The sequence below is a fragment of the Anopheles marshallii genome, chromosome 2, assembly GCF_943734725.1.
Source record: "Anopheles marshallii chromosome 2, idAnoMarsDA_429_01, whole genome shotgun sequence".
Lineage (NCBI taxonomy): Eukaryota > Metazoa > Arthropoda > Insecta > Diptera > Culicidae > Anopheles > Anopheles marshallii.
In genome coordinates, this window is record NC_071326.1 from 79303664 (window position 1) to 79447842 (window position 144179).

General features: G+C 43.1%; 5 protein-coding genes across 5 annotated transcripts; 4 read left to right on the forward strand and 1 right to left on the reverse strand.

The window, feature by feature from the left end:
• The first annotated feature begins 13094 nt into the window (after positions 1–13094).
• LOC128706864 (enhancer of split malpha protein-like) lies at positions 13095–13637 on the forward strand. The gene has a single exon (XM_053801807.1). The coding sequence runs from the start codon at positions 13095–13097 to the stop codon at positions 13635–13637; it is 543 nt and encodes a 180-aa protein (XP_053657782.1).
• Positions 13638–23373: 9736 nt separating this feature from the next.
• On the forward strand, positions 23374–24102 carry LOC128710308 (enhancer of split mbeta protein-like). The gene has a single exon (XM_053805358.1). It carries the CDS (start codon positions 23374–23376, stop codon positions 24100–24102), a length of 729 nt encoding a protein of 242 aa, XP_053661333.1.
• A 10827-nt stretch (positions 24103–34929) lies between these two features.
• LOC128709477 (hemicentin-1) lies at positions 34930–49815 on the forward strand. The gene is made up of 19 exons (XM_053804476.1): positions 34930–34993; positions 38570–38893; positions 38977–39144; positions 39204–39362; positions 39437–39513; positions 39580–39678; positions 39752–39911; positions 40056–40346; positions 40433–41250; positions 41330–41459; positions 41529–41783; positions 41862–42122; positions 42843–42983; positions 43996–44053; positions 45733–45860; positions 46244–46465; positions 46814–46908; positions 48223–49026; positions 49133–49815. Exons 1-19 carry the CDS (start codon positions 34930–34932, stop codon positions 49790–49792), a joined length of 4914 nt encoding a protein of 1637 aa, XP_053660451.1. The 3' UTR covers positions 49793–49815.
• Positions 49816–56926: 7111 nt separating this feature from the next.
• On the forward strand, positions 56927–58895 carry LOC128707299 (UNC93-like protein). Its single transcript, XM_053802251.1, has 7 exons — positions 56927–57180; positions 57279–57571; positions 57649–57880; positions 57990–58149; positions 58223–58487; positions 58566–58728; positions 58802–58895. The coding sequence occupies exons 1-7, from the start codon at positions 56927–56929 to the stop codon at positions 58893–58895; spliced, it is 1461 nt and encodes a 486-aa protein (XP_053658226.1).
• A 2517-nt stretch (positions 58896–61412) lies between these two features.
• On the reverse strand, positions 61413–116508 carry LOC128707460 (POU domain, class 6, transcription factor 2). Its single transcript, XM_053802412.1, has 10 exons — positions 116284–116508; positions 66952–67186; positions 66580–66858; positions 65687–66497; positions 65164–65609; positions 64026–64206; positions 63253–63309; positions 62014–62097; positions 61623–61771; positions 61413–61549 (listed from the first exon to the last, which is right to left on the reverse strand). The coding sequence occupies exons 1-10, from the start codon at positions 116473–116475 to the stop codon at positions 61413–61415; spliced, it is 2571 nt and encodes an 856-aa protein (XP_053658387.1). The 5' UTR covers positions 116476–116508.
• Between the last annotated feature and the right edge of the window lie 27671 nt (positions 116509–144179).

Sequence of the window (144179 nt, forward strand, 5' to 3'; positions counted from 1 at the left end):
TTGAGCAGTTTCTCCACCTAACAGCAAATGTGTTTCTTCTCGATAAAAAAATACTGTCAGTAATAGGACACTTTGTAGCACTTAATGATAACCACCTTAAAACACACCCTTCTTCCCCAAAAAAGGTGTCCCCAAACGCAAAACGATAAATAAAGTGTTGCAGCTAAGAATTAATGTGTAAATATTTCTCACGGCATCAAACCACTCAAACCAATCAAAAGTTAGCGAGATGTGGAAGCGAGCGAAACGCAAAGTGACGGACAGTAGTCACCAACAGCACCGAAAGAACACATGCGAAAAAGAAAGGCAAAAATGCGAATCCTTAAGTGGAGCAACAAATTTGCATGCATTTAAAGCCACGACAGGCGCAGAAGGACTCTCATTAAAAGTTAGAATAACAATTTGCACCCAAATATGTATTCAATGTCCAATCGCCGCTACCTTTATTCTTCGCCCTTGTCAGCTACCAGTTCTTGGGTTTGTCTCTTCGCGTGTGTTATTTGGCATATCACTTCCCATCTTCAATTTAGCCTTTCTTTCAGCGGTACGATCGTGTTAAAACCTGTCGATCGTTGATCGTCGACCGATCATAATAGCTTCTCAAAAAGACAAAAGTTATACAAAAAAAAAATGCCAACATCAACAAACGGGTGCATTTGCATCCATTTTTGCCGATGCGTCAATATCGCTGTTCCCATGGCACATCTCGCCCGAATCTCATCAGACACACCGTTTATATTGTGTCCTAACCCTTTAGGAGCCAACCTCACATGTTTTGTTGTCCTTAGAGGTAAGCTTAAACGTTGTGAGCTATCGTATTAAGATAGTGTATGAAGTTGTAATGTAAACATACGTTAATTGAGGAGGGGGAAAATGAATAATAAATTAGTTATCCGTCTATTTAATAATGTTGAACACTTGTCTCATTTATTTTGGAGATAGTAAGCTATCTGAAAAGGAATATGGAGTTTAATTTTAAACGGTGATCATTTAAATATTGACACTTCTTACCATCTTGTCGTATATTTCAAAGTCGTATATCTTAAATGGTTTAGAAAAGATAAAACTACAATATGCAATAAACTTTTTTCTAGACAGCCTTCCCATTGCATGTTATTATCACATCAACCAATATTACATTTGGAGATGAAGTTGGGCGAAAATCTCTCAAGATCCTTTGCTGTCAACAAGGCTTTGTCCCAAGCAGATGGATTCGTCTATGTCCTCTAGAGCTCTTGGAATGCAAAGGTAGAATCTTCAGCAATCATCTTGTACAAATCAAGTGCGAAATATCTGACATACACTGAGGACATAGACATTACTGATATGTAATTCTTCTATATACCCTGAACTGAAAAGTCTAACTTGCACAAACCTTTGATATTAAGATCAGATATCAAATAAGATCAGATATTAACAAGGGAAATCGCAAAATAACTATAATGAGTAACGGTAACACCTACAAGATCGCCTCCATTTTGGGCAAATCTTGGATAAAAAGTTGGCACCTGAAACATTGATTAAACATTGAACAAACATTGAAACATGTCCAAAGCTGATCATCAGCTTTCTCCTCCTCCTTAATTCCTTTGGACTAATAATAACTCCTTAATTCCTTTGGAGAGGATGATGCACAGAAAGGTATATGCACCCGAATTATTGGAAGACCTTGGCGGAGATAAAAATGTCTTTATATGCCGTTCACTGGAGGTCTAAAAGCACCAGGTCTACTATATCGATCGACAAGCTCGATATCTTAAAGTATTGTTTAATGCATTTATTAAATTCCAACTGCTCGCTCCATGCTTCATTAAATCCCTCTGGAGCTAAATTACCACCCGTCTAAGCAGGTCTTTTGACCTCAATAGCCGCAGCACACAACCGGCGGTAAGAATTCCTGGATGCTGCAATCACCAACTCATCCACCCAAGGGTTAGCTAATGAGGATCGCTCGCTCGTACGCACAGTTCGGGTAGAATTCGGCAGCAGACTCACGGGGGCAGGATCCATCTCGGCCAAAAAGGCGCTCCAAATTGGCCAAAAGCGCCAGGTGCAGCGTGTTGCATTTTCCCACTCGCTTTCGCTATGCCACCGGCGACTGGTGCGACCACTCTCTCGCAGGGCGACCCGAGGCAAGTGCGTGGTGAGTGGGAAGCTTTATTTAGTAGTTGCTATTTTCTGCAACCATTTTTGCTGTTGCTATTGTTGTTCTGCTTTTGTTGCATATCTTCCGTGGCCTTAAAGGAAAGGCGAGAAGTGATGGAAACAAAAACAAAAACACAAAAAGATGCGATGGCAGGCGGCAGGTGGGATGAACGGGGAACGGCGGGGAGCAAAAAATCTTTCCGGAGCGTGGGAAACTGCGCCAGCGCACGGTTCTCACAAAATAAATAATAACAGTGATAAAAACAAGCGCTGGAACAAGTCAAGAACGCCCGAAAACACCTGCCTCGCGTGTGGATACGGGTGGGGAAAATTGGGAAGACGGTGGCGCTGGACGTAGGGCGAGGACGGGGGCACGGCGGGGTGTATTTTTTGCGAGATTCGGGCATCTTCATCATGGCCAGGACAACGCGGATTTGGACGATCGCAACAGACGCCAGGCCCACTGGTTTTTTTTGGGGAGGTTGGCTGCCGATGCTCTGGATGCGCTCTGACGTCGGTGCGGAAAATTTGCTACAAATTTCGTACAAAAGATTCGGCATTTGGCGGATTTGTGCTTATTGGGTTTTATTTTACGGCGTTTGAGAGGAGAAAGAGGATTAGAGGGGGTGGGATCGGGAGGATAGATTGGAGCATGATCACCTCTTTCGGGTTCCGGAAGCGGAAGAAGATTACGGCCGAACGGAGGGAAGGCAACGCTTCCCTTTGGTTGGGTTTGTTTATTTTACTTTTTTATTCGATGGAGTTAGATCCATTCGAATCGATCATCAGAACAGCGTGTTGAAACGTGTTTAAGCGTGTCGAAACGAGACAGGGCAAACAAACAACCCAACCGAGCAAGGGTGCCCTTTCGGGGTGGCACGTGTTTGGGTTTCGTTCCGTATAAAGATTCAATTTGGAACGGATTTCGATCGGTTTGTTTGATCTGTTAATGTTAGCTTAATGATAAGATATTCCGTATTTGCCAAATAATGCGTGATCGTTTTATGTTATTTAAAGGTTATTCTTTGATGAAAGTAGCTCTAAGATAATAATTTGCCTAATTTTCTATAAAACCTGGTTTGCTATAAAAATCCTTGAAAACCATGCTATAAAAATGTTTGTTGTACCTCATCAATGTTTACAAAAGTAATTATCATTAGCGTAGGGTGAATCTGCTTCAGATTCATGTATCTGGACGAATCATTGATCTTAATGAATCGCTGAATCTCTATTCCAAAGATTATTGAATTAATGACTTGAATGAAGATTAATGCATCCTGAGATATTTAAGACTACTGAAAGATTGATAAATTGTCAAATATTCATAGCTACTATGCTCCAAGATTCATAAATCCTCTTAGATTAATTTAAAGAGAACCGACTCTTGATTCCTTACTAAAGATTCATAGGCATGATAACGCTTCTCAGATGATTCATTGAGCTCAACACTAACATTCGTGTAATGGCTAATTAGACTTATCGTTATTACGTAATTGCGAAAGTCCATTTTTGGCAAAGTCTAACTGAGATTCTATCCACGACTTCTGGAGATCACGAGAAAGCTCCACTTATGTTCGCTTACTGATGGACTAAAAGTACCGATTCGAAGAATAAAATATGTGAGTTGCAACAATGTTATTAAAATTGTCTGGCGATCCCCTTTCCGATCCATTCCAACTAATAAGAAGAATGTATATATTACTTCGATCCAATTATTTTTCCTCTCTCTCTCTTCGGAGCCGCTCATTAGGATCAAAAAGAGATAAATATGATAATTTGGTCCTTGGTCCGCTGCTTCCTTCGTTTCAATTATCCACTGCTTGTATATTCCCAGCGCACCATTGACACCTGTGCGGAGTGCCACTTTCACTCGTTCACACAGATTTTCTGCATAATTATAATTGCGTTTCCACAGCTCGACATAATCCTCGAGCGCTCCTTCTTTGTGCGTCGGTTCGTCGTCTTCGCCGCGTCGAAGGATTAACACCTGCAGAGCCCTGCGGTGACACGGAAACTCCCTGCGGCCGCTCAAGGCACTCACGCAAGTAGCCTAATAGGACGCAAGGCGTAACATGCGCAGGGCGATATAAGATGTAGATGAAAATGAAATAAAATTCCAGCTACTTTCCCATCAAAAGGTCATCTGAAACACATCCCACTATTGCAGGCTGCGATTGAAGGTTTTGGCGTGTTATTTTTTTTTTTTGTTGGGAGAAGATTTATTTTATTAACCAACTTTTCCAGCTGAACAACTGAAATAAAAGGATCCCATTTGACCAGTGTCCCTGTTTTTTTTATTTGATCGGTCATTATTTTTGTAGCAGCCAATTCGATCGATTAGATTCGAGGGTTTTGGTAAACTTTGACTTAAGGGTGTTGGTCCTTTTCTCCCGGCCAGTCCCTTTCAAACCGTAAACGATCATTCAAGACACTATTATACGCTTTCTTCGCGTTGTTTGGCAAGAAAACATGACTCATTCGTTGCCTGGTTGCCGTTGCGTTCCTTCGTCCCGTGACAATCGTTTCCCAATCTTGTGTACCGTAACGTCAATTTATCGGGGAAACAAATTTCATAGTTCTACGATGAGCTTAAATTAGGGCTTTAGCAGGCTGTTACCTCGGTTTACCGTCCGATTGGAACGAAGAAAAGACCCAAACACACTGACACAATTGAACAATACGCCATAAAGAAAGCGAAAATCCCTCCCGAAAGCATTGTGTTCCACAATTCCCGTCGAACGCAGGAATCTCGTCCATTTCTGTGTTTCCCATTTGCCAAAAGCGGAAACAAAAAGCCTGAAAACATTTTTACACATTCAGCTCTACTAACCAACAAATCTGGCACCAAAAAAAAAACAACGGCGTATAGATTGTGATAATGCCCACAAAAGAAATCTCGGACGGTGAAAACTGTTTGTGAGTGGCTTTCCTGCCTCAACGGGGCAATTGATCGATTAGGACCGCATATACTGGGTCCGGCCAGTTTTCGACGCATTCAACACGTCCCACCATTCGGGACGGTCTAATTTTCTGGACCTGGCTTTTTGGATTCTATTCTAGTTGTGTTGATGTAGCTTTTCGTCTTCGGTTAGAACCCAATGGTGGAAAAAAAAAGTTGAAAAATTACACCCCCTCAAGTAGGCATTCGGATTCCGGGGCTGAAGGAGAAGCACCAGATAATGAACACACAAAACGGCACCAAAACCCCGCCGAAAAATGGAAAGGAAACACTAGAGGGAAAAAAACCTTCATGAAAAGGAACCCAAATTGGACAGGATCGAACAAGTCGAGTCATAATTTTCCCGAGCCTGTTTAAAATGTTTCCATTTGTTTTTTTTTTCTCCACTAAGACCATCATTCTTTTCTTTGGTTTTATTTCCACCTTCGCTATTCTGTGTGCTGTGAATGTGTTGTTTCCTTTTTGGTCTTTCCTTCTATTCTATGCTCTATTGCAAACGGTTCGTCCTTTCTGGCCAACATTATTGACTTCTAATTCAGCGTAACGTGAAAAGGGATACTGGAAAGTGCCCCGGCCCTATTATCCCAATCGGGGCAAAAGAAACGAACAAAATGCCCCGAATGGCACGGCAATGAATCGAAACAATTGCTCCCGGCCCGCACGGAAGACGCAGGAGTGCCGGAGCGGCCGCAACACGGCAGCAACACGGCAACAGGAATCACAATCGGGTGATCTCGGGATGGTAGATTACCCATTTTTAGTACGTGCCACGGAAGCCCACCGCCGGTCCAGTGCTGGAAGCAGCAGCAACAGAAGCAGAAGCAGGAGAACACAAACCCCTGGCGAAGCGAAGGCGAGATCACTCCGCGCGGCATCGAGAGACCGGTTCGGGTTTCGATCTTGAACACGTGCACTCGGGCAATGCCAGAACCTTTTGTTTTCTTGCTGGGCATTGCTTTCTGTTCCTCGCTCGTCCATGCCTATCTCTGCTCGATCGGTTGCATCGTTGTCCGTGCGGGGCGGGAGGATGCGGCCGGTGTGCGGGACGTGATCTGCGTGTTGTAACATGCAACGTGTGAGAATGGGTTCCATCTTCGTAATTTTGGAGGGTTTTTTTCTTTGGCTTGGCTGACTGCAAGCAAGGAGTTGGCTGTGGAAGGACCTTAAGCGGCGATGAAGGTGTAGAGAATGTGTGGGACGTGCGGGTTTCAAGTTTGTTCATGTTCAGTAAGTCGAGACCCTCGGGGAAGAAGGATAAAAAAGTGCATACAAATTTCAAGACCAAGGGAAAAAAATGGAACCAAGGAATTCAGCACAGGGTGGTCAGAAGGTTTTTATTTAGATATTTTAATGTTCAATTTGTGTGGTTCAGTTCCAATCATAAACAATGCATAAGTTGCGTAAAAATGAGTATTTCATTTATTTTTTATTGCTACTAACTTATTATCAGTTAATTCTAGCAGTTCAAAATGAAAAAAGAGTTAGTTTTTAAACTTTTTTTTTAATCCGTTTTTTTATTTCGTCTTTTTTGCCTTAAACTTAGTTTTTTCTCTGATGGGATCGTTTGACACTTTTATTTATTATACTTTTAATATAAACTACCTTAAATAATGTCAAAAGACGTCTGTGGAATCTATTTTACTCATAATAATATACTAAAAAATACACTTACTACTTCGATCGAGTGATCTTTTGTCATAAGTTTGAGTTTAATGATTTCGCCTTTTTTGCCTTAAACTCAGCTTGATCTCTCATGTGATCGTTTAACGCTTTTATTTATTAAAAATTTAAACATAAACTATCTTAAATCATGCAGAATAACGTCTCTGGAATCTAATTTACTAATAATGGTGTGCTTAAAGATTACTTTTACTATTTTAAAGCTTACTCACACTTGTTTCACCCCAGCATCCAAATTGAATTGCCCTGCAAATTTTATGGTAAAATTCTGATGCAGGTTCACAAGCCTACTCACCCTAACCAGTGCCACGGAAATCCATTGGAAAATCCACCACTCCCGGCAGGTTTCGTTAGCATCCGGACCATAAAAACCTGCTGCACACGACTACACCCTGTGTCCCAACGCGATCGTCTGCATCGTTTCGTCACCACCAGCGTCGTCGCTTCATCCCATCATCATCATCATCCTCGGGCGGTACCGTGTATACATATAACCAATATATATTTTTGTACCGTTCGTTCTGTCCTGTCCTTCGCACCGCTTCATCCTTTTAACTGCGTGCACGTGTTCAATGAAAGTGTGGGAAAATATATCGAAAAATCCGTCCTCCAGCATTACCGCTTGCAGTGTTTTATTAGTAGTTTCTCGTGTTCGCTTTTGCTCCTTTATTTAGTTTTTTGTTGTTGTTTCGTTGTCTCCTTTTTCCATTCCTCTTGCTTCGCCGGGCCGCGCTGAGAAATGGATAATTCCTCTGCTCATCGATCCCTTATTACTCCTTATTAGATCTTCGCCTTCCAGCATGACCGTGAACGATCTTCATCACGATCCTTTTTCGCCTTTCCGCCAGTGTACCGAAAGTGACCGACAACGCGGTGGACGTAAAACTGTAAACGGAGACGCTATGGAAAACCGAGAGACCGCCAAGAGCACCGAAAGCAACAACAGACCCAAGCACAAAAACTACAAATAAAAACAGTACTGGACCTGGGTGAGGATGGGTAGGTGGTGGTGGTGGTGGGTCTGGGAGGAAAAAGAAGCAGAAAAAAAACACACCAACGCTAGACACAAACATCATAAAACAACGCTCAACGCCGACAGCGAGGGATAGAATTACCTCCAACAGGGTCTCCGGGCTCGACATCGGATGTCTGTGTGTGCGCATTGTTGAAGGATAAGGATTGTCGATGCTTCGGGACGGGACTTGGGCAAACATCGATCAACAAGGATCACAACCCACGCCAAGGGACGTGACTAAGGGGCTCGGGAAGGCTACACACAAGGATAATAAGGCAACGAAAAGCGGACACTTGTTCGCATCGGAGCCTGGGAACGCAGTTGGTTCGGACCCCGGAGGCTACACAATTAGTGAGGGTGTAAATTGGGACAGGGAAAACCCCCGCCGCGGGATTCGGGGTGAAGCTGTACCGTTTGCTGGTTATGGTTGCGGTCCGGTACCATACAGGGCTCTCAAGTTCCTGTTGCCTTCCTCTTTTACCCCTGCCGGTGTTCCACGGTTCTTGCCTGACGCTTCACCAGGATCTGCCTTTTTCATGTTTGGCTGGTTTGTTTCAAATTTGAATCCTCTGACCAAGGGCAAGGGCAAACAGAACCGAAATTCGTCTAGTGCGTGCATACACACATTAAATTGTCAACTTGTTTTTATTGCATTTGGGTTCGTTTTGCTTGAAGGAATTTCCCACCAGCCCAGGGACAGGAAAAGGGCAGGGAGATTGTTTGAACAATTTCATGCGTTGGTACGCGTTGGTCCTGGTTGCCCCCTGACCGAGGAAACGCCTGACAGGCAGTGTTAGCTTTTCACTTGACAGCGAACTTGAACCGTTCGAGTTGAGCCGCAGCTTGTCGGGAACGGCAGTCATTCTTCCACAGAACCAATTGATTTGCTGCTCGCCGAACCCGATTGGGCCGGGTACGTGATTTGTTGGCAGTTTTTCTCTTTCCACGCCTGTAACCGGTGGTTTAAGTCACCTAAAAGAGCACTTAATCAGTGCGCGGCTTGGTGGGCGATACCAAATATTGACAGCTGGTGCGCGGGGTTTTTCCCGGTTCGCTGTTCGCTAGGAAATTGGGCATTAATTAGGGAACCTGACCCGCCGTGCAATGGTGGCAATGGGAGGGTTGTAAATTTTATTGCATTGCACCCCCCTAGAGCGGTTGTCACGTACGTGGGTGCGCGTCGGCTTATTCACTTGTTCACGCTTATTTTCCCCTTGAAATTTCCCAGGATTCGGGCTGTGGATTGGTAAATATGTTAATTTTTCCTCCGAAAAATGAGACGTGCCTTGCAGGCGAGTAATGTTTTACAGATGGCTCATTATGCGTTCGGTGACGTAGAACAGCTTGTAACAAGTGGTACTGGTTTTTGTAAGAATCTCGTAAATAATCAAATGATTGTTCTTCTGTTTGACGTTTTTGGGTTTGATTTGGAATGTTTCAGGAGCATTTAAACTATTAGTTTAAACAAATGGCTACGATATCTTGCGCTGATAGGCAGTGCAACAAAGATGAAGGAACATTTGTAATTATTACATCAATTTTAAATAACTTGAGAAGTTGACAATTACATATTTGACTTGACTATTACCGTGCATTTACACCTACCAGGTTTTCCCTGGTACGATTGCCTGTGAAGTAACGTATTTGGGACGATCGCTAGGGGTAAATGCACGGTTACAAAGCACTGTCCTTACCGACGCAACTATTCTTTATTAATTTGATTATTCCTTTTTCAATTTTGCTTGATATGGTGAGAATTAAATGACTTTAATTAATTAAATTAAATTAAATAAAAGTTACACAAATATTGGGACTGTTCACTAATAATAGTTATACATTTCTTATCATTGATTAGTGACGGTGTAAATGATGAATTGGAATTTCAGTATTCTAGAAGGATCTATTCATTTTTTATTTGTTCCTTGATTCCTTGTCCTCTTATCTGATATATGCATTAAGCATTGTACCTTTTAGACCTGTTATACAATTATACTGAATTCATGATGGTGAGTTAATGGACATACACTTTCTTATGTCATATGTGGTCCTATCATAAAATAAAGGACAATTTTTACTTGATATATTAAAGTACTGAAGCTGTTATTGAAGCTATTTTGAGTAAATCTTGTTTATAGTACTGTAATGCATCCTTCCTTTAACCTTTTATGTTAGCCCATGAAGTATACTAGATACAAGATTATCTTTTCCTTTCGCTACTGTCATATTTACCTTGTACTCTTTGTCTTTTATTTTGCTTTTTATTGTGGATTAATTTATATATTTGGTTGTATACTTATTAAATTGGTTTATTTATGTAGTTATGATTTTTTTGTAATTATTAATTAACTGTTTCTCTATTTACTAATTTATTGAATTATTTTTTATTTACTTATTTTTTAATTATAATTTAAGTATTATGCCGTAATGGTCTTCAATTATGTAAGCTTGTGATCAATGTTTACAAGGTACAGGCATGATGTGCATACTGTTATTCCGATGTTTTGGAGGAAAATCTAGCTTAAAAAAATATTGTAATCTTATGATAAATTATTTGCTTACAATTTACAATTTGAAAGACTCACCAGTGAACAAGTGAACATAAAAAGGATATGATTGTCAACATTCGGTAGAAAATTCCCTCGTACGTATTTTCCACCCGTTTTCTTAATCCTTCCTACAGCTAGCCGTACCGCAGCAAGTGATCCTTTCGGTGTTGTCGGGTCGGTGTTGGAATTTACACCCCACCGGTTTGCTGCCTACGGTTCGGAAAAACCTGTCGCAAAGCAACGTTTAACCACCATTTTCCGTTCCCCCAATTTCGAAACGAACGCAACACGTGTTTGTGCGTACTGTTGGGATGGGAAGTTCCCAAACCCAACCCAAATGGGCAAGTGCTTCCCCTGGTACAACAGTTCACCGAGGGTACAGCATGTGAGAGAAAACCAATCACAATTCCTTCCCCTTTTTGAATATGGTTAAAATCTATGTGTCAATGTAATAACGGACAGCGATGACGGGATCGATGCGTGGGAAAAGTTGTTTTTCTCCCGAAATGCCCACATATTAGACGCATTACAGGATAAACGATTACAAAGGACTTCTTTGACTGTAAATAAATAATAAAAAAATAAGGATTCTCCCACATCTTACTGGTTGCGACAATCGGAACCGTGTTAGGACACTTGTTATCCAGCTTCAATCCTTACTATCCCTCGCCGGCCCCAAATGTGTTTGCGGTGTGGGAAATAAAATAAAAATTAAACAAAAAACTCTCCGTTGCGTGCCTGCTTGCATCTACACCTTCAAGCAGTGCACTTGCATCACCGTGTATCCCGGGAAAGGAGGGCTTATCCTGACGAGTTACGTTGTTGCAGGACACAACGGACACAACAAAACGCATCGTAAAGCAAAATAAAACACTCTTAAAAGAAGCGCCCAAACTCATCCCGAATCGCTCGCTCTCACGCACTCGGTTTCCCTTCCCTTTTTCGGGATAAAGGATAATGATCGATACCGAAACGGGATCGAATTGAAGGAATAGAAGCATCACGATTAAGCAAAAAAACACGTGCAACATATAAGTCCAAACCCCGTTGCAAAGGACATAAACAACAGCCGAGTGGTAGCAAAATAAAAATGAACCAAAAAAAACCATGCCCTTACCAGCGAATTGTAATACATTACCATTTTTCACAAACAAGAAAGAACAAAAGAAAAAAACCAAAAATAAAAAAGGGAATAAACCCACCGGTAGCCCAACAAAATCTGACCAAACGAGCGCTCCATTTCGATTACCGCTTTTACGGTGGGAAATTAATGCACACAAACTGCGCACCGCTAACGGGGATGCGGGGAGCGTGATGGAAACCGGCACAGAAATGCGTGCGAAGCGAGAGGGAAAATAACACCCGTAAATGAGTGCTCGCCGTGGCCCAAAAGGGAGTCTAATTGATCATGAATGAAAGCGATGGTGACGCGCCAGAGAGGAAAACGAAGGGGCAATTCGGCAGAAGGAATCGAAAACAACAACAACAGAAAAAAAAAAATCCGTTGATCCATTTTGCGTACTGTGACGAAGCTTGCACGTGTGCTTTTTTTTTTGGTTATCTTACGGAACCCGGTCTCGATCGCCGATCTTCCGAATTTTTCCCAGGCTCTGAATAGCGCAGGACCAAACAGGACACCCCCGGGGAGGTTTGCGATCCCAAGGAAGAGGAGGGGAGGGGGGGGGGGGGGGAAGGGGCGGAGGTAGCGTGAGGAAGGTATAAGATTGTGTTGTTGTCCTGTGCACTTAATGTTGCGGGGTTTTTATCTTCCGTGTTCCCACCAGACCCGATCATCGCCGATCGTCCTCATCATCTTCCTCATTGCCCGCAATCACTTGCCAGAAGGAGGAGAAAGAGCCCGAGCGAGACGATAAGAGAAGGACACAAATGCAGCATCCTTGTGCATGTGTGCGTGTGTGTGTGTGCGGACAGGGCAAGCGATAGCAGAACGGCACGAAGGGTACGAAGCGTTAACCCAAAAATATAATCACCCTCGCTAGCCATCTGTCCGCATTTTTAAAGGCTGCTGTTTTTCCAATGGTAAAAAGTGTCTGTGGGAAACTGTAAAAGATTTGAGTTCCCACGATTTCACGAAAAATCGCTTCGCTCCTTTTCTCCTCCTGGCAACACCCTGGCGACCATCTCCCCCGCCACCTGTATCGCCCACTGGCGTGGTGTTATTGAATTACGTGCAGGTCCTTTCCCAGCGCACGGCAACGGCAAATGTGTCGTCCTTTCCCTTTTTCGCCTCCTCCGCTTCGTGCCCCTTTCGGCGCGAAGGGAAGGGATTTGTTTCGTTGCGTTTTGTTGTTTGTTTCGCTTGTTCGCCGTTCTCAGATTCCATCCGATGCGTTCGGCTGTTCCCATGGAAAGCGGGAACACCTGCCTGCAACGGCGTGTCCTGATTCGTCCGTTCGCTTTTTCCCTTGCGCTGGTGTGTGCGTGCTGCACCCTCGCCGTACACTTGTGGCCGCCTGCATGTGTGTGCGGGAGGTGGTCGCTCCGCTATATAAGCACCGGGGCGACCCGAACTTCCACATCAAACGCACTCGATCAGCTCAGCAGCGAACAGCTCGCACAACAAACGTTCGATAGCAAACGATACGAAACACACAGTGTTTGACAAAAAAAAAAAAACGCTCAGCAAACAAGTTTGCAACACAACACCGTCAACGTGTGATAAGAGTGATCCAACCGCGAAGTTTACCTTGTGATAGCAAACCGCAAACAAAGCAACACAAAACCAGCAATGTATTCGTACGCCGTGAACAACGCTGCCTGCAGCAGCAACAACAGCATCAACGAGAACCGCTACAACAGCGAAAAGTTGGCCAAATCGTCGGCCGTCTACCGGCTGAAGAAGATCCTGAAGCCGCTGGTGACGCTCCTCAAGAGCAAAAGCAAAGCACAGTCAGTGAAGTCGTGCAGCGGCAACAGTGCCTACGTCGATCAGCGCCGCTCCATCGTCAGCTACATCGATGATTTCGACTGCGATTACGACAACTCTGCCAACGAGCGGCTCGAGGCGGAGCTGGTCGCGGAACTGGAACAGTGCCATGCCACCGATGCCGCCATCCTGGTGCTGGAGGATCAGCAACTGCGCCTGCAGCCGGTACTGCCCGAGGAGCTGTACGTGCCGGTGCACTTTGCCCGCACCGAGGCCGGCACCTTCTTCTGGACGACCATGCCGGCCCGGGAGGTCGACGAGGACCTGATACAACCGGCCCACTGCTACAGCGAGGAGCAACAGTACGCCCAGCAGGCGTACGGCGACCGTTGGGCACAAGCCTAAAGCCCCCAACGACGCCCAAACCCCGGTGACCGCCGTCTTCTACCCCACCTCCAGTGAACAACGCCGCGTGGGTGTGAGAAGCGGCAACAACAAACTCACGATCTCTTCCGCGTGCTTCTAGCAGCAGCACCGTTCCCCGTGCACCATCTTGCTTGCGTACGAGCCCAGCAAGAGGTTAGGTGCCCCCCCGCCCGGGGAGGGGAGCCCGAAATGGTACAGCTTTAATAGGTTTAGTTTAGGGTCAGTAGCTTTCATCCGTGGTTACTTGTGATAGTAGGGTTAAAACTGTCTTCCAACAACTTGTGATTGATCGACGTGTCTTCCAATTTTGTTCTTGTAAGCAAAATCTGATGAGATATTAAAAGAAATAATATACAAAACGACTAAAACAAAAAAAAAAACAAACCGTTTTATTATTGCTTTGGGGCTGGAAGGTGTTGGGGTGGGATTGTTTTCCTTTTCTTTTTTGTTGGCAGAGTTAAACAGGTTGCTGTGATGCAATTTGTCCGCATGCGTAGAGTATGGTGATGGTACGTCAGCACGGTAGCAACAGGTTGTTTACAAACAAATGCACGTTTTGTTGTGAATACGGTTCGTCTCCTGCGCGCTCGTTGGTGTCGTTTTGTTTGTATGGGAGCGAGCGCCTCGAAAGACTTCAATGAGCGTTCAAGCGATGATAAGCCAGCTAATTGCATGAGTAATTGAAGGTGGTTTTTATTGTTGTAACCAGTTAGAAAGAAATATTCCAACAAGCATCCAAACACTCTTTCGAGGATTCTTATAAGAAAAAGGCGGCCATTGTTTTCCGGGAAATTTTCTGGGTGTTCTTTCGCGTTGGAGTTCCTACTTTAAGGATTATTGTCCATTCTAGCCGTTTCCTGCTGTTGGTAATAAAGCGGACCGATCCAGGAAATTTCTTGTAAACCGGTCGGTGGCGGCATTTCTTTCGCTTGCATTCGTGTGAAATCCAACTCCGGGTGGGTCAGCATTCTGACAAACCTACACTGCGCACTGTGGAATGTAGGTGAAGAGGATGTTGCCTTCTGGGAATTTAGGAAAGGTCCTGAAAAAACAAAACAAAAAAAAAAGCTTGGAACGTCCTTTCCGAAGTTACAATACAATCCCGCTCGTCCATTACCGCAGTTCATGCGTGCATAATGCACTTGACAGCGTTTTCTTTCGGAACTGGGCCTGTTACTTGGTCGTAATCGATTTTCTCGGAACCTTCGGGACCTTTCGTCCTTCGATGGTGAATGCGTATTGACCGGAAAGGAACTGTTTGACAATGCGCTTGCTTTGTGATAATTTGCCGGTACGGAACGAATATCTATAACTAATGCTGTTTGAAGAGGAACAGAGTGTTTCGATATTTATTTAACCGTTTTGCGATAAAAAGATCTTTATTGGGATTCGTTAATCTGTTAAATAAGGAGTTGTTAGTTGGAGTTGCAATGATGCTGAAGCATTAGGACTTATACATCCTGCCTAATCTACAACGATAGTTCCACAAACACTGTCACACTTAACCTTTCCAAATGGAAAACAAATGTAAATGAGTTTAACCTTAGCAGCAATAAACCGATTGACTTCAATCTAAAGTGACAAATCATGTCACCACGAATACAAATATGCGTTAATCACATTGCCGCAAGAGTTTACCTAGCAAGATGGTGAGGCAGGACGACGACGTACGGCCGGGGTGCATCGTAATGTTTACTGCTTATTAGGATAGCTCCATTATCGAGGTGTCCTTTTACGCTTCGCGTTCGTGTTATCCTTACAAAAGGAGGCACTGTTACGGATGGGTTTTTTTTTCTAGCCATCATGATGTAATAAAAATAAATACGAACAACTGTAAGTGTTGCTAGTGTTTGGACTTTCAATATTTATATTTGTGATTTGATGTTTATTAATAGTTTCGTTTCTACAAAGACTTCAATATGCGTCATGCAGGAGAAGTTTAGTGGCTTTAGTGTTTAGTGGCTAGAAGTTCAAGAATATCTGGAACTTATGAATATAAAGGAAAATGACCTTATATAGCGACACATCGCGTAAACTTACGAGAATTTCTAAATGAACAAACTTGTTGTTAACATCTGTCCAAAATTTCATCAAAACCTTGAAACCTTGAACAATTTTATAGTTTTTTATGATGGCATTTTTTGAAAAATATTTTTAGAAAAAAATAGGGACAATTTTTTGTAAAAAAAGCATTGTTTTTAGCGTCTTAGTTTAACAATTAAGTTGTCTACTTTAACTTAACTTTACTGGCACTTTAAGCTCTAAATATAATATCTTCCTTCATAAAATTTTTAATGTTTCTGTGTGCATTTGTGCGTGGTTTTTGGTGTAATTTCTAGCAGAGATGTGAATGAATTAATGTAAAAGTGATTCAAAAGACTCTATTTTAACAACTTAATCCTTTTATTGAATTGTTAACCATATAGAATGATCAATCGACCACATCAAACATCACATGTAAATGGCAAAGAAACGGGGGGCAATATTTTCACTCGGTCATCTTCAAAAGTCAAGATATCTCAAGAATAAAAGACCAATTAAATTCTAATTAAATGTTTCCATTTTAAAATGTTGCCTTTTTCGATATTTTCTTCGAATTATTGGCAAAAACACAATGTTACCGTGTTGTTACCATGTCTTTTATTATTTTATCATAAATTTCAACAATATCGATTCCCATAAGCTTAATTTTGATCTTTGCGATGCTAATTTTTTGACTCGATTTTATTCGAACTTTGCCTCACAACACACAACATAATCGACCAACATTGACCTACGTAGTGATCATGGCACTAGAACCACTGTTAAATCATTGCATTTAAAAGTTAAAGGTTTTTGAAAACGTTTTATTTTTCGTTTATCCATAGAGGCTTCAAAAATCAGAATTTAAAAAACGAGTGTTTGTGCGTATGAAATTTCATACGGCGGGTTAAGATATGGCCGTAATGAACTGTTATCATATCGTGGAGGCTAGCTTTCGTATATTTTTTTATCTACCTTTTGTGAAGAATTGTTTTGTTTCTATTGAAAAGCAATTGTTAAACTCAAATCCATTGATTGAATGCGTATAGCTTCAAATAAAAATATTTCCAACTCTTTATTTGAGGCTAGAAAAACCTAAAAAACGACCTATTGTAGAACGCCTGAGTAAGAGTATCTCCCCTTAATTGATAAAACAAATGATTATCGCTAATGCAACAGCTCCCTTTAGCATGTTGTGGCCCCCCAACAAAAAAAGGCCTGACAACAAATCGGTTGTTCACAACAACAACACAACCCCCAATCGCTCAATTGCGGTGCCCATTTAGCACCTAGCGCCGGCCGGGATAAAGGTGCCGACCGTGGTACCGTGGTGCACGTTTAACAGTGCAATCTAATACCCTCCCAAAAAAAAAAAACAAAAAAAAAAACGTTACGATCGCGATCTCTTTGCCGTTACATCATTTCCCTACTTAAGCGATCCACGTGCGCCCGAACTCGAGCAGCGCCTAACGATGGAAAAGCGGGAGCCACCCATTTAATGCCCTTGTCTTCGGTCTCCCCGCCGAGGTCGAGCCGGGGTTTTTGGGGGGGTGGAAGGGGGGCTGGGGGCAGAGCGCAAGCACCCCATCATCAACAACGCAAACCAATTAAAACCGATCAACCGGGGGCGATAATAAAAACACATACGCCACGTACCAAGCGGTGTGTGTTCCGCTTCATCCCTTTTGCGCCCTTTTTCTCACCATCCCTGCTGCTGCATGAAACGACCGTGAGAGCGAGCCGGACGAACAACAGACACAACAGAATACCGTCCCGCCACATGTGCTGTGCGGGCTGTGCGTTGGCGAGGTTTCGTCGTCGCAGGGGGCAGGGTGGGTAAAAAAGGCGAGAAGGGGCGAAGGCGAGAAGAACGGAACGGGCACTCTCGGACCATGTTGAAAATCATTTCGCTGGCCTGCACCTGCCGCCGTTTCCCACGGATCGGAGATCGGTTTCGGAACTCGGTGCGATCAGAACGTCATCGCTTGTTTGCCCATGCCGTTATGGCGTGGATGGGCTCGTCCGTTTCGGTGTGGCGTATCGCGCACGCTCGCGTCCCACGGTCCCACGGAGCGCAGGGTGTGCACTTTTTTTTATCGCGGTTGTTTGTTATGTTGTTGTGTATCGTTGCTTTTTTTTGTGTTTTGTCTCCTTCTACCCCCCCTCCCCTCCCCAACAATATGCTTCTGTTTATGCTGCGGTGAACCGTTGGACGCTTTCGGTCCGGTCCAGTGGTGGCACATGTACGAACACGTTCCGCGCCTTTTACCAGCAGTGCGTGTATGTATGTTCGGTGTAGCTTTTATCATGCATTGCAAAATTGACCCCCTTCCCTCCCCCCCCTTCTACATGCCTCCCTATCCCCTCTTCTTATCCAATTTGTTTGGGGGGCTAAATTCACTTCACTCTGCAACCCTTTTTGATGGATGAGTTCGACAGCGAACAGTGGCAATGTTGAAAGGGGAGGGATGGCGGACAAGGGAGGGGGGGGGGGGGGGGAATTGAGGAAAATAACGCACACCAATATGAGCGTGATGCGATGTGGATCAAATGGTGGCACAGCAGTACACTGGGAGTGGGTGGTGGGGAGGTGGAGATAGTAGCTTGATCGTGAATCATAATAAACACGCGCTGCTGCTACTTTTCATTGATGAATCGCCCTCACGGCGGCTCCGTGTGTGTGTGTGTTTTTTTGTGTTCGTTTGTTGCTGCTTCGCCGTGTGCTTCGTTTTGGTTTTGGAACGGCTAAACGGAAGATGCAGGGAGAATGCGCGAGCTGGTGGATGATGAAACATGCTGCAAAGCGCATGTTGTCAATCGGCACAATCGGTTCGCATTGTAGCACGCGTTTTGTGGCTGGCGCCAGAACCGAGATGCAAATATTTAAATTGTTTCGTTGATTATTTCATTACATTGCTTTTTATTCGCTCTCTCTCTCTAGACCTGTTCTTGTTTAGGTTTATGTGCTCTTCTATTTGTTTTCTAATTTTTAATGTTGGTTTTCCTACTTCTACGTGGTTGTGAAATACTTTTTTTCTGTTTTCAATATCCTTTTTGTTTCACTTTATTTTATTTTTATTTGAATTTGTTCATATTCGTTCATTGTTTTGTAAAACACTACACATATAAATGTGTCGGATTGGTTAAAATTTTAACTCTAGCTTTTTTTCTCTTCGCTTCTCAATTCTTTCTAGTTAATACATTATTTTTTAGATTGCTTTATGTTTTGTTATCATTTTCTGATAACGTTTCTGCTCATTTTTCAAATATGTTTTAATATTTAAGTTATTAATGGTTTTATTTTTGTATTTCTTTCTTAATTGTTTTTTCTTGTTTTCTCTTGTTTTATTCTGTTGATTAGCTTTTCTATGTGTTGTCTAATTACACTTATATTTTTGTATTTATTCTTCTAACTCTAATCTTCTCATTTTAAATAGAAGTTTTTTTTTTATTTTAATTCCTTTTCGACGTGTAATTTTTCTTTCTTGAAAAAATCTTTCATATGTGTTAAACATTTTAACAATTCCTTTTCTAAGCCCAAATTTTTATGCTTTGTTGTTAAAATTTTAATTTGGCTAACGTTTCTTCTCGATAGTTTGTACTTACAAAGCACGACAAAAGTAGTTCACCCTTCATTCCAATGCATACATACACTTCCCTTATGTAAGAATTCCCCTATATTGACCCTCCTATGTTGCTTATCATGGCACGCATGCTGGCTGCACGTTTAGACACACTTTCTGGCAAGAACCGGGGCCCGTCTTATGGTCCTAAAATTCTTAACTGCTGCCTGCCGGCACCTTGACTTTCGCGTGCACGGTTGCGCACACGTACGCAGTCAGACATGCCGGATGCACCCTAGAGTAAATATGAACGTAACGGACATTTTTCCAAACCCCATCGCACGCTTTTGCGCCGAAATACTTCTACTAGGCTTAATTGTGTCTGGCTGCAGGAGGGGAAATTCCTTGAGCCATTAGCTATTCCACGCGCTAGGGTCAACAGGAGAGTTCGCTCGGAAGATAAAAAAACGATAGAATCCTGTTTAACAACAAACCCTAGACCGTGCACGGTATCAAATCGGTAAGAAAGTGTCCCTGCTGAGCAAATACATATGAGGCTGGTTTTTCAAGCAACGAATATTTGGACGAAACATTGCGCAAAGAATTGTGCAATTTAAGGAACTGATAGGGAGAAATGTGCAACCGAAGGGGAGAAATGATTTTTCTGTTAGAAATTTTTCATTCTCCCTGCGCAATAGAATACCCATCGCGTTGTTCCTGTTGAATCATTAATTATTCTTAAGACGTTTTTTAGGTCCGAGTTTAACAGCAAGCTGACATAGACCATATAGAAAAACACTACATTTCTAGTCTTTCTTGCACAGTATAGGGAAATATTTCTTTGAAATATCCTCAAATATGTATCTTTAGTATTTTATTCTTATTTTCATTGGCTATCATCGCGTCATGTTGTGTAACACAACTAGCACAACGTTTCGAATATAGAAATTCTCAGCGACTTGACTGAGCTGGTTGACTTTATATTTTCATCATATATTCTTTACATCATTTACCCGTACTTGACAAAAGCCGTTTTTAGTTTCAAACATATGTCTTACTACTCAGTTAAAGAGCAAAATTTTGACTATCTTTAAGTCAAAAATCGCATCTTCGTCTTTAACCGCCAATTTGTAATCTAATAAAATTGTCAAAATCCAGCTCGATATTCACTAGCTTAAAGTAATTTCTTTCAAATTTGGTTTTTAATTTTTAGATTGCGATAGTATTTGACGGAAAGCAATGCATCATTGCGTAGAATATCCTCTAGAAAATATATCACGTAGTGATGCATAAAATATGAATTGAATTTATATCTCCTTTCCATTATCAACACAACCACCTCAAGAGGTTTAGGCCTGGCATTGCAAACTTTCTTTGACTTTATTTCCCCGTAGCCGGCAGGTCCTGCGTACGGCTTAAATATGTATACTTCCATATAAAACCAATCCCTAAACCGATAGATGAAGTAGTTTTCTTTTAAAAAATACGACAGATTTTGAGGGTTTTTCATGTATATCGCATCTTAACTACCTCCACAAGGAAATTTATAAATAACATGTACAGTAGGATCTGTTTAGTAGACCATCAACAGAGGTCTTAAGGACATTTAAACTTAACCTCAAATTTAGTTCATTGTTAAACGTTAAACATTGACGTTTTAAACATTGACCATTTTGATCGGTTGATATATTGATTCTAAATTTGCAGAAGGCGTTTGCCAATAAAAAATTCTGTAGTAGAAGTCTGAAGTGGACAAATCATTGAATTGTAACTCATTTAAGACAAAAGGGATTAAGAATGTAGAATAAAAAATAAGAATCGCATCTGGAGCTTCCTATCCGGAAATTCCAACACATATTTTTCCTATGAAATAACGCTACACGCGCAAGAATGTCCGCCATTATTTACGCTCACTCCGACCGGTCGTCATAAACATTCCACCAAACGCCGTCCATTCGATCGCGAGGAACGCCAACACCAACCGCACAAAACGGACACGTGCTGCATGCGAGGCGCGGGCCCGCGACAAGAAATGCTTCCGAATTCGCCCACTTGCAATCCCACCCAACCACCACGCGCGCCGTCTCGTGTCGGCCGCGTGCTGTCCCCGTGCCTGGTTTTGGGCTCGCGCCACCACCCGATGCATCGACACACCCCCAGCGTGCGGTGGCCTTCGATAGTTGACCTTTGGCATGCCGGAAATAGAGAGATAATACGGGGAGGATATCCGTTTGCTTCCTCCCCCCTTCCCCCTTCCCCCCACTCATGTAATTGGTTGGCGCCATCAGGAACGGGTAAGATCAGTGCCCAGGCCCATGATAAAGCACTGCGTGTGAGAGTGTTGCTGGATTTTTTGTTGTTGTTGTTTTATGTTACAACATTTCGGCAGCAAAGATTGGTTCTTGGTTCCGGAGATATATCTCCGGGTTTGGCGTGGGTAAAGCCACGGGCCAAAAGGGACGATCGTTCCGTCCGATCGCGTCTTCCTAACCACGAGCCGTGCGCGCGTTCCAGCGACCGAACCATTTAACAATAAAGAGATGCAGTAAAGAGCCAACCAAAAAAAAAAAAACGGGAAGCTCGTGTCAAACACACGCTTACGGGAGGGGTGGCGGGTGGACGGGATGGATGATCGAAACGGAAAATCGTGTGCTGGGTTCCCAACACCGTTCCCACAGCAAACGCTCGCCAAGGGGCCCGGTACGGAAACTGGCCCCGAAAGAGGCATGATCTAGGCAGCAGCAAAGAAAAGCGGTTTGGGGTAGGAAGGAGCGCGTCTTAACGCGCACGCGGAGAGTTTTGGCCTGTGCCGCATGCGCCCCGGCATACTTCCTTTTTTTGTTTTTTTGTTTGCCTCCGAAGTAATTCAAAGCCACAGCCACAGAACAACGGGCAACAACACTCATCGCGAACGGGCAAGAGGAAAGCCGGTAGGGGGTGGGGGTAAGAACGGAGGAGGGGGTGAAGGGGGAAGAAAAAAAAGGGAAAAGAACTGATATGAAAAATACGCCGGGTTTGGCTCCCACGGTCGCAATCGAGCACGCACTCAAACGTAGGGGTTGGGTTTTTGTACGGGTTCCTTACTCATTCCAGCAAGACCCGTGCGCACGTTCCGGGACCGGTTGCGGGAGCGAGAGCGAACGAGCAAACTGATACATATATTTCCCGTGCCCACCAACCCCCGTTGTCGGGAGGGGGAGGGAGCGAGGTTGAAGAAGTTGGTCCGAAGAAAGCAGTCGAAGAGTGAGCGAAAGAGCGAGAGAGAGAGAGAAAGAGAAAAAAGGCACGCATGCATGCATGCATACATTCATGTCTGGGCTTACCGACTCTGCACACACACACACACCCGTATTCCTCCCCTACCCCTTGTGGGGTGTCCCACAAACAGCGGACCCGTGCGAACGAACGAGCGTAGAATGAGAGGGACCCCAAAACATAAAAGCGACAGATGGTTACGATTCCACCGCGGTCTATACACACAAGCAGCAGCAGCAGCAGCATAGCAGCAGCAACACATTTGCAGGTGGTGCCGTTCCAGCGTGTGGGAACGACGATGCGAGCGAGTTTCCCACGGCTCCGAACAGCGTGCACCAGGGCCCAGCATGCACGAGGGGTGCGCTGTGCAGGGGCACGGGGTAAGGGAAGGGCCGGTTCGTTCCCGTCGCTGTGGTTCGCTTCTTCCCCGGGCGGGTCCACCGAACCCGGTCGGCAGTATATAAGCGCCCGGTGGTGGAAATTTCGATATCATTTCCATTCATACGTCCGCACAGAGAGGACGCAGCAGCATCGTAGCAACCAACGGTTTTGTCTGAAACTTTACGAAACAACGGTTGACACAAACGAGAAACAAGAGCATACACTCAAGGGAGCAGTTTAGGCGCGCATTAATCAATCGTCGAAATAAGCGTTCGAATTAGCGAGCGCGCGCGTGTTTGTGTGTGTTGGTGTGGAAAAAAACGTTTACTGCCAGTGGTGAAAAGCTTGACTTTTACCGTGCAAAAGACACTTACCGCCCGAGTGAAAGTGTCCGTGTCCGCAAAAGTGTTTGTACGTGACACTGTGACGTGTGTGTGTGTGCGTGTATGTGTGTGTGGAAAAACCAAAACAAAACAAACAAAACGGTACACAAAATGGATTACGCAAATATGGTGTCCGAGTCGGCGGGACTCAATGGCAAGCTACAGTCCTCGCTGGAACCACTGTCCCGCACGTACCAGTACCGGAAGGTGATGAAGCCGATGCTGGAGCGCAAGCGGCGGGCCCGCATCAACCGCTGCCTGGACGAGCTGAAGGAGCTGATGGTGTCCGCCCTGCAGTCCGAGGGCGAGAATGTGGCCAAGCTGGAGAAGGCCGACATCCTCGAGCTGACCGTGCGCCACCTGCACAAGCTGCGCCGCCAGCAGCGGCTCGCCGCCAACCCCGTGCTGGATGCGGACCGCTTCCGGGCCGGGTTCACCCACGCCGCGAACGAGGTGTCGCGCTGTCTCGCGTCCACGCCCGGCGTCGACATCAAGCTCGGCACCAAACTGATGACGCACCTCGGCCACCGGCTGAACGATCTCGACAAGGTGTCGCCGCTGTCGGTGCACGTGGAACCGGCCGGTTCCAACAGCCCCGGTGCCACCCGCAGCCCGTCCGCCTCGCCCCCGATCTCCCCGTTCTCGGCCGCGTCCTCCACGTCCGGCGATGTGCCGATGTACCCGATGCCGCTAACGCCCCAGTCGTACCGCAGCGAGGAGTCCGGCCTGCACGCACCGTCCACGACGCCGTCGCCGAACCCGAGCGAGTGCGACGATCACCAGACCGGTGGGCTGCTCAAGATCCAGCAGTCCGGCGAATCGGTCTGGCGGCCGTGGTAGAATCTGCGCAAAAAAACAAAAAACAAAACGACTTCCACTACGCTAAATACCACATGGAAAGGAAACCAAATCACTTCGCATCCATCGATCTCAGTCTCGGTACCCGGCACGCGGCGCAGGCAGGGAAGGCGCGGAAACAGGCAGGCAGGAGGACAGCATTACGGTTTGCAGCTTTAAATAGTGTTTTAGGGAAAAAATGTTTGTAGTGTGTAAGGACGGACGGCCGCAACTTGGCGGTGTAAACTTAGGGCCAGTGAGTGAGTTTTTTTTTCTTGTATTAGCATTTGTTCTTGTTGTAGTTGAATTTGTTGCGAGGAACAATATTCATTGTGATATTAATGTGTACAGCTGAGGACGGAGGACAGCCAAGTAGCAAGCGAGCGGTTTAACGATGCATTTAAAACACGGACACGGTTTGCGTCAACGCACAAAAGGCCCAGTTTAGCGTTTAGAAAACAACGAGAGAACGACACGAAAGACTTGCATCAGGTGACAGGAGCGGTCAGTTTGAACTAATGTTAGGATTGTGACAACGCGACGAAGAAAAGATTGCAAAGATTTCCCTTCCGAAGTTTGGCCAGCGCAGCTTCGCAGGAGCATGATGCAATTTCTGTGATTTCAAGCATAAAACAAAAACGAAACAAATCAAAAGCGTGGAGAGGGCGAGTGGCACGAGCAGGAGTGGCCCGAAATCGCAGCTACAATGATGATGAACAATCTTTAAAAAAAAAAAACAAACAAAAAAATGACGAAAAAAAATACATTGCTCAACAATCATTCTACAAAACTTAATCCAATCTTGTTGTTGTGTTGATTTTTTGTTGGGGGAAATTGGGGGGAAAAATCCTTGGGAAAGAAAAATATATCACAAACGTTGCTGCATGCAGAAGGGATGTAAGTGGGAGCAGAAGTATGGAGTTTAGGCACCTGTTGATTGTGGCTGACTGGATTGGTGAGGATGAAGGGAATTTGGAACTTGAACTTTAAAGTTCTTTGGGTGTTGGCAATTTAATTGTCAATCGTTTATTTATTTTAGAGAGCGACTTATCTGGCGCTACTACAGCTTACTTGCTGTGGCCTGCTGATGGAGTTTTCTGTTGCGCCCACGAATGACATTACGTTCCATCTTAGTATTCCGGAGAAGAAAGATATATCATTGAATTAATATCAATGATTGCAAAAAAAAAAACAAATGAATTTTCTTTTGTTTAGGTTATAAGGTGATGTAGATTATCGTTACGTGATGATCGATACTCGGTAATATGTGTAAAAATGGTTTAGAATAGCCTGAACGTATTGAAATAATATTATATTATATTATTATTAGAAGATATCAATGGATTTTGTACATGAAAAATAACTAAACACAATTTAGTTGATATTTTGGTATTAAAAAGTAAATAAATAAACATAACAATAACATACATAAAAATAAAGGAATATCGGAAAAGCATAACAAAGAACGAATGAACAATGAAAGAAGTTGTTGTTGAAAACATGAGCCGTCACACATTTGAACTGTTACGCAAATAGGCATAATTTCTTTGTCCTACGCTATGGTTTGCATGTATTCTTCTATTTCTGCTGTTCTTAATCAACTCTTGTGAAAAAATCACTCAACGCTTGTAAAAATTGAAAATGAAATTAATTTTATCTTTTTTTTTGTTCAAAGAAGCTAATGGATACACAAACAACGTTCGCAAACCATGCAAATTTCGCAAAACACATTCCATTGCGTCATATGTTCACCCGAGCGCCATCTATTGACGTTCCCAAGACACAAACCTTTAGCAATCAATAGTGTAACGCTGTCTGGTTTCTGTTGTAACGTCGCTACACTGCATTACATAAGTTTACAAGTGGCTATGAATTGAAATGCGTTATTTTTTTTGTTTTAAATGAATATGTGGGTAATTTTAGAAGAAAATTCTTAATTAAACACTGATTATCATTTTGCCGTTAGCAATGGATTCAAAATTTATATATATATAAATATATATGCTATATTTATTATATACATACTCATTGAACCTGAGAGAGCGAATGAGAAAGAGAAAGAGATAGAGATAGAGAGTTAGAGAGAGAGACATGCTTCTTCGAAGTTATCCAAAATTTTACCTTTCTTGGGTCAATACCGACAATAATATTGATGTTGAGATACGAGCTAGGGTGTAGGCTTCCAACTAGTCTTTCTAAAGTCTGTTTAAACTTCTCTACTCAAAGCACCTATCGCGACGCTGGGACTATATAGAACAGGTATAGTTCCAGTACTCACATACGCAAATTGACTTTGTCCAAAACTCACGAAACCTTCTTAGCCAAGTTCGAGAGGAAGATGCTCAGAAGGATTTTAGGCCCTGTATGTGTGGAAGGACAATGGAGGAGCCGCCGCAATGTCGAACTTTAAGAGATGAACGACGAACTCACTGTCGTACAACGTATTAGACTCGCCTGGCTCTGGTGGGCTGGTCATGTCATGACATTAACACCGGACGACACAGCCCGTAAAGTCCTTTTAGGTAGTCCACATCGACAGAGGAAACGTAGTAGACGAAAATTAAAATGGAGTGAAGGCGTTGATGCGTCCTCCAGAAAGGCCAGGATAATGGATTGGCAGTAGACGGCGCTAGACCGCGAGCGGTTCAGAGCAGTTTTCTACAGCAGGCCAAGCCAGCAAAGCGGTTGCAGTTGCCAGACAATGTGTAATATTCTTGGTTCGGTCGTTTTCGTCACGAGAGCGATACAAACAGCGCCATCTATTGTAAAAAAATGAGGCGAACAGTCGAATCTACCATTGATATTCCTTAACAATCTTTATAACTTTAAGTATCTTTTATTTATAGTTTCTTCGTTCGTTTTGAAGGTAATTTCTATTAGGAATTTGTATTTATTTACATGTTATATTTATCACTTAACTTTATTAAAACTTTGTTGTTATTTTATTTTATTTTAATTAATTGGACCACCTTTATTATTTTATATTCAATTGCAGTCACAAACTAATATTCAGCAATACTGTTATATCTTTCAACAGGAACCGAACATGAATAAATGCTAAGAATAAACATTTTTTTCAACCTGTGAATAGTTATACTTGAATTATGACTCGTAAATTCAACATCTTCATTAAAGACTCATTGCTGAAATGCTGGCAAGTAATGCGAAAGGATTTATTTTAATCATGTTCAGGTGATCAGACACATAAAACATTGTTGCCGTAATTGTATCTGTCGCAACGAAACAACCTATTTACCTGCCAACGGTTGAATCGTTGACTTTCAAACAAATCGTGCTACGTGCCGCGGGATGATGTAATTAGAATTTCGGAATTCTAATCGCAGACGGTTCGCTGGTACCCGAGACGCACCAACGTTGTAAGAGAAGTTCGATCGAGAGTACAATATTCATTGATAACAAACCGAAAATGAGGATGATGGGTTGGGGGTGTTCAACAACCCTCCACAGAGAGTGACGCCAACGATGCGGTGCGAGCGTGAGCTCATCCAGGCAGAAAAAGGCGCGCGTTCGTACCGCAAAGACGGGGTTATTTGCTGTATGTTTGTGTAAGTATGTTTCATTCTTTTCATCCCTACTCACTCCCCAACGCATTTCGTATGAAGTGTCCAGCCGTCACTGTTTTTACGTCAGCGGGTCACTGTTACGGTTGGCAGGATTCCAGAATCTTCCCACGCGATAATCGTACCCAAGAAAATGTGTAATAAAGCGAACCGAACCGTAGCAATTCTGTTGTTTATACTTCCTTTCCAATATGATGCTTAATGAGCAGAGTCCGCTGGAATAGAAGGATGATTACCCGCAAGAATTAAAATCCATTGTACTGTAGGTTGGATTTGAGCATGAGACTTTGCCGTAAGATGGCAAACAACTTCTCGACGGTGCGCAATCAAATAAACGGTCGTTAGCACGTATCGCTCTACGGCGAAGGTATCGCCCAATGCACCCATCGCTCAAAGTCGTTGACACGCCAGGTCCAGGGTGGTTTTTGTTTATTGAACCGTTTCACCTTGGCGCTACGGGGATGGGGTGCAAAACAGGACAGATTCGTCAGTCGATCAGCGTGTCAGGCTGCCTGCGAACTTCGGCGGCACACTGCCCTGCCCTGGTCTCTCGTTGTCCTTTTCGTGTCCTTTTTTGCGTGCTGCGACCAATGAACCCCCGGTGACCGACACACCAAAATGCAGGCGCCGGGGGGCCCGAGTTTTGGGGAAGCGGACCCAGACCCAGGGGGTAGACTTATGAAAAAAAACGAGGGAAAAGAGCATTTAAACAGCATTTTGGAAGGAAAAGCGCATACGAAAAAACAACAACGCGAAGCAACAGCAAGCGACGAGACAAAATAAAAGCAAACGGTTAGGTTGTTCTTGCGCGCGCTGCCACCTGTAAATGAGGGGAGCATTGCGTGAGAGAGAGAGAAAGAGAAGGTTCCGATCTCAATTCTCACTGACTGTTTTGCAGGATGCGAGATACTAACATTGTCTGAGCGTCGAACTATGGGCTTAGAGAAGGCAAAACTTATGGCTCTTAATGAAAACCATTATAAGTTTTCATAGCATTAAAGCAAATGTGTTATTGACAGTAATATAATTAGTTTCAGGGCATATAGCTGAAGCAAAATGGTGCGAGGGTGAAGTGAATTTTTCGTAATTTGATGAACTTTACTTAACCCATTAATGCTCGGGGTACGAAATCTTAGTCCTAGCTGCATTACACTTTGTAATCTATCGGGAAATGAAATATAATTTCTACGGACTAGAATATTATTTTCATTTGGCCATCTTCAAAAGTCGAGATATTTGAAGAATACAAATTCAATTCTCCCTTATAAAATTTATTGCCACTGCCATCACAAATGTTAATATAATTGAACCTTGAATAAACGCAAATTTTGGATTCACTTTATCAACTCGATTTTATTCTTTTTTTTTTTAATTTTTTTCAAGCTTTATTGCGTAGAATGATAGCAGTCATCAATTTTAGGACATTGAGAAGTACATCAAAAATGTGTTACTAGTAATTTTCTTTTATTCTTGAGAATATTGAACACAGAGAATGCTTGTATAGGATTAGGATTGGTTTTAAAATAACTTGAAAACCAGCTGACAGGTCGCCATGTTGGTTTATGTTTTATGTTATGTACGTCAGTACTACAAATGTTGATCGATCGAATAATATAAAAAAAAGAAAATTCCTGCTGATTGATCACTAAAGTAAACTACATCTCACTGTTGTATTGTCAAAAGATTAAAGTGATCCAAATGGTGCAAAATGTGTATAAACGTACAATCAACAACAACTTTAGTTTTGTAGAGACACTCAACGAATGATTTGTCATAATGTATTCCAGAATATATACCATGAGTTATTGTTGCTATTAACCGAGTATGGCCGGGATAAGGCAATAGACAAGGAGGAAATGCCTTGAGGAATTTGTACTCTCTGCAGTCATTATAGGACAGATAATACGGCTAAGAGCTGTAATAACTATTATGAATTAATAAATAAATAATAATTGCTGCTATTCAAACCCCAACATATAAAACGAGATAGCAAATGTGTTAAGATGTTCCAATTTGTGATTGTCACCCGTAGTTAACCACATGTACGATTTCTTCTTGCAAAAGTTGTAGAAAAAAATTGAATTATCGAATAAATTAAAATCTAACTATCAAACTATATTATAAAAAAATGACTAGTTTGTCAATTATTTGTTTTATCCACTTTATGATACAGTTCTAAGCAATATAGTGATCTTCCAGAATAAAAGAAAAAGATTAATTCCTTCTTAAAAAAAATCTTTAATTACTTAAAGATACTTAATGAAACTTATTTTTTAATTAAATAAACAAAAATGAAACTATTTGTACCATTTTGCTGTTACCGCCCATAGTGTCTGTGGGCGCGCTAGAGCAGCACACCGGAGAACAAAAGAGCACAAATGCACTGTGCTCATTGAGGCATGGTTTTCCACGCGCAATATCTAACTTATTCGCATTTTCCTTGGACCATTTCTCCCCATTTGTTTTCTTCCCGCCGCTCCCCATCTCGGCTAGTGCCCGCTAGTGTCAGTTCCATTCTCACGGCACAAGTTCTCTCGCTCTCGCTCTCTCTCTCGCGCAAATGCTCACGTTCACACGCTACACGGTCACCGTTGTACCGAAGCGAACGGATACGAACCCGACCTTTTCGGTGCGTGCGTTTTCAGTTTATTTTCAACAGTCGATTAAAACGAAAGTAAAATATACATGCAGCGGACCACGGGCACTACACTGCTAGTACTGCTGCTACCACTACTGGGATTACTGTGAGGGGTCTGCGAAAGCCAGACTCAAAGTGGGTTGTGAAGTTGTGAAACGCAAAGAGGCAAAAGTCACGCAGAGCTCAGCAAAAAGAAGCCAAACTAAAAAGGAAGCTAAAAGAAAACCCTGTGAATGCGTGTATGTGTGTGTGTGCACGGGTGTGCAAGTTATTTTCACCTGTTTTTTCGACAGCTTCTTAGTGCACGAAAAATGTTCTGTGTTTAATGTAAGTGAAGATATCTCGCTTTTTTTTTCTTCCGATGCATTAGGAAGGTGTGAAAAATTCCGTGAAGCAAACGAACATCGATTGTTCTGATAAGAATTGTAGCAATGGTGCTAGAGCGCGATGAGTGAGTGTGATTTTTTTTTGCCCTCGAGACTGGTGGAAAATTGGGTGCCGAAACCGAGAGCGCCGAAAATGGTGTATCCTTTTTCAAAGGGGGGAAAATAACGCGTTACAAAGCGTGATTGTATCCGTTATACAATAGTGAAAATTAGTTCGATCCTTGACAAAATGGCAGGACATTTTGAACGGGGGGGCGCCCATCGAGTCCAACCAAAAAACCTCGCTGAGGGCAGCACAAAGTGTGGTCGTGTGTGAATTTTTGATGCTCATAAAATCAATACCGAGCATGGAGATCTTGGAGATAGGGAGCTGAAAATTGATTTTATCTCAATTCCGTACTCCCATAGCGCGCGCGGCAGGACTACAAACAGCATGCACACACACACACACGACTCCATCAGACCAGACCAGGCTGTGTGAACCGCTGAGCGTGAGCACGAGTGAGGAAAATGAGCGCATTTTTCCCCGTACACGGAGAGCGTGAGCGTGCGAGAGTGAAAGCGCGATGAAGCGAATGGAAAGTATTTAGTGTTTGCCAGCGCTTAGTGTCGTTGGAAGGAAATGCTGATTTTTATTCTCATCCACACTGCCACCACAGAATCACCACCCCACCACCACGTACGGTGGAGTTTTTTTTGCATATTTTTTGCTCGTACCAGAAATCTTTTCGGGCAGAATAAAGCAGACGGGCCAATTTGTGTTGCGTCTGACCGCATATCGTTGCCCTCGAGGGTTCTGGAATGCGTAAGTACGCCGCACCCGGTACAGCAGCAATCGCCAGGAAAGGTGATTTCCATCGGAAAATCCGTTTGCCACGCGCTAGAGGGAAGATAAAAATGGAAATTGAATGTGATTGAATCGGATGTGAGGCTTTTCTTTTCCACCCTTTGCCAAGCGATGGGAAAAAGGGGAAAGGAGGGTGGATGGCGGTGGGGAGTTATTTTGAATCATTCACGTTCAGCACAGTTACAGTGAAGGTATGTGGCAGGTATGTGTCTCTACCTCGAAACGGTGGCCTTCAAGCTGTGCAATTTCCTCGCAGTTTCAATGATTCGATCAGCTTCGAAACGTTCGACAGATTGCTGCGATCGAAGCAGGACATGCTAAAACAAACATGCACACAGCACGCGCACGCAAAGGGGTGAAAAAAAAAACAATCACACTGCGTGGAAATTCGATCTTACGCTTTTGCGAATAAATAAACCCGCACAGACCGTCCCAGCATTGCCGCCGCCGAAGGGATGGGGAAATAAAATACACTCATCAACCGATTTAGCGCACGGTGGAGACCGACCGCCGCTGGCGACATACGGTATAAATAGAAATTTTCTTTTTGCGCGCCGTGGACAAAAAACAAACGGAAACGACGATGAGCTAACCGGTCGCCACCGCCGTGTGGACACGGTCCTGCTGCTAAAAACCGAGAAGGACGGGCTCGGCAGTAGTAGAGTGCGTGCGTGTTATATTTAGACAAATCCCGTCAGTTTGGTGGAATCATCGTTGCGTGTGTGGCCGGTGGAGTTGGAAAATGGTTCGGAAATAAAGAACTCGGTGGAAAGAATGCCCCGCACAGTGGACGGGAGGAGTTCCAATTCCCACATGGGGGGGAGGGGAGTATGGCCAGAAGGCGCTAGGATTAGGCCGCCAGCATCCGGTCGGTCAGGTTCGGGTCACGCACGGGAGGTTGACGTGCGTGTAAAGTTCGTGAGTGGTCAACGCTGTCTATCGCGTATGACATTCGAGGAAGATTCGGGTTCAATATCTGCTATTTCTGGTCCGCCGGAGTCGGACATTGCGTCGCTACTGTTGTTCTGCTTTTATCTAACACCGTTCAATGCCCGCATGGGGTAGAATAGGTATTTTTATGCTCTTTTCTCTTGCAACATATCGAAGAGAATGGCAAAACAACAAAAAGCAGCGATAAGAAACGGTACAGAAACGTCAAAATGAATGTAGCGGACGGTGGAGAAGTTGTCACAAAATGACATCCTGAAGGTGGCAGTGCGCGGTGAAACAAAAACATAACATCCAAACACTCACACTTACTCCACGAATCGGTACTAACTCGCATCTGTCACCTGGCGTACAAGCGAGAATATTAGTTGATGTCATTTACATGCAATGCCGTCTCTTGCCACTCCGCTCGCTCAGTAGACTAATGTAGGACGATTAGTACCCATGTTCACTGAAAGAAGAAGAAGAAGAAGAAGAAGAAGAAAGAAGTGAGACAAAAACACTAGCAATGCAAGAACAAGTGTCTAATTCTACTCAAACCTGGGAGAGAGAGAGAGAGAAAAAGTTATCGAGACGATGTGAGTCAGTGAATTCGTAATCCAAAGGAAATCCTCTCACTCTCATCACCTGCTCGCTGGTGTGTGCGTGTGTGTGGGTGTACGTGCGTTTGTACGTGTGTTTGCGTGTGTAAGGTCAAAGAAATTCCTGGTGTTTTGTGGCCTCCTGCTGGTAGTGTGTCGGGAAACCTTACAACTGTACCACGGCGCACAGCGCAGCGAACGAAGAAACGAACAAACGAACGATCAGCCCTTCAACGCTTGGGGTGCAACCTGTCGCGAAGGTTGGTTGCTACGATTGCGAATGTTTTTGTGAGGGCATCTCCACGATAGCCACGACGGTTCTTGGCGAAAGAGCGCCCCAAACGTCCGATGTTCTGAAGTGGGCCAATGGAAATTTGATACTCGTAGCGCGTAGCGAGCGGAAGTGTGGTCACATTCTTGATCCGTGCCCGTGTGAGTGACCTGCTGCGAGGGGGGGGACGAGGGACGAGTAGTGAATTCCGGTGACTTATGGAGATCCTGACCGTAGCAAAAAAAAAGAAAAAACATTGTGGTTTTGACAGGTGCGAATGTTATTGTTAAGGCAGGTTGACACGCAGGCATGGTGATAAGGTGATGGTGATGTGAAATCGAAGGAAATTGCACGTGTTTGGGAAATAATTTTCCAGCAACCATGAGGCTGTAAACACATCTGGCGCTACCAAACGAATAGTTCGAATCCGCGAATCTCGTCCAGCTTCGACGATGTGGAGATGAAATACAAATAACAACAACAAAAACATCGACGGCAAAGAAAATTTTCCCTACATTTTTCCTCGCCCCGTTCATCCTTGTGTATGTGTGTGTGTGTTGCTAGCAAATTGGGTGAAAATTGGGAGCCAGTGTCGCTACGGTGTATGCGGTACGAAAATTTGCCCGTTGCGCGAGAGAACAAATTTTTCCCGACTTTTCCGACCCATACCGACGGAGACGATGTGAGGGAGAAAAGCAAACCCCCAAAATTGTGTCCGAACATTTGATTCTGAATGGTTTTAGTGTGTGTGTGTGCGAGTGTTTTTTTTCGGTACCGTACCTTTTAATTGTAATTTGTTCCCCAATATGAAACGAATGCGCTATAAAGGTTTCGTCGCGTTTCGAATTCGAAGAGCGAATGAGAGAGAGAACGAGTGAGAAAAGTGAACGGGATGAGAAATGAGAAAGGAAAATCACACTGCAATCGCGATGGGAGAGTACCCACAATCTCAATGCATTCATCAGAACATTATCCTTTTCGGAACGGAATTTATTTCATTCGATTTGTCATGTCCCCCCGCCCATTCCTTCCTCTCCACACACACACACCCGTTGTCCTCGCCCTTGTGCTACTCTGGCTCCATCATCGTGCCACATTGCCACATTATCCTTGAAATTGGTTTCTCCATCCATTTTCTCCGCAGCCAAAATCAAAACATACCCAGCCACTGGCGGGTTGGTCACCATCTGTGGACGCTCGTTATGTGGGGACCGATTTGTGATAATTTATTTATTTTCTGTCATTTTTTTTTGTCTCTCCCGTCGGTCTGGCAGCCGCCGGTCGCTGCTAACGGCTGATTATTTTTAGGAATGACAAACTACTGCTACAATAATTACCACGACGAGCGCAGCAACTACCAACATTACGGTCCACTACTGCTCAAACATCAACTGCAGCAATATCATCAGCAATAATAACCCGGTTTTCCTAACCTAATACGTGCGCGTGTGTGCGGAAACAATAGTGTGTGTGTGTGAGTGATTGTGCGTGGAAATCACGGCGCAAGGTGCAGTCGCGCGCGCATAGATGTATTTATTTGTTATAGATTAAATATTTGAATTTGAATAGTTGGTAGATATGAATAGTATTGTTATACTGAGTTTATGGATACTCCTGCACATTAGCAATACATCTTGTCAAGGTAAGTACACGCTCCCACTACATAAGCTGTGTAACAGCTTGTTGTTCTCATCTAGTCTTTGAGAGTCCATTTTTCGTTTTTTCGAATCGAAATCCGAATAGGGATTGAGGGAGAAAATTCCACGTCTACTATAGAATTTGCTAAGCCTTAATGAAATGAACTCCACTCGAACTCCATTTGCTAGAGTGGGTGAGAATTAATAGCTAACAGTTTTGTCTCCTCAATATTCTGCTACTTCTCTGGAAGTCCATGAATTTAATCATCAAACATCTTGGAGGTATTTGAGTCCACTCCATCACCCTTCCAGTTTTCTCCAGAAGGACAAAATTAGTGGAAGAGTTGAGAGAGTCATTCAACCACACGACTTCATTTGCTTTTAGACAAGAGATGTTACTAGACAAGAAGATAAGTCTTGGACCAAAATGTCATGATTTGAATTCTTGATAGAGGATGATATATTCAAGCACTTCTGGTAAGATTGTAATCACCTGAGTGAGTGATGATCATGTCATTAGTTACTTTGAATCGTACAACTTCATTAGTGTCTAAACAAGTAATAGACAAGCTGCTGGAAAAGAATATGAATGTCCTGAGCTGAATTCTTGAAAAAGAGTTAAGTTTTTCAGCTATTCTAGTAAGCAGCACCTAACCTGAGTAGTTAGGATGTATATTACTCTGAGACCGTTTTCATATTAATTCTCGATCTCCAAACATTATAATAGATTATGTTGAGTTGATCCCACTGGTTCACATCTTGGAACTCAGGATTTTTCAAGGAGTCTGGCTATTGATGGATGTCTAGATGTACCTTGATTGACATTAACGCGAAAAGATGAACTTTTCATTCGCAGGTCAGAAAACCCTTTTACAGGTGATGCTGAATCAGTAACCAGCTGTATAGACTGTGTTTTCAACCATTTCAGTCTTTCTCAACTGATACTTGTCAAGAACGGTACGGATGATGATTTTTTTGTCAGATATTCAAATCAAGATTGTGGTGTGTCGGATTTGACACTGATTACTAATTAACTGTGCTAACGCCAGCTATTCTAAAACCGGCGGAAACTAACCACATAATGACAGATACCAAAATGCCACCATTCACTCTTGGTTATTGTCTACCGATGGTGTGTTTCGCTTGAAAACATAGTAACAATTGGTGCATAATATTATAGCATTAGAACTTGCCTACAATATGAAACAGTTTGGAATAAAGGGGATACTTCCTGTAACAAAAGTGACAGGTGAAAGTTTGTATGATAATACCCCATCAAAACAGCCGCACAGTTGGGCAATGAACAGTTATGATCATCACATTATTCACCCTCGGGTTTTAATGGTCTGGTATGTTCTTACAAACCTGTTTACACCGGTACCGTAGCCCGTAAAAAGGGCACCGTCCCTCGGGAACAGTTAAGCGAACGAAGAGTCCTGCGACGGATCCATGAACGTCAACGTGCAGGAACCGTGCCCCGATTTCGCCCAGGCGTTGCGTTGCGTTGCCTCGAGAGCGAGGGTGTACCATTTTTCCGTCCGGCAGTTAATTATTGGAACTGTGGCAGTAAAAGGTGTCGTGGAAAATAAAGCTCGCAACAAGGCACCGGAGAGCATGAAACACTAATGTCAACGGGGTCCGAATCGGACGTGGTGGCGGCGCGAGTGTGTTGCATGGTGCAATCCGAGACCGGTGTGTTAGCTTCTATTGGTAGCGGCCTGCTGGGGATGAGCTGGTGTTCCTGTTGTTACCATGGGTAACAAACACAGTGCCTCGGTGATCGGTGGAGCATAAACGCTCTCTCCCTCCAATGCCTACTGCCGCCTGTTGCTAATGCTAATGAAACTGTGGGAACTGTGGGCGACGCTTTTGCGTGACCCGAACGCGAGCACGTCTTAACGAGAAGGTGCTCGTTTCGTAGTTGGGTACCACTAGCTAACAAACAAAACACAAAAAAAAAAACCATGCAAGAAAAGAAAAACCAACCCGGGTGGGGTGGGAACGTGGTTGGAAAAGCTCCCATCATTGCATTGTCTTTCGGCGCCGGCTTAAATCTAGCGTTGCTTGGATCAGCTTTGTGCAGATATCCGGTACAGTGGATACCTTCGATACATACTGCTCTAGTGCGCTTGCTGTAAGGAGGATACGGGCAAACTAATGAGTAACGCAAACCAGAATTAAGATCACCTGCAATAAAAACAACAAAACAAACGTTTGTTGAGGAAGGGAAACATCTCGATTTCCGGTGCAGAGGGGGTGGGTTTGTTCCAGGAAGGTATTAGGCACATGAGAATTTGCGTTGTGACAATTGCCCCTTAACGCACACACAGTTGTGTGCATATGTGTGCTAATAAATTTTGTCCCACCCTCATCTACTGTGATGGGAGATGGGTTGAGAGTTCGAAATGGGAACACATACACACCCACAAGCACACATACCGGCGTATTACCATTCCATTGGGGAGTCATACTTTCCATGGAAATTGCTCGGCAGCTTTCCCTTTTGTTTTCCCCCAGCCACCGGTCTCGGGGAATGGGGGCCGATGGTGCGTGAAGGGGTTGGAGTAGCTTCCGCTTTGAAGTTTTTCCAGCTGCTTCCGGACCAGGCGGATGTGTGTCGAAAAACGGGCTTTAATCATCTGGCGGCGTCGGGGTTTATCCGGGATGGTTGTTTGCATGTTGGCAGTCGAAATTTTTGTGCGAATGTGCTGCTTGGGCTATGGAGTTTGGAGCCGTGTCTAGGTGCAGGTACGTGCTCCGGTACCCGGTCCCCGGGACATGTCAGCTGGTTTGGCTGACGCTTGCTGGAGGTGATGTGAGAAAAACGAAGTGTGCTCTTGACAGGTTTTTCCCCGGCGCTGTTCGGGAGCCTGCTAATGCCATTAGACTTCCCGCACACTCCTTGCACCAGCAGACGGCTCGCCGTATCCGACGCCTCACGGAGCTTGGGTGGAAGTTGTAAAGAATGAGCCTTAATCACGTACTCCGGCTCCAGCATGTCTTCATCCCTGGTGCTGGTACTAAGAACTTACCTTTGTGTGGAAACGACAACTGAACGAAACCATGGTGCCTGGTACACTGTTGACGAAAGCGAAACCAACGCCACCACTGCTACCACCAACGCCAACAATGCTGACAGGTCGCTGTGACCTGCACAGGAGCTCGTATTACGCGAACCGAACGGGGGAGCTGTGGCATAATTTCTGATGTCCTCACGAATACCTTTGTTGAAGAGTTGTTGCCGCTCTACGCTCCCGGGTGGTTTGGTGGATTGGGCTGTATGTGTTTGGTTGCCGCTTCCACTTGACGTGATATTATTAATGCAGCGCGTTAAGGCAGCTCCTGAGACGAGCCCCGTCCAGTGGAAGGTCTCGGTTATTGGCCCTACGGCATCGTCCGCTGAAGTATTCACCGAAGCACTTAGCGAGTTCACCCGCCATCCCCCGGCTGCGTTATTCGAGCACTGGAAAAGCTAAACCAGATAAACATATCCACGCGTCCCACCCACGCGAATCTTGATGAAATGATATCGATAATATATTCACCCCACGCCACACCGTTTCGTGTTTATTTTTTTCCAGATGAAAAAATATCCGTTTTAAGGGGCGAGAAGGTAGAGCTGGCCTGCCCGATCGATATAGCGACCTGCGGCGAGCTGCACTCGCTGAAATGGTTCAAGGGAACCGAACGGATAGCGGTCGTGTCCGGTGATGGCGAGGTGGCCAAAGTCGAGGGCAGCTACAACGATCGGCTCTCGCTGTCGCACGAGGCACAAACGAGCCGGCTAATTTTCCGCAGCGTTGAAATAGCGGACGAAGATACATATCTGTGCGAGACCACGTTTCTCGAACCGTCGGAGCTGTGCGAAAATTCGGGCGCGTACAGCGTGGCGCTAAACGTCTACGGTAGGTACCTCGTCGACGATGCTCCGATGCTTGCGAGCGTGGATTGAATATCTGTCCCATCGCTCCTGTTTTGTTTGTTGCAGCCGTGCCGTCGGTCATTACGCTGCAGGATGGCAATAGGAATAGTATTAAAAACGGTTCCCACATTGGACCGATGCGCGAAGGACAGGACCTGCAGGTCGTGTGCGAGGTATACGGTGCCCGTCCAGAGCCTGTGATAAGTTGGCATCGTTCTGGTCGGGTTATTCGTGGTAAGTGATGGTCCAACCATTCACCACCTCTCCCGCTAACAAGTGGTTCTCGCTTGCAGATAATCTGGTGGTGGAGGAACACAACGGACTGTACACGGTGAAGTCAACGTTGTCGCTCACGCTATCCCGCCAGGAGCTGGGAGCCACGTACAACTGTCGCGTGGAGATGAAGGATCTCCACCTGTCCGTAGACAACCAGTTTCACATCGATCTGCAAGGTAAGTACAGGTGCAGTGAGGTGAATCTAGGTGATATTTCTAACGACCTTCCCTTTTTTTCCCTTGCACAACAGTACGACCCACAAAGATCAACTTATCCGGTGTCGAACATCACACGGTTCAGGGGACGAAGGTTTTGCTTCAGTGTCAGGTAAATAATGCGTCTCGGAATAAGGCGCTGTGTCGGCTCTTCTACAAAACCACTCTCTCATTGCAGGTCAGCGGAGCAAGACCAGCAGCTAATATGACCTGGTACAATTCATCCAAGCTCATCACGGAGGAATCCAGTGAGATGACTTCAATTAATACCAAAACAGTGAGTAGATTCTTCGTATTAAAACGCCGGTCTAAACGCTTTCTAACCGATTCTCGATATTGTTGCATTGCAGTATCTTCAAAATGATGGAACGTTTGAAACGATCAGTCAGATGATCTTTACTGCAACGCGCTTCGAAAACGGTGCGTCTATGCGCTGTGAGGCCGACAACATTGTGATGCGTGAGGACCTGGACCGGCCGCTGCACGACACCCTCACGCTGGAAGTGATGTGTAAGTGCTTTTTTATGGAACATCTCTACCCATCTCTACTCACCATGTCACTAATGTTTCACATCCATTTTTTTTTTCGTTCCGTTTTCCGTGCTCATGTTTGTACGTTCGTTGTTGCCGGGTCGTTTATCCGGCACGCTGCAGATCCACCGGTGGTGTCCGTAAAACCGGAAAACATAACCGTCAACGAGACGCAAGATTTTCTGATCTTCTGCGACTACGAGGCGAACCCGGCATCGCTCGAGAGCGTCAAGTGGTACCGGAACAATCAGGAGATCAAGCTGAACAGCGTGCGTTATGAGGGTGGCAACCCGGAACAGACGGCACTGCTGATAAAGAACTCAACGCGGCACGACATCGGTGCCTACACCTGCGAGCTTTCGAATTCGATCGGGTTCGATGTGTCTGATAATGAAGTTTATGTTGATGTTATATGTACGTTCGGGGGGGATTTTTTTTTGTGTATTAACTTAAGAAACACTGGCCAGAGTTTTACTAACATGCTGATAACTTATTTTCAGATAAACCGACGGTGATGTTAACGATGGACCCGGAAGCGCCAGTGGTTGAGAATGACCAGGCGAACATAACGCTGCTTTGCAACATTGTGGATGGGAATCCAATGCTGCTGACCAAGGTCCGTTGGTTCCTGGACGGAGAGTTCCTGAAGGAGCTGCCGGAGTGCGAGGAAGAAACGCTCGGCACGGACGAGAACCTGTGCGAGGTTGATCCGAGCAAGATGTTGCTGCAGAACGTTGGCCGAGAGTTCATCGGCAACTACTCGTGCGAGGGCTTCAATGCGGCCGGCTGGGGTGATGTGAGTGATGAGAACCCGCTGGACATCTACTACGAGCCGGGCAATGCGTCCATGGTGCACTATCCGTACATTGCGATCAAGCGGCGCAGCGTGACGTTTAACTGCTCGATCGAAGATCGGGGAAATCCTGCTGCTGGTCGCTACCGTTGGTTGCGTGGTGGGAAACCGGTGCTGGATGTGGTCACACCGTCCTGGACGGTGGACCCAGTCGGGTTGGATTCGCGCACGACATTCTCCTGCTTTGCGTACAACGAAGGTGGCGAAGGATACCCGGCGGAGGTGAATCTGGAGGTGCACGCACCGCCGGCGTTTATCCAAAAGTTGCAGCCCTACACGGGGGCCCTATTTTCGACGACCAACATGTCGTTGTCTTGTCGGGTGGAGTGTGTACCTTCGTGCAGCATCTCGTGGTTTAAGGATGGAATTGGAATTGAGGAGAACGATGAGCGGTACTACATCACCAACACGTATCTACCGTCGGAACCAGCGACGGGTGACTTCGAGAGTGCATACTCTGTGTTGGTAAGCTGAAGAGCCCTTTTGCAATCATATTATGGCAGAAAAAGTGTACAATTCTGATATTTGTGTCTCCTTACTGTAGCACTTCAACATGTCTGCCTGGACGAATGGAATATTGGACCGGATTAAGGACAGCTCCAACTACTCGTGCGTGTCCACGAACAACTCTGCAGGACCGGGCGTTCGTAGTACCACTTACTTTGGTGTTGAATGTACGTAGTGCCACAGTGCTCTGTCTATCGGTTTGGGTCAGAATTTTAAGACTTCCCCTTTTTTTACAGATCCACCCGAAAACACGAGCCTTTCGAGCACAACCATCTCGGTGGAGGAGGGCAAAATTCCACCCAAAATCGTTTGCTCGTCGCGAGCCTACCCCGAGCCAGCGTTTTACTGGGCACGCAACGGGGAGATCGTTGCCAAGGGCAGTGCGCTCATAGTGGACGAAGGTTTGAGACGTTCGGATGCGGGCAAGTACACCTGTACCGCATTCAACAAACACGGAAACCATTCAACCGATGCATACATCGACATCCATTGTAAGCAGCGTGCCGTAGCTCTGGATGCGCGGGGGAAGATGTGAAGCACTAATACCTTATTCTTGGTTGCTCCCGCAGATAAACCCACGTGTCAAATCATGCGGAAGGAGGTGGAGGACGAGGAGGTGCTGATCTGTGTTGCTACTGGCAGTCCACGGGAGTCAGAGTTTGAGTGGAGCGTAAAGTACGCGAATGACAGTTTGCCGAGCCAGCGCATTAAGAGCGAGGCGTACGAGAGCTACCTGACGCTGGACGATGCCGTGTCGGCGATGCGTATTTACGTGTGCGTCGCAAGCAATAACGTCGGCATGGGTACACCGTGCGAGATGGAGGTTGCCGGTAGGTAAAGCAATGCACAGTGGGCATTTTAGCACAACACTCGTGGTGGATTGTTCCTTTCATGGATTTTTTTCCCGCTAGAGGGCACCACTCAACCACTTCTTGATGAGTTACCGTGCAATTGGACGGTGACAATTGTCTCGGATACTTTAATTTCTCGAAGTCTAATGTTCTCGGAGTCTTGTATTAATATCGCGAATAACCCACATGGACATTAAGCGCGTATCGCAACTAATATGGGCTTTGTTTTCGCATCTAAAAGACTTCGAATGGAGTCGCCCAGTAGCTTACACAGAAAAGCTGTTTTACGTAAACTTTAATATTTCTTAATGAACCAAATTCTTATAAGGAATTTAGGACTAAAACATTGCAAAAATTTCAAAGAAAGTTATCTGTTTTCTGTTGGTTTGAAATGGCCTCAATTGAGAGCGTTTTATCATATTCATTCAGTTTCTTTATGCGTTCAATGTTTTTGAATGGTTTAATATTTTTGGAGTTTTTAAAATTACCAATTTATTAGAGAAACAAGAAAAACCTTTGTAATATTTGTGTAAAAGTTTTTAATCACTTGGGGAGGATTCTGCTTAGCTTTAATTTTCTTGCGTTGAACATTATTTGTGCAATTTTGAGATTCGATTTGCTATCGCCAGCCAGCTGCCCACTGTGCAATGGTACGCAATGAAGTATGTGCAGCACAGCTTACCTTCCGTTACGTTGCAGGGTACGTCGCCTGGTGGCTTAAGGGAGATGTACTCACCCCGTACATTCTGATCGGGGCCGTGGCCGCTCTGCTGCTCGCGGTCATACTGGTCTGCATCATCATCATTTGCATCTGCCGACGGAAGCGACGACAGGATAAGTGTAAGTATGGGAAGCGCAACCGAAAACGCCTACACCAACAACACACATGAAACAGTTCCACATTATTAGTGATCGTAAAACGAAAAACTCAGAAACACAAACGGCAACGAATGTGAACAGGTAGTACGGCTTGGTTTTCTTTCCGTTTTATGGTTTTCCAATGTTTTCGTTGGTGCGAAATTTGCAGTTTTCCTTAGGGCTTTGTTTCTTTTCCTACTTAAATCACTTACATTCTAATGTGTTAACGGACCGACCTTTGTTGGAGAAGGATTTCTGCGGATACCTCTTTCGACGAAGTCCTTCCCGACGAACGGTCAATCACGTGGCATGGATCAGTCCCATCGGTCAAACGGGAATTTGTACACCGGAGCCAAATTGTTACTTCACGCGCCGGCTGTACACCGGATTCCATGTTGGCAGATGCCTGAAACCAAACCACCATGCAACTCGATACCTTTACCTCTAAATGTCTGGACCACTCTGACAGCAGTCGTACTCGATAGCGATTCTCAATCATTTGTGCTTTGTTCACTATCAACCATTTCCAACTAGTCAGTGTTTAGTGTAAACAAGTGTTTCATTTGCCATCATGGCACCCGTTTTTTGGTCCACGTGTTCTGGCTGTTTCGTATACTTTCACCACTGTTTTACTTTGATCGTTGTAAATTTGCAGCAATTTTCCACTCCAATTTTCGTTTCTCCATAAACTTTGCGCTGCTAGCTTACCAAAGCATATCGTTGTTCATCCAGTTGGAAGCAAACAAAACAAACCAAAAAAAAAAGAAAAGATTTATAAGCTGTTTGTCTTTCATCTCTCTGTTAACGTTTCTTGTTTCTTTGTGTTTATTACTCACACGTGTGAACCTCACGCCTTCCTGTGTTTGTTTCTCTTTGGTTGTCTCCGTCATGTGGTTACGTTTTTTCTTGATATTTCTTTTCATAAATGTTTGTTAACTTCTTTCTTACTAAAACTTTCAAACCTCGTTTACGTGCGCGCGCCTCTCACTAATAGCTTCTATGCACATGGAAGAAATCGAAGATGCCGAATTCTCATTTATGAAAGATCGCAGGTAAGAGGATTGGTTTTCAACACACATGGTACTTATTACATTGGTATTGCTTTGGTTTTCGGTTTGGTGCGTAGTTTGTAGTCATAATTGGTGCAGTAACAGTACGGTTGAAATAATCCGGGCGGCTCCATGCGTTACGGATCGGGTAGACGCTTACATTGTGTATAGTTGTGCATGTTGGTGCCTTGGTGTGAGTAAAGCGAAAAAGATGCTAACATAGACAATGGAGACCATGGTTCCAAGCTGCAATCATCAACATTACGTAACAGTATCAAAAACCCTGGCTAACACAGAAGTTCCTCATCGTCCTGTTGTCCAAATCCTTTGCTTTATATTCATTAATATGTTTACTTACTTTACTCACATTGTTATTAGTGTTACTACTTTATTTAACTCTTAATTTGTATGCACAAAAAGATCGTACCAGTTGGGGTTGGAGTTGTAAAATCATTGCCAAAGGATAGAATTTTGTATAATGGCGTTAGTTGGATACAAATGGCGCACTAATATTTAGTCGCAGGGTAATACACTGGTAGGCATGAATATATGGGTGTTTAATATAATAGATTTTATCTCAGCATTCGCTCTCATTCATTAGCGGTGATGTATTGGGCCTTACCAGAATTGGCATCCCTTATGAAGCACTTATTATCTAATAGGTCGTCTAATAAATCGTTTAAATGAATCTACCTGAATCTACGATGCTTAATCATGCCATATTTTATATCCATTTTGTGGTGAAAATAAAATAATGGCAAATAAGATTAAAAATGCTCTAAAACACTTCTGGAAGCTCCGTGAAGGCAAAAGCCTTATTGTCTTGTTGAAAAATTATTTCCCCATAATACAGACAGTATCAGTACATTGTAGTACTTTAACCGTTTTAATATCTTTTGTTTTCAAATAAATGACAGTTAACCTTTTAATAACATATATATTTGCTAAAAAAAAATAATAATGTAGTATTCAGCCAAAGAAGCTGAATTCGTTAGGTGTTCATATAAATTGAATAAAAATTCTTTTGAATATTACAGTCTTTTAAGAAATATTTGCTACAGATGCTAAGGTTTTCTATTGAATCGGTAAAAAATAATCATAACTTTTTGGAATATTCTCACCAATTCTTTGAGTAAACACACTTATTACATATGTCTATTTTTTCAATATGATTGAAAAAAAAACAAGATTAGGTGATTGGGATTAGGAATTAATGCGAAAAATTAAATTATTAGTAAAAATAAGGCAATGTTATAATTATGTCAGTCACTGTATTTGTTCATTTTGCTCTTTGCAAATCAAATGAACACAATACTCATTCAAAATAAGTTAAATCATTGTAATAATAATTGAATCAAAAACCATTTTTGTTAGAGTTAGCTAAACACACAAAACAGCATAGCAAATACAAACAAATCCACTTAGTGCATTTGCTTTACACTGTGCTCGCCTTGTGAGATGTTATTTATTTTCCGTCAAACGGAAATCAATTATGAACGTTACGAAGCATTCGGTGATGGAGGCAAGCTTCATTAGTTCTAGTAGATAGTTACCGGTGGGTGGTCATAGGGCAGGTGGTAAAATGCATTGGTTCCGGTTCGAGGGTGGAAATCCGCCCGTTGCCGGTTGGCAACATGTTTGCCCGTTAATTTCCCATCGCTAAACTCACCCCACTTCTGCAGGTGTCTGCAACGGGAGACGGATGCTTCCGAGAACATCCGGCACTACGATCAGTCGCTCCGGTGGCGCATTCGACGATTTTTCGAAAAACGTAACAGTATCGATTTGTTGCGCATCTCCACGAGCAATGGTACAGTCGCTTGATTTTTATTTCCTTTTTCTTTAATTGTAACCTTTTTATGCGTGTGTTTGTGTGAGTGTGAGTGAGTGTGTATGGTTCCCTGTTTTCCCTTTTATTTCCCATGATTGTGTCGTTTTGTGTGTTTCCTTGTTTCCCTTCACCTTTCTCTTCTTTTCCTCTTATTATTCCTTCTGTTTTATCATTATCAATTGTTATCTCATCTTTTCATATGTTTTTATCATGCTTTCTCGTTTTCTTTCGCTTGTTTTTTTCTTTTATTTTATGTTTTACTGCTGATTAACTTTGATCTAAAAAAAAATAAATAACTTACTGCATTTGTCGCTGAAATGGCCCCCGCTTCCGTGTGTGGAACTGTTTATTTACGTGTTCAGTTATTACGTATGTTAAAAAGCCTCAAACCATACCCACCGAAGACCCGTCGTCCCTCACGTCCTCCACTCCAGCAGCAAACGATAGCACCGCCGCGACCAACACAACCACCATCAGCACCACCAGACCAGCGTCCACCACGGCCCCAGCGGCAGGAACACCGGCACCGGGGGTCGATGGTGGAAGTGCAAATGTACCGGAAGCTGGTACGGCTGTAGGCGGAGGTATGGAACAATCGCTGAAACATGTTGTTTTCCTTCCGGCTGTTTTTCTTTTCTGTTGTATTTTTAGCTTCTTTTAGCTCTTGCTTTGTTTTATTGTTGGTTGAAACCCGCGCGCGCACAATCTGTCTCGCGCCCCTATGATGGAGTTGCTGTTGCTTTACTGCCTCACCCGGTTCACCACCACCACCGGGGGTTGAATCGGGATGAGGAAGAACATACACACCGAAGATGATATATGACACACTTAAAACATTCTTTCTAATGGGTTTGGTTTCTTGCTTTATCGGGAGACAACACTAACATCCCGTTTTGTGATTGTTTCGTTTCATCTGGCGCGTTGCGGAACAGTTACTGGAGAATCATCGACTGCTGGCGGATCCCAGATCGAACCAGGAGAATATGAAAACCTACCGTTCCATGGATTGCAAACACCGCCGAAAAAGGTAGGATTGGGATGGCAGGTTGCGTTGCGTTGTGTGTTTATTTTAGTTTTTTTGGTCCATAGCCGCAAAGTGTGCAGTGTTTTGTTTGTTTATCGTTTAAACGTTTTTAATTGCTTACTCACTTAAGGGAAGATATACAGTCCGTACGAAGCTCGAGGTCTCAGGAATATATGATCAAATTTTCCAAAACAAATAGTTAAGTTGCAGCTCGAAGAGGAAACTCATCCACACACGAGTTGTCCTTTCTCAATCTAAGTTTATTAATAGATGCATTATATGAATCTTTAAGGTTATTAAGATGCTTAACCATCTCAAATTTTCCATACATGTTGGTTGAGTACAACACACTGGCTAATAATGCTCAGAATATACCTAAACGGTTCAGGCTTCGATGGAAGAAAGCTTTTTGTTCAATTGTCTTGATCAACAGCTATTTCCTTATTACCTTGTGAGTAAAGCACCTCCTTAACCAGAAATATTCAATACTTAGAAGCTCTCAAAATCTTTATTACAAAAAATTCTTTATTAAATTATTATTGGTGTGGCCGGGGTGGTGTATTGGTGCGGCGCCGGTCCAAAATCCCATCCGGACCAATCCTGAAGGACTGGTTATACGGAAACGTGATAAAATGAAGTATAGTAAGCCATAAATGGCAGGCATGACTTAGAAGGTCGCTAACAGAAAAACAGAAATAAAAAAAGAAAGAGAACGAGAGAAAGAGAGAAGTATTATTTTTTATTCATTTGGCCAGGTCGTATTACTAGAATTAACATTTTGGTTAGTGAACCTTTAACTGAGAGTCATCTGATGAATCCTCATTCTCAATATTCCAAAGATCCTTGATTTAGCATAATTTTAGTCGAGTGCTTATATAGCGATCGTGGCAACACTATCTAATCTTAGTAGAAATGGTAAAAATAGGTAAAAGTACTACTTAATCATTCTAAAGAATCATTGGTAAGAAGTATTTGAGTTACTTTGCCTATACTTTGATCTTAGCCTTTAGGCCGAGAAGCGATGAGTTACTTCGGCAACATTGCAACATAAATTCTTCAAGGTTTTTTTTATCTCGATAATAGCGATTTGGAGGCGATTTGGTCACTTCCTATTCTTCAATTTATGTAATATTCCTCAAAAAAAAGAAAGATTTTCGAGTTTTCGATTGTATATCTCCTCTTATTACTACATATTTTAAGGTTAATTGTTGATTTTTGTACAACGTTGTGGGTTGGGTGATTTTTTACAACCCTTCGTGTGCGCGTGTGTATGTGTGTGTGTCCTATCTCTGTTACAATTGTTACACCCCACCCCAGGCTATGCTGTGTAAAACTAATCTCGCGCCATCGCTGAAGCATCATAACAAAACGCTCACCCCGTCCTGCTTTCCAACGCATCCGTACAACTACATCAACTATCAGAAGGACAGCCAGAAGGGTGGCCTGCAGGCTCCCCTCCACCCGACACTCCAGCACACTCCGGGTCTCCCGCCGCCTCCGTCCGGTGAGCCGCCGAGTATGGACGATTCGTGTAAAGGGAGCAAGATGGCCGCTTTGGCGGACAACAGCGACACACTGTCCTCCCACAGCTTCACCATCGGTGGAACGCGTTCCACAAAACGCTCGAGCGAGAAGAAGCTGATAGATCTGGAGACGGTAACACCACTGTACGAGAACCTGACCGATTCGATACAGATCCATGAGGCGACCACACCGACACTGATCCCCACTACTATGGGAGGTCCTGGGCCGCTCATTCCACCCGGGAAGCCACTCATTCTCGAAGGCCCGCACCAGGAACGGTACCGGATCAGCCTGAAGAAGCCGGGCCGGAAGGGTGGAAGTAGTCGCTCGAACAGTGCCGTCTCGAACAGCTACTACGACTGCATCAAGCCAATACCGGCACCAAGACATCGAAAGTATGCCTCCACTAACTCGCTTGTATCGAAGACACATTCCACTAGCGGACATGGCTTGAAACCGTACGGTGGTGGTAGTAGCACCCGGCTGGATCCGATCTACATGAACCTTCCGTTCGGTAATAGGGGACACGAATCGTCACTCAGGCTTCACTCGGACACGGAATCGGGCTCGGAGGGACATAGCCGGGGCATCAACGAGGTAAGCATTGCCGCTGTGTCAGCTAACCTTTTTGTGTTCCTTTTGCCAAACTAACACCCTTCTGTTTGTACATTCGCTGTGTCAACCTAACGTACGGCCGGCCCAGTACCCAGTGGCACCCGATAATCACTATCTGGAGATAACGCAGCACCAGACACGGATAGTGATCCCGCGCGAACTGTTCCCGGTGGATAGCCGTGAGCAGCAGGCCAAGATTAACCAGCTGCTCCGCAAGAGTGGCGCACCGCCCGTACCGCCCGCCCTACTGGCCGCTTCGCCCAGCACCAACACACCTTCATCGTCATCCTCCAGCAGCACTAACAGCCGGCGCCACATTAAGCTGCCTTTACAGAAACATCATAGCTTTAATTTCCAGTCGTCGCAAACGGTCGAGGCAACCGTGCGCGATCTCAAGATCAAATCGCACTCGATCAGCTCGAAAACGTTGCGCGACTACCGGGGCAGCAATCAGCGGCAGAGCAATGGCACCGGCAGCAGCACACTGAACCACCACCATCATCAACATTCCCATCATGCCGGCATGCTTCACGAGCACGACAGCGAGAACGAGTACTACGACCAACAGGAACAGCAGCAGCAGCAGCAACAGCATCGCCATCGTGCGGCGTCACACTTACCGTACGACACTAGCACCGTAGCCTTTAAACCCATAACTCCCGTGCCAACGAGTACTACAGCAATAATAACTACCACTAACAGAAAGTCGGTTAATATGTGTAATAATGACAAATTTGCAATCAAATAAAACAACAAAATCACCATCACCATCTTCTCTGACTTCAAAACTGGTCTTGACCATGGCTTCGATTTCGTTGTGTGTGTGTTTTGTGTGTGTGTTTGCATTACTAATTAACTAAACCTTAAGCATGTCTCTATATCAAGCATGGAACAAGATGTTCGACGGGAAAAAAGGCACAGTGTTCTATGGTTATATGCTTCATCAAACATTTGAAACAAACGAGACAACACACGAGACTATTTGATTTTGACGGATTTATCCCAAGGAGACAATAGAAACGTAACGCTTGTAACGCTTCGGGACCGATATCATTATAGTTTGCGAATAGTTTTATGCTTCGAAGGAACTGAATGAGACGAAAGATAAACTTAAATGCTGAAGTACACACCGTTTTCGGTCTGTTTTCACTGTGTTCGTTCGAATTTTAAAATTGAAATAAAAGGAGCGTTATAGAGCGTTACAGTTAAATAGAACGTTAGTATAGAGGTCTAAGGTGGAGTCTACCGAGCCTTTTCTGGATATAACACTCTTGTTATTTTTTACTTCTTGTTGCTAAAGTTGGTTAACTTTCGCCGTTGAATAAACTTTGGCTTGTAGTTTCGAAGCTATTTAATAGAACAGAGAACCAGTATTTAGGGTAGGAAATTGAAAATGATAACATTAAAGAGTTTCTAACGGAAGACCTTTAAAGGAATTTCCCTCGGGGAAGTTGTGAAGTTACTATTGTCTGGGAAAATGTTTCTATAGGAGAATATAAATTAAATGCTCAATAGAAAACATTCTGCAGGATGTTGCTTCCACATGTTTCGGCAAGAATCATCCTAACGATGAAGAGAGTAATGTGCTTCAGATAAATGAAAAATATTCATTTATGGTAATTTTCTTGAGGATGTAATATTCTGTATACGGATTAGTTTGAAATACAGTGTTCGATTCAACTTAATCCGTCATAAACCATGGAAGAATCCAAGGTTTGCTTTGATTCGTTTTTGACAGTTCCGTATAACAAGCAACAACTGACAGAGCATTCATAGAACACAGTCTTGTTTGTCTTAAATGTTCCAAGTTTGATTACCGACAATTCGGTAAGACACTCCCAATCTTCAAAACTCAGCAGAATCTTCAAAACTCAACAAAAGGTAAGTATGCAAAGACTGATTTCTCGTTTCCGAATGGCTGCACTCTTAATAATCGCTTTGTGTGGCCGTCTGTTTTTATGCGCCTCGCGAAACAAACCAAACAAACAACAATTGCAGAATAAAAATTGTAATTTTAGCCTAAAACACAGAACCCTCGACTGTGGCCATACCAAACGCGAAACAAAAAAAAACCATAAAGTGTGTTGATTGATTTGTACTAAACTTCTGTGTCTGTGACATCCTTTTTCTTTCCGTTTTAGGCGAACGATACGATTACAGCCAAAAGCAATACGTACATTTTTTAAGGGGACGGTGCACATAAACTTTAATTGTTAAAATAAAAAAAAAACTTCACGCTACTAGTTCAATAGCCATTGAAAACGTTAAACGTAAGACAAAGCAGTTTAGATTAAAGAAGACGCTTTCGCTCCGGAAAGTAACTAGGCGAACAGAAAAGAGTACCCGAACAAGTGAGAACACGCACAGCTTCCGTGCGGCCCGAAAATAAAGTTGACAATTTTTATTTTGCAATCTACACTCGTATAAGAGACAGCGCCTTTACGAAACAAAGCTCAAAACAAATAAAAAAAAAGGATACATTCTGATACGATGACGCACTGAACGTGGTTGGGGTAAGTATTGCTAAGGGGTGAGGAAAGTGGGGTTTCCTTTTATTCGACAACTGTTGCTGCTTTAGTGTCCGCACCCGGATGATCATGTTGTTACTACTACTACTATTAATGCTACTATTACTACTACTTTCGGAAATATGGTTTATGGTACAGCGTTGAGTACTCGTCTCACTTACTCATTTGATGCGTAACACTAACCGAATGGCGATGTTTTTTTTTATATATTGCGTTTTGTTATCTGATGATGCACCACACAACAATGCGGTTCCGCAAACGGTTCTACAATGATTGCCGATCGAATCCCTTCATCCACAGGACGGTATCGTGTATCCGGAGGACGTGATCTATGCCGATCTGGAGGAGAACAATTACGGTCCAATCAACTACAAGGCTGCTTCGATCTACAATATGATGAAGTTTAAGCGCAACAACGAATAAAAATGTGCGGCTGCTGCTACTACGATTGGTTGCTGCTTCGGTTACATACACGTATACTCCGTTTTTTATTTTATTGTAATCAATGTTTACGTTTCGATTCGATGCACTGCAGAACGGTCTGCCATTTCGTGTAGTTTATATTATGCTAGTAAGCTGATGTTATTAAGGCGAGCTTTCTTTCCTCCATTATTTATCAAATAAATATGACAAAAATAGTTAAGCATCTGTATCGTTTTTATAGAAGAAAAATGCAATGTTGTTCTTTTGTTCGATTACTATACTAAAGAAGCTATTTAATGACACAAAGGCGATAAATTCTGATGCTCTCCATATGGCTGTTGTAACGTGTGCAGTGACAATTCAATTTGCCTTCTCCTAATGACTAGTAATGTACTGCACAAGTCCTGCTACTGTTCTGTTCTATCCCCACCCTTCAGGGCGCACTTGTTCAATTACTTTCCCACTTTCCAACGTGGGACAGTTTCTTTTCCCCGGGGGAAAACACCAGATACGATCAATCTCCTCCCGTCCGTTTGGCTGCATGGATAAGTACTGATAGAGTAATAATACAGCAGTGGGAAAAGCGTGCCGTCACCTCGCATCGACGAGGGTTCCGAGGATCTGTTTAGCCGTAGAGAGTACATTACCACAATTGCAGATTTGTTGTTGTTGCGAGACAGAAGGCCAGGAACTTAATTGAAACGGCTTGTATAAAGTGATGCTGACGTGCCCGGTGTGCCTTGCCTCGAGTGTGGGTTGAAATTGGCTTTGTGATGATATCTGGCCACTCGACTATTTTTAGGAGTCCATTAGGGGGTTTCGAGCAAGTTTGGCTGGCTTTTTGGGAGTGTAATGAGATTAGCATGCTTAAAACTACCGCACTTACGGTAAATTTGCATCAAAACACGTTATTATCATGTTGCAAGAATTAATATGCTAAGCAAATCTTGACGAAGGAGAATAGTTTTTATACATTAATTTGTGCCTAAACAAGTGATAAATATTCTATCTAATTGTGTTAAAAAATCAACTAAACAAAATGATTTTTCCAAAAACCCTCTCACTAGAGAGAGATAAAAGAGAATATAAATTTTTGTAAACAAATTTTAATTATTCTGACGAATTGTATTGAGCAATCAAATCAACAAAATAATTTATTGCTTGTTTGGCATATTTGTTGACAAGTTTTGCGGGTTGTAGGGAAAAAAATGTTCACTTGGATTTATTACTTTTGTATTAATTTACCTTACTCATGATGTTTTTTTGTTTTCAAAATGGTTAATCTTTTTAGTTTTATTTATCAAATATATAGCTTTCTCTAATTTTACCACTTATTACAAATATTCACAATTGATTTTATGTTTTTTTGAAATAGTTTTCTTTGTAAAACTTTTTGTTTTGCAAGTCTGACATTTAACTGATTTGTCCCTTAGTTTTTCTATATTTTTATTAGCTTACTTGAATACTTTATTGCAATTATTTTTATTTTTCCTGAAGATTAGTTATGCTAATCCTTCTTTGTTTGAAATTGTTTTGAATTGCACTCTGCTTTGTAAGTTTAAAGAAGATTTCTTTCCACGATTCCAATTCACTCAATTATTTGCTTACATCCTTTCTTAACTTATGTCCAATTATAACTTTCGCACTCTTTCACCTATTTACTCTGTACTTACTTTAAATTCACAATGCATTGTTTTATCATATTTTCAATTCTATTGTGTTAACTAACTCTCGCTAGCGATATTAACACCACTTCTTTTGTTTTTATAAGTCTTCTCTACGCTATATAACATATATTTTTTTGTTTAACAGTTCGGGATGCTACGGCTTGTTATTAGATAATTATAGCCTTTTGCAAGGAAATTTAATTCACTTCTGCAAAATGGCCCAAAAAATTGAACTAATGTTTGCTGAAGCCCTTGGTTTTCCCGTGTCTCATCGCGAACGACGAAAAACGACGAGAAGTATCCAATTGCTGGCGGGTTTTTGAGCTCGCTTCGCGCCAAGTGCGTTGCTTTTATACTACCGCCGCATCGTGGCGGTAGTCATCGCGCAGCGCCTGGTCGAGAAAAGCCGGTGCATCGCTGTACGGCGCAGTGACATTTGTAATTTTTCAGTCCGCCCCGTTTTTCTTAACGGCTCAGTGACATTTACACATCTTGCCGAGCGGGAAAGATTTCTCCCGGGGATTCCACGGCAAAAGAGCAGCGGCCCGTCTTATTATGCACCATATGGCCATGTTTTTTAGAGTTTCGCGAGGGTTGAAGATAGCAGTTGGGCACCGCTACAAGGGAATGTTTGCTGGTTGGGAAGAATCTTCTTCGGGGGCCGGTTTGCAGGCGGAAATGTCGTGGTGATTTCGGATCGTCCGTAAAGTGACCAGCGTGCTTGAGGGCGACATTTCACTGGCTGTTCGGAACGAACTCAGCTCAATAATGGATAGGCAATCGATAGGCAATTTATTAACCCTAGCACTTAAGGAAGGGTTTTTGCTTCAAGGGTGGAAAATATGGGTGGACAAGCCATGAAGTGCTTTAGGTTTGATCTTTCGGTGCAATAAATTGTTGCAGATCAACCATATCGAATCACACTCATTTTGAGCATCGTTTTTGTGGAGAATTCAGTTTTAGAAATCGAAGTTTTATTGAGAAGATTATTACTATCTTTAATTGTATTGTTGGTTGTTTGGTTTGAATTGTATGATTGGTTGTAAATTTCTGATTTTGTAGACATTTCAGAGACATTCTCGTTGGTATTATAATAATTCTTGATAATTATACTCTTCCAATGTGACTAATTTTAATATAAAAAATAGAAACCCCAAGCCAAACTCAAACTCCAATCGTGACAAATCGGAACTCCGTGACGAAAAGCCACTTCCATGTTGCCAAGTTAGCATCATCACCACCAGAACGGTAGCAAATGTGTATCATCATCCAGACCATAATTGGAAAGGAATTGCTGCTGGATTAGCGAGGCATTTTCACCATCGAAACCGGCACCAACCAGCACATCAAATCTTTACCCAAAAAAAATCCCTGATAGAAGTTGGCACCCATTATTGCACTGCATCAACATTGCTGTGGTATAATATTTTGATCCCCTGCCAATAATATGGCGAGGGTTGCATGTGCCTTCCAACACTGAATCCATTAATCTTGCCGACGACCTTCGTGGCGGTTCGGTCTGCCGGAACACGCAGCGCACTTCCTTGCGGTAAGGTTAATGCAGAATTATTCACGCAAAGCGGCATAACGCCAAAACAAGAGAAATGTTTTGCACGAGCACGTGTCCGAGGCTTTCCTGCACCGTTTCCGGGGAGATGTCAATGGGTCAGGTCGGGGGTGGAAGGATGTGTGGGATGGTTTTTCTTTCGTAAGCGGAAGTTTTTCGTTCGCTCCGAAAAACTTAGGGCTTCCTGCAGTATGCAGGCAAACAGTTTCTCCACACCACATCCGATCGGTGTTGTCGCGCGACATTAGCAATGGTGCTAGAAAACGGACCAATGGTCCGGAATTGATGGTACGAGTTTGCTGAAATGTGGGGATTATAATAATCTATACAAAAAGCGTAAAGTTTTTGTTTTAGGAATAATGTCCAAATATATTTTGAGGATTAAAAACATTATTTAAACTATTGGATAGCTCAGAAGGTATATGAAGACATTCTTTTAATTATGTGAATAGTAATATTTGAGATAATTTATATTCTTTTATAATTTATTGAAGGAATGTTATAATTTAGAAGTCATAAAAATATCAAAAATCTTGGAAAATGTTTTTCAAAACAAACTACAATACTGGATTATTAGCGAGTACTTGAAAACGATGCGGATATTTATCGAATGATTTACAATAATAAGGGAAAAAAATGTTCCACACAAATGATCACTTTTCTATTCGCATAACAAACCATTAAAATGTAGAAATTACCCCAAAAAATCAACAAAAACTTCAATGCTACTGAAAAAAAAAGCACAAAACGCGTGAAAATGCATTTTTATGCTATCGAGAAGTGGGCGTGGTGTACAGCTTTCGAATTCACTACTTATGGCACCCACCACAAGAGGGCGCTGTTCGGTGCGAAAGAATTATTTTTGGTTAATGGCGCGATTTTTATGACGGTTTTAAATGAACTTAACAATTTTATCGATATTTGTTATAATTATTCCGATGGCAAAACATACATCGGTTAATTCAAACACGCATCAAGGGTATAAAGTGTTGAATTTACATTATTTAAATGCCTCTAATGGTGGTGATACAAATATTTGCTTTCATACACCAATTAAAACCACAGTGTGGTAACGGGACGTTCACGGTTTAGCATGTAATGAATGTAATTAAATCGAAACCACTCTAGTGCAGCCTAACGAACAACTCCGTCCGGAAGTATTCCATCCCGATACGCGATTGATCTTGAAGTGTTTAATTTATTCGAACGAATAGAGTCGCGCCGTCGTGATACCGTCGCCGTCCGTTTGAGAATACATTTAAATTCTTCATCTCTCAGCGCTTGATTCCGTGGTACCGACACCGGTTTCTGACTCCTCCTGGCTGATCTATGAATATCGCACGAATTTGTGCCACCGGATTTAGTAAAAGTCAAGCTGAGTCAAGGCATGACCTTGTCTGTGTTACAACCCCGAGAGCGCCAGTACGTTTCGTGCCAAAGGCCTCTTCGGTTCGGGTACCCCAAAACCGGACGAGAAGTTTTAGAAACCTGTTTTATTAAATTGCATAACGTAACGCGCCTGGACCCGGTCGAACGACGAGCGGAGAACTTAAGTTAGTACGATCTCGGCGCTGCCTCCGGTCGGGCGCTAATTATTGACGTGATTGTGCTCAGTCGGCTCAGTGGGTGGAAGTGTTTACCTTTTTTTGTTTGTTTGTTTGCGATTTTGTTTGTTGTTGTTGGTCCAAAACTCCACCATGCAGGACGATGTGGCGACGGACAGCGTTGCGATGGAGGCGATGGAAAAGTTAGGTCCGCGTGAGAAATGGCGCATTGTGAAGAATATTGCTGTGCTGGGGATCGCGTTCATGATACACTTCACCGCGTTCCACGGCACGTCCAATCTGCAGAGCTCGCTGCACAACGACGGTTCGCTGGGAGCGTACACACTGGCCTGCATCTACGGGTCACTGATTCTGTCCAACCTGTTCCTGCCGGTGCTGGTGATCAGGTGGGAACGTGAAAGTTTGGGACCCTCTGTTTTCTTTTTTTTTCCTCTGGAGGTGCTTTAAACCAGCGGTCTCAACTCTTCTCCAACACACTTTACAGGCTTCTGGGATGCAAGTGGACGGTCGTGGTTTCGTTCGTCGCCTACATGCCGTACATTGCGGCCCAGTTCTATCCGAGCTTCGCCACGCTCATACCGAGCGGGTTGGCCGTTGGGTTCGGCGGTGGACCACTTTGGTGTGCCAAGTGCACGTACCTTTCGATCATAGCGGAAGCGTTCAGTGTGGCCACCCGGCGCCAGGTCCGCACCGACTATCTGATCGTGAAGTTCTTCAGCCTGTTCTTCGTGTTCTACCAGCTGGCGCAGGTGCTCGGCAATCTGATATCGTTCACCGGTACCGTGTGTCACTTTCAGGTCCGCGCGATTACCTTGAGCCAGAAAATTACCAACTAAATCCCGCTCTCTTTCCAGTGCTTTCCTACGGGGAGGTTGAATCGGTGGTGAATGGAACGGTTGAATCGAGCGTTAATATATCGGTGACGTGCGGTGCGAACTATGCCGCGCCAATCCACCAAGCGGCAACGAGTGCTATTGATCTGAAGCGACCCGAGCCGGAGCAGTTGAACCGACTGACCGGTATCTTCCTAGCGTGCATGGTGGGTGCGTGTGTTTCCGTTGCGTTGGGTGTGGATTCCCTCAAAAGGTAAGGGTACTTTTGCGTGTAAACAAAATTCTAGATTCATAACCATATGGGACTTCCGAGAGATTTGGTCTACAAACACGTGTATCGATGTTTTCCTCATTCTCCTCAGATACAACATGGTTCGCAAAGGGCCCGAGCATAGAATATCCGGGATGAACACACTCGTCATAACCTTGCGGCAGCTTACTCACCGATACCAGCTGCTGCTTCTTCCCATTGTGGCGTTCATCGGTGTGGCACAAGCATTTATTACGGCCGATTTCACAAAGGTAAACCACTGAGCGCCACCTGAACGACTCGATAATGGGGCGACTAATTCCGCAAATCTTCAATTCGTCACAGTCATTTGTGGCCTGCGGGCTCGGCATCAGCTACATCGGCTATGCGATGATCAGCTACGGACTGGCGAACACGGTTGCCGCGGCCTGTACCCCGTACGTCACGAAGCACTTGGGCCGAAAGCTACTGATTCTGGTGACGTTCGTCTTCCACGCGGCGCTGATCGTGTTCATGCTGCTCTGGACACCGACGGACGAGTATTACAAATATTCCATCATTGTCGCCTGCTGGGGGTTGGCCGATGGCGTCTGGTTGATTCAAATCAATTGTATGAAAATCCAATCCATGCGGCTGCTCCATCGCTGTAGAATAGTTTCCTAACGATTTTATTTCCGTTTCACTGCAGCACTCAGCGGTATTTTGTTCCCGGGAAATGAAGAGGCTGCGTTCAGCAACTTCCGGCTGTGGGAAGCGTGCGGTTCGGTCGTGATGTACTCAGCCAGTTCGTTCTTTCCCACCTTCCACAAGCTGCTGTTTGTGCTGGGAATCATGACTGTGGGCACAATAGGGTAAGAGTGGTACACTGTGGAAGAACTGTTTTTCTATAGTTTACTTTTCAATTACTTTCCTGTCCTTTTTCAGATACGGAACGATCGAATTTATGGAATATCAAACGAAGCGAATAGATCCGGAAAAGCGGTTCGAAGTCGTTAGTCAAGAACCAAACGAAAGTTAAACAAGTGGATTAGAATAGGAAAATGTGCATTTCTCGTCCTTTTTTCTCTAGCCGTTAATTTTTCCACTTTAGATACGTGAAAAATTAAATAAAAAATTGTTACACGAGAACTAAACGGTCGATTTTGATTTGAATAACGATTGGCTGCGTACGTTAGTGATGGATGCAGCCTAAGATGTTTGAAATTTACCGTACGCAGCCGTTCGCTATAAAATCAATTGCATTTGATTTTATAGCGGTTTTTTTAATGTTAATATTATCACTTACTTATGAATTAGTTTTGATGCATTTAGATGGATTTACAACTTTTCTAAAACTAATACCTTACCTAAGAGCAAAACAAGAAACTACTTTCGGACACATGTTCGTTTTCCCACACAGTACAGAGCAAGATCGCACAAGAATTTTACAAAATGTTGCATTGCAAAAGTGTATTTTTCATAGTTTTCGCTTATTTACTCTCGTACAGGGTTTTTTTTGTTATACCTTAAATATTACATTATAACGCTCGACGCTTGATATGACGACCCGCCCAAATGACTGTTGCACACCGCGCTTTATTTCGCGTCACCATGCCAACGGGACGATAATAATGGGCTGTACCATTTGCCCTCTTTGATTGGGATGTGTGTTGTGTGTATGTGGGATGAAATTTTACTTGTTTATTCAATCTTTTTTTCCGATAGAATTAAATGCATCTTTTATCGTTTTTTTCTTGCTTCCTTCAATGTTTTAATGGTTCGTTCGGATGTGATGGTTTTATTTAAATTGTTATAAATTTCTGTGTGTATGTTTGTGTTTAATTCACATCTTAACCGCATAAGGTGCTTTTAGCATTGTCTCGCGTTCTACTCTGGTGTGCCTGTGGGATTTGTGTTGTGTTGCATCTGTGTGAAGTTCGTTCCATTAATCTATTTGACACTCAGTTTTTGTTTTCCTACCAACAGATATAGATTCTGCACGCTGCACGGAACCGGGACAAACGTTCATTTAACATAAATCCATACATTTACATGCATTTCTCTGAGATATAGTGTGTGTTTCATTACTCGTGAGCATCGTGCGTGACTGTGTGACTTCATGCTGCAATCAACCGATGCTATAATTCATCGTACTGTCCGGACCGACTACATAAATGTATCTCTGTATCAACAAAAAAGCTGCTTGTTGGCATAAAATAATACACGGTGTCTTCTTGCTAAACATTTAGACGATGAGGAGCTTCTTGTACAATCTGTGCTGTGCTGTTGATACGAAACAAATATACAACTCGGTTTACAATCCGAAATTACTATCTGTTCGGGGTTTTGTTTCTGTAACGATTTGTTCGTTTTTTTTATACAATTATTACACACTCATGGCTATGGTTCGATATCGCTTACAGTGCTTTTGGGAGCATTATTTTACAACGATGGTAATTGTTTTGGGACAGAATGGGAGAGTTCAAATTGTTAGCCTGTAATTTTACATCGTGATTTGTAAGCTTCAACCAGCTGTAACCAGCGGGAGCTGGTTTTACGCACGATTTACCTTTAAAAGGATTTCTTGCATTTGCTGAGGATTGTTCTTTTACGGATGATTTAATGGATGTGTTTGTCTTTTGTTTCCGCTTGTGTCTGTGTGCTGGTTGTCTTACTATAAAGATTAGGAACTTTGGTTTCACGAGTTCACACAAGATGAGAAGCAATTAATCGAATACATGAAAGCTTGTTGAAATATTAACCAGAATGTCTATTTTGGGTATTTTTTGTTTGCCAAAAAAAAAAATTATTTTGGGGAAGAAAACTGTACCCAAAAAAAGTGTATTGCAATCAAACGATGATGAGAAAACATTTCTTTAAAGCCGCATAATTGTTCTATCGTATTTTCAGCTTGTTCTCGCCTGTAACTCGAAAACAAATCAAAACGGTGTCTTGTAGAGATAAAATGAATAAGTTTGCCTGATTTCTAGACACTTTTCAAGTTGAAGTAGAACATATGAAGGAGGATGTGGAATTTGTCCCACTCACGCGAGATTATGTTAAGATGAAATCTGTAGCAGAGGATTCCAAAATGACGGATATGTCCATTAAAGAAATCTTTATCTAGAATCAATTCCTGTTTGTATAATACCCAGAAGATGAGCAGAACTTCATATCTGTATCATCACACTCCAGTTTATCTTGAAAAGTATCCAAAAATGCTAATACTAGCTATTGTGAATTAAACTAGAAAACGTTGTAACAAGCGTCTTCTCTATCCTCTGCATATTTTCATACAAGAAGCTAAGCTGTTTGTCAGAGTGAGGGGTCGTCGTAAAAGGAAACGAATTAGAAATTAAAAAAAAAAAACAATCCTTCCTTCACGGTATCTCACATTACATCGTTACGTATCCTAGTATCATGCTACGTATCCTACATATGTATACATATTCAATATCGGAATGGCACCTTATTTTATATGGCTATGGTTGGCGCGATTGAAGCCGTGTACGTTCTCCACCGCAGCTTGTCGCCCGGCTGTGCCTGTCGGTTCGGTTTAAGTATTTTCCATCTTGAAGCTTTTCGACATCATCCGCACGGTGTTCTTGAGCGCTTGGCGTTTGTTGCAGAACCAGATGCGTATAACCTCCCGCTCGTAACCGAGCTGATGGGCAAGGCCGGTGATTTCAGTTCCTAAAAATACATTTTATAGCACGATTAGTCTCATCTAGGCGAGCAACGGCATTCACTCATCTTCACCACTCACCGGAAGGATGTGTGTTTCGTTCAAAGTGACCGTTCAGCAGTTCGAGCGCTTGCGGCGTAAAGGATGTTCTTCGTTTCCGCTTCTTGGACGGTTCCACACCGATAAAGTCTGGCACGTGGTTTTGGCCCGATTTGTACCTAGATGAATGACTGAACGGGTTTATACGGGTGGGAAACGAAATCGGTAATTCGGCAACCAAACCAAAACAAAAAACAAAACAACACACCATAAGCAGTTGAGAAGATGAGAACGAGATTGGAGATGAAAAAAAAGAAAGAAAGAAAAGGCGTGCAATTAAACAGCTGCAATTTTTGCCCCCACTGTACACCACGAAGGGGCACCATTCAGTGCAGTCGCAACGCTAACACGCTCTAACACAAACAATTCTTACCTTTCTTCGGCTTCCTTCATCCAACGCTCGAGCACTGGTTTAATTTTTTGTGCGCTTTTGGGAGTTATGTCTAACTTTTCAAACCTTTTATGTGTGGTGAAGTGTGTTGAAAGTGTGTTTGTGGGTGAAGAGAAAAAGAATGAAAAAAACAAGAGTAAAGAAAATGGCATAAATATACAAACGAATTAAGTGTACGAATGCAAAACGGGGAAAACAAAACAATAATACCATTACCGTACAGTGGTATAAACCCTAGTGTTTAGTTAGTTTAATGCCAATCAATCAAAACAATGGGAGTAATAAGGGTTAAAGATGATAGGAATGACAGAGAGAGAGATAGAGAGAGAGGAAGAAAGGTACAAAAGATTGCCAGGACATTGATCAAATTTGCAAAAAAGTGTTTGCCTTTTTATGTTACTGGTGAGTGAAGATTAAAAAGAAACAAAAAAATACAAAAGCAAAACAAATAAAGAAACAATAAAGCAATATAAAAAAACGAAACAAACTAAACAAATAAAAAGAACAATGTACTGGCGAATGAAACGAAAAACAGAAATATAATAAACATAATAAAAATACAGAGGCTAATAACGAAAAGTGAAAAAGAGTGATTAAAATAAGAAAATAAAATTGAAAAACGGGAATGAAAAACACAGGAGGAAAAGCTTACCTTCATTTAAAATGTCGCACAAAATTAGCAGTTTCTACACTTGCGCACAACAGTTACTAAACTACTTCTATTTAAGCGTGTTTTATGCTACATTACACAGTGGAAATAGTGTGTGTGCCTTCGTTTGATTGCTTGTCTTTTCTAGTACTTTGATTGTTTAACAACCCCAGAAGGACGATCCCTTAAATTGACAATTGATGGTCTAGCATTAAAAACCCCTGTTTGTGACGGGTTTTTGATTTACGCTCATTAAACTGTTAATGGGTTTTAATTTCGTTCACTTAAACGATCGAAACGGGTTCGGGTGTTTGTGCACGTATCGGGGCAGGATCGGTTATTGGGAGGTCGCATCTTACCTTGGGAGTTAGTGTTAGTGTGTGACCATTCGTTTTCTTGACGCATGCTTAACTACTAGCTCTACAACCGTACGCATAAACCGAAACCGGTATGAACGGAAAGTGGGTTGAACAATGAAGCAAGTGTAGCGAACAAAATACAAACCATAGACAAAAAGGGGAAAAACCAATAACACAATATTGCTAACCGTATTGATATCAATTAATACATACATTTGCTGCTGCTGCGATGAAAGTTGCGCTGCACAGTACATCTGGGCGGCAAGAGCGCTGGTTTTTGTTCAAATGGTTACGTGTGTTTTGTTTGTGTTGCGGCGTGTTTGTATGGAGGGTATTTTGTGTTAGATGTAGGTCGTAATGTGTATCATCATCCACAGGTTGGTTGTTTTTTGTTTGTTTTTGGTTTGGTTTGGTGTTGGGCAGGATTGGCAACGATCACGATTTATGTTTGTGTGTATGTTTGGTGGCAAACCGAACCGAACGAAACGAACCAAGAAAAAGGAAGAAACAATGGAAAGAAACAAACGATAAGTTTACATGAAACGGAAGCGTATGCGTTGCCAAGAGCGGTCAATTGACTTCGAGGTTGATCACGTCCGTACGCTAATGCGAAACGAACCAATGTCCTGGCAACGTGTGTCCAACCTTCATCGTGCATAGGTGACGTTGGTTGGTGGTGGGAGTGAATTTAGAATTTTTGCAAGCGTTTTATATATTTTTAGATACTTTTGTTTTAAGTTTAACGAGCGATCTTCATCGTTATTATCCTCATTGTGTGAAGGTAATACTATAAAGAATTTTTTATAATTCATGTTTACTTGCAACAAAGCTTTCAGAGAGAGAAGTTTTTGTTTAGAGTAAAGCTCGTTTTTTTTTGTATATGAAAATTTAATAGTTCCAATACGTTTTAAACTGTCTTGTGACATTTTGTAGCGCCCCCAAATGTTCCTCAAAATTGTAAACAATTCGAAAGAAAGGTATATTACCTGCAGATGGCACTCTGGCTGTAGGCAGGTCCCTCGGTGACCGACAGCGCTTGGCCGACCTGGGTTTGCGTGAGTCCGAGCGACAGTCGCCGCAGTTTGAACGCCTTGGCGAACTCCTTGATGTCGTCCAGATCGATACCGTCCACCACGTTGCAATTAGTTTGATTGATTGTTAACTCATCTGCAGCCGCACGATTCGGGGCGAAGCAAGGAGAAGAGAGAAAAAAGCGAGGGGGGTAGATAGAAAATTAAACCAATATAGAAAGACCACGGAAAGTCGATACGGTTGGAGGCTGTGACCGTGCGGTGTGTGTGTGACAATGCGGGAGCAGAGTGAGATATTATTGAACTCCGGCTTTATTGGCAAAGATGGCAGGAAAGCGACCCGCGGCCCCGATCACCATCGCATCACACAGCCCGAACAGTTAATGTCGACCCGCTGTGCCTCGTTTCGCGGTCGCCACCGCCAAAGCCAAATGTTCTACAATCATGTATAATGTAAAAGACGTGCAAGCGTGCGCCGGTCCGAAAGTACGCGGGGTACGCGACTAATAAAGCACATTAAGGGGAAATGTTTAGCGTAAATTAAGCGTTAATAAAGAATGTCAAATTAATTGACTCGCAGCACTCGGTGTTGGTGTGCCGGAGCGAGGGAAAGACACAGAACAGAAGTGCTGTAAAGAATTGAACATGAATGACATATGCTGCTGGGGTTTATGGGGAATGAGGGCTCGTTACGGGAGGGTTAGAGTACGAGCGGACCGAGAGGAACTAAATCTTTATTTCATGCTACTCGACCGCATCCGAATGAAGTAAATTATGGAGGTTACAGTAGAGGGAAGTTTCAGCAACGGTGGCTGCTTCGATGCGATCGGCACACCCAATAGTAATGAGGAACGCGATCGAGATTGACGATCGTGTCGTAAAATACATTCCTTCTCTTGGTTCCCCCTTTGATTATGATTGATTGCGAACAAATACAGGGACTTTAATATATTTTAATTTCTCCTCCATCGAGGTTACTCCGAATATGCACAGCCGAATTTGAACGAATCTTCCCCAACGAGTTGACGGAATATTTTACTTAAACGTCTAACAATGCACAGCTAAAATCAGAAGAACTAAACCTTTGGCTTACTTGGATGCTCTTCCAGAAATTCGTGGTTCGATGCGTCATCGTCGTCGTCGTCACTGTGCGATAACCGGCCGGCGGAACCAGCGGGACTTAGTTTGGGCGGTGGCGTACTGGTTGCACTGTGATGGGGTCGCTTTTGCAGCTGATGCACCGTACCGCTGCTACTGCCGACGGTGGACGGTTTGTCTAACTCCAGGTCGTCTACCGAAGGTGCCCGGTGATGGTGCTGCTGCTGCTGCTCTATGAGTTCCAGATCGCACGACCCGGGCCGGCCGGTTGATCCGGGTGCAGACGGCCCGGAGGAAGAATGATGGTGCAGCGGTGAGACGGACGTATGTGGATGGGTAGACGGTTGCTCCTTGGGCAGCGCTAGGCCCGAACTGGATGAACCGGCAGGCGATAGTTTCGACTTGGACGTGATCAGTTCGCTGCCACTCGATAGACCAAGTCTGATAAAACGAGCCCAGGAAAGTAAGAACGTTGCAAAGGAAGGATTATCGTTGTGGCGGAACAAAAGCGAACATACCTGTTGATTGCACTGTCCGATGGAGAGCGTGGACTCGTTGCACTGATGATGGCACTGTGGACGTTCACCTGCAAATGGCCGTTGCTGGAGTGGCCACTGCCGCTACTGCTGCTCGGCGTGGTACAGTTGATGGTGGCCGGCGGCGAATGGGTACGCTTCAGTGGCATCGATTTCTCGTAAGGTGACGACGAGCAGGAGGCATAGCTAGCCGGCCGGCTAAGCGTTGACACGGGTGGAGAAGACGTGGCCAGCAAGATCCGCTTCGGTGATTCGCCGGATTGGATCTTTGCCCGATGCATGTCCGGCGTCATCCGACCGCCGGTCCCATGTCCAAGGGAGTTGGAAGCGGTGGACGACGATAGTGAGTGGGAGGATTGATGCTGCTGCTGCCGGTGAGTGTCGTGCACGGTGGACAAACAGACCGAGCTGGACACCGAGCTGGCCGAAGCGGACGCGGAGTTTGGCTTAAACTTCACCTCTCCATGGTGATGGTGGTGATGATGGTGATGGTTGGCGTAGTGCAAACCTTTGGGGGAATGTTGTTGCGATTGCTGCAACGTGTGGCTTCCCGCGGACGCTAGCAACTGTGTCGACAGCAACCCAGAGCTGGACGATCCGGAAGTGTCCCTGGGAGTCGCGAAAAGACCACCGCTAGCGGCGGCAGCAGCAGCGGCTGCCTGGGCCGCCTGTGAGCTAAGCGTTTCGCTGAGGGAGTTGTTAAAGTTCAACGACTGTAGCAGGGCCTCACTGCTCATGTTGGATATCACCTGCTGTCCGACCGGGATCGTGAGGATCGTTTGAGTGGCAATTCCTGGGATGTGGGAATAAGGCGTACAATGCAATTTAGTCTACACTTCAGTCAAGCGATCGGTGAACTTTCCAATAGATCCTACCTTGAGATGTCGGTATTAGCAGCTGAGCACCTTGGATTCCCTGCATTATTTGTCCCGACGCTAGCAGCAGCTGCGGCATCTGCGGTGCGGCCGTCGCAATTGGAGCAGACGGCCCCAACCCCAGTACCTGCGGGCTGTGATTTTGACCCGATAGGCTCAGGTTGAGGGGTGAGTTCCCTAGCAACGGGGACGTTGGCAATCCCAGGCTCGGTCCCAACACGCTCGCCCCCGTCAGCTGTGCTAGACTTTGCAGTTTCTGTAGATTTAGCATGTCTTGCACTGGAAAAGAAAACATACCGAGAAGGTGTGCGCCTGTGTTAGCTTCACCTTCGCTCCACTTCTACAGTCGGATGGTGTGCGATATGTACTCACTAGTTCCATTCAGGTGTACTTGGGCGGCAGCTACGGCAGCAGCGGCGGCAGCTGCCGTCGTCGAGGTCGCACTCGGACCGGTGGGCATCGAGAGGGGAGACATCTTGTCCTGGGCAGTCCGCAGGATGCCGGCCGCTTTGTTACTGTTGTTACTGCACCGACCGTCTAGTTCGGCTGTGGTCGGACTAAGGAATGGACTGTTCGAGCGGCTACAATGATCACTTCGTCTTCTATTCTGCGAAGTAGAAACAACAGAAGAGTAAATGGATTAATAATCTACAGTTTAGTTTCGTCTACAAGAGAGTCATACTATAGTAAAAATAGCTTTTAATTTTGTAAAATAAATTCATCTAAGTCTAAGAACGGTTGCTATCTGAAATGATTTTCGGATGGAATTTAGAAACTTCTAATTCATAGACGACTTGCCGAGAGAAGAACAGAAGCACGTGTATTTACATTTTGTAGGTTATGTTATACGTTGACATTCACAGTGCATGAAAAGAAAATAGCTACACCGGGTAGCTAACCGTCAGGATGCATACTGACACTATCTCATTATTTCTTCAAATACAGTCATTTTCCGAGTTATGCGAATAATGCGTGCCAGATTCGCGTAACTCGAACTTGAAAAATAATTGAAAAACACAAACTTCAATTCCACATACAAAATTACATTAATTGTCAAATTTTTGGAATTCGCGTAACTCGAGTGTCGCGTAACTCGGGAAAAGACTGTATATGTGCTATATGCCAAGGTAAAGATGCATTATATATGAAGTAGAACCAAACACACAGGATTGAAAGGGAGAAAGAGAATTAAATTTCCGACGATCCGCAAAACCTAAGGATTGTCCTAAGGTGAGTCACGTCTATCGTCTTCATTAGCTGCACAATAACCTCAAGAGAACTTTCTTCTCAAGATATTTCAAGAGATATGCAATTTATGACCTATAAGATTCTTTGGCGGCCTTTGAATTCTTTGACCTTTTTAACCTATAACTGGATAGTCAGTCCTACCACGTCTATGCCCACCCCGAATCCCGAATCTTGAAATTAGCTCCAGTTAGTTAGTACAGTTAGTACTCCAACCGAAGTTTAGCCATATGTTAGTAAATGCCTGCATATTTCGATCAATGTCTGGACTAATGTCCAGATCGAACTAGCGCGTGATCTTCAGAAATGGAAGATCTCTAGGAATCAAGAATTTAAACGAACGTAATCAAGGAATATTTCTTCATTCCAAGTTTACTGAAATGAGAAAACAGCTAAACAAGCAACATGATGAATGATTTGATTTTTGAGCTTAAGATCTTTAGGATTTCTTCTCAAAAGAGCTTTTCCTTGGGTTTGAGTGAGTTGTTTTAATGGCGCCACTACTATTAGTTCTTTGATAGCTTTGAAATTATTATAAATATATTCATCCTTATAAGAACAAAAACGTATAGTGGGTTTAATAATTTAAATACATCCTTAAGATTTGGTGTTTTATTCAGTTATTAATTTTTCTTTTACAAAGATCGCTACAGGAATTAAATTGTTTGCAGGGTTGGGCAGTTTTCAATTATCTATAGACGCTCAACTCTCGAGAATCCAAAGAAAAATAATACTTTCGGTACAATTTCTTTACCAACCCAGCCACCAGTCAACGAGAAATAGTGTACAATTGCACATAATGTACTCCTAATAGGGTGGTGGGCAAGAAAAAGGACAGTGCTGGCACTTGACCTGTCTCTAATTTCCGACTTGCGCGATGGAAGGCGTGACTTCATATGTTATTTTTTCATTGTGAGGAAGGAAAAGAAAAATAAGCGAGTGTCTCCTGCAGGGACTTGGAGCTGAGAACGAACCTCAATGGTAGTGGACGATGAAGCGGTATTCGAACGTTGTTTCTCGTGTGTTCCTTATTTATTATTTAGCAAATAAATTGTTTCACGTGAAGGTATTATTATTTAATAACTGGGTTTTCAATATTTCAATTGATAAAATGATATTAGATAAGTGTAATAAAATGATGAATAATTTGTTGAACAGCTGTTTTGTATGGGATGTTTCTCTTCTAATATCGATTAAAATCACTTTTAAAATCACAAACACATAAAGCACCGTGCCGTGTTCAAAGTCGATTAATTTTTATTTCCAAATTATCATAACCTCCCACCTATGCGAGTGGCAGTGGCACAGGAGGAAAAAAAAACCATCCATTCCCCTACCGTACACAAAGTGCCATATTTGGTTAACACCGGAACGCTGGGTGCCAAATTTTACCCCGAAGGCATACCACGAACCGGGTGCCCGTTCAAGATCCATTCACCGCCGGGTGTGGGAAAACCATGGTGGAAAAGGGGAAGGAAAATCTGCAATCAAACGTCAGCGAGCAAACACTCATTTGGAGGGTAAAAAATGAAATCGGTTTGAAGCGATAATATTATTGACACATCCCGCACGCTTACCCTGTCGCGCTTTTCTTTCTGGTTCTCTTAGAAATAAATAGATTTGAAAAAATAGCACACACATTCTCGTGTTCCACCACACATACGCTAGAGCTCGGCCCGTACAGGCACATGTTTATCGACCTTAGTTAGTGATGAGTTGATTTTTAACTTCAACGGGCATTGGCTACCGCTTTTCCCTCGTCCATTCCCGGAATATGGTCCTTACCTCCCCTACCCCATTTCCCGTTTGTCACCCACCGGCCATGCTCGGATGACGATGGTCCAATCTATTTTAATTATTTCACCAAATTAATGAACGAACTGGCCGGAGCACGGGACCGGGTTGAAGTGAACGAACGACTCGAGAGCTATGTCCAGCGGCAGCATTATTAAGTCTCCGGTGCGTCTCGCCTTTCCCCCCACACTGCCCTCCGCCCCCACCCTTCCCCTTCACTCACACATACCGTGTGTGTGTGTGAGTATAATTTTCCTGCCGCGTTTTTGCAAATTTTGCAATATTCTCTTTTGCTTTCCGTTGTTGTGTGTACCCGTTCTTCGTTCGTTCGTAACCTCACGCGATCACGGGCATTTTGCATTTGGAAGGTTTGGGGTGGATGGGTTTGATAGAAGGGTTACACAAACTTAAGCCGCCCCATGTAAGCCATCGATGCCACGGTACTGACCGGCGTCTATTTGCAAGGATATATAGGGGGGGGGGGGGGGGGGGGTGAGAAAAAAAACCACCCCAGGACGAAACGACCGAAGGTCCTGGACTGGATGCATCGCTGGATTGCAAAACATCGATAAGTTGCCGATGTAACGGCCGGGTGCAAAAAGAGGGTGTTGTGGGTGCATCGGCCATGAAGGGTGATTGCCTTCAAGGGGTGAACTATGGGTGTGTGTGTGTGTGTGCATGTATGTTTGTGTAAAATATTTTCGCAGCAGCAGCAAGCGCCTAGAGAAATATGATTATCGACGGGATGGTGAGAAATTTAAACCCCGAGTGGGAGAGAGACAACAGCACGAGTGAGAAAGATAAGGGTGGATTTTTTTTGCTGTTTTTGCGCACCCATAACACTCCCACCCAAAGAGCTGTCTTTTGCTGCGAGTCAGGAATCATGATTACTGGCTGAGAGTATGCTCTGGCGATTTTCGTTCTGGATCGTTGTCCCTGCGTCATCCTGGGAGTTACTACCGCGCGCGGGGGTGTGTTGGTGTTGTGGAGGACCATCCCCGTACGCCCTTTATAGCTATCGGCCGGTATATTGATGAACGATGAGGGGACGCGATTTTTACCCCCCACCCATTCCCGTCCCTAATCACCAACCAACCACCCCGCCTTATTAACCCAGATGGACGGCGTCCATCTACGGCGTGGAAATGAGGTAAGCTTCGAAAAGATCAGCGTTAAAGATACGGCACAGGGAGACAGAATGGTTGCGAGAAACAGGAAGAGGGCCACGTAGAGATAGGGAACGAACGTTCCCGGTCCCCGGTTTCCCGACCGCACCACACCTGTCCACGTTTTTATCCAGTCGCATAATAATCGCCATAATGATATAAGGCGTGGGTGTTTTAAATTCAGTTACCATACGTCTCTCTGCACATACGCGACCGTGTGTAGATTTTTATTTTCTCCTTCTTTTCAGATTCCTGCATGTTTTTTTTTTTCGCTCTCTTTCCCGCCTGCCACTCGGATCCAACAGCGCTAGTCAACAGAGGCAAGCGAGGAGATGAGTCGATGTTGATGTTGATTACGATCAACAATAAAGTCGAACTGAACGTAGCTTGGGCAGGAAACATGGACGGTTGGTGGCATATGAGGCAACTGAACGCGCGAAATTACGCGCGCACATTGAAGGCAATTGGCGTTGGAACAAAGCGAACTAGAAGGAGAGTTTTATAGCGAAGGGAAAGTATGAGGGAGAACACAAAAACGGCGGAGAGAACAGGAAAAAAAAGTGAAGAGCTAGTGTCGTACATAGAGCACAGGGAAAGAATAATCATTTTGCTTGTGCAGGGAAAAATTCAAATGAGTAAATTAACCCTTCGCAGAGGATGACACAAGGAAGCTAGAAAGTAGAAGTGAAAGATGGAAATGGGTGAATATTTATTTTCAAATGTAAACCTGTTGTTTTCGAGAAAAAACGATACTAAGAAATATTAATCAAACTTATAAAGATAAAATTTAAAACATTTCGGGTGGTAATTGTCGTAGCATTATCAGAGTTCTGATGCTAAATTCTGAGTATTTCGGATTGTTGCAGTTTTGTTTAATCACTAGCGTGCTATAACTCTTAGATTTTGTAGAATGTATTTACCTTCAGCCTACTTAGATATGTACTACGTGTTCCGGTAGGACGATGTGGCCTGGTGCATACATCAATTAGACCAAAACCTTGGGTCGGGACGAGTTAACCGACTTCCTGGACAAAACTTTGTAAACTATAGGCTTTTTTTTTTAGATCTTTTTTGAGTTCGTTTCTCAAAAAATGTAGGATCATCACTTTGGACCAGTTCAAGACAGTTGTTCTTGAGATCTCGAATAAAGTTCAAGCATGAAGCAAGTATTCTGAAAGTGTATCGGTGAATAATCATAGAGTGAAAAAGATAAACTAATGGTAGGAAATATCGAATTCAGATTCATGAATCTGAACGAATCTTCAGAGCCAATGAATGGTTCTGAAACTCTACTCCTTCATTAAACTTTACGAATATTTGAAGATTGATGGAGATCATGAATCTCAGCCCAATGATAAGAAAATTATTGATTAGATGCATTTTGAATTGTTACAGCTTGTTTTGCACATACATAACATCAATTATTGCTAGTCTTCAATGGCATAGATATATTTAGTTATGCAATAGGAATAGAAGCCCATAAACCTGCAGATATTCAAACTGAGATGCATAAATTCTCCAAAGATTCACGAATTTTAAGATATTCAGCTAGCAAGAGAATGGCGCATAGTTTTGTGGATTATAAATTGTTTACAGATGGATTTTATTCTCAAAAAAAAAAGAACATTACTAAAATAACAAAAAAAAAACAAAAGCACGGTAGTAAATTTTGTGATCGAATAGTATTTTCTATAAAACTGCAAACCATAAAACACAGGGAGAGTGAAAAAAAAAGTTAACTGAGGAAAAAATCGTTTGCATCAAAAGGATGGTCAGCTTTCAACGCTAAATCAATCAATAAATTGTGCAGTTGCAATAGTGAAGCGTTTGCAACGATTGAATGTTTCAATTGAGAACACTTGAGGGTTAAGAAAAAGAGGAAAAAAACCTTCCCCCCTGTGGTGTTAGGGATTCAGGGTGCGAACAGGGCCGCGATTTACCGTGCCTGGGTGGTTTGACATTCGTTTGTGCGCTCGTCCGTTCGATGGACGACGATAGAACGATGGTTCGGCCAGTGAAGCCACCACCGTCGGCTGCAGCACCGTTGCAAATGACCAGATGTCGGACGGACATCGCGGATACCGTTGTCGCGAAATAGACCCCCTCATCCCATCCCCCCGTATTCTCCCGTTCGGCAAACGAGGAGAAAACTCAATTCAATATGTGTTCCTCGGACGGGTAGACGAAGACGATTAAAAAAAAATCGTCTCCCCCAAATGCTCCACCCGTTGACAGGACACGTCCATCCGTGCAAATGGGGCCTTGGACTGGCGGCACGGCGAGCAGGGCGGGGATGAATTTGACTTTTTCATTCCATCAAGGGTGCCGGAATGGCCACCTCTCGTTCGTATTCCAGGGGCCCTGATGTTTATAATGTGTGCAATGCTAATGCTTTATTACGTTGACGCTTTTTTTCTCTCTCTCTCTCCCTTTCTCTCTCTCTTTGTTTTTTTCTCTCGTCTCCCTTAATTTCCTCGCTTTGCTGCATTTTTCCTCCCTCATGTGTGATTACGCTTTTCTCCACATGGAGACGCTTTTCTATGTCTGCTTCACCCATCACGCGGGGATATTGGACACCGCGTGAGTGAGGACAGTATTATTTTCCTGCAATTTTTTTGTTGTTGTTGCTTTTTAACAACCGGACATATTACAGAAACGAAGCGTTTGCGCGAACTTTACGCGACCGAACTCCACCAGGAGGCGGTGATAGTCAGGTGAGTGTAATTGTATCTACGTGTGAGTGTGTGGGGGTAGGGGAGCTAAAAGGAGAGTAGGACACGGGGTGCATAGCAAATCACTTCAACCTTCCTCAATCGTGCTCCCCTCTCCTCTCAAAGTACACTCCATCATCCCACTTCGGGAAAACGACTTAGTCGATATGAACGATGTTGTAAAATGCAATATGGATAGCACGAACCCTCACACCTCTGCGGTCGGTACAATGGCACTGAAGACCAATGGGTGCTGCCTCGGACATAAAAATGTTCACCTCATCCCCCTCGCTCATCCTGATACGTGTGTGTGTGTGTGTATGCAAATAATAGCAAAGAGAGGCGAAAAAAAGAAGAAATAATAGCATCATCAGTCTCTTATGCTAGAGTCCTCCCGCGTTGATTCCACGTGAATCGATTCTTCGCATTCATTTTCCTCATTCCTCGCGGGTATTTTTTTTGTTCTCTCACTCACTTATACATGATGGCTTACAGTGGGCTGAAAAAATTCCGCACAAGCCATCACCACCAACACAGCCCGGCCACGTGGGTTTTAGACGCCTTTTGGGCCGAGCGCGCGCACCGAGTTATGCGCGATGGTGTTTTAATTTATATCTGCATTTTCCTGCCGTGTTTTGTTTGTAGTTTTGTTTGCATCCCCATCGGTCCGAGCATTACTGTTTTTGGTGGATGAAAGATGGCCATGTGTGTGTGTGTGTGTCTGTGAGGATCGTAATTCCGTTTTTTCCATAATTTCTTTTCCCGCGGCCAGCGACGAGCTTTGTGTTGCGGCCAGCACACCCCACACACCTTCTAAGGGAAAGTTTTGCGCGCGTGGAAAAACTTTGCTCACTTGTGTATATTATTTTGGGAGGATTTTTATTTTTCCTCCTTATATGCTAGACTAGATTTTCATTCGATTTCCCTACCCCCTCATTTCCGTTGGACAGAGAGCGAAAAAAAAATCTCTCATCCCACCGGAACGGACCCATAGCCAATGGTTGGGTGTGTGTCCTTCGGCGTTGTACATATTTCACGCCTGCAAAAGGTGTGATTCGGACAAAATATTGCAGCCGTTATCAAATTTTCCCCCCCCACACGTAACTGCAGTTACCTGATGCTTGGGCAGGGTGGCTTAGAAGTTGTTTCCAACTCCCATCCGATTGCGGAAGCTGTGTGAGTGTCCGCGAATATTGATGGCAGCTTAGATGCACCCGTGTGTGGGCAATCGCTTGCTGGAAAGTTTTACGGTGCCATTTTTTATTTTGGCCGCCGTACCGGGAAAAAGGATGCTAAAATAAGACTGCTGGCTGGATGTTGTTTTTTTTTGGTGCGATACCACCGGTAGAAAAAAAATCCTCTAAAAACCATGCAATGCGCGAGTTTGATTGGATTGGGCGTAGCGGGATTTGGCTCTATGCTTTTTTTTGTGTGTGCGTTGTTGTTCCGTTTCCGTAGATGCTTTGCATGAATTAATATCTTCGAGGCCGAAATTTGTGCCGCCTGTAAAATGTAACATCGTTTGCATCGTTATGGCGCTGGATGAAAGGGTGTTTTTGTTGACCATTTGAATTTAGAGTACGTAGCACTGTGCTACGGTGCACGATAAAGCGAACACATCACACCAATGCAGGCTCCAGGGGTTAGGTAGCTGATCGTGTTTAATGGGCAGTTCTTGCGCATGTTCTGCGTTCGCTGGATGAATGTGTGCAATTTGTGCGAATTTTCGGGGCGAAATGATCATCAAAACAAATGGAATATGATTTGCATGAAATTATTATCCATTCGGTTGTGGTGAAATGAAATGTGTTCCAAATGTCTCGCATAAGATAAATTCCAAATAAAGATAAAAAAAAGGATGCTCAAATTTAGGATTCCGATCGATTTTAGTGAGACATTTTATCCTTAATATTTACGAATTATAATAGCCATTTCCCGATTCATTCATTCCATGTTGAAGTGGAATATGTAGAGGTGTAGAGCTTGTTCTAGATGAAATCGATTCTGGAAGAGGCATAATTACATAGCTTACCGAAATGACGGATGAAAAAGCCTTTTCATGATCAAGATCTTTAAATAAGGGTGGGAACATCCCCCATCTGCCTTAACATGCTTTACTTCAACAGAAAAATAATGTCATACAATGGGTTCAATTTCTTCATTTGAACATGAATCATCTGTGTTATGTTTTATGAAAAGCACCAGTTAATGGTCAATTTTGTGAATTTTAAGAACGATAATTGCTCTAAATAGAAGTTTATGAATGTGGTCAAGAGAAATAATACACATCCAAACATACGTGTTCAACATTATTCAACGGTCGATTCGAATGCGACAGCTGGTTTCGACCGTTTGGCGGTAGAGGGCGCCACATCAAGCACTGAAACTGATCGTGCCGATCTTGTACGAGCTAAGAGGATCATCGACCGGGAGAAATGGGGACTCAATAAAACTAACCCGGCGAAGGAGGACGTGATTTTTTATCTGCTCTAAATGGCCAAATTTGAGGCAATCGATTTGGCAAATAAAGATTGCTAAGAGAAGTCCTTTGTTTGTGTTTTATTATGTTTTTGCAGTTAGTGTTTAAGGTAATAGAAAGAACGCTGTTGCAATAATATGTGAACTGTGCCTATTTTAAGAGTGATATATGAAAATTACAGTATTTTGATCGTTCATTAGTTTTGCATACTGTTAAAAATTGTGATATTTTCATTATAAATGATCATGATCATCAATGATCATCACACCCTCGAATTACAAGGTTTTGACTTATGTAATCATAAATTCAAATTGAATTACACTATTTCATCCACAAAAGTATATACATGCACTAAACGTAGAGCAAAATTGTCTCGTTGACATATAATTTATATTCATTCATGTATCAAAGTGAAGGACTTCAAAATATTTTGGCTGAAAATTCATCATTTTTTGTCCACCATGTCTTATATAGCACAATAAAGCTCTTGATAAATACTAACATGGAATAAAATACTATTAATGGTGTAAAAAACAGCTTAAAAACTGAAATGCAATGCAAGCTGAAATATTTACTTAACCAAATCAAAGGTTTTAGACATTTTAATAAAATAAGATTAAACATAAACGCGATAAAACTTTGAAAAGTTAAGAACATAAAATATTTTTAAATCAACTCGATGATTGAAAATTTTCACCAAATGTTTCTTCGACCTTAAGCATCCAATTACAATTTTTCGAACAATTTCGGCGGGTTTCTGTTAGATTAATATTTTACACTTTTTCTCGCAAATACACAAAACTCGACTCGAAAAGAAAAAAAACAATGCTATGTGCCTGGAATAATATCAAACTGGCAAACTGTTGGCACGTAGACCTCCATAAGTTGATTTACTGTGGGATGGAACTGTAGCAAGTCGAAACGACGGAAAAAAACATCGCACAACGCGCAAGAAAAAGAAAAATTAAATCGCATCTCATTGCCTGGCAAAAGCTTTGCTGGGGTGGGCAACCGTTTCGATAGGTCCTTTGGCGATTGGACATTCGGTCACATGTGTGGCTGTGTGTGTGTGTGTGTGTATGTGTGTGCGAATGTCCAAACACAAGCGTCCCCCGAAAATCCCGCTACCATTTCCAACTGCCGGGGGTCGGGTCGGGGCTTCGGACATTGCGTTGTTGATCGAAATCGCTTTTTTCCCGCATTTTCCGCGAACCACATAAAGAAGGAGAAAATCAACTCAAAACTCACCCTTGCGCCCGGCAGCCAAAAAAAAAAAGAAAAGCACACGACTGAGGCAAACTGGCGCAGGATGGCACACCCTCATCCCCCTAGGAAAGGGGAACGCAAAAGCTGAGAAAAGGAAAACTACGAAAAACGCATTCACACACACACACACACACACATGGTGCACCCATCCTGCGTCGGTTTTATTTTCTCACCACAAAAAGAAGTCGACGAGGCACGAGTAGAACATCCCCTTGGTTTTTTTTTGCCTCTCCCAATCCCCCCTCCTCCATCCGAAGCCACCGCCAGTGACGGTGGAAAATAAAAATCCGCGGCACATCCACTGTGCTCTGTTGATATATTTGCAGTCCGCGCGTTTGTTATGTATTTTCTCAACCCACCCAGTCCCACGCAACCCCCGTACGGGGTCCAACCCCGTGTGCATCAGTCAGCCAAACGAAGCCAGCGCAAAAAAAAAAACGACAAGAAAATCAACTGGAAAAATGGGAAACTTCTGAAAGCTGGTCCCCGGACATTGGGAGTCACAGGACAGCGTCGTCGCAACAACATACACTGCGCGCGATGTGGAATGTCTACCCCTTGCCCTTGTTCGTGTCTGATTGGTGTAGTTTGAACGTTAGAATTCCATCCCCACACTCCACCGGTTCGGCAATGTTGTTTTGCTCTTCCGCAAAACTCCAGAAGCTACCGGGGACAAACGGACAAAAAATGCTTCCATCCCCTATTTGGGGGATGGAAAAGATGACCAATGGATCGATGGATCGGGACAAGCGCGAGGATTGGGAAAATTGAGACAGAGAATGAAGGAAAGAGTGAGAGAGCGAAGTGAGAGTTTGCATATTTTCCAACCCCTCCCTCTCTTCCCCCAAACCCCATGTCATCCCCAACCTCCCTCTCACATACCTAAAAATCTGCTAGATGTGGTCATTTGCAATGAGCTTTTCGCGAGACCAAGACCATTTGAGGATTGCATATGTGTGTGTGTGTGTGTGTGTGTGTGTACTGTTTTTTGTTGTTGGTTGCTTATTTTATCATACTTTGATGGAAAGCAGGGTGGTGCAATTCCCTTCCCTTCCCTCTCCCCCTTCCTCCCCTCTGGATGCAAAGTCATAGAAGGAGGTATGTGTCGGTGAATTTTGCTATACTTTTCCGATCACCGAAAAGTGCAAAGTTAAGCGTGTGTGTGTGTGTGTGTGTGTGTGTTAGGACAAAAAAACATACATACGAGCCCAATGTTGGGTGCACTGTTGCCAAAAAAAAAGAAAACAAAACTAAAACACACACACAAAAAAACCGAACCTCAACAAGAAGATACACAATCGAGAAAATGAGAAAAATAAATTGAGAAACCGAATAGAACGAGAAAGGAATAAAATTTCACGGGGAAACAACAACAAAAAAATAACGCGCAGGAAAAGAAAAAGGAATGCGAAGATAAAAAAATAACACTCATACTCACACACAAACACATGTGAATAAGGCTCTTAACTTTGGCGTTCGCGATTGGGTCCGTTCCATGGTATTCGGCAGTGTGTGAGTTGTGAGGTGGGAGCAACGGCCAAAAAGGAAATAATGAAAGATAGCCTCCCTAGCACGGTGGCTAGTTTTCCCTTGTTGGATCGCCGAAAAATTACGCGCAATAGCCCGAATGCCATGGATTGGATTGGGTTCCTGCGCCAGCACCTAGGTGTCGTGGTGCTTGGCATTTTTCCCTCCCCCCCACACCCAACCCCCTTTTCCCTTCTTCCGTCGCTTCTGTTTAGTCGTATTTTTTTGCCACGTCGCACCAAAACGGGATGAATAGGCCGTACCCCTAAAATTGACGCACCAAACGGACCGGCGAACCGTTTCGGCATTAGGTTCGCCTGTGGATGCATCCGTACGAGTGTGTGGGTGTAAGGGTAAATTTGGCGAGGAAATGCTTTTTTATTGCACATTTTCTTACCCTGTTTTTCACACTATCGCTAGCAAATAAAAAAAATACGCACGGACTGGACCGTGCCAGGAGATGCATTTGGTCCGTTATATGTGCGTGCGCGTGCGGTGAAAAAAAAAACCCGGCGAGGAAGCCCGTTGCTGGGTGCGATATTTTCCTAGCCAGCACAAGAGAGCAAGCAATAATCCACCCAACATTCCATCCCATGTTGCCCCAATAATGGGGGATTTTTTTTTCGGAAGGGAGAGGTGGTTAGAGAATTTTAGGCAGCAGACGACGAACCCGTTCGTGTATCGTTCGAGTGGGTGATTTTTACCAAGTGGCCGTTTTGCATTTGCACCAATTCGACGGTTGAAAAAAAGAAAAGTCCTTTTTTCCTATACATACGTACACACACACGTACGAGCATACATTAACAATAATGGAAAGCAATTCCGTTCGGGTGGCTTGGGATTCGGTGGGAAGAAAATAAAAATTAGATTCTGCAAAGCGACGAACTAGCTCGGGATGTTTTCTGGTCTGTGTGTGTGTGTGTGGTATATCGTTCGCTCCACCCTTTCATGAAAGTGCATTTATATTTAAATAAATTTTTATATCGAAGGACTTTCCACCGGACTGACTGGCCACCACCACCAAAAAAAAAATCCCTCCCCAAAGCTGGTGTTTCGATACGGAGTCTGAAAGTTAAGTTCTCGATTCCCCGAGAGGATGGATATTTTTTGTTTCGTGCGGGGAAGGATGAGTTGGAATGTGCTTTTTCACCACACCACGGGAGTAGATCGAGAAAAGTACAGTGTGCCGTGGGTGAAGTGGACTATTTTTTTTTCTTTCCTTTCTCGCTGTTATTGCTTCCCTATCTTGTGGCAGGCAAATCGTCGTGGATCGCGTATGTGCATATATTTTTCGCCACTTGTACTTCGCTGTACCAATCGTACCATTTGCTGCTCATGCTTTTGAGGGGGGGGGGGGGGGGGGCATCACCCACTGCATGTATGATGGGTGGCAGTGGCTTAATTCTTTTCTATTTGACGTGTTTCGCCATCGGATTGGTTTTCTCCATGGCAAAAAAAAAGCATTCCGAACGCTATTTGAAATTTTGGACCACCGATTCTCCACCACCCCCATCACTGCGTGACCGATGGGTGTGAGGAATAAATACAGTTTGATTTAGCTTCCCAAAGGAAAAGACCAAAAAAAAATGGAATCGTTTTTCGCGCGAGACAGGAAAACTGGGCATTTCGCGTGGCGTTTTTCATGCGCATTTTCGTCCAGAATTACACAGTAGCGAAGCGCCGAGTTTTCTCATCCTTTTCCACCGATCCTCCCTTATAACAGGGAGTTGTAATTTTCACGCTGAACCATCGCGGGACGGGAAAAAGGAAGAAAAGCAGACTGTTGTTTTTATTATGCACACCAAAAACAACAACAAAAAAACCCCCCCTCCCGATACGCGCGAATGTCATTTTTGCGTAAGCGACAAAAAAAAAAGAAAAGAGGCGACGAACGAAGGTTGATGATCATGCCTTTTCTCGCAGTGAAATCTATAGTGCCGCACCGTTTGGGTGTGACTCGGCACGAGACGAGATGCATCACGGTCGCGTTCCGGGCGCGTTTTACGTACGACACGGCGCATGTATTTAGATTAATCTTTCCAAAAGGTGCAGGTATGGGGGAGGGTTGGAAGATAGGAACAAGGGTGCGGAAAATACAGAACCGTTCACATTTTCGCGGTAGTTTTTCTATTTCTTTTTCCCCCCGGCCGGAAAATTCAGTGCCCACCCACCCTGCAGCACCGTATCAAAGTAAGTGCTGCAACGGTTTTGAGAGATACGTTATTCATTTTGGGGGGGATGGTTTTGGTTCTCTGTTTTTTGGTCTATTATTTCCCTCCAGCCGATCCTGCTGTGCAATACTTGTTCCTGCGCTACGTTCAACTCATTCTCTATCGTTGCTGCTTATGGGTGATGGTCAAACCCGACTGTAAATGGCTTTTTTCGCGAAAGTGTACGGAAGTGGCCATCGATGAGGTTTGTTTTGTTTTTCTTTCCACCCCGTACCCCCCCACACCCCCTCCCAAGGGAAGGAGTTTTTTTGTGTGGGGGGGGGGGAAGCGGGTTGATTTTTTCCCAACAAGCGAGCAAAATGGCAAAATAGATGATGCCGGAATGGAGTTTTGCACACGTTTTGGATTTAATTTTAATTACTACACCATCGCGCGGATTGTATTCGGCTTTTACGTGCGGATGTGTGTGTGTGTGGGTACGGGATGACCATTTTTATTCGCTCGTGTGCAAGGGTGGAACCCACTGTGGCCGAATGTGCCGCGCTTGTAGGACTTCCCGCACTCCAACCGGACAAATCTTTGTTCAATAGACAGTTTCAAAAATTCGCTGCAGAAACACTCCCCGCCTGCCCATTTTCACCACGAGCGAAAAAAAAACGGGGGTGGGGGATGGGGTAGAACAAACTCCCAACGTAACCCGTTTTGAATGTGTTTTTGTTCTTCTTCTGCTTTCGCCATGAGTTGATCTCCTATCGGGGATACGTGGTAAAGTTAGGATCGCTTGTGCCCCGTCCCGATACGAGCGAAATTTTCACGATGAGGCGTTCATTTTTTTCGTCCTCGCCATTTTCTTCCTCTCTAACCCCCCCGTGACAGCAGGCACATGTGGGTACATGTGGAAACTGGCCAGATAATAGAATGAGTTTTCCCGAACAAAACCGGAAGCGTCATTGTGCAGCATTTATGAGCATTTAGATTAGGATCGATATTTATCTTTTTTTTTTCGCTGCTGCAGCTCCATTCGCACTTTTATCCGTCGTATGGTAAATTTGGGAACGAGCGAACTGGTGTGTGCAAGATGGAAACAAATATGCGCAAAAGACTGACTGAGTTTGCACACGTGAAATAAAAAAAAAAACAAAGTCCTATTCTATCGGCAGAAGTGACAGAGTTTGACCGGCAAATGGTGGAGGTGAAATAGAACAAAATAAATGTAAAAGCCATTCGGCGAATCCATTGTGCATTATTATTTGCGCAAAGTGGAGCATAACGGATGAAAGATTTATACGCGCAAACAGTTCCAAGCCCGGACCGGGCTTGAGAGTCCATTTTCCAAAACCCCTCCCGTTTTGTCCTGTCCTGGGAAGAAGCGGAAGGATCGAAAGGCCCCAGGGAGGGGTGTTTTTTGTTGCTGGGAGGATTTAGCTTCTTTCCCGTAGATTTGTTCATTTTCCTTCCTTGTTAAATGTATTTGGCAAATCAATGATTTATACGTACGTCGGGAGGAAAAATGAAGCTCCGAGTGGCTGAACCGCGCGGGCTACACATTTGTGCTCAACAGTTTTTTTTTTTGTTTTAGGAATAGTTTACCCAAGGCCCAGCTGAATGCCCAACCGTCGCGGGAGAGCATTTTGGACGCGAAAAGCGACCAATTAAAAGGCAGTAAATTAATTCTATTTCGATGCAGATGGATTGTCTAACGGTGACAGAAAAACTCCGTCTGCACAAATGTCCAGCAAATGTGGAAAGCTTTTAGATTAATTCGGTGAATATCTTGCCGGCGAAGCGGAGCATTATTTGCATACGCGAGAATGGAGCGAAATTTGATCGAAAAAAGATGTAGCTTTTCGACGATTAATGGAAATCTACTGCCTTTTTGCAACAGTTTTGATTGGTTACGAATGAAAACCTTGCATTTATGGGGGTTAAAGCAAAAGATATATTTACTGGAAACGCCATTCCAGCTAATTCCGGGAAGAATAGATGCAAATGAAGTACGCTCACAACATAATTCTTGATAAATCGTTTCATTTCTCACATATATTATCAATATGTATCCATACCGTACGTTTTCATCTTTGCACGCCCGTCCCAATAAGCTAATGCACATCGCATCTGGTGCAACCAACAATTTTGTTTGTGCAGTAATGCTCTTTTTTATCGAGATAGTACAGCGAAACCCCCACTCCTCCACGGAACCACAGAATTACAGCCATTCGTTCGCGTGGACACTATTCCACGCCCTGCCCGTTTGCAAGGACACGGATTTGCAGCCCGGTGGAAAGCGGACCACAATTCCAGAAGACTTCCGCGCGAAAGTTAAGTAAGCAATTCATTAGTGACCACCTACTTCTGTGCGGGTCAACCGTTTCCGCGCCAGCACAGCAGCAATGCCCGATGCCCGAAAATAGTCCCTCATGCTTCAAGCGTAGCGTGTGTGAGAGGGAGAAAGAGCGAGCGAGAGAGCGAAAGCAAGCGCGCGCAAAATGAAAAATATGCGCCACCACACAGAACGCGACGGAAAACACGTGGACGTGGTGTTAGAAAAACAGGTTGGGGAAAAAATTCGTCCGAAGTCGGAAAAGCGACTTCGCGCGTCCGTTTCGTCGTGTACACCTATTCGTCGGGTGGGGGTTTGTTTTTTTTTTCTTTCTTTGGATAAAATAAATATGAACCATGCCATACCGGAGAGATGACAAATCATATCGAAAGCCTTCTTCTCCTCCATAATACTAGCCACAGCAGCAGCAGTCAGCAGTCACTTCGCGTGTATCGCATCATCCCCAGTTCGGCACAGCAACAGCGTGGTGGCTTTTTTTGTTGTGTGTGCTACTGCGATTGTTTGTTTTGGTTGTTGTTTTGGCTGGTGCTCCCGCATATTATCTCACCAGGAAGAGGGAGGCGGAGGGGAGAGAAAACCCGTATCACACATACACAGCGCATGTATGCATATATTTTCCAACCCCCCGTGAGCTGTTTTCGCGCACTTTGCCACACATTCGCGTGCTAGTTTTTTCCTACTCTAGCACACACGCACACACTCACTCATGAAAGATGGGGAGTTTTTGAAATGTGTGTGTGTGTTTTTTTTTCTGTTTCAGTATGTTTTGGGTAGTTGTTATTTTTTTTACAATTTCTCCTCCATTTTTTTTTCGTTGCTGTGCGGCTTTTATGTACGCGACCCGAAACATGTGCTCGCGAGAACTTTTTCTTTACCCCCAGTTCGCATGCAGAGCGAGACCGAACGAGAGACCACGGTGAGTGAGTGAGTAAATAAAGCATCCCGGCCTGTTTGCCCCGTTGGATGCTGCGCTCTGTACATAGGCCCTCGGTGGGATGGCGTGGACAGCGAACTCGGAAAAGTGAACCGCCGCGAAGATGCAAACGGAATCTGACGAATCAAGCCCCGCTGGGGAGTGGGAGCGCGCTGGGCGATAGCGGGAACCCGGGAATGGGAGAGAGCGGGAGGCAACGGAACGGAGGCAAACTGCGGGAGGTTGATAAAAAAGATTTCAATGCGCGGGATGTGACGAAACGGTGTTTTTAGATTTATCTGTTTTCGATGGCATTTTTTAAGTGAATTTGGTTTTCACGTACACGTGATGGAAAATGGCACATGTGTTTTGTGGAATCCTGCATCAATTTAACGATGTTGTGAAAATATGTGTTGTTGAATCAATTATTGGACAAGTTCCAAAAATCTTGGAAAATTTTAAGAAAAAATATTTCTTAAAAATTATGATCCCCAAACTGAATACCAGTTATATGTAAGCCGGGCACAATCCTTTCGAGATTTAATCTCTTACAGAATGAGTGTATGAGTCGTGCTTTTGGACGCTTTTGAGTTATGTAGCAAGGACATTAGTTCTGTTTGTTCTGTTTTTCCTAAATAAACTACAATCAACATCAAAATCAACATTAATTTGAAATAACAATTTCTAAAGCGTAAAATTTCTAATGGCATTCCTAGTTTATATTATTTATTGTATACAAGGTTTCAAGTGAGAACGCCACAATTTCTGGACTATTTTCAACTTAAAGTGAAACTAGGTCTGCTCTATGGTTTCTTCGCTAAATTAAAACTTTTTTTTATTCAATAAGGACGGCTAGGCAGTATTGCTTACAAATAACGGGGTAGCTTAATCTAAGATACAATTCACAATCGTTTGAAGACATTTTCTTCTCTAAGCCGTGAAAGGTCACCTTATCCCGGGTGTACTCGGCCATTAAAACTTTTGATTCTTTAAACATTTTTACCTAAAGATATGTGCGTAATGTCAAAATGCTTTGGAAATTGATGGTTATAAAATTTTGCACAGAATCGACTTTCCCTTTACAAAAACGCCAAAAAGCCACAAAAAATATCATTAAATGCTTCAATTGGACTGGAAAAATACCGAAGAAATTGGTAAAATTTTATCATTTCATGACGAAATTTCTACATTATCTTCGATTGTCGGTTTGTTGAATGGAGGCTTGATGCTTAATATGCGTAATTTGTGTTGTTATATTAAATAAATACATAAAACAGATATACTACACAAAATTATATAACTTCACAATAAATGTTTTGCTTTACAGTCCGTTTGTCTAAATTTAAACTCCTTCATGAAAGTGTTATTGAAATCGACACCAGCGGATCGAAATAAGGATACAACAAGCTACGATTGTAAACATGATTAGATATTGATAAGCAATTGATAAAAAACCTCCCTCAAAGTAGAGTGGTAAACTATAAATAACATCATCAAATAACTAAAAACATCAAAAACAACATTGTATCGATCATTCATTGAACCACAATTAGATGTTTGTGCCTTTATTCTATTTATTTATAATCAAACCCAAATGTAAAGATTGCAGCAAAATTATACAATGCAATCAAAATAAAATTGTCAGGATTTTTTTGGGTTACTGTTGTTATTCTTCACATCCTTCAATGGGTAACAGTAAAACAAAGGATAGTGTATCAAACATTGATTTTGATTTATAAAATACTTCAAGGAATATTATTAAATTATCACGGAGAGCTAATAGTTTGGCGTACAGCAGTTCATCTAATAAAAAGAGAGCTAATGAACCGAGAATTCAATGTTCTTCAAGTATGGTTAGATCTTTGACTCGAGAGATCAGAAATGTCATAAGCCTTCAACAGTTCAACACCGTTAATTAATTAATTAGGTTGCAAAGTAGAAGTGCCCTTAGAAGTCGAGTGGTCCAATCAATCATTCACTCGTAAACTTTTGATACTTACTGTTAACATTATATTTAGTATCTTAAGATAACCCTACAACCTTTGAAGAGGAAAGGATTCATCGTTCCAACTATAAATTTCCGTCATCTTTTCAGATCGGCTTCAGATCGCATTATATATTCATAAAAACATTTCCTTACTAATTGAATGATTGCAAATAATATTTAAAGATTGTTTGCTTAGAATTCTATGCCATTCCTGTTAAACAACGAAACTAATAAAGACCCGACTCAATAAAAAAAAATCTCCCCATTTTTTCAGCTGTAATTGCACAATAGAATAAACTTGTAACCCAAAATTCATTTCACATCGGTAAAATCTATTCATATATTATCCAATTATTGTGAGTACACCAGTGCTTCACCATTCCTGAAATAAATGCCGATGAAAATAAAATACATATACTTAAAATTAAATTCAACTTGAACTTTCAACCGAAGATGGAATTGGTAACGTTAGCGTTCCACCGTCCCAAATCCAACCCCTGCTCAGTGCTGGTGGTCGAATCGTAGATGCGATAAAGCTTTTCTCAAACGCATCCAAACGACCACATCTTCACCCGATGACGAAAACGAACAGCGACAAAGTGTTTCCTTTTCTTCCCACAACCCAAAAGCCGAAAGTCGACAGTGCAGTACAGTTTTAGGACGTTGATATTCGCACTGATTAGTATTGATTTTATATGAGCTCCTTTATTTATATGCACACCAGGTACGGTGGGGTTTCCGCCTTCCCAAGCACCCCGCCCTACACACTGGTGCCTTCTGGAAGGAAATCATTCGCTTCGGTAGAATGCGTGGCCATGCACGGATGCGGGAGGGCACAGGACATGGGTACCTCTGCCTGGTACTTATATATTATAATTTCAAATAACGTCCAAAGAGTGCCCCAATGAGCACTCTTCGCACACTCTACCTTCTGCCGGGCGCCGGAGAATGTAGACCGAATGCAATTGGAATATTGAGGAAAAAGGTTAAGTTAATGCATATGCACTCGTACGGTCGCCTTACTCACTCACACACACACACGCACCATTTCCCGGTCGTCTCCGGCCGGTTTGAAACTCATCCGTTTTGCCAAACCCGATTCGAAAATGCAGAAATATTTGCTCTCTAATTGTACACGAGGCACGAGCCCGTACCGTGGCGGAAGGGATGAGGGTGAACCTGCTCCTTACACCTTCCTTTTGTAGCCGTAGCACACAGGCAAACACACAGAAATCGAAGTGCACATAGAATGCAAGAAGGAGCAAATACTCCTTCTCAACCCGTTACCGGAAGCATCGGCTTTGCTATAGCTGTAGTTGTTGTTTATGCATTATTATGTATGGGCCAGGCGGACGGAGTGGACGGACGGCGGGAGCGGTCGGCGCGACCCCACCAAGGGTAGGTTTCGGGGATGGATTTTCTAATTCTTACACTTTCAAACACTCTCCTTCCCAACGGCCACCCCTATTGTCCACCCCCGAAATCCATCCATTGCAAATTATGTACATTTATAATTGCACCCATATCTGCAATACAATGCTAATATCAATTTGATTGCATCTGTGTGCAAGTTTGTGCTTTGTTGGGGAGCGCAAGTGTGTGTGTTTGTGAGACGTGTCTCTCTGTATGTTCAACACCTCTGCCCCTGATGGAGTGGGGCTGTGTAGTGGCAATTCGTCTTTCGGGAAAGCCCTCCCAGTTTGTTCGGTGGTCGATTTTTTGCCGGCAGACCGAATGGCGCAATACTTAATTACGGTGCCGTATCGTACCGTAAGAAGTGAGTGCATTTCATAATCAGAATAATAATGCAATCGATGGGCCTGGGCTGGGTATTTTGAAAACCTACCGGGCCTGTGGGTGGGTATTTTGTCGGTTGCTTTTTTTGCTTATTATTTATTTGTGGATGCATTTTGCCGAAAATGTTCCAAATGCACCGAGCTGGTGCCGGCGGCGTAAGGATTGTGTGGCGTACAATTTATTCCTGGTGTGATGAAGGGTGCAATAAGTTGAGGAAGGGTGGGCTTTACATGCCTTTTGACTTTGTAACCACGCACCGTATTTGATTCGTCTAATAGTGTCAAAAAGAAAGTTAGAAAAAGAGAGAAAAAAAAGGCTAACAATCTGTTTTGTTTACATTTTCTTTCGATCTCGATTTGACAGTTGTAGTTGACAATGTTGAAATAGAATGTGACGAAAACGAAGTTCATATCCAAGGAATAGAAATATACATTGGATGTTGAAATTGCCTGTTACAGATATGTAAAATGCTTTCGACATTGAAAGTCGGCCTTCATAAAAATCGATTTCAAAACACCAATAATAGCATTTAACATAAAAACATCAAATAACGGCCCTCATCAGTTTAGAAATTCGGCGAAAGACTCCCAAACACGATGATATATGCTTGGTTGCTCAACATTAAATTTAAAATACTTTTCATAAATGTAAATAATGTCATAAATGAAACGTGCACATGCATGAAGCATGTATGACACATACGAGAAAGCAAACGAAACAGCGACCTGATTTATTAAAATATTTAAACTGCCAGTACGCTATCGTCCACCGTTAATTAAGAAACATGTCTCCGGCAGAATCCACCACCACAAAGTATTGTGGCCGTCGGGGACCGGAGGTTCTTATTTAAAATAGTTTCATTATCTACACTCGGCACTGCCAGTTGCAGCGTGCCCAAGTACGTGCTACATCGGTGCATCGAGTGCATCAAAAATCGCAATAATGAATCTAGCATTCGAAACCAGGCAGCGGGACCTCTTACTGTGTGACCCCACCAGCACCTGTCTGGGTCCGTAGTGCACCATCAAGTGCTCAAGTTTGTATGCGTGTGTATGTACTCCTTCCCACACCGACCACTCCTGCCCGCTTCGCAACGATGGCGATTCCCGAAGACGCAAAATGCATCTCTTCCAGCAGCTCCGGGAAAGGAGCTTTATGCTAATTTCACAACACATCCTGTAGTATTGCCCTTCCACACTGATCCCATCCGAATGCACACCGGCTACGGGGAGGGAAAATCTCCACACAACTAGCGCATAAAGAGTTGGCCACTCACAAGCTCCACTGCATCCCTTCATCCCCCTGCACTCGAATCGATATGGTCATGGATGTGGCAAAAGATATATTTCGCATGAAAAACGAGCAGTTCGATCTTTCCACAAGCTTGAGCACACATACAGACGGAGCTGGCATGCTCCATCGAAGCATCGAAACAGTGCGCGACGTCAGCTAAAAGGATGGAAGGTTGCAAGTGCAAGTTGTTGTGGCGATGTGCGTATTGTGCGATTGTAGTTTATCCCCGGCACACATACAGTGTACGTGTACGTGCTGCACGATATGGTAGCGTCGTCCACCGCGTTGAACTCGTCCAAGAGTCTCGCAGCCGAAGCTCCTGTCTTGCTGTGCAGTGCACTACGCCGGCATACACTAGCGAACGAAAGGGAGCGCAATATGCGCAGGAAAATCTGCACGAGCTAGAAAGCATCAACTAGAACAAGGGTGGAAGAGGAAGGAGTGGGGAAGGGAGAGGAGGGATGGGGGGGGGGGAATTGGTGGGTTCTATCGTCGTAGATATAATATTGAACAAGTTTAATAAGCTTGTTTTCTAAACATAATTAATGCATTATAATTTATATCGTATTTTGCAACATGCACACTTGCTGGAGAGGGTTGACCACATACATACACATAAGGGTGGTTCGATAAGGGTGGCAAGGGTTGGATAGTGGACCCAAGGGGGGGGGGGGGGGGGGATGGGGTAGAAGTGCCGGAAGAAAATTGAAAACTCACCAAAAATGTTGAGCCACCAGCTATCAAGAGGTCGTTCAAGTGCGGAAGTGTTGTGTCCCTGGCGCAATGGGGATGCATTTGGGGAAGGGGGAGGAAAGAAGGGGGAAGGGGCGGGGGGATGGGACGAAACCAGCAGAAGCTGACTGGAACTGGGAAAAGGATAGTGTTTGCCGATAGTTCCCACATGCTGAAGGGAAACCGGAGCAGGATGCCAAGAGTTTGGGAAGGGTTAAAAGTGAAAAGCAAGAAAACCATACAGCGAAGACCAAGTGACCGGAACTCGGGGAGACACTGCCGTTAGTGTGAGTGAGAAGGGGAGAGAGATTTTCCACAAACCTCCCCCTTTTACTCCTCCTCCATCCCCCCAGCCCGGTCAGGTATTATCATGGCGACTGTATTTCTTGCGCGTCCAATGAATCGAACAGGTCGAGCATGTTTTGGGGACGATACAATGAAGGGGGAATGGGTCACAAAGCCCAACGCATTGGACGGTACACAACGGAGCAGGGTAGAAAATGGAAAATCCCTGATGGAAAACTATGACGAGCATCGACAACGACGAAACGGTGGGACGAACTTCTGGACTTTTGTGGGTCTGCCCCGACCGGTGCGTCGTTTGCCGTCGTCGGCAACGAGGAGAATGGAAAATAAGTATTTATTCGCCAGGTTGTCGGTCGGTATAATTGATAGGGAAACGAAAAATGCATGCGTACGAAGATACACTTCTATGGCTTTTGGACTGCACGTGTACGAAAGTAGCTGAATTTGCATGGCTGGTTGAAAGTGGTGGTTTGCATTAAAATGAAATTAATCAAACTGGTTTATGAGAATGGAAAGTTTAGATAAACTGTTGTTACGAAATAGTAAGGGTAGTTCAAATATGCTGACACATGTTTACACGGCAATCAATAAAATAAACATTTATATATGTATTGTACAATAAGCTTAACTTAATATGGTTTCATAAAAATATTCAGGTTTGGTTACTTCAGGGTTGTTTTTAGCATTGATATTTTCATAAAAAAACGACTTTTCTTTTTAAATTACAGGGCTTGAAGCAACCCTAAATTGTATACTGCACGGCATCACGGTGGTTTGGACCTATGCTACAGTCCGTTACAAAAGTATAAGACTTGACAGACTAAGACTTGACAGACTTGACTTGACTTGACAGATAAGACTACAGTCCTTAACAAAAGTATAAGAAAATCATACGTTTTTGAGAACAGTCGAAATTGAAGACATGATTCGAAATGATGTCCTTAATTGTATGCACATTACTAAATAGCTGGTAATTATTTTTCAAAAATAATTCTACAATCCACATTCACAACACTTTACGAAAAATCACCGTTTTGGATGTATATTATCTATCTTAAAATTTGTTAAAACATCAACTTTGTTTGTAGACATAGTTGCATATTTCAGACGCCAGAAGAATAAAAATAATTCCAAAATCATGTTTCCTTGGAGATTTAAGGATCGACTATGATTAATAAAACTTTGCTGACATACATCCATCATTAATGGAGAATTAATGAACCTTTGTATGATTCATAAATATTTAAGGGATCATTGGTCTTTTAAAAGTCGACGCTTTATTTGCATGATTCCTCGCTAAAGATTCATATGAATGAGCCTTTTCGAAAGATTCGTTAAGCAAAACACTAATATGGATATATAATAACATAATCGCTTCATTAGTAATTGTAGATGGCTTAACTGACAGTGTGAACAGTTAAAGATCAATGATGGTTCAAGACTTGACATTCTTGACCTACAATTTCAAGGATTCTTAGATTTTTTATTTACTCTTGATAATTTGTTATTGAATCATGAAATTGGTCCAAATAGACCGGATCTGCCGTGTGGAAAAATAATTCAATTATTCTTGTGCTGCCAATTAAAAGCAACCATCAAACCATCGTTTAAATGCTAGCTGTAACATAATTTGTCAGTCACTGTACCACATTACTGCCCATCTCGATTGCATCGGCTCAGTGCTGCACCATAATCCCAAAACCCCATCAATCCATCTCTCCGCCTATTTCCAAAGCACCCGTGCACAGTGTCTTCCAGTGCCAGGAAGGCATCACATTGTAGCATATTAAAATGCCTACCGGATGTAAAAGGGTGGAAGGTCAGCACACGGAAGGAATTGCTTAAACCATGCAAATGTGCCCAACCGTGTAGGAGTGGAATTTGAAGAAGTGCATGCACTACTTTCGCAGTTGTTCCACCGAAGTGCACGCAGATGTCCACCGCGTTCTACAGCCCCTTTCGGAAGTAGATCTCCGTTTGCCAAAGGAAGCCACTCATATACCCAGCCAACCGTATTGAGCGTGGTGCGTGTTTCTCCACCTTTTTTTGCCGATGAGCACCTCACCCGTCACACGTACACTGGCCGGACTGGCCGGGCTGATCTATAAAATAATTTTGTGTTTAATTTTAAAATCGTAAGTAGTAATGTCCATCCTAGCCGGGGTTGCACCGATACCGACGGTAGGATTTCGTCGTCGGATGGCAAATGAAATTATAGAGTGTTCGGTTCCAAGACCTACCAATTCCAAGCACATCGAACAGGGGTGGGGTGGTGTTACGAGGGCGAATCATTGGCAACAACCACCACCTTCACAAGGCACCATCCACCGGGCGTTAGGAAGGAGCATTTGCACGAGGGACGACACGTTGTCGGCTGTTTTTAAATGCAACACCCTTCGCTTCTACTCATGCAAACCCTCATTTATCCTTGCCGTAACCACCCCCGGTGAACAATACGAGGGGGGCGGGGAAGACGAACCCGGTAAGCGATGGTGTGGAATGCATGAAAATACATAACACTCCAGGAACGGACACTCACACAAGAAGAAGTGCCTGGGCGCTTGTTCGAGACGGACATGTTCGAACGACTCCTGTCAGCGTGGTGCGGTGTTGGGGTTTGGTGGGAAAGGCAGTGGGCCAATGCTCGAATCGAATCGAAAGGATACGGCTGGCCAGCCGATGAAACCCGATGGCACACGTACTCCGTACCGGGGGCCCCCGTACAACAAGAAAACGCTCACATGTGGCTGTGTGGGTGCGTGCACTGCAGGCCGTCGTCGTCGGTTGGAAGGACTTGCCTTTGGAGGACTTGGCCTCCGGACTGCTACACATAAAATGTACGATGAGACACACACACACACACACGCACATGCTCGAGACACAGCTACACACGTAGGTAGCATTAATATTTCGAAATGAAGCTCATTTGCATTTAAATAAGGTGGCGAGGGTTCGTTCGAATGCGGGATTTCTCCTGTTCGTGCGGCCGGGGGGCAAGACCTTGGAGCGGCGGAACACTCCCGGACGTGGTTTGGGATTGAGTGAGAATGGGAAGGGGGAGCATGACGGGAGGTAGACTAATTACTGTAACAGTATGAAATTTAGGGTAAAGATGGTAAAAGATGTGTTGCTGGTCGAAACGGTACGGTGGGAGTTTTGGGGGGAGTAGGTTGAACGTGGGGGGGGGGGGGGGGGGGTTTCGCATAACAACATAAACCATGCATCGATTCCGGAAACCTACCGGCACCACCGGCACCGAACCTGTGCCGGCCCATCCTAGACTAATGTCTAATCGATTGGGAAAAGTTGGACAGCCAGTAGGTGAGAGTGTGCGAGCCCACAAAGCAATGAGCCAACTGCCGGCTCGTACCCGTGTGCAACACTTGGTTACTTCTTCCCGAATCCTGGACGATTGTCCGTTGATGTATGAGGGCGCTTGTGTATGTGCGTGTGTGTGTGTGTAGGGACAAATTCTTCTGATGGAGTTTTATATATGGGTGTGTGTATGAGAAATTATTGACCGACGCCATCCATTACTGAGCAAACCCCGGGCCGAATGCACATTTGCATCCCATTTTCGTGGTAGGCTTCTGGATCGTCGAGTGCACCACACTAATTAAAAACTTGTACCTTTTGCGGTACGTGGCTAACTTGCTTAGGCCGGGGACGGGATGGGAATGCTTAAAAAGACCACCAACTACGGTGCCTGTAACACATTCCATTGCTCGAAGTGAAGATGCGTTTTTTTTTTCGCTTTGGTTGGTAAAATTCGATAGAAGCCTCGGGAATTTATGGGACATCCGCAATCGCTACTCACGTCTCGGAACAGGAATACATTAACCACTCGGGTTGTCTTACCCTGCAGTTCAAATCTCCATCAAGCACTCGTCAATAGTTCATCTCCACTAAAGCAAAAAAAAGGAGAACAAAACAAACAAGGGACAAAGCGATGCCCTGCACGGGACCAAGGGAATGAACCTCCAGGAAGTCTCGAAGCCCTGCTCCCCCACAATCGGGACCATCAGCCGAGCATCGAGCGCTATTTATTTCGATTTATTTCACTCCGTTCTGACCTCTGTTCGCCATCGCTCCATCTCCGAAACCGGGAACTCAATCGTTCGTGGAGTTTTCTCCCTGTGTTGTGTGATTCGGAAATTTTAAACATTCAAATGAGAACCAAATCGTTGTACCGCGCGCTGCCCGGATCTTCGGGGGGGAGGAGGCGACGGGAAGGCAGTGGGGGAACGGCACTTCTTCATGAGCCGGCCAAGAAGACCAAAACCTGGGATACGGAGTGGGGGCTAGTGGGGGGGGACAAAAATCAAACAAACTTTTATTCCAATTCGCCCTTTTCCGTTTGTGGCCCTTCTTGCTTTCTCTCTTCATCTACCCAACGTTTCTTCCATGCTTCCCATCCTTCATTATGTTTGAGGAAGAATAATCAATTTTATTGAATTTTAAATGAACTAATTAAAATTTTAAAAGTTGCTGCTCGCTCCATCCCGAATGTGTTTAGTGTGCATGTCTTTATTTTCCCCCCCCCCTCCCACTGTTCTGCCAGACCACCAGAAAAGGGGGTGGTCGCGCTAACTTCTGGGATTTCTGGGTAGAGACAGACAGACTGAGGGAAAACTATGTCTACCGTTGTGCCCCCGTCACAGATACAACGAAGGTAAGGGGGGGGGGCTGGCTTATCTGTTCGCCTTATGATGCTGCTGTTTTTCACCGTTTGCGACTGTAAATCTGTTTCCACCGATCGGGGACCGGTTGGCTGTGTGGCCGCCACAACACTCGTGCCCGGGCCGTGCTTTCGGACTCGCCGTCTTTGGCTCTCGCCTTCACTCATTCTGCATTCAGGAATCAATTTAAATTAAATCAACCATTGACAAAACAGTCACAACACGGTGGAGGTAGCAGCAGCAGCAGTGCCAGAACATCATGACTTCACGATAATTCTTCATCTGTAAGCGTATGCGGCAATAAATTACCCGTCCATACCTTTGGTGGACCTCCGTACTGAGATTTGGGTTTCGTGGAGAGATGTTAAGGTTTTTCGGAGTGCTGGAAGTTCCTCCATCATTTTGTGTTCGGTTCTCGGGATCGAATCTGCTCACGTGTATGTACATCGTTTGCCCAAAAGCCTCGCCAACCAACACTATTAATACACCGCGCTACTTCTTCGAAACTTCCTCAAGATCTGGGCCGTAGAATTCAGGGTGAAGAAACTTTAAGAAGTGAACCATATGAAGTAAACGGAGCGATATGTACATACACACACACATATGCACATACACAAACCCAAGACATCTGATTTCCTTCCGTACACTGACCAGTCACTGCTGGACAGGATGGACCGATCCGGGAACTACATTGGTTCTGCGGGTAATACGGACCCGATCTCTACACCCATTGTTTCGCACCACCCATTCCAGCATTTGCTGTACATAGGAACCGCAGCTAAAACTTTCAACTGCTTGCAACGCATTAGAAAACTTCCCCCCGGCAACTATCGCCCACCTTGCGTTATCTGGGAAAACGGTCCCCACCCCCACGAGAGAGAGAGAGAGCGAGTCCAGCGCTGCGTCCAGTGAAGACCTGGACGGGTGCGAGACCTCGAGGGGTTAGCGGGCTATAAATTGAGACGAAAATCAAATTATACAAAATCGTAAGAAAAGGAAATTTTAAGGGGGATTAGTATTTCTCATTAATGCAAAACTATGGCTTAATTGGAAGCCATACACAATATTTCCTCGACCGGCTGTGTCACACATACACGTGCCGGCCTGCTGTATGTGTGCTGCCTGGGCGGAACTCCCCCGGCTTCCTTTCTTCACCACACGTACCCGTGCTGCTTTATGTATTATCGTTATCATTATTTTCATTATTTCCTATGTAGTACACACACCGTCCAGCGTTCAAGATAGTTCCCATCACCTTCCGCACCATCATCATCGTCATCGTCATAGTCATCGCTGTCTAAGGTAGGAGAGCACCAGAATCGTCCGTGTTGTAGTCCGGTCCGGTTCCAACCCTCCTGGCAAAGCATCTTTGCCAACCCATCTTGCCCCGACTTTTGGGTTGAAGATTCCGAACAAGGACGACGACGTCGACATCGGCTGTTTCCTGTTGCCCTGCACCGGACTTGGTTTCGGGCGAGATCATCTTTACTCTTTCTGAAACTCCCAATGTCCCGGGGCCTTGGGAGGAAGGGAAAAAGCGGGCAGCTCTCCGCATCCAAGTGAATCCTAAACTTTCCTTCTCCAACATTCCTTGCCCGATTGTGCCCGAAATATCGCTCGCACTCCTGTTTTCGGAAAAGTGGTCACAGTCAGGGCCCCATTCCCAGCCGAAGGACATTGTCCAGCTAAACACACTTCCTTGCCTGCCTCCCACTCGTTTTTCGTTGCGTGCGTGTCTTACCGCTTGCTGTCGCCGAAGGAACCAAAACCCGCCCAGTGCCACCTTACGCTCGAATGCTTCCGTCGTCTTCATGACGGCCTCCGTCCGAATGTGCTGCGAGGCGGAGGGAAAACATTATCTAATTTCCAGATTTGCTTTCGCTCTACAATAATAATATGTAAATCTGTTTATGGGCGCACGAAACGCTCCCTTACCACCGCTCCAGGAGCTCTTCATCGGCAAAATGTAGAAATGGGTATAGGGGCTATGCGGCCAGGTTCGCTTGCAAAAGCTTTGCGGTTTTCTCGAGAAGAAGGTTCGCATCATCGTACGAGACGAAGGTTCATTCCGAGTTCAAGGGTGAGCAAAGGAAGTAATGGGAGGGGGGGCGAGGGAGCGATGGTGGTAAAGATTCTATGATAACACTCGTCCCCAAGAAGACGAAGGAGCCTCGGTTCGCAATAAGGGTACAGTCAGACAGGACCCGATGCCTGGCCGTACCGTTGGACGAAGCGCAATCCGGTGTCCGGAGTTTGGGGCGCGGTGCAGGAAATGCTTCATGTTCTTCCATCTTGGTACCGGTGGCGGCCAAGATGAGCGGTGGGCGATGCTGTGGGCACTGCCGAATGGAGAGTGGAGTGCAAATGCTTAAAACCCCGAGACAACGTAATTGTATCACTGATTAGTAATTTAAGGAGGAAGCGCACCGAATCGTAGAGACACTGGCACTCAACGTTAGCACCGTTTGACAGTTTTATTCATTCGGTTGGCCCTTTTTTCACCTGGCAGGGAGGGAGATTTATGCATCACCTTACTAGATATATGCTTTTGTATCTCTCTGACCAAACAATCTAACACATTTCGCTCTAGACTTGCTAGAAACAAGCGGCGCAATTATGCATTTTACTGCTTCTCGTGTCAAACCCAGTGTTTCTATGCTGTTTCATTAATCTATTAAGTTCTATTAAAATATTAGGAATAAAAAAAAACTTGTTCACGATTTATGTTTTCAACCATTTCAATTATTACGATGCGTTGATAGTCGTTATATCCTTTCTTTACAGGGTTTTACAACAGTCATAGATGATCTGGAAATTGCTCAGAGCAATTAAAAAAAATAACTTGGCAAAAAAATACACAGAGATCGGGTATTCGACCTGACAAACAATATAAGAGTGTTCGTACAAATTTGTAAATATCAAGGAAATGGTATTTCATGATTTCTTAAGCACATTAGCAACAATTTCTTTAACTGATTCAACTGATGATCTCAAAAACGGAAAGTAATTTTGTAATTATATTACGCATTGTGTATACTACACTAGTTCTGCAGTAAGGCAGCTGGACAAGAAGAAATGAGATTAGAAAGGCATAAACGTACCAATACATTAACAAAATCTGTTGAACAATAATAAAAAATGAAGTTAAAAATGAGTTATTTTACATTAACTAAAAAAATATTTAATCTCAAAATAAATAAAACTCATTCTACTACACTATTTTATAATGTTCAATGCAATAAAATTTTAAATTCTTGTTTCCTTCATGAGGTATAGCTTTGCTTAATTTATTGCTTACATGAAATATACTTGCAATAGAAAACATATTTTGTCATTAATTATGCGTTTCTTTTAACACACTTCTACCTCCACAACTGAAATGTAAGGAGCAGTTAAACATATCCGAACAAAACTATTTGAAAACATGAAGAATGGTCGTTCAAAACAAAGCGTAGGAAAATATAAATACAGTTAATAGCTTGCTAATCATATGTTTGGAAAAAAACACTAAAGATCAATCAAAAACCCGAACCCTCTTTATTCATTTCGAAAAAAATATTCAGCATAACGAAACGGCACAGAAAACGATTCTCCTCACGGTGTTTGCCCTGCCCGGTTACGAGCTCTCAATTACTGGGCTCACCAGAACTGTGTCAATCTTATCCATTTCGCCCCATCATCGAACGGTTTCTCGGCTGCCTAACTCAATCCTGCACAACCCATTGATATTCTACCCATGGCATAAGCTTTCGCATTAACATGGTGCAACACATACACAGATACCATCCCGTACCCCAAAAAACATATCAACCCCACACAGCACATGTGATCATGGGGAGACAAAACGAACTGGCTTGATCGAGTGGCGTGTTAATCGTTCGGCGAATGCACATATACGTGTAAGAAAAAAAAAGCAACCCCATCAACTCGGGAGCAAATGCAACAAAGGCAGCGTAAAGAAGGAGCGATTTCAAGATTCCTTTTCACCGTATTAGGTTGCGCTGCTGGCTGACGGTAGAGTGAGAGAAAACCGAACCAAACTGGGCTTGGCTCAAGGGGTGCTCGGTGTGTATGTGCGTGTGCACTAAATAATTAAAGCACCCACTTACATTCCATCGATGATCGCGCATATAAATATGTTACATGCACCCTCCATTTGCCAAAACCCAACCACTGCCAACTGCCATCGCAGTTCACATTCTGGCCGTACCCAAGGATATGTTAAACACAAAAGAAATAAAATCCAAATTATCATACACCCCTCCTCCTAGCACAGCACCCTATTCAGGTGCTCCCCCCTAAGCAACCACACCTCGTGTCAATCCATCGTTGTCGTCGCCGTTCGTCGCTGCATTAGCTGCATCTCTGCACCGAGTGCAAAATTTTCCATCCCCCTAAACCTTCTTTGGGGCGCAACGGTGTTCTTCGGCAGTAATATCCGCTCCCGCAACATCCAACCCTCCTCCCCCCATTCATCCCCCTTGTTGGCAATCGAACGGTATCAGTGGCTGCATAATTGTTCCCGTGAATGAAATGCAACGCGGTCAAAACAAAATCCCCGGCTCGTAAAATGGCTTAAAACGGGGCCGCAAATAAGAAGGTACACCTCAAGCCAGAATGAATTAAACAAACCCCCGTACAAAAACAAGGCTCAACCCCGAAACGGTCCGATGGTTGAGACAAAGCGTTTGTAAAACATAAATGAATACCAAACGAAAATAAAACAAAAAAAAGCTCATTGGAAAAACGCGCCAGTCGCGCCTTCGCGAAACCCGGTGGATCGAGCAGATCGACCGAACGCGAACATATTAAATAATTAATTTTCTAGAGAGCAATAAATAATTTGAAAAATTCGCCTGTCAAACGATGGACCGGCCGAGGCCACATTCGGCATATTCGCCGGGTGCCCCGCCTCGGCTGGGTGTCAGAATTCATTTCTCGGGCTCGAGAATTCGCTCTCGCGTCTCGGTTACAGCGGTGGAGTGGAATAAAATTTTGCCGCTCAACGGCACAGGGCAAACCACCGATTCCGTGGCTCGACGAGTCCTTCGCGGATGACAAGGATGACGCGCGCAACGTACGGGAAGAAAGAGTTGAAGCAACAGCAACAGCATGGAAAAAAATGCTTTAAAACCTCAAGACAAAACATTAAATCATCAGCCCAAGAGGGAACGGTCTGGGCGGCCGGTATGTCTGTCTATGTGAAGCTTATTTAATTAATACTTATAAAAGTTCACCTATAATAATTACTAATTATATTAAGCAGCCTTCCCGGAATCAACCCGGTGTGTGTGTGTTTGAGATGAGGCAAAACGGACGCGCACGAAGGAAAAAGACTGAAGAAACATAAATCGCAAGAATGGCCATGCATTTATAATTACATCAAGAGCGAGAAAGAGAGACACGCACGCACGGTTTGCGTGCATAGAAGATTGCATTTCGAAACTACTTGCATTTGTTAACCCTTGAGGCGAGCCAGCGAAAAGCAATAATCATCACTTTGCGCTTTAATAATAATGATGTGCCTTCTAATGCTTAATGATATAAAATTAGTTACTTTAATACTTTATAATACTAACCTTACTAAACATACTCCTTAATATCGCAAACATTGCAATTGTTACTAGCGAATAGAAATCATATTAATTAATTAGTTTACTTTTGTATCGATGGGTTTTCTCTCTAAAACGAAAAAAATATTCTGAGTGGTCACACTGCTGAAATACAATCAATTATCAACAGCCCGAGTGGCTGGAGACCAATAATGGGTAAATTACTGAAGCTTTTAACTCGCATAATAGGCCTCTAAATTAATTTAAATGCAGTACAAAGAATTAAATTAGTAATTGCAGCAAGAAGATTTGTGTTTGAAATTCCTCTTTAACCCTTATACAACCCCGCTTTAACAATATCTTATTCTTGAGAATATTCGTCAAAGTATAGAATATTACAGAATTCGACTTAAATGGTATCAATCCGATATTATTGAGTATGCTTATCAAACATTACAATCCTTTAGGAACCAATTTAAATGGTATGTTCAGTTACATTCAACTTTTTTTTTCATAATGACCTTATCTTGCAACTTAAAGTTCATTTTATGCAGCGTCTTTTTTGGTGTATTAAACAGAACAATCGGCAGTGCGCGACTCAAGGGTCCGCTCCGGCCTGAGTTCTAATCTCACGTGTAGTGTCGTCTGTATATGGTCATGAGTAGCTTTTATATCTGTTGGTAACTAAAAACTTTAGTTCAGTCTTTCAATTAGACAATAAGTTTGAGATAGAAGTAACTAAAGTTAAGATTTTTAAAGCTAAAGAACTAATCTTTTCGGCAAGACTGGGTCAACTTCAACAACATTTGAAAAAAAAATAATATTTTGAACATTTCTTGAAAAGAGAATTAAATTTTATGTTTCGCTGTTGCCAAAAAATGAGAATTATATAAACCTTCGACGATCACTGTTCAAAAACTGGAACTCTATCGAAATTCCTACTGTTGCCTCGTGTTTATCAATTAAGGGATTTATTGTGTGGTTTGCAATATTTGGTAAAATAATATGTAAAATATTGAAGCCACCTTACTAACGATTTGTTAGGTTATGCCCTTTCTCCAGAAAGTCAGAAATCAGCCATTGAATATCTTCAGCAGAAACAAATTATAAATCTTCAGGTCGCTTGGTTATGTCTTTTGTACAACGGTTAAAAACACAGTTATGATTTATAAAAACATTACATCAAAACACTCTCGATATTGCAAAGGTTATGTTACTTAATGTGCATAATATTTATTGAACAATAAGATGCACTTTCAATATTTCTATCATAACGTATCCAATGTATTGCTACACATCGTTACATACCGGAGCACAGAATTGCGAACAAAACACTGAACAAATACGCAGCCCATCAACAGTCAATCGGTGCATCACCTCCCTCCCGCCCCGGTTACGACACAAAATCAAGCCCGATGCAACGATGCAGCCAAGCACCATCGATGCCATCGTTCGCTCAATCATCACGGCAAACACACAGCCATAAGCTAATAAAAGTCGTCTGCAGAAACACTGCACTCACCTACACGCCTAACGCATGGAACAAAACGATACGAAAAAAGCAAACCATACGCACAACGCACGACAATAAAAGTAAGAAGAAAAAAACTCCTTTAATACATATAACTCAAACACAACAACAGCAAAAAGAAGGTGTAGAAGAAAATGCATCAATCTGTTTCGCAAAGAAAACAAAACAGAGTTGACAAATAAAAAGCAAAGCAAAAACAATACGCACCAAAAATAGAAAACAATCAACCAGAACAAATAACAATCGGTTCGTACACACACATACACACACATACGCATCGTTTCCATCGGTTTTGGTTTTTGTGTTCAATCGCCACACCGACGTCCGCGTGTGCGTCGTAACGTGGGCAACTTGGACTTGGAGCGCCAGAGAAATTACCTTTATGGATATTATATTTCTACCAGGATGGAAACAGTTCGGGGGTATCCTTTTTGTGAAAATATGGTTGAATTGCAAGTTTTTGCATGAAGCGTACACTTGTTTCTTTTTTTTGTATCAGTGCGGAAATTGAAGGAGTTGGTGCAAATTGATTGATTTTTATAGAAAACACAGCAAATGCATTACAGGGTTTTCCATTCGTGGGCAAACTTTTTCTTTTTTTAAAAGGATTCCATTTTATCTACTATCTTTCAATAGTGCATTTCCATTGTGATTACATCCCCTGGGTAGATTCGGAAAAATTTTCATCGAGAAACGAGAATCGTCATCAATTCCGGCACCCAAAAATTATCATAGCGAAAAGCGATCATCATAAGAGTGGAACATTCCCGATGGACGAAGTCTTTTGCTGTATGGAAAACCAAAACAAAAACTCCCACCCGATGAAAAAGCATCCACAAAACGAAACTTTGGTGTCCATCTGTACACAGCGAGTGGAAGAGAAATATGCGTTCCATGCACTTCCGGAACGCAACAAAACACAAAAAAAGCGATGAAATGAAAGGGAAACAGAAAAGGAAAGCACAATATGGTACGCTCTGCGGCCGGAACACAGCTTCCTTCCAGCTTCGGGACCGTGGAAACTGCAGTTCTTTCCCTCTCGTGTACCGACTTGACGATAGGGAAATTGGTTTGTTTATAAAACCGAAACACAGCAGCATAGAAGTGGCTCGATTTTCGAGTTCCATCCACTGGAGTATTTCCCATACCGTGTGTGTGTGTTTGTGGTGTGGAAACTCGAACTGGGAAAAACTATCTTCCGAAGTGAATTTTACGCTTGGTACGATAATGTGCATTTAAAAAACAACAACACACAGAGACACGTAAGCGCGTCCTCTAATGGGAACTGACTCAAATAATAACCCGGTGTGTGCATCACGTTTTCGGGATGTGTGCAGGTTCGCAACGATTGTGAGATTATGAGTACGCGTGGAAAATTGCCAAGTGCGAGAGTGTATCCATTTGTTGTCGTTTGGCGTAGCCGCGGTTTTGAGATGGAAATTTGCATTTTAATGCCCATCGATTGTGTATCCGGGAGTTGAATCATGTAATTTAGTAATGAAAGACACTAATTTACATCTTGTTGGACAAGTTAAGAACACACGAGTAAATATTATTAAATTATTAATTAAAGTTTAGAACAATGGTTTTTTTTTGTTAATGCTTACAACAATAGAAGAATGGCATCTGAAGCATCTCTGAGCTTTTTGTGAGGGACTATTATGAAGGTTTAGATAAAAGTTAACACAAATTAGAATAGCTAGATGGTTGGATTATTTTATGTCTTTATCCAAAAATCGCCATGCACAAGGTGAAGAACAAGCGCAACGAACATGACGGCCAAAACATATCGTTTATTATAAATAATTAGTTTACCTTACTTAAATTTACTTTTAACTACTATTACATTATTCTGATTTGCGTTAAAACTGAACTGTGTTCCTTTTAAATTGATATTTTTTTTCATTTTTACGTTTTCACTAAACTGTTGAAGTATGAAAAAACGCACTTCGGTCAGGGTTCGCACATGAAATTGCACACCGTTACAGAACGTTACATTTGTTTTGGAAGTAAATGTTACATAAAGTGTTGGGCAATGAGTGGCTGAATTTCTCTCTTTATAGGAAGAAGTATTACTGAAGTTTTGTTTTTTTATGACGAAAATAGTCAAGAAATAAGTAAACAAGTATCATTCGTACTTGAACACGTTAAGAGATCGAGAATAGACTTTTTGTTCAATGCACATCGGTCCCTCGTGTGTAGCGGACCAGCGATCGACTTCACAGAGTCAGCAAACAGGAACCTCATGCCCAGGTCACACAATTCGCTTTGCTCAGCTCTCCAAAATGAGCTACGTTATCATTGTTGCGTGAATTTGATTAAATCTTTGAACTGAATAAATGAATATCTTCACAAATCCTCGAAGATTCCGGGACCTTCATAGATTAATGATTTTAGAATTATTGCTTCTGAAATAAGAATTTTTAAGTAGATGAAATAAGCAGTGCAAGCATTTAATTCCGTAAACCAATTCTTAGAACTATTTAAGTTAATAATTCGTACATGCCATTTTGCGTACATACTCGTAATTTGAATGACTTCTCACTAAAGATTTATAAGAATGACTCTTCTCCAAAGATTTATAAAACACTACGCTGGTTAAATAGAAAGCAATTAAATTATATAATATTGTGTCAATCTTTTCAGTTTGTTTTCCATTTAAAATTGTTCTGCACAGGGTTGCTTCATCGGCCATAAAAAGGGGTTATAAAATACATTTTTTTAATCTTCTTTGTTTAATGAATATGTCCAGCTTTACGTCTTATTTTATTATTGCAGGTTGCAAAACTGCATTCCAGAACAACAAAGGCCACCTTTTTGTTTCTCTTCTAAGTAAACATGAACCCCAGCCAGTTTAATTGACTGATCGGATGGATAGAAATTATTCTATTTCGCTGATGAACGTACCCGACAGGGTATTTTATTTATTTTCCCAATAAATGCATCTCGCCATTTTCTACCGTTACCGTGCATTGTCTGCCATGGTAATCAGCGGAGGATGTGGCGGAGGATGAAGATTTTTTTTTTGCCGACATCATTTCATTTTCAATACTACAATCAAACGTCCGCGGTCCGCTGTAGGGCCGGGCAAATTTTGAACCATCCGAAAGCCTCGGCCAACACAACAACTAAAAAAAAACCCTCACCCGCTGCCCTTTCCGAAATACAATCGATAAAAGACAAAGAACCCGAAATTGGAAACAAGTTATATACTGGATGTTTGTTCACGCAGCAACAAAAAGAAACAACCGATCTTCAAATAATGCCAACCGTTCAACAACAAACGCAAAAACAAAACAAGCAGTACAAAAAGACAAGAACGACAAAATAAATATCCAATTTCATCGGCGAGCGCGATTTGCCGCCTGGGCTGGACTGCTCCTAGAAAAGCTGGACCACTCACCACCGCGCACCTCCAGTCTCCTGCACTATCCTTCCCGGTTTTTTTTTGTTATCTCGAATGCCCCATGCACACTTGCTAACGAAACGCAAATTTTCCCTCTCGAAGCAGGCTCAGAGTCAATCAGTCGTTTCACCAGGACAACGGACCGCACATGCACACACGGGGCGCGCACGTTGCCAGTTGCGTAGTAAATCAAACGGACTACTGTCCAGCGAGATGTGTGCATATCCCGATGCAGAGCAGGTCCCAAACCCCCTTCGGAAATTCGGCAGAGAAAAAACGACCAGCAAAAGACAAATGTCGGCTCGGTTGACCAGACCCCGACAGAACGGGGCGGGCAGGGGAGTGGTGTGGAAAATAAAGAAAGAAAACTCCCGAAAAATGAAGGCTCTCTGCTAGCCGTGGCCGGTATAATGAGAAGCACTGCACTCAACCACACACACACCACGAGAGCAGCTTCGATCGGGCAATATCGACGATGAATTGATGAAGAAAATAAATGTGCACCAGTAAAAAAAACGAGATATGCCACACAGCACATGCAGATCCGACGACGAGGGAATCGACCTAGGCACACACGTGGAATTGACCATACACAGCGGTACACACTCGCACGGAAAAGAATAATGCCATTCGCGATTCTCGGTGCACACGCGTAGGGTTACTGGAGGATGCAGAAGAATCCAACACCAAAAAAAACAAAAGGGAAGATCAACTCACAGCAAGTGGACATCAGCGGGTTTTGCTGGACCGTCGGTCGCTCGATTGTGTGTTGGCTTCGGTCAAATCCCAAAAAAAAAGCTAAAACTCAAACCCTACCCCCTCCCCTCGATTTTCCTCATCGGGATCTCATCGTTGTCCTTTTTTTTTTTATTCGCGTACAAATTTTAAACCAGCCCTGGTTTTCGCTGTCCCCAGACATTTTCCACATACACACACGTGAGCGCATTGGCACAGGGGAGCCATTGTTGGTCTCCACCTTCAACAGTGCTCGTCCTCATCGGGGTCATCAAGGAGTGGGTCCCGTTGAATGGGGTGAGAAGTGGAGGAAAGGGAGGGGAAAGGGGGAGGTGGGGAGGAAATACATAAATTTCTAGTCCGTGGAAAACAAATGCAGCACCTAAACACACACATACACATGGTGAGGTTAGCGGGAAAATTCCACAATTTTCAACCCAGCCAAATATGCGTGTTTAGCGGTGCTGCGATCCTACACCATTCGGTTTCCTCCACAATTCCTTCTGCGAGACCTACGGGATGACTTTTCCTGACCATTCCTGACTGGCCAGCAGATAAAAAAAACAACAATCGCACCCCGAACGCGTTAAACCTGGAGCTCCTCTCTTCCCCCCCCCTCCCTTCCCCCACCAAGGTTTGAAAAAGAAAATAGAACAAATTTTGGGGTAATCAGTCGATTTTCTTCCTTTTGCGTTCCGATCCAAACTCCCCCTCCGTCTCCCTCTTCCCCGAGTTCCCTCTCCCATCACTCCTTGATTTGCGCTTTATTTGCGACCCGCTTCGGTCAACCGGCCATCTCTATCGGGTGCGATTTTCCACGGACACCAAGGACAGTTTCGGTGGCTGGCCCACCAGTTGGTGCTGGTTCGGTTCGGCTTGGCAAGGGAAGATTTTCCTTTTTTGGTTGTTGTTAACGCTCTCCTGTTTTTTTTTTTTGCGCGCGCGTTCTCTACCTTGTGTGCGTGCTTCGGACCGATATAACACACACCAGCCCCGCACCCCGTTGCGCCTTTTCAACCCCCACCCCCGCGCAGCGGGAAAGGGTGGCTGCGGGAAAAAGTCAACTCCGTCGGCTTCGGTTTCTATTTTTCCATTCTGAAATAACAAAAAAAAAAAAACCCCCGCTCGCCAAACACTGCGAACATCGCTGCTGCACTGCACTGTTGTGTGCGCAGTCATACATAAATTGGAAAAGCACACATCGCGAGGAAAAATTGCATTCACTCAGCAACCCATGCCAAGCGGGGTTGGGTACCGGGCGCAAAGGACGCGGGTGGGCAGTGAAAGGTAAAGGTAAGGAAATTGAGTTACGTCAGGGAGAGATAGAAAACCGGTCGAAGCAAAAGAACGGGGGCTTGTAAAGGTGGGGATCGAAATGAAATCGAAAAATTGTACATGAATTCGCGAAGAAACGAAACAAACAAAACATTGCAAAATCGCCAAACGCATTCCACCCCTCGCGCTTTTCCCATTTTCCACCCAATTTTTTTGCTCTTCACACACACACGTGAGTAGAACGATGAAACATCATCCCGGTTGCTGCGTGGTTCGCAATACATTTGCCTACTTTATAATGCTGCTGTAGCGCGCACACACAGCCACAGCCTGGGTAGATTGTGCACTTTTAAGAATGGGTTTGGAAAAGCGGGAAACCCTTTTGACGCGAAAAATCCTCCCTCGTCCACAACATTACCTCCAGCTGGTGGAAAAGCTGATTCGAATGTAACGGGTGGGGACATTTACAGGGGTTGATTTTGTTTCCTCGTGCCAACGCCACCCTTTTTAAAGCAACCCCCATTCTGATAATGCTCTGTCTCGCTCTGTGTCCGGTGTTGGCCGCGGAGGTTCCTTTTGCCATGTGCACTCTAAGGACAGGTCGAGTTTTTTTTTATTGTTTTAGTCTTCCAATTTTCTCTCCACCCACCCGAGCTATCGGCGTGAGCGTTTGACCGTACCCCGGAGACGCCCGCGAATGTGTGTGGTCATTCGTGGTGATTTTAATGCTAGATAAACATTTACTGGGGAACGCGAGAATTTTCGCAATTTTTTCGCCAAATTTCAAGTTGATTTCCTTTTCGGTGTGTGTTTCGGGTTTTATTTTTGAATGCTACAAAAAGGAATCCCTTTTTTTTTGCGTCGTTTGAGAGGAAATGGAAAATAAAAATGGGAAAAGGATGGTGCAGTGCGGGAAGGTGTAGAAGGGCGTACGCGGCGAGCAGTTATTATCCTGGTGCTGGGTGCAATTAAATCTATCATTATAAATAATGTTTAGACGACGTGGGGTCACTGTTAAGGATCGGTTGGGGTGTTTTCCACGTCCCTCTTCAAACTGCTGGTGGCGACAGTTCCGACACACGGTGACCGTATGTCGCCAGGCATTGTGGGTTTGTTTTTGCTCTACAATCTTTTTTTGCCATTACGTTACATCGCATTTACACACTTCAGCGTGGTTTATCTGGAAGGTCAATTTCAGCACCGTTTCCTTGGAGTTTATGGATGGTCCCCCTTTATAGAATGCGCACTGATGAAGAGATAGTTACATTTGTTGGAACTTGAACATTGCGATAAAAAAAAGTTTGTTTTTTAGTACCATACTTTACAGTTTCGATGTGGAGATTTTGCCTGAGAATGTGTTTAAATAATCGTATTAATAAAAAGAATCCCCAATTGGTGGTCTATGATTGAAGTTTAGAATGAGGAATATACGATATAATAAATCGGAACTCACCTTTTTCCCTATCATTTGAGCATTTAACTAGAATTTTATTATTGAGATTAAATGTATTTTTTAAATGTGAATTCTTTTCTCATTGACATAATGCCAGAATAAAGGTTTAATTCCCAGTTTTAATTCATAGAAAGAAAAAGTTCCTGCGCAAGTTCCTCATAAGTGAAGGTATACTTATTTCAAGATCCTTCAGTACTTTACTTGTACTTCAGTAGTACTTTGAATGATCAATGTTGGATGAATTAAGGCTAATTCGAGTTAGATCAAACTGTTGAGTTAATTTCATTGTGATTCTGGTGTTGTTCTTGCAACATCACTTTTGATTTCTTAGGTCATAGTCTTTTCGATGATTATTTAAACATTTTCTACCTATTTCTAGTGTATATGATAACATCCAGCTTTAAAATCGCATGAACTCTTTTTATACTAGGAACTTTGCAAATTATTTGTTCCGAAGTTATGGCCGAAGGTGTTTTCAGTATGCATTTTTATATTTGAGTTCCAAAGTTTGTTTCGGGAATAGTCAATGTTTCAATGTGCAAATCTACGATTTTTATATTCTAGTATATCCTATTCTAGTTTATTTCTAAATAAAATGTCAAATTTTTTAATTCCACATAAATATGAAAAATCTAAAAATTGGAAATTTTACATTAGGATTTCGTTGGGTACTTGCATTGGGCAGAATCCACCAGAAAAAAAACTATACAGCTTTGCTAGCATGGTTTCGACTCTGACGATTTCATTATCGTGCAATATCGTCTATTTTATCTTACTGAGTTCGATGAGCCAAGTGTTACTAGATGCAACCTTACAAGGTACAAGCCTTATATTTATTATGGAGTGTTTCTGCGGAAAAATAACCAATCCAACAGAAGGCTTTCGTTCTCAAGATCTAAAATCCTCCAAGGAGTGTGACCCGCCGCAGTTTTTTTATTCACAAACTTCCTAATATTTACGTTCTTATCATCCACTATGGCTTAGTGAAACCTTTCCTACTTTGTCGGCGTATTTTTTATGAGTTTCGATCAGTTGATTTTAGATGTTTTATTGTCCTGATAATTCCGTGATAAGTAACGTTTATCGTTCGTTGGCGTGTGTATTTTTCTTTATGTAACTGGGCAATTTTTGGAGAGTCTTTATGTTTGTTAAGTGTATAAATTCCTTCTTAAGTTCTTTCTTAAGTGTATAATTTAATTTGAAACCTTTGAAAATTTTAATTATACAAAATTAGATCACGATCGTGCGTTTTGTACTCAAATAATTATAAATAAAGCCCATCTCTCCTCAACTCTTCGTAGAGCATGTGCTGCATCACACTCGTAGAAACTCTCCCCTTGTCCAAATCGATCGATCCGAACCAGAAAGTCCAGCAAGGAGCAGAACCACACCTCACATTAGCAAGTTATGTGACGCTATGTGTGAGCCGTGTGTCCGAAAGTGTTCGGAGCGTCGATCAAACAAGCAACACAAAGCTGAAATAGATGCATGCAGTAGACAAAAAAAACACGCACGAGTGAGACGCAAACTGTATGTGGGTGAGTGAGCTTAATTATGAGTAAATTAGAAGACACAGTATATGCCAGTAATGCCCTGCCAAGTGTACGGTGAATTGTGCGCACACGTACAAAACTAGACCGCCATTCCTTCGGACCCTTCAACGGTGACGTGCACACCAGCCTGGCCCTTTCATGCCTGCCCCCCCCCCAAAAACGAGACGAGATGGCCGAAAGACATAAGATAGATAATATGCAGATAACTCGACTCTCGGCCATATTTCTTCTAGCCCGCATATACACACGAACACGAACACACCCTCGTGTGTTTGGCCCCATCGATCCACATTGCACAGGCGAGCGGATAAAATGATATGATTCGAAAGATTGTACAGTTCGGTTCTGAAGGCAGTCTATGGGAGTGTGTGTGTGTGTGTGAATGTAATGTTGTTAAGCTTATTTAAATTTTAAATTAAACCCAACGTCGTCGTCGTCACCGTCGTCTTCATCCGTCCACCAGCAGCCTTGGCCGACAAATGCACGCCAGCTGCAGCTTCGGCCCGCTGTCTAATGCATTGCCGATGCAGCTATGCGGCTTGCGGACCGTCCTGGACACACTGGATATTGTCGTTTAGAGCAAGTTTGTGATCTTATTATCATGTACCGAAATCTGCTTGATATTGTTGGCAGCAGCTTTCTGCTGCTCGACCGTAAATGGATACGATGTTTAATGTTTAATTTGCAATGGGGAAAAATTATTCCAAAAGCAGAAGAAGGGAGTTTCCGGTGCTCGCTCGTCGTAAAACAAATGAAACATTTGAGATCGAAACGGTGTTTTGTCATAAGTGCCCGGATGTGCATTTAAACTGCTGAGTTAATTAAAAAAAAATTAAATTAATTAATTAAAGAATAAATTCGATAGCCAAAATGTTAATTAAAAATATCGCTTAATTCTTTTGTAAAAAAGAGTTTTCGAATTCCAAATTGAAACGTTCCGTCCTGCGTCACCCAAATAATGGGTGACGCGAAATGTTTCCAGGGGCCCGCGTCACCTACATATGGGTGACGCCCTGAGGCACTTAGAATAAAGTTTTCGTGTGCTTTTTTCAAACAATACCATGCTATAGGAAATTCTTGTAGCTGCAAATAATAGAATATAAAAAAAACGATAATAATTTATCGATTATTTGATTGCGTGCCAAATTCGCCTGTATCTCCATCAACAGATACAGGGCGAAAAGAGAAAACATCACTGGGACATGTTTAGAATGAAAATTCCACCCTAACTGCAACACCGCAACCTAGTTCACCGGCACACAACAGGGTGTGCCGCGAGCATTAACAGAATTCCATGACGCGGCGGTCCACGGCAATGAGGCCATCAACACCCAATCGGACGGACGCTCGCACAATTTTGCGACTCGCTTATGGTTATTTGCCATTCCGTGCAGCTACTTGTTACGAGGTGCCGATTGGCTATTTATTTTATGCTGCACATACTTCCAAACTGCACTGCCCACCGGCCCAAGACGGCGACAATTGTAATGAGTGTACGGTAGGAAGCAAGGCACCGCTCGGTAGTAGCGACAATGTATAATTCTAAAATAATTTAACGTGCCATTTAATTCATTACTCATTGTTGCCACGGTTTTTCTTTCTCTCCATTATTTATTATTTATTATCGTGTGTATAATTTTCTGACCCGATCGCATCCTGGACCCTGGTCGCAACCCCCTCTGTCTAGCGTACCGAGGATCGAGTCCCATTCGCACCGTTTTGATTTCCTTTTCTGCCTTTTGTCTTGCGGAGCCGAAGATTGCGGCCGCGAGATCTCGATCGCGATCGCGTAGAAGGGGGTTGGTTATTAACTGTACCACCGCGTTTCATTACATTTCTGTCGTTGAATGTAATATGGCAACATATAAATTAACCATCGCACTATGAGGGAGGGGTGGAAAGGATGAGGGGGGACGCAAAACGAAAACCGACCGGCGACCTCTCTACGCAGTGCCAATGTTTCGGACACGGGACTCCAGCAAAACCCGCTCCAGCCCAACAACGACCAAAAGGCCCAACCCAGACGCGAAGCTTGGTCTCTTTTGGAGCTTTTCTTCGGAAATCCACCCCACCCCAAAATGGGACGAGCGACGGGCGAGGAAACTGCACAAGAAGCAATGAAAACAAAATACCGGCCCAAGAAATGACAGAAAACATCGGCAAAAGGGTACGCACACGGTACGCCGGGGTGGGTGGGCCGGAGGGAGGGAAGGAAAGCATAAAAATTATTTAGTGGATGAATTAAAATTATATACATACACACTCACTTCTGTTCGCGAAACGAAGGCCCTTTCGCTGTCTACCAATCGCCCCCCCCCCCCCCCCCCCCCCCTGACCCCCTCCCCCTGCCCCGTCTGGCCGGTGCGAAACGAGGCAATGAAGGAGTAGCCGTATGTTGCAGTTATAAAAATTTATTGAAGAAACGTAGGCGTGTGTAATTTGTAATTAATTATTAATGAGATGCATATGACGTTTGAAGACAGCGAACGAGCGAACGCCCGGACCCCGGACCGGCCGAGCGCTCGAAAGGGATGGAATGGGTAATGACAGAAGAGAGAAAAATAAAACACAAAACATTGACTAAATGAAAATAACATTTCCAGGGGCTAGTGGCGTTATTCACTAATACCGTGGTATCGTGGAGCGCTCGTCGAACCAATACCAACCGTCCAGGTCCAGATCCGAATACAAACTTGCGTATTAAATTATATCTTTCGACGCAACCCTCGTCGCCAGCCGCTCTCTACAACCTTACTTTAATTGTCCCGTCCTGTAGCATCGGGCATGCTTACCTCCCCGCTTACCAGCATACATGGAACATGAGTCAGAACACAGCAGTGTGCGTGTATGTGTGTGTGTGCACAAGTTAGATATTCATTATGCGACTTCAGTTCTGGTCCGTGGGCCGCATTCAAGCGGCTTCCAAACAACCTTTTTGTCCTTTCTCCTCACTTGCCAGTCGGGTGAGACCGTAAACGATCGGAGTGGCTCGAAGAAATAAAAGTAATTTGTCATTTGACACGATTATCGATTAACGCGCTTGCAGCGGCGGTGGTGGTGGCAGTCAGGCATCATCGAAGTTACCGATCGTCGATCGCACAACGGGTGCGATTAATTGATCGATCGTTTTTGTTGCTGCGCTGGACGAACCGATAGATGGTTCACGGTGGTACTGTTTGAACGCGCTGCATCATCGAATGAGGATAATGATTACTGGTTATGTCCGCACAAAGCTACTTCATACTTCCGTTGACAATGTGACAATCGTTAGTGTGATATGAGTCGTTGAAAATGCTTCGAATTTGAATGTGCTCATTGAAGTTGAAATTAACAACGATAGTGGACGTCTCTTTGCTACTTGCATGGCGATGTTTCTATTGAAGTCTTTCCTCGATACGATTTTATTGGGACTGGATGGAGACTACAGAGAGTATCAGGGGAGTTCATATCAGAACTAAAAACAACAATCTTGACTCCTCCAGATATATTGGAAGTTTAATCGTGAACCAAGTGAGAACAAAGAACTAATATAGTCTGAAGTATCTTACTAAATAAACAATCAGGAATATATAAAACGAGTCTTAGCTAAATGAATGTCAGAGCCTTGGATTAGCATGCCATTCAGAAAATCATAAAAAGAGTTTAGACAATATGTAATTGAGCTATTGAGCAGAAGTCTGCATGACGGCAGACCCTTGAAAGCTCTGCGTGATGGCCCTGAATTTTGCTCAATTCAGTACTCAACATTCTTTGTTGGGAACATAGTTTTATAAATGCAGAGGAATGCATCTGGCATTTTGTTTGAGATTGAGATGATCAGTTGATATTCTGCACATTGGAATTGTAGCGTAATAGACCTGTTAACAGAAGAGGTGAGATCTTGGACTCAAAGCGTAGATATGAATGAAGAACATTACATTTTCATAAGCCAGACGAATTGGACGTACCTAGGCTCTGTATATCGCTATGTCCAAACAATTGATAGAGATCTCCAAAGATTGAAACACGTTATCATTTGAAGAATTGCTAATCTTAGACATACATCTAGTGCTCTTGAACTAATGCAAACATCCCTAAATCTGATCTAGTGTGAGTGCGTTAGTTCACTATATTCTATCCTTTTTGGATATGGATTTGGAAGTTCCAACGCCATCACTCATAATTTATTCCACAAAAAATCTCTGATTGTACGCTAAACAATATTACTTGATAACTAATAACAGAAATTCCAATATTAAACATTAATTTGAAATCTTGATATTAGTAAAATAATTGTACTGCACTGTACAGAGGATTCTTAAACCACATGAAGTATGCCGAATTAGAACAACTCGTGGAGAACAGGAAGTCACGCATCTTAATGTGGACCTACCAAACTCTGGTAGTCTAAATCTGTCAGACATTAATTGTATCTATCTTTTGAAGGTTTACTACACATGCGAGGTTTTCACTAGTTCAAGAAGAATCGCTCAGGACATCAGAATACCAAACGAACTTATTCTACAAACTTAAGTAAAGTATTACCGAGCATAACTACATAGGAGAAGTTCTTTTAGCAATTCTTAAGGCAGTAAGTTAAACATCAATAAATAGGCTTGATTTTCATTAAAACCACCTATAAAAGTAATATATCACAAAGTGTCAATGGAAACTTGTGCTTGTGCTGCGCTTGATTAGAGCTGTTTCACGGTACAACGAAGATGTGATATCCTTTTGCTTAATGGTGATGGCGAGAACTTTCTTCTCGCTTTTTTTTCTCCTATGAAAAACTTCCACACTTCCCCGGCTTTAATAAGCAAAATCTACACAGCTGAAAGCAGGAAGAAACACATATGTATAGCACAAAAACACAAATGGTGCTAGATTATATAAATTCTTCACCAAACTCCGCTCACTGGGCGGTGCTGCACCCCATTAGCCGCTCCACGACAGCAATAGCGCCGAGCGCATGCATATTATCTATTATCTATGGCCAACCCCCTGGCTTCAGCCTGGCACCGGCCCTTTCGCCGGGTGCCGTGCTCCAAGTGCTAACTAATGTTTCTTCTTATTGATTTGCAAAACTTTTGCGATACAGACACAATGCCGCACAAACACACAGACGCACCGACACGAGGGCTTGCGGGAAGATAGTTTATCTTTCAAAATTGCAAAGTATAGTATAACATTTGCTGTTTTAATTATAAATCAATTGCATTTTGCTCTTCACTTTACATGCACAACAGGCCCAGGCTCGGCTAGAAACCGAACGATACCTTCCACTACCCAGGCAGCACACTTTAGTTGCAAAGTTGCCACACGGCGGCGCGGTGCTGTGTGTTGGCTCCACGGGCACCGCCCGCCACAGCTACACACATTCCTCATCTACGAGCTTCCCGGCCATATGTGTACCGCTTTCTCGGTGTATGAGTGTGGCACAATAGGTGGGTTTTCCGGCTTCCCGTTTGCCAGTGTTTTGCTGGCTTTTCTTTTCCCCAAAACCCCCCCAACGAAAAACCCACCCCTGCGAGTGCATTTAAAGAAATGGAATGGAAATTATTTACTTTTCCAGTGGCGTCGTCCTGCAAAAAGGCAAAACCCTGCACCGTGTGTATGTTTGTGCCGAGTGGAGCTCACTTTGTGCTGCATGTTCTAATTTTGTGGTAATTTAATTTTTAATGAAGATGTGCGCTGTCGGGTAATTGGAACCTATCGCTTCGTTATCAACGAGCATTAATGAACCTTTGGCTTTTTTTTCCTCCGATCAATACGATACACAGTTTGATTTCGGTAAAAAAAATCATGCTACTTACCTCGAGCTTATAGCTAATGATGCGATCACCCTTTTCCGTGGCACCGTAGTGGGCGGCGATCGCGTTCGCGTACTCCAGCTCCTTCCGGACGGTGCTAAAGTCATGACCGGCTCCTTCGCATGGCATGCTGATTCCTAACATTCCACAGTGGCTACTATTGTTGTTCTCGGGGTCCGTTCCACCGTCCTCCATATTCCATCGTTTCGTCTCAGCAAAGCATCGCCGAAAGTGGGTACATCATACGCCAAAACGGATGCGCTGCAATGGGATACAATGCGCTGTAGAATTGGGCAACGATATCCGTCCAGTAGCTGGAAAAACAAAAAATCTCCTCTTCAAGAAACGGTCTTAAATGTATCAATTAATGTAACCACAATTCCATCTCGATGGTTGGGCCAATTTCGCTTACAACCCCAAGTACACGTTTTATGCGCCCCAAGGGAGCGGGAGAGGTCAGGATTTGGAACACCGTATGAGGTAACGCAAGCATAGTGTCTCACCGGCGACATAACACAAGCGAACGCACAGAATGCGGTCACCGCGACACTGGCCGCGGGTCCGAACGGTGTCGCCCGACGGGGAAACCGCACGACGGGCAACCGGAGCCAGGCTCCCAGAAAGAAAAAAGGGGAGCACACTAGAACGAAAATAAAATGCAAAATGACACAAGCTACATCAGCGTGTGCAGCAAACAAAAATAATAAAACAACACAAAACACACTCCGAGCAGGCGAGGAGACTCCAGTTTTAAAATTAAATCACATTAACGGTTGGCCATGCGACGCACACCGGGAGCGCGAGTGAGACAAATGCACGGGCGCAGTAAGCCTATGCACACGCGGTCAGTTGGTGTTGTTGCGCGTGGGCAGTCCGGGTTTGGAATGAATTAAGAATATGTGATTTCGCGTCACCTTCGCGCGCGCGGTAAACCCTCGCCACTCGCCTCGTTGCAGGTTCTGTCACACCAGCGCATTATTGCAACTGCACTTCTGAGAAACTGAGCCAATGCCGGGAGGGAGGGCGGTGTGCGTTTGAGCGAGAATATTGCTGCAGTGCACGGTAAAATAGCAAATTAAATTAAGAGACAACTTTTGCTTCCTTGTCACTGCATGTTTGGCCGATGTCGGGTGGGTAAGACGCACCGCTCAATGGAAAGTCTACAATGTGCAACGGAACGTTCTACTGCATAATGCGATAGGGATAATATAGGATAATGTGCGATAGGGAAAATAAAAACAACTTCAAAAATAGCGTTCAGCGGGACTGTACAATGTAAAAGTCTAAGATACCCTCTTGATAAGCACGACAAATCTAGTTCCCAACAGCAAATGTTGCTCTCCATAAATCAACACCACCGTAATGCAGTGTGGTCCTGCAGGACGCTAGCTCGAGACGTTAGAGACACTCGCTAACGCTAACTAACCTCCTTCCCGGGGGCCGAGATTACTGATCAATAAATCAGCAGCTAATCACATGGAAACAATGTGCTGAAAAACCGGCATTCCGAAACCGGTAAAGATAGCGACAAACTTTGACGCACACACGGCAGCCAACCCGCCCGGTTTTTTTTTTTGCCGTCTACCGGGTATGTGCAGCTGCGCTGCATTCATTTGCATGGGGTGGGATTGCTGTAATTCGATACAAGAATGTGTTTGCGTGTTCGTATTTGTGCGGTTGCGTCAAATGCATTGCTTAATTACGCATCGTCGTACGTCACCGTAATGAGCTTGGATTGTAAGTGATTAATATTGTTTCCGTCCAGTCGGTTCTGGAAGTCCTCGCGCTCTACGCGACCGAAGGTGTGCCATCGTCCAAAGGGGTTTCAAAGCCCTTTTGCAAAAGAGAAGGAAATACAAATTACACTTCACCAAAATCATAAAAGGGGTTTGAAACAGTACGCAAACAGTGCCTCGATGGATTTGGAAGAGGCGTTTTGAATTCCGGGGAAAATTCGTTTAAAATACGAGGGGTGATATTCCTTCGTATGCAAGTACGGAGGGTCTAAGTTTTAATACATTTCATGCCTTTACTGGCGATGATTAGATTAATTATTCGATAATGCAGCTAAACATACACAGATATAATTTTGTTTGATTCAAATTCAAGACAATTTTTTTTTTAATCCTTTTTTTTAATAAGGACCATGAACAAAAAGCTTAAAGAATTTGTGCAGTCTATCAAAGAATGTCCTAAACTGGAGCTTAACAAACTAATATTATTTTGTCATTTTTAGAAACCGATATATCTGAAGAAAAACATTCAATTATTTCATGCAAATATTTTGGTTTTTTCATTGTTTTCAACAATTTTTTGCAAAAAATATAATTCTGCCGTTGTATATTATCATTTATCCACAAAATAAAGCAAATTACAATCCTTTATAAAACATAAATTTATAATCATATTGATTAATATTTTTTCCATTCCGTTCAAGCCGCACTTTGTTAAGTTGAATATCTTAGATAAATAAAGCATTTAAAAGGTGGATACTATACTAAGGGGTGGTAATGAAATTTGAAAAGCTGGGATATTATGGGTTAGTAGATTTTAGTAAATATTCAAAATCATAAATTAATAGTAAAAAAGTGTGATTCGAACAATAAATATGTTTGCCAAAACCAAAACTGTGCTCAAATCTCGAATACGTCGATATCGAACAAACTGTGAAATATGAAGGTAGACCATTGTCACTCTGAACCTCATTCTCATGAAACCGAACCGAAAGATAATAGAAATAATTAATAAAATTGGTTTACCAATACACTCTAACATAAAATTCTACGGTCACTAAAGAAAATCTAAAATTATCCGATAAAATTTAGATGATAAGATTAAAACCCTTTTTAATTTTTAAAGCCTTTTTATTACAATCAACCATAATAATGCCCCTGAAAATTGAAGTCCATTGAACATTTCCGCCGTAAAGTTCCAAAACCTCGTCTTAATACTTTGTGCAACAAAATAAGCAGTATTTTTAAGATGCTGATCAGCAAAAATGTAGTTTGAAAATGAAAATCATAAAACAGTCACTGGAACTTTCATTTAACACGTATAAAAATTACATAAATTAGATAGAGTACAATTGAGTACAAGCAAAAGCTGATATAATTTTTCAAACATAAATAACAAGACGTAGCAATTACAAAAATTTATCCATAGTTGGATATAATGATTAACATCCAAGCCCAAAGTACGTTAAACATAGCATTATACCTGTGCAAAATGTCAATTAATAGCACTCCATTTAAAGAAGCTTGTAGCTCAAATCATACAACACAAACAACATTGTATAACAGCACTTTGCCAACATCAAATCGTTTTCTTGCCAGTAGATAACAGTGTTTCCAGTCAATTGACAGAAGTGTTGACAACATACAACATCAATCCAATCACGTTTACAACAACCGCCCGAATGGCGCTGTATCACGGCAGCCCGAAAGTACGAAGCAGGTCAAAATGACGGATAATGACTAACTAATGATTGGAAATAAAGACTGACGTGTGCCTCAACCCCCGACACTGGCTCGGTGGTGAACTGTTCTAAAATTTGTGGAACGATTGCCGCTCCGTGTATCCTCTCCACCGCCACACGGATAAAACACCCGGGACGATAAAACAAAATTTCACCCGGCCGCCATAGTACGGTATTACCGTTTTATCAGCGTTGTATCGTGAAGCAATAGCAACAAGGGCTACTTTGCCGCACACTGATCGTCTCGAATGAAATGCCAACCCCATTAGCCGATAAGGTACGCCGAGCAGTGGAAACCCGAAAGTAAGAGATTGCTACTAGTTTTATTTATTTATTTGATTTTTTGCTTTACTTTCGGAGCTGATACTCCTTCGGGCAGTAGATTACGGGAAAACAATCGAGACAACAATCAGTGGCTACATGCAGCACCATCGTCGGCGTCGTCGAGTAAAAAGAGGCCCACATAAATCCACACGTGCTGCACATAAGTCCCGTCTCGGGGAGTAGGAGTTTGAAGGGTGAAAAAACCGGAAAGGCAGGGTAGGTTAATTTGCACGCGCCCTGCCCACCCACAAGCCCGTGTGGGGTCCGTTGTGTTCGATGTTGAGATACCCGCGTTTTGGACCGGACACACGAACACACTCAGCCTCGAACTGTTACGGGCTATCTAATCGAGAAGAGATTCAGCAACATCACACCACACCACCCCGGAAACATGGACTCCCGGAGGAGTGTGTGGTCTCCCCAAACTACCCCGAACACCTTCCCACTTGCACCCTTCCATTCCCTTCCATTCGCCCAGGACGCCCAGGTTGTGCGTGTGTGTGTGTGTGTGTTTGAGAGGAAAGGCATATCAACATCAGTAGCGTACCCAGCACCCGGCATTAATTTCAATTCCATGTTTCGGTAGACAACGCGGTCACCGGGGTTATCCAAATCTTAAAGGCGTACCTACTGCACTTAATCGGATGCACACACGAGCGCCCCAAAACTGGGACCCAACCCCTGGCGGGAGCGCGAACGGTGTGCCAAGTGAGCATAGGGAAAAGAATTGAACACAAGCGGTGCGTTTACGGGGGGAAGAGTGCATAATGCAACAGTGCAAATTGACCAAAGTTAGGTTTGTGAAAGTAAATCCTCTGCTCGATATTATCGAAAAATGTTTGCAATTAATTGTGAAAAAGGTGAACAGTGTGGAAACAAATAATTTCTGTTGTATGTTTTATTGACAGTACGCGGGTTGGCCGGCACTGCGCTCGGTGGACCAGTGGTAACCGGCGTTAATATTCACACAATAGGCGGGGAACAAATTCCCATCCGGAGCGTTGCTTATCCATGTTTTGCAAAGAACTTTTATCAATTACTGCCTCAAGCAAATCTATTGGAGTTGTAAGTGTAAAAAGGGAAAGACAAAAAAAAAACAAGTCTTTTGACGAATCATTGAAGTTTCCTGCGAGCGCGTAAAATTTTATTATCTTAATTTGCAAAAGAAAAATTGAGAAATTCTTACATTATCGACAATTTTGCATTATTTGCTTGGGACAATGATTATATATGAGTTTATAATGTTGCAAAACACTCGTTCTAGTAGACACAATAGAAAAATTATACTGGGAACTTCCGGGAAAAAGCATTAACAACCGCAATATATGCCAGAAAAACAAACCAGAGTCACCGGCTTTAAATATCGAAATTGAGTTCTTATCTATACAACTTTAAAATTACTGCACGTAATTTCTACACTAAGGAGTTTGTTACATTGATTTCCTATCTAAAATTCAAAAGACAATTTGATTTTAAGTGCACAAGAGCATCGCCCATATTTGAGGGATACGAGAAACATTCCTCGTCACCCACTATTTGGGTGACGGAAGTGTCAACCGCATCAACCCAAATTTTGGACAGAAGTTCCGTGTGCGAATGTTTCTTAAGGAAGGAACCAGATAGGTTTGATTGCTTCGTAACACAAATAGTATAATATCGTAGATAATGTTCGAATTTTTTAAATATCTAGTTAAGTACTTTTCCATACATCAAAATAAAACAATAAATAAATAGTTTCATGTTAGGTTTGTCTACCATTAGCAGTACTATTAATTGCATTTATAGAGAATTATACAAACAATGCGGCCAGGTTGTGCTTCAAGAAATGAAAAATAAATAAATAACGTTAATCGCTTTGTAAACGTGGTATGCAACTCTATGTCCCTCACTTTACAATAGTCGCCGAATGTGTAATGCTCGCTAATTAAACATTTTCCACCATGCTCTCTGTGCTTTAGCGAACGTTTAGGCCAAAACCTCTTTGTAGCAGTCCCGTGTCTTATTATGCCGGTGGTGAATTATGACGCTCGTATCGCATTAGAATCGCAACAATCGCTACCCAACCGGGGGAGGTTTCCAGTGCAATCCGGTGCAAGGGTGCAATCGCACTCCGCTGAACAAAAGGATGACAGTGGAGTTCAAGCATGTAGCTGTTTGGGTTTGGGGAAAACGGCACCACCTCGCACAATAACTATTCGAAAGAACGGATGGAACGGTTTGTTCGCCGGTGTGCCTGTGCCACGTTTCTTTGCAGCAAATCGAACCTTACCGTGGCCCATTGGCGGGCTGGTACGGTGTCCCGGGGGCCGGCATAAATTATTCCCCTTATTTCAAAAGGGTATAGGAAAGTTTGGCATTGCTTCGGAGGCCGATTTTTGTTACAATAACTATAATTGGCCGTTTTGTAACGGACGTGCCGGGCAGCGTTTCGAGAGATTTAATTTCCAAACTGTATTTACTACTGGGCACATTGTAAGGGGTATGTTTTTTACTGGAAGAATTAAATAGGGGAACTAAAATCCCTAAAATTGTATTATCAATTATGTTCATCCCATTTTTATGAGCTTAAATGAATAGAAAAAAACTCTTACAATCAAAACAATATTGTCGAACCATCACTAAAACCTACACTACACATTATTTTCGATCTAATTTTCCTCCCACGTGGGTGATGGTTCAACTGTTTGAACAGAAAGAAGTCAAACCCACCTTTTGAGCGCGAAAACCGACCGTCGAAACGATGCGAGCGACCGTAAACGCCAACGAGTCGAAGAAAAACATGCACCAAAAACAAAACAAAAAAAAAGAGATTCCTAAAGGAGCAATGCCGGGAACCCGGCAGCACCAGTGAGTGAGTCACTGTTTTTATATACTTGCACGTGCACGTGCACGCCGCGTGCTCACGCGTGTGTGTAGAGCGCATATTTCTATATAGCACCATGCATACATTTATTATTCGCAAACGTCAAAATTTGCGCCCCCGTGTACATAAATATGTTTGCTCGTCCTGGCGCGCACTCGGGCTTTGCCATTTAAAACGTGACAGCACCAGTGGAGCAACAAGCCGGCAGTTGCGAAGCCCGGGACCGGAAACCCACCGCCACCGGTCGGTTTTGCTGATGTCGCGCGACCAGCTGATGTTGGCGCTGTACATAGTAGCCCACATTTGTCTCCACCCTCCAAACGTCACCGAAGCAGAGCGGTGGAATTCCGACCCGGCACTTGTTGGAACGCGCGTTTGTCATTTGACACTTTGCGGCACTCGCCCAATCCCCCGCCTGTTATTTTCTCCAGCAGCAACGACATTCTCCACATTCCAACCGTCCCGGAAACTCACCTTCGCCAGCAGTGGCTGCACCGATGACACACGATCCTCGTATCACGTAGCTGCTATCTACTCGGTGCCTTGCCGGAGAATCGAAGCCTTCGAAACCGAACGATTCAATCACCAAACGGATATCACTGCACCTGTATGTCTAACCGCTGGATGCGTCCTCGCGCTGCCGGGGAAGGTGACGCGCGTAATGTAGATGATGTGTGAAAAAATGCATGCAAAAGTCGCCTTCACCACAGCCTCCCCACAGTCGGTCGACGGTATTACTCCGAACGGAAGCGTTAATGAGTGGAGAACACAACGCCGCGTTGTAACGACGCCTTTGGACAATCACATTAGCATCGGTTTCGTAGCGTTCTTCGCGCTGGGGAACGTGTGGGCGAACCTATTTTTTTGTTGGCTTTGCTGATGTCACAAGGTAAAGAAATTAGTGCAATTCTTCGGCTTTTATCGTAACTTTTTTTTTTAGTACTTTTGCTTCCAAATACACTCACGGAATATTATTTTCGCAACATTTTCCACACACACACACTCACACACTGTCGGGTTGAGGATTCAATATTCGTTTCTTAATTAATGACACATTAATCATTGATTTCTTCTTTCTTGTTTTGTTTTTTCTTTCTTTTCTTCTGTTCCGTTCACCTTCCACGATGCATTGGCCGGATGGTAATACCCACTTTCACTGTCAAGTATAATAATCGCACTCATAAACCAGGCCGCTCACTTCGAACCCGGGGCGCACAAATTAAACAATCAACACGCAGCGGCACACCGAATCAGCTGGCGAATTGCAAGGACACTGGCCCCCAGTAACAAAAGGATAGCACGCGCTGACATCCGACACACCGCACAGGTACCAGAACGGCACGAACTGTCCATACGATCGGCAAAAAAGGCCACCAGAAACACCCGCAAACCGGCACTACCAACAGGCCAGTGCAAAACCAACGGCTGGCACAACGACGGACGAATACCACGGCGGCCCCCGGGACACAACGGTGTGTGCGTCAGCTAGTGGCTAAAGACTGCGACTAAACTAACGGTCGCGTTAAGGAGTGTTATTATGCTGGGCGACCGCGCTCAGCTGCGAAACCGAAGCGGCGGGTTCGTTTCGGCTTTCCAAGTGACGTTTGGTTTTAATTTTCTCGCCCGCCGCGTGCACTTCCCCGCGCGCTATTGGGGTGTATTTAATTTTTGTTTTGTTTCGCGCTCGTGCAAGGAGGGTTGAGGAGGGAAAGAGCGGGTATGCAGGGCCGATACACACATATGTGTGTCTATTATTCTATCAACATCATCCACAAGAACGCGCACTCGGTTATGGGCAAAAGGCCTCGTCAACATTTAGATTGAGTGTGTATGTTCGTCGCGCTTTCGTTTCGGGCGGGCCGAAGTGTGTGTATTAGTCATTTTATAATTATAATACATAATAAAACACGAATAAAATACCCAACGCAGTGGCTGCTGCCCGGTTTTTGTGGTTTGCTGCGAGCAGCGCTTGTTTGTGTGAGTCGGTCGGTCGGTTGACTGGTGGCGTTGTGTTTGTGTGCGGAACTGTTTCGACGACGCATACAAATTCACGGCAGCACGCATGCTATGATTATTATTTCTGGCTTCGGACGGTTGTTTTTCTCCCTCCGGTACCGTAGCGGGTTCGTGTGTGTTAATTTAACCCTTTCACGCTTTTGTGGAATATTTTTCCCATCCGCAAAAAGCGTTACCGATTGATCAATTACTATTGAAACGATATTTTTGTAACGAAACGTCAAAATGTAACGTATGTCAAAGGCGATAAAAAAGCTGTGCCTCTTTTTTAACATCTGAGATATCGCTGAATAACTAGTATTTAGTGTACGTAAAGTTGCACGCTCGGTGTTCTAGTTCTACTCGATGTTCTAGTAGAAGGTTCGCTTTTTAGCAGTCTCGAGTATCACCAACATGTGGCACGTTGTCTTATAAATAATTTTACATGTAGACAGCGATCAAGACCCTGCTTTGTGTCCTCCGAAAAGCTACGTATTGGTATTAAACGTAACTTGTTAGCTCACAACATGCAAAAAGCAGAAAAACAATAACTACAATATAGTGTTTTATTGGCATTTAAGTCTTGGATAGCTTATGACCGGACTTGTAAGGGTTAACCGGTTGGAGAAGGAATTTGTGCAATTTATTCAATTTTCTGGCATGTTTTTACTTTTTTTTTATTTTATTATCAGGTTTATTGTGAAACGATTACATAGTCTCAATTATAAAAATTGTTCAGTTAAAAAAAATAACATTCCTAATGTTGTGATTTTTTTAAATACAATTTTTTTTAAATTCGCAATATTACCTCATTTCGTCACGCAAGTATGAGTGACGCTATTGTGCACTCAGATAAAATTTTCAAATTCGATTTTCAGAACAACAATATCCTTAGTGTAAATTAGAAATGAACAATAAAATAGTAATGGTAATAAAATAGTATTGAACATAGCAAAAACATGTAAAATAGTAAAAGCAATGATTACATAGTGATCTAAACTGAGATATATATATATACGGAATAAATTTTATAACCATAAATAGTTATTTTTCAACCTTTTGTCGCACAAAGTTGGAATAATCTGTACATCTTTGGAGGTTTTAAACAATCAATTTATTTGAATTAAAACTAATCTATGTTTCTATAGTTTTCTGTGCTTTTTCAAATACTTTTCGAGAGTTTTTAAGTATCTCAAGTATTTTAAGTATTTTAAATAAGTAATTACTTTCAATTTTGGAAAAACAGCTTAAAGATTATGATGCAACTTATTAGTGTAAAACACATCATTAAACACTCACTAAAAGCGTCCATGGAAAATGGTCAAATTAACACGCAACGTTGCAACAGTGTTTAAATAAAGAAGTATATGTAATCAACTCTCGAAAAAGCCGAAGGAACGACGAAAACCCGAACCGAATCACGCATACACACGTACAGAAATGCATGCTTACTGACACAATAAACTGTTCCTCGCCCGTCACCGCCATCACCCTCTTCCCCTTCCACAATGGGGTGTGCGTGCATTAATGCAACTGCTTACTCATTCATACAAATTCGATGCACAATTTAATTTCTTCACCCCTTCATCTACGGCGCCAGAAGGGATGAGAGCGTTGCGAGAGCAAGAGAGCGTATTGTTGCTGTTCTCTCGTTGCGTTGTTTTTTTCTTTCGCTTTTATCTTCGCTCTCTGTCTCGCTCGCTTGCGCATCGTTGCTCAAAATGCATTCGCTGTAGTGCCACTGCATGTTTGAAAGTTTGTTTTCATATGTTTTTAATTTCCTTTTCATGCCTGATTTTGTTAATTCTTTTGTTATTTCCTGTTTGTTCTTTTATTATTCGTGTATTTTGATTTATATTCTATTTTACTTTTTTTTTCTTCACTTCTCTTTTACTTTAGGGTCGTTACAAAACATTTTATGTTATTTTGTATTTTTTTTTTTTAATTGCTCTCATCCTATAATTCCCCTTTCCCATCTCACTAGTATGCAATATGTAACTGTGCGCGATAAAAAAATACAAAGCGCAGGCAAAGAAACCATATTATTTATCCTTCTTCCAGGCCGCAACTCGGCCCATTGGGTTTTTTTTTTTTGCAAAAAGCACTTCGTTTGCAGTTGATTACGTTCTTGCGTTAGGCTTTACCGAAGTAATGTTGCTCCTATTCTCGCTCCGGCTCACCCACAGCGCAGGATGCTTTTTCTCACTTCACGGCACCGGCGATGATGAAGACGATGATGATGTCTAGTGGTGGTGGTAGATTTCATTCAGAAAAAGGAAAATACAACTGAGCATATTCACCTACATAAACCCTCCCCAGCATCCTCTTTCCCCGCGAGGGGATGGAGGGGGAGGGGGTGTACTGTTGCATACATAGAAACGAGTCATTCTGTCTCTTTTGTGCCTTGCAAGTGATATCACCGTGACTGCTGTATCGATGCTAGCGTGTCTTTTCACTAGCTGTTTAATTGCATCGTTCTATCCCATTTTCCCAACCGAACACTAACACTTTCTCAACCCTTTTCGACACACACACTTGCAAACCTCCCTCCCAGCAGGACGATGACTATGAAGAAGCACACGTGGAAAGGCGCGCGCCAAATACGGTGGTCAATCTGGCAGCTCTTGAGCAGGGCAGGCCGGGCAGGGCAATCGGCGTACGAGCATGCGCCTGATCGTTTGTAAACATCGCGCTGCACACCATCCAGGGGGGGAGGGAAAAGCGCAAATTAAGAACGAAAGCATAAATTCAAATTACGGACCTGCTTGTCCGAAGCGTTCTAACGGTCGAAACGGCGTCGGAGTCCTTTTGCATATTAGACGGCCGGACTATCAATTAATTGGGCACCGTCGGTTCGTTGTTTCTTCGGTGGCCCAACGAAGTCACGCCTGCAAGCATTTGTGGGATGCATTATCGAATGGCATTATTATTAATAGCTACTTACCGTTGTGCCGAAGTACCGACCAGCGTAATAGTGCGCTGAGAAAAGGACACCTGTTCTAGTTGGTTAGTCCATGGTGGATGAATTGGATGGAAATTAACGGGCTAGAATAGTTTTGCCTAATTGCACATTACAAATTGTGTAGTTATTCACACGTCATTAGGCTTGTAGGAATTTTGTTAAAATTAACAACAAAATATAGTTATGATAATCACAATATCCGTAGGTCTAACCCTGGATGGATTAGGATTTAAATAATATTATCTTCAATTTGAGTACCATATTGACAATCCCTTTTGTTTCATTTGATTAATTATACTGTCTAATTAAGAAAGTGCCTTTCCGTGCCATTTCGTAAGTGATCTGACGATGAAAATAATGCCCCCCCCCCCGTTCATAAAATGCCAGAGTTAGTGAAGATTTCCTCCCAAAGTTGTGGTACGCACCGACGAATGCCCCGATACGTTCAGCTGTCACGCCATGGATCGCTTATCGGTATGGTTGTGGATCAAAATTCAAAAATCGACCACACTAACTTACAGCTCAGAACAAGCCGAAGCGGTAAAAACTAAAGAAGTGATAGCAGACGCGACACCATTTCTATGCAACAGTCCTTATCCTCTGCACATCGGCACCGCACATTTGCCCGTACGTGTGAGAAGCGTTATGTGTTTTAACCGGCCAGGCCGAGCACGAGTTACACGAGTGTTATAATAACTGAATTTGAATTATACGAAATGGAAAATCTCTGACAGCTTTCCCCCCCTCCTTTTCCGTTCCGTTCCCTATCCGATCCTCTCTCGGGGCGATCATCACCGTTTCATCGGCGCACAAGAAGCCCTGCCCCCGGGAGAACACGGCAAAAACAGAAGAGTTAATCCCATACCATTGTCCACCCGCTTCCCCTCCCTATCCCGCCCCGTGGTTTGCGGCACTGCTTCCGGGTGTTTGGTCCGCAGGTCTTCCCAAAAACCTCGTCGATAACCGGGCTCCAGCAGGGCAAGTTTTCGAAGGCGTCCGGCCGAAGGACGACACAATATACACCGGGTATACGCTCACCTAAAAACACCCTCAAAATTCTATTAAACTGTACACCACATTAGCATATTCTAATTTTGTACTCTTCTGAATTTGAATATAATTAATTAATTAAAATAGATTTACAATTCTGGTGACGGTTACGGGTCGGGTTGGCCGGGGGTTTGGCCGGCGTCTCCTACGATACGAAAAGGGGTTATGTACAGCACAGACACACGCTCACACGTACACTCCCCTCCACTTCCAACCCCCGGGGGCACCCATCGCTTGTATGTGTGCGCATACAGGTCAGGTTGGCATGTTTTGCAAGGCATCGGGGGAGGGAGAATGGGAACACACTTCCGGGTCCGCTCCAGCCCACGTCCAGCGTGTGGCTTGGAATTCTTGGCGATATCCGTCCGAAACACCGCAAGGATCCAAACACTCGAAGCATCTTCGTCTTCGGCCCGGAGGCAACTCTTTGCCGTGTGGTTGTGTGGGTGTGTATCTGCAGTCGTTCAAAAACAAATCTCCGACCGATCCGAGACTGGCGGTCCGATGTGTGTATTCTGGTGGTCAGCGTCGTCCTGCAGGTCCTCCAGGTCCTCCAGCTCGTCCCCCTTCGCTGCGCTGTCATGTTGGAACCACGATACTGTTCCTCATTTTAATCGCATCCCTCTGGCCCACGCACCACAAACTCACCACTCCCACCATCAGAAGCATCGGAGATGGAGCCCGTTGGATATGATTCTTGCTCATCGCAGTCGAACGGAACATTGAATTTAAACTTCTCGCCTGCGCAAAGGGAAGGAGAGTCACGACTGGACAGGACGGATGCAGGATGGAAGAAATTATAAACAAAAACATCACCCATCGCCGGCAACAATAGGAAGAAGTTTGGAAGGTGATGGATGGAACAAGAGGATGAAGATTTCTCTTGCTTTCACCCATCCCCAACCGATTCGCATCTCATCTCAGCTCTTACTATAATGATAATGATGGTCCAATAGAATAGCCTTCGTCCTTGCCGGGTTGTGGCATGTAGCACAGAAGGTCCTGTTTCGTCTCCTCACCGATCCATCCATCTAGACCAGCAAGAACTCTCGTCATCTTCGCCACTCACCCCCGGGGGACCCCGGGAGTCCAAGGGATCCACCAAGAAGGTCCGTCCCGTGCTCACGTCGAGTAGTTGCGGGTGCGGGTCCACTTCTTGGTGCAAATTGTGTGTCCATCGGGCAAACCACTGCAAACCAAACACCTAACAAACGCACACCAAGCCAAGGCAAGGAATCTGCAGAGAGAAAGAGAGAGGAGGGAAAGGGCGTGAAGGGAGGAATAAATATGCAAACGAGGTGCGCTGCTTCCGGGTAAAGTCGGGCTGTGTTTTTTGAGAAACACACGTACACATTGCATACCCGGGATGAAAGATGACCGGTGCTGTAAGATTACAATAATTTCTTGTGTGACGAAGTTCCGGTCTCGGGCGATGTTTTTGCATGTTTACGGTGGGTGGGCGTTGCGTTGTGATAGGGTGGCAGGGTGGGCGGTTGGAACCGACAGGAAGCTCGTTTCATTAGCCAACTATGCAAAACACATTATTAGCATTATGTCCGTCTGATGGACGGTATACGGGATGCAGAGGCTCATTACAGTGCGCCTAATAGGCAAACGGGTGGAATTGTGTTTAATATGTGTAGGTGTTGGTAGGTGAAATGGAATGGTCTTTAGATAAGACTGTAGAATTTGGACGATGGTTTAGATATTGACTTGACAAATTAATGGAACAGCATTCTTTCACCGCGCAATTTAATTTGAGCAAGTAACGCCTGAAAGTATGCAATTCATATTTTGAGTGCTCCCGGATTGGTTGGAATGGTGCTGTAAAGTAATGCACAATGAGTACTGTAGGCAGCGTCATTTAACAAACCAGTAACTATACATCCTCTTATCTGTATATTAATAACTAAAAAATGTACATTACATACCTTTAGGCGTATGCATGGAAAATACGATCGTGCACTGTGCAGACAAAAACAGCTGATGATAAACAATGATTAAAAATTACGAGGCGTTTTTATGACTGTATTATTTTAGGACACAAATGAATTGCTTATATTTATAAAATTATTAAAAAAAAGAACAATTTTACATATTTTACTATACGGATTAATTCTCTCCCAAATAGTGTTATGTTGAAATACGCTGAAGAATTTCATCTGTTGCCGTCTATAGTATACTTTTAAACTATTATTTCTCTGGATGAATTTGCAATACAAATGAACATTTATTCGAAATTTAGAGCCTGCATGCTCATTTCACAACACAGGTGTATACATTTGGGCGTATAAGAAAATGCTGTTCCTGAAGTAAAGAACAAAGATTAAAAATTTGAGAATAAAAAATAGTTTAAATAGTCCTGTTTGGAAGCAAACTAATTTGAATATGTGAAAAATGTTTTAAATAAACAGTTTGAAAAGTCTCTCTTACAAAAACTTGCAATAAATAAGGATGCATTCCTAATCAATCAACACGATAACAAAACCAGGCATTTGGCGTTATAAAAAAATACGCTCAATTTACTGATATCGTTCATAATTACGATTTCAATCAGTCTACATTAATCGCAATCGTGCCCATAAAGGAACATAATTGAAATTAGCATCTCCACACGGCATCGTATTATCGGCAAGCCTTTTCCCCCATTCAAAAATGGCAAAACATCCGACAGGAAATCTGTCGAAACTAATAATGAACATCGCTTACAAAACACAATGATAATAGCTATCATAATCACAATAGCGATTGCACTACAAGTAATAACTCATTCGGGTGTCCTTTGTCGGGCGTTAATCAAATGATAAGTTGCATAGGTGATGGTTTTTTTATTCATTTCTCTCGCCTTCATAATACACGGCAAGGACGAAAGAAGCGGAGAAAACCGGGTAGGGAAGGTCATCGATTGGTATGCAAACGATTTACATTGCTTTTTGCAACTAAAAGGCCGACCATATAAACCCGATGAGCATTATAAGGTAGAAATTTAAAAAAAAATACACACACACACTCACAAATAAAAACGACGGACGGGTTTGATTGGGCCGGGGGAAACAACAGGACGTGATTCGGTTCCCTCTGCCGAAATCCTCTCTGCCGTCCCGGCATCATAATTGATTCAGGGCACACCACATTTTTAACAATGCGATTGACTACCCATTCACGCACGGTAATGCTTTATGAAGGCGAATGGATGGTTTATAGCAATTGCAATATAGTTTGCCCGCACATAAAAGGTATCAAATCGAACCACACGTTCCATTATGTCCGTATGTTAGCATAATTCGATGATGGTTGTTTGGTTTTTTTCAACAAATTCATGAAGGGCATTGAATCACAATAAAAAAAATGCTCCTACTGATACTTTGTGGAACTCTTCAGAGCATTTTCCAACCTTTTTTTGGAGCTTCCCATAAAGAGTTCTAACCTCAAACACTTCTAACAGTTCCGTTTCATACCAGAAATTCGCTTAATCTTATCGACATTGGATCACCTCATTAACCACCAACATTCACCGGCACGATTAACTAGGCCACCTAGGATTGTTTGTGTGTGAATATAAGCGCACCTTTTCCTCTCTCCCGGATTTCTAATCCGCTTTAAGCACCGGGGAACAACATTAGCATTACCATTCGATGCGGCTTTTATGTTGGGCGCCTCCTTCACGCAAGGGGGAAGGGGACGAAAAAAAGCGGGGGAAGTGGAATGGAGATTCAGGTTAAAGTCTGCTGAACCTTTTCGCCTCATTGAGCGACAAGCTAACAAATTGGAGCGGAAATTATCTTTCAAAAGCAGGTTACAGAAATCTACAGCATTTATGAACAAGATGCTAATTAAAACAAAGAAAAAAAATATTTAAAACTGTTAGAAGAATACTTACAGCGAAATATTTGTTATGTAACCTTACAACTTAAAAATAATCTACAATCTTAAAACAAAACATTAGTTAACAATTATTATAAAACGAAAGAATATGAAAAATGAGATGAAGAAACAAAAACTATAAAATGAAAAAACAACATAAAACATAAAGAGGCGAATGAAGCTGCCCAGCTCAAAGTCTCTATAAAAACAATAAACAACAACAACATAAAACAAATACAAACAAAACAATGAAATGAGTTCGTAACAATGAATGAAACAATTAAAACAAAAGACGTAGAAACTGACCAACCTAAGTCAAAAAGCTGTAAATAGAAAATCGAATACGACCACAAGATTAAAAGTGTATCGTAAGATGCGATATTGAAATAGTTTAAAGGTAACATAATTGTAACCTTTGAAAATTAATAACATATAACTAAGAAAACCATATTAAAAAGTTATAAAAGTAATAATAATTTCGAATAGTTTCATAAATAAATTTGATAGGTTTTTGAAAATCAAAATAATAAAATAATTCAATAGTACAATTCAATGTTTTTTATTGTAAATATATTAGAGAGGAATATAAAGATACATAGCATTAGAAAAAAGGTTAACAGTAACTTCGTAAAAGTAATATAAAAAAAGGAAATTAAAATTTGAGACGAATGAAGCAAACCATCTACAGCCGATAAAGCAAAACAAAAGAAATCGTACAAGTTTTCGAAACAAGCAACATTAATTCAAAAGCTTAAGCGAACGCATTAAAATCCCGGAGACCTTGCCTTCCGCGGAATACAGATCCCACCTGGTATTTGTAAATCTAGCAACGCGAAGCATCAAAACATAATTTAGTCATTCGTCGTAACGCTCTTCGCCGTCAGCTTTCTGCCGCGCGCCCGAAGTGGTCGGAACGTCGAAACTACCTTCCAGAAGGTGTCAATGGTCCACTAGTTTATGGTGTCGGTTGTTCGGAGTGGTGGGCAACAGAGCGGGCAGGAGTGTTGAGAAAGGGGGCTCGTGATGAAGGTGGCAACCTACCCCGGTTTGCTACCACTAGCTGCACCATAATAATTCAATAATAATTATAATTTCTTCTTCCATTTCTCATTTCTCATTAATAATAATTCGTTCGCTTAAATGTCGCTCTCTTCACGCCACCCACCCTTTGCCATCGTCCACCCGTGCAGGTAGGTGGAAGGAGTACTGTCAAGTGGCAGGGCGTGTATCAGGACGATAGTGCAAGGCTTGGTCGACCCAGATAGAGGGATGTAGAGCGTAGTAAAGCTTTGGCTTTACCTCGAACGCATTCGCAACTGTAAGGTGGGTTGGGAGTGTTATGGAACAGTAATGGGCCGTTTTTATCACCAGCGAGCTAACGCTGGATTGCTCGGACTAGCCATTTTGGTGCTTCTTATAAATCAAATTAATCGCTGGGTCTAAAGAAGTTTACTCTAGTTGGTGCATGATTTAGCATATAGTAAGAATTCAAAAAAATATTAAAACATATTGCAAGGATCCAAAATTGTTTTAAAAGCAATCCATTGCTGGAAAACACATAAAATGCTTGGTCGTTTCAGTATTAATTCCAAATTAACCGTCAACTCTACGACCGGTTGGTCGGTTATGATTTTCTTATTTAAACTTGAATAATTTTTACTGAAATATGGTAACTACTAACTCTGTTGCATGTATCTTTTAAAAAAAATACTAGACGATTGGGGTTTACAAGAATAGAAACACGATTTTTTCATCTTGAATCCTTAATTACCTTGGGTTTATTGGAAATTAAAAATAGGAAATTTGGAAACACCAAAGTGGTCATTAGATTTGTTTAAATTATTTAATCCTTTAAAATTAATTTAGTATTTTTTTTAATTTTTTGTACTTGAAATACCGACTTTTTGACAAATGACATTCCAGGGAGGTTCATAATACGTACAATAATATTGAAGTGTTTGGGATACCCGTGTATGACGGTCGTAGAAAAGAAGTTATAAATTTAATCTTAATTCCTAAGCTATACAATTTAATTCTTTAACGGTTAAACGCTAACGATGTAACAGTTCATTCAAATGAAAAACATTCCTTGAATGATTATCGCTTCCACAACACATGCATGCAAAATCGGTACAGCACTGTAGGCGCAGCAGGGAAAAGCAGACAAAATTAAAACGCACCCATCGTTGGCACCTTGCGTACAACCGCTTTTGCATGGCACCCGCGCAAGGGGACTATTCTGCATTCATTTCGGTGCCGTAGTTTTTTCTCGCCTCTTCTTCTTCTTTTGCGCCACATTTTCCACCCCATAGGGTACCACCCTGAAGACGACCGGCCAGCCACCAGTAAGGCTCCCCGCAGTCAATGGGGCTCCCGTTCGGGGTTACCTCACATCAGCCTGAAACGCGTAATATTTTTTCTCCTATATTTAATTTATTTATTTCGATTCCTTTCAAATGTTATAGTCACGTAATTAGGTGATTAAAACAGAGGGCGGCACTGGTTCGGGCTGGGCTGGTACGAGCGGGAGCGTGGTGCCGTTTGAATTCGCTTCGGGAACCCACCCGTACCGGCTGCCCCTTGGACAGGGGCAGAAACTCAATTAGCAATTAAACGTGGCATTTTTCTTAATTACACGATACTTTTTCACTAATTAATAGGCACGGGGACAGGGCCACGAAGGGTGGGTGAAGGGGCAAGTGGGTGGAGGTGGGAAAACAACTGCAGTGGGGTACGCGATAGCTTTTCATTCGATTTTCTTCACTCGGTCTTTTTGTGCCCACCGGAGGTAGCTTCCACGCCAAATGAGGACTTCTTGGTCCTGGTGGTGGTCCACAAATAATGGCGAAGTACCCTTTCGTACTCGATCGACGTTCGATACGATGACTTATACTCTCGTACATGTTATTCTGAACATTCATCCCAACGTATTCGTATTCGCAATTCGATGAGTTGTGTGCGGGGAGTTTTTTTTTTGTTTGTTTGTTATTTCTTGTTTCTTCCCACTGCACCGAAGCCAATTTCGCTCGTCGATGGTTTTGCATACATTATGAGATGGTTGCTTGGTGGTAGAAACCTCGGACCAGGCGCGGACGGTGATCAGGAACGGGAGCACCGAAACAGGACCCATTACGATTACGATTCTCATTTGCTCACGAGATGTAGAGTGGTTCCCGTTCCAGTTTTCTTTCAAGGTTTGTCTTCTAATGTGCTAATTTCACGAGTCAATGAAGACTATCGGGTGGCATTTTTACTCGGCTGGCACCGGCAGCGACATTTGCCTGGCGGATTGTTTCTACGTGTGCATGTGTTTTGTTCGTGGAAGGTGTTTATCGGCTAATCGGGCGGGACCGAATGGAAACAAAAGGAAATGGGAATTGAAATCGCGTAAAACAGAGCACAAAAGTCACTTTATGTTGTGAGGTGGATTAAAATCGATGTTCTTGATTCGATGAGGTATGCTGAAGGAAAAGGAATTAATTTAATTGCAGCTTTGTTGCTCTATTCTGCTATAATTAGCTGTGGTTTTATTTTAAATAACATAAGATTTACAACAGAAACACTAAATAAATGTGTAGCATTCTTACTCTGAAAGGATTTTTAGTGTAAAATAAATAGAAAAATGCAACAAGGTGGGTTAGGAATTTGTTTAACTATTGTCTTTTCAGCGTTTATAGAGGAACGGTGAGTACGACAATATCCTAGAGATGTTGGAGAAACTAAATTTAAATTTCAACTTGATCTTGTTCTAATTTTAATTATATTGAGTGGAATCTGTGCAATGACCACATGATATTGAGTTGCTTCGAAGATTTGCCAACTCTCTTCCGGCTAGACCGGTTTAGATAGGATAGGTTCCGGTTTAGGCTAGAAAGGGGACTACCAACACAGTAGTTCTTCTAAATACTTCCAATTTATTTGGCCTCGATAGTTTAAATCTGTAAAATACTAATGACCTGCCCTTGGAAAATACTTTTAGACCCTCATCCTGAATCTTTTAGATCAAGAGACGATCGTCCAATTAACAAGAATCACAGAACTTACAGGTTAATGATAATAATGGGATATTATTTTATTCTCAACGAATGAACGTGATCGTAAAATGTACAGTATATTAAACATTGCATTCTCCCCATTGGTTTAATAAATTTGTGTCATTTGCGAAAGTAAGTGTTCAAAAGTAAGTGTTTAGGCTCTAACGCCTACTAGGGATACCTTCAAGAATAGGGGATGTGTCAGTCAAAGTAGATTGTAAGTTCATTCATATATTCTTTGATTTTAATAAATATTAAAAGTAAATGTAGGTAAAAACCAATAATTTCAAATTAAATTATTTCATTCAATTTCATTCAAATTCAAATTAAAAATCTTTTTGTACATCTCATTGTAATTTCAATGTCCAATTGGAATTGGATATAGCATTGCTTACGTTATATCTAAAAGGCTAACTCAATTATGCATTGTGTCTTACGTTTATCATACTGTTCCCACCACAAAAAGTTAAATCATGATTCTAATTTCTCTTCAGTTGTTGAAAGCTTATGTTAAGTTGATTATGCATTGACAAATTTGCTGTCCAAGGAGAGCAAATTTATCGGAGAATACTCTCCAGAAGAATAAGATAATTGTTGGTTATATATATACCATAAGAAAACTGATCATTTAATATGCTTTTATCAAAAGACAAAAAGGTATTAAATTCTAGCATTTTTTTCCTAAATCATCAGTAGCCAATTCATCTGCGAATTGTCTACTTTTAGGCTGAAACAGGAAAAAGGTGACTCCCGAAAGTATGCAATGTTTCCGAAGAAATTGAAAATATTTGTTAAATTCGCTTACAAAACCTACAACTAAACACAGCAACAAAGGAACCCTTATTGTAAGATCATTTTGATAAGAGTGTTTCCTTGAAACTGCCAACACGATCACGAGAGGAAATGCTGCCAGCTCCACCATTGTTTCAGCGCTACACAGAAAGGGGAAATTGAATTTCAATTTTGTCGCACCAGCGGACAAAAGCAATCACTTCATTCCATTGCCGAAGAAGTGAAGATCAATGAAATACCAAACGTAGCTACACCGGTGTACCATGTGCCAGCCAAGTAACAGCGGCCAAGTAACAGGATACCGCAATTGCCGGCGAAGGAACCGGTTAAAAATGCACAGGCACAGGCTCTAACAGCAACAAAAACAATAAAAGAACTCTTCCTTTTCCAGAGTGGCATCTTGAGAAGAGACCCGCATGGCCGAGGTTTTTTCGCTTCCTGCGCGCTGTTTGTTTGCGCCAGCACCTTCAACCTCACCGCGCTTGCACAACCATGCTAGAGACCGGGAAATTGTCGTGAAAAGTGAATTGAAGTCAAGCACAATTGCAAAGTTAGCGTACTGCTTTTACACCGTTGCCTCTCCAAATCTTATTACGGTTCTCCGGGTATGCGCTTGCTTGGGTATTGTTTGTGTGTGTTTTTTTTGTTTGTACCTACCGTTTGACTTCATTCGATGTATCGCACCGTCCTGCAAAAAAAACTGGGCAAAACAATAGCAATACCTTACACAGTAAGGGATGATCGGGGTTTGAAGTGTGTGTTGACATGCCGTCGTCACACAAAAGGCTCAAGAACGCACACTTTCAAGTCACACTTAGCGCCGGGCGCCGGAATGTGTAATTGTGCGCACAAACACACCCATGCAGGCAAACATTTATGCAAACAAACACGTGCTATTAACAAGAAAGGAAACTAGCATGGCAAAGGCTGATGGCAAAAAAAAACAAGCAAAGCAAGTGGAACTTTGAAACAAAACCAACGAAGAACGGATGCTCTTAGGGCTGTTCTTTAGTTCGACAGGCTCCGAAGAAAAATGCTGCAGAAGGGAAAAAGAAGAGCCCGGTATAAAATAGGAACAAGAAAAAACTGGACGGTCCTTGTAGAAGATCGCTTCCGGGACGTCGTGGTTGATGGTATCTTTGGGAAAACTCGGGAAAGCGGGACGTAAAAGTCGAAACCCCCAGCAAATGCAGCAGCTGAGACTGGAGACGGGATGTCCTCCGGTTTGATTGAAGTGCAATTGCCTTTGTTAATTTTATTTCTTGCGGCTCTGTGTGCGCCTCCATATTGTGTGTTTCTAATTGTGTTTAAATAATGGAGCAAGTGTGTCCGGAGTTCCGCCGGGTGTTTGTTTTCTTGTTATTCTTGCCCAAGAAAAAGGATGCCGTACAGGATACAGCAACAAAGCACCGACTTGCGAGCGGTGGCAGAAACAAAAAAAAAAGATAACGACAAGCAAAGTTCATCGCGGATCCTCTTCCATTTGTCCCCCGTGCCCGACCACTGTGTGTAAAAGTGGCAAAAGTGAGCTTCGCAGGTGAGTGGCCCAGTAGTGACATGGGTTAGTCCGTCGCCGCTGGTGACGAACTCCGCCGTAGTGCCAGAACAATGGAATGCAGAGCTCGCATGAGGTCCATGTGCGAAGCAAGATGCATGTGTAAGATGTGTAATGTTTTATCTTTTGAGCGACGCCATTTTCCCTATTGTTATTTTAGCACTGGTTGCAACGGTGTGTGGTGCATTTGCCTCGAGCGTTACGTGTGCGTTACAGGTGCAGTGTCCTAATACAAATAGACCGCAGGGATGGAAAAAAGGTAACGATGCAGCTAACGATGCCAGTAATAATAATGAGAAACGATATTAGGACAATGAGGCGTGTGATAAGTATGTTGTGCGCTATAACAATGAGACATCGTCAGTGTGAATCAGAAAGATGTACGTGATTTTGAAGTAATTATTGTCGATTTTGCATGCATAAATGTTTACACAGTGTTCTCATGAAATTAAACATAAACAAACTGAATTAAACATTTGAAAAATCCACCATTTGATAGTGAATTTTCCATTTGCATACATTTAGGCGTAAACATTGTGTTAGGGTTTAATGGATGCTAGAACCACCAATTGTCAGAAAATGTGTAATAAAAGTAAACTAAACTTGTTGCTAAAAAAGAAAAAAAAAAGATATAGTACTGAAAGCTTGCAATTTTCGAATATTCATTATCAAAATTTTAAATTAAAATTGGTTACCTATTGCGTTATGTTTATTATTCTTAAATTAATTCTACAGAATTTGTGCCCAAACACGTGCAAAAACTATAAAACGTGATGATTGTTTTTCGATCTCATGTTTGTTACTCTTCTATTAGTTATAAATAGTACCATTTGATATAAATTTATGTATGTAATTTATTTATGTTTTATTTTTTTAAACAATTCACATTATTGCCTCTAACAGTAATTTAAGCCTGGGACAATTTCTACCCCTGCATGTATGCAATGCTCGGAATGAACAGTTTTTTTTCACTACGGCTCTCTACATTTAGGTATGTAGTGCTACTTTCAAAAAGAATTTTAATAGTTTACTGAAAAATGTACTTCAAATACATAATGAGTGTACCAGCAATGCAATCACTCGCTGAGAACAGGACTGTCACTGTAATATTCCCACGCTAGTCCTACATTGCTCAGCTACCGTACAATAGGGATGCCAATTTCTGTATTGATGTACGCCGACATTAATTATGATGGAACTATACGGGACAGTCGTAAAACAGTACTACCCAAAACCGGTCGGTCCCGAATCCATACTCGCGCTCGCGGCGCCTAAATGTATGCAAAATTAGCATTTGTCCAAAACGGGACGTTTCGGGCATCCATCCAGCAACGTCATCTTCCCGGGATATTTTTTAATTGTGACCGGACGGTACCACTCCATTTCCCGAGAAGAAATGTAACGAAAACAAAAAGTAGTATAAATACACCTCTCAACCCTACTTCTACCAGGGGCTGCCCAGACGTTCTCCAGCATTCCCAGCGGTGGTAACGGTGGTTGCATAAAATTTGAATACGATTAAAACTCGTTTTAATTATATTTAAAGGAGTAAAAGCTGTAAATACTCCAACCGGGCACACCGGGCATATAATGTAATTTTATAATTAAACCTCAATTAAGTTTGTATGCAAATCATTTCCATATTTCATGATTTTTAGCTCACCCTCCACCCACCTCCTCAACACAGGAAGCGGAAACAAAAGCAAGGGTTTCACTTTTGCTTCTTTCTTCATCCGTTTTTTGACCAGAAAAGTCACTGCTCTTCCGTTCCGCTTGTACACGGTGTGAGGGAGGTTGTTTTTTTTTGTTTTTATTCGGAGCGAACGGAACATTGTGCAAAACCACGCGGATTGCCTTTGCGGTGAGATGACGGTGAACCGATGGCTACTTTGTTCTTCGAGTTTCATGTGACGTTTTGACGGGTTTCTGATCTTCTCATATTTGTGCTAAACTGGTTTTTTTTGTTTTGTTTTTGGTTCTATTTGATTTTACCATCCGTTGTACTACTCGGGAAACACCGGTGCGAACGGACGGGTGAACAGTCCTTCCAGATGGTGAGATGCCCGCCGCATGTAGCTAAGTGTTTCAATATTTCATTTCGCTGTTTTCCATCACTTTGTGTGGCTGTTTTTATCGCTTCGTTCTCGTCTTGGTAAATTATAATGAATCCCTTTTACATCATCATCATCACTTCAGCCATATTTTTTGTACTTTATGCTGACAGGTTCTATCAAAACGTCCCTTTTCTGGGATAATTAAGTGCGTGTGTATGGGGTGGTAATATTTTAATTTTTATTAGATAAAATCCACTGAGTGGTATTTTGTTTTACTCGAAAAAAGGGTTAATTTGCGACTTGTTAGCGAAAGGCACCTCATTAACTCGTACCGTACCGCGTCACCCAAATCTGGGTGACACGAAACGTTCCCAAATTTGCGTCACCCAAATATGGGCGACGCTTTGGTGCACTTAGAATAAAGTATTTGGAGTGTTCGAACTTATTCGAACAAACTCGTTTGTTCGAAACCAGTAATTTTAATATTATAGAGCTGAGTATTACATTTCACAATAAACAAAATTAGATGAATAAGGTTTTTGTCGCACGATGTTAAATCTATCGCAACACGCCTTTGGTGGTTATTTTCGTTTTCGATTTCTATTTGTATTATTGCAGTTTTATAGATCATTTCAAGTACATTTACAATCATTGTCTCAAACAATAAAGGCAAAATTGTCTAATTGTAAACAACTCTACGCTTCTTCCGTGTATTTTTTTGCACATTGAGATTGCGAAAATGTTGCACCCCCACAGGAAACTACACTGTGTTAATGAAGAGAAACATACGCATTCTTGCACGCAGAAGCGCTTTTGAAGATGAGAAATCGATTTATTAGTTGATTATAAATTGCTGTTTTATGGTTATTTGAGCTGAAAAGATACTCACCACCATAAGGGAACCGAACAGGCCTAACGTCCTAAACATCAGCAAAAGTAAAAAGGAAGTAGTTGTGTTAGTTCCACTCTCCAGCAAGAACGCCTATGCTTCCTATATCGTTGTTTGTTGCGTTGATGAAATGGTGTGCTTCATAAATTAATTTAAAAAATATTGAATGCACTTTTTTAATTTATGTCCATAATAATGGAATATACGATGAGACCAAACGGTGGCACACAACCATCAACGGCAACATTCCCTGAGGTTTCCGCCGCCGGGCACGCCGGGTGGCCCCACGCGAATGCTTACCATCACGGCAAAACAAAACCGGTGAGTGGCCATTTCATATTTCTAATTGAGATTTTGATTTTTCCCCCAACGGGGCCACGCGGCCACCCTTTTGTGTCCCTCGGTGTTGTATATGGGATGAAGGCTTTATGTTAACTGGTGCTCGGCCACCCTAGCGCAGTAAAAGACGAATAAGGTTTCCTTGTTTGCCCGTCCCACCCATAACGCACACACGCACCGTTTTCAAGTGGTTATTTTGCAGGGTTTTTCTGTTGCTCTTGTTGACCATTGTTCAACTGTGGTCCAAAACAACAAGAAAACATTCGCTTTGGAAAAAAACGCAAAAACCAGCAAGTAGCCTTGCGAAACTTAACGTAAAAAACAAAACATTCCTATTGCAATAGAGAAAATGGGTCTCAAACCTTCCACCCACCACCAGCCAAGTTTCATACAAATGGCAGGAAAAGGAAAGCGAAACGATTCGTGCGAAGAATCGTGCGAGTGAACGAGTCGATACGGAGTTTCCGGGATGTTTCGGGCGTACCACTTGCGCTCCTGTTCGCTCAATGGGAGAATAAAAAAAACCCGATTAAACGCACTCCAAAAACTCGCGGACGCGCTAAAACGCACCGTGGCGAAAAAAAACCCCAACCAAACCATGGCCTCCCATGTGTGTGTGTTTCTGTCGAAGGCCGGCTCCAAATTGACTAGTGGAGGGGGCAGAAGGAAAAAAAACACTCTAAAAACTAACAACATCCTCTTTCAACTGCCTTCTTCAGATGCAATTTTGCAGCCTCCCATCGACACGGCGCAATAAAAGGCGTGTTGTGTGTGCCACCGCTATGGTCGCCATCGTTGCCGTCGTGGTGGTTATCGTCGTTGTCCGTTATTATAGCCCCCGCCCGTGAAAAATCGCAAAGAAAAACCCCGGAACCCGGTCGGGATGCGGGTTAGCCGGGGATGAAGGAGGAAAAACAACGCCTGGAAAAACTAATCCAACAAGCCAACGGTGGGGAAGGAGGAGTAAAAAGAAAGGGTGTATAAAAAGAGCAAGTGGAGAAATGATACAACAGGAAGAAACAAGCACAAAGCCTCACACACATAAACGCAGATGTACAAAAGAGAAGAAAACAACAAAGGACTTTAGTAAAACAGCAAAGTGTATAAAAGAAAAAGAAAAGCATGAAAGAAAACAATAAAAAAGCAGACACACAACAACTACAAGCAAAAGAGATAAGTTAACATGACAAAAGAGATGTTGCAAAAATAAAACCAAAAGAGAAAATGGTGTCTACAAAGAGAAAATAAAGGAAAACAACACACACATACGCACACATGTACACACAATGCAAGGGTGAACAAGTGAACAGGAAAAGGAAAAACCAAAGCAATCTACCAAGCACACAAACCGCCCTTCGGGGGTGGGAAAAGAAAGCCTGACGCACACACACACACACACACAAAGAGAACAAACGCATCGAAAAGGGGGTGAAAAAAACAGGCCTGCTACGAAACGCATCCCATGCTTGTGTGCAAAGGGTTTGCCTATGCGAATGGGAAGGCGAAAAACTGAACAGAACGCAGTAGGCTATACCGATAAACCGAAAGGATCACAAAAAACGCGATCACGAAATGGGCACACACATGTGTACCCCCTTTTGCGTACGGGTGGGGGAGAGGGGTGGGAGGCAACATAAACAAAAAAAGGCAGGATCCTATATGCGTGTGTCGGGTCAGCGCCTAGTTGACCATGTGCATCATGC

Bases quoted from the DNA above. Each gene is read 5' to 3' on its own strand.
- LOC128706864 (XM_053801807.1), top strand. From the start codon at position 13,095: ATGTATTCGTACGCCGTGAACAACGCTGCCTGCAGCAGCAACAACAGC.
- LOC128710308 (XM_053805358.1), top strand. From the start codon at position 23,374: ATGGATTACGCAAATATGGTGTCCGAGTCGGCGGGACTCAATGGCAAG.
- LOC128709477 (XM_053804476.1), top strand. From the start codon at position 34,930: ATGAATAGTATTGTTATACTGAGTTTATGGATACTCCTGCACATTAGC. The intron at 42,984-43,995 runs GTAAGTATGGGA...TCTCACTAATAG, and splicing joins GAAGCGACGACAGGATAAGT to CTTCTATGCACATGGAAGAA. The intron at 44,054-45,732 runs GTAAGAGGATTG...CCACTTCTGCAG, and splicing joins TCATTTATGAAAGATCGCAG to GTGTCTGCAACGGGAGACGG.
- LOC128707299 (XM_053802251.1), top strand. From the start codon at position 56,927: ATGCAGGACGATGTGGCGACGGACAGCGTTGCGATGGAGGCGATGGAA. The intron at 57,181-57,278 runs GTGGGAACGTGA...CACACTTTACAG, and splicing joins CTGCCGGTGCTGGTGATCAG to GCTTCTGGGATGCAAGTGGA. The intron at 58,150-58,222 runs GTAAACCACTGA...AATTCGTCACAG, and splicing joins TTACGGCCGATTTCACAAAG to TCATTTGTGGCCTGCGGGCT.
- LOC128707460 (XM_053802412.1), bottom strand. From the start codon at position 116,475: ATGGAGGACGGTGGAACGGACCCCGAGAACAACAATAGTAGCCACTGT. The intron at 62,098-63,252 runs GTATGTATTAAT...CACACATAAAAG, and splicing joins TCATCGCAGCAGCAGCAAAT to GTTTGAAAAGTTAGACATAA. The intron at 61,772-62,013 runs GTAAGAATTGTT...AAACCCGTTCAG, and splicing joins ATGAAGGAAGCCGAAGAAAG to TCATTCATCTAGGTACAAAT.